At 44.4% G+C, this 144179-nt stretch overlaps 1 protein-coding gene and 1 long non-coding RNA gene across 6 annotated transcripts in view; one reads left to right on the top strand and one right to left on the bottom strand.

The window, feature by feature from the left end:
• Nucleotides 1-7321, top strand: part of LOC142468511 (uncharacterized) — a 47202-nt gene extending 39881 nt beyond the window's left edge. For both annotated transcript variants that reach the window (XR_012788677.1, XR_012788678.1), the window contains exon 3: nt 7095-7321. This is a non-coding gene — a long non-coding RNA (uncharacterized LOC142468511). The remainder of the gene's footprint in view (nt 1-7094) is intronic.
• A 45034-nt stretch (nt 7322-52355) lies between these two features.
• Nucleotides 52356-126986, bottom strand: PPARG (peroxisome proliferator activated receptor gamma). Of its 4 annotated transcripts, none has more exons than XM_075574950.1 (7): nt 126701-126986; nt 99646-99889; nt 98273-98442; nt 94760-94898; nt 76381-76580; nt 66567-66939; nt 52356-52787 (listed from the first exon to the last, which is right to left on the bottom strand). In XM_075574950.1, the coding sequence occupies exons 2-7, from the start codon at nt 99878-99880 to the stop codon at nt 52540-52542; spliced, it is 1365 nt and encodes a 454-aa protein (XP_075431065.1). In that variant the 5' UTR covers nt 99881-99889; nt 126701-126986; the 3' UTR covers nt 52356-52539. The 4 variants fall into 4 exon arrangements, with proteins under 4 accessions (XP_075431065.1, XP_075431064.1, XP_075431066.1 ...); XM_075574949.1 differs by having other exon boundaries at nt 66567-67017; nt 126701-126985; XM_075574951.1 differs by lacking the exon at nt 126701-126986 and having other exon boundaries at nt 66567-67017; nt 99675-99877.
• Between the last annotated feature and the right edge of the window lie 17193 nt (nt 126987-144179).

Below are 144179 nucleotides of genomic sequence, written 5' to 3'. Positions count from 1 at the left end.
AGAGAGATGCAAATTACCAGGGTCGCATAGGGTTGCCCCCACCGCAGCCTGAGTACCACTGTCCTCATAGGGTTTCCTATACCACAGCCTGACCGTCACTGTCCTCATAGGGTTTCCTATACCGCAGCCTGACCCCCACTGTCCTCATAGGGTTTCCTATACCGCAGCCTGACCCCCACTGTCCTCATAGGGTTTCCTAATTGGCCTTAATTGCAAATGCAGCCGCCCTATTGACTAAGCCGCAGCATGTGACAATCCCCTTGGGTAGCAGACATATAACAGAGATTTATATAATGAAAAATGCATTGCATAAGTTATACAGCAAATCACATGCACTTGATCAACGGTACCCAACATCATCACGTTGATACCCGAGGCCAGCTGAGTCTCGTAGTGGGGTACCCCTGACTGATTGAGTGACTGACTCCTGGGAGTCTTTTGGAGCTCATGATCGGGGGATACAGTCTCTAATCCCAAACCCTCTCCTCCCCCTGGTAGAAGGAATAGTAAGGGATCTTGGCGCCAGACATTTGCCCGGCCATCCGCAGCATGGATGATACAGGCCAGGGGGTCTCGCCCCTTGCCTCGGTCCACCACATAGTGAATGAAGCGCTCCATAGTGCGCATGAAGGAGGCAATAATTACCAGAGCGGTCTCAGCACAGTCTTGGTTCACTCCAATAATCTCTTGAGTGGCGACGTCTTCTGGGGACATCACAATATCTACGGGCAGGTCCATGTCTTGGGACGAAAGAGCTTGAAGCTTCCTCTGGTAGGAGTAAGCACCGCGCATGGCCGCTGTACTGGATATCTTGATGGGGTCAAATCTGCTCTCTGGTCTGCAGAGATATTCTAGGGGGGACACCTCCACCAGGACGCGATGACAGGGTGAGCCCATCGCCCGGTTGACCCTACCTTTGGAGCCACCATGCTCCACGATCACCAGGGAGCTCACACCCGACACCCCTGGGGCAGTCAACTTACCCCTGTCGTCATTGGGAGGTACTGATCCCAAGCCTGTGACCGATGGTACCATCGTTGTAGGCCTGACCGGCCACAGTAGGGCCCACGGGCCCACAGCAGAGTCTGCAGTAGGTGGGGCAATCAGCCCGTTGTCCTCAACTTCACTTGAGTGGTCTGCCGGCAGGTGCATCACCACGGCTGATTGGATACTGTTGTCAGTAGAAGAGAATGGGGGTAGGGACGCCTTACCCTTCGTTGGTTCGAACATCTGTGGTTCCGTCATTGGAACCGAATCTGAAACCGATTCGAGAGTTGAGTCTGGAACCGCTGTTAGGGCGCACGGGCCCTCCAAAACCTCTGCTCTTGAGGTAGGTAGATTGGCAGCATTGACCGACCCAGTAGAGGGGTCTGTCGCATCTTTCTCTGCGGTTTCCGTGGGCCGCAGCAGCATGTGTTGCAGGAACTGTGCTCCGCAGCAAGCACTCTTGGGTCCCCAAGTCAGTTCTCTATCTGGAAAATCACATTTGCTGCAGAAACATCGTACGCACCCCTGCCTGTCCACTTTTGCCACCAGAAGTTCTACTGGTAGGTGATAAGGGTCAAAGTCCATACCGCCATACTTATTCAACTCCTTTTGTAAGCACGGGCACAAAAGATAGGGTGCGTTCACTCCTTTTACTCGCCAACCTCTGTATAACTGAGGGTGCGGTTCGCTGCATCCTGTCCCTCCCTGCTGGGGAACAGAAGTTGTGGACTGAGACTCACTGACGTCACGGGGTTGGGGCTCTGGTTCCGGGCCCGGGCAGTTTACTGTAACGCATTGTGGTGCAGCTTGGCCGCCATTAGCACGTGCGCTCTCCTGACTTGGTGGGAGACGCCATTTTGAATGGGACTCATTATTAGCCTCCCCGGATGCGGGAGCCAAAGAAACTTCTAGGTCAGGATTGATAATTGGGCACCCATTGGTCGGACCCTCAGGCAGAGTTAGGAATTGGGGACCGTCTTCCTCACATATTGCATGGCCTACCTTTATTATCATGGCACTCCATTGACAAAGGGAATCATACTTTCGCCCTATGACCCATGCTTGTGCCAGTCCAGGGAGTTTGCGAACATGCGCCTGGATGTCTGACGCGAATGCGCATGCAGGAACTCCGCCCACAACGACCAGGCAGTTCGGGGTCGGGCTAAGTTTTGTGGCCCATGCGTGGACCTCCTGCCTTGAGGGCACCCACATAGTGGAAAAGTAAATTGGACAATTTGCATGAAAAATAGGACAGGGCACCCCAGGTCTGAGATCTCAGCAGCGGCCTCCAAATGTAACACCTCCCCCCCCCCCCTATCGCAGATGGGGACCATGTGGGGAAATCTACACTTATGTTACCTGGTGTGGTGCGTTACCTGATAGGCTCACAGAAGACCTGAACCTCCGCCACTGGGAGCCTGGGGTTACCTGATTCGTCGTACACAGCGCCTCCACCTGTAAGGGTTCCCACCTGAGTGGGATGGTCCTCTTACAGGAACCACAATAATAAGACACGCACACAGTGTATGCTAATAACTGTTTACTATTGTAACTACTACTAATAACTTCGGTACCTGTACCACACCTAGAGTGCCTGTAAAGAGGACTCCATGGTGCCGGTGGATTGGCTCTAACTGCAGATCTGCATTAACAGCTCTGGCTACAGGGAAGTGGCATTTTCTGTACCAAAACAAGGTATTGGGGTCACATGTAGAGGACCCGCTAAGAATCACAAAGGGACTAGCATTACCGGGATAATACAGAGGGGTATCCCAAACAGAAAATAAGTGGGGCCCGGGTCTCAAAACAGTTAAGCAACAAAGAGATATACCTCCCTCTGAGTGTTAGGTGTGCGCATTCATGGAAGCGCGTAACGTATCGACAGCCATAAAGAAATAAAGGAACAGTACAACGTTGTATAAAGTGCGGTGTGCGGTCCCTGTGCCGGGGGACCTGAACAAGACTGTTGACAAAAGTTCCGGGCGCCCATTATTCCAGAACCTTGCTACCTCATCGCCCAGCTGCCTGAGTCCAGCCCCTGGGCCAGGGTAACGTAACCCATGCGGATTAGTTATATATATATATATATTCCCACATACAAAACGAACAGGCGCACTCCTAGTGTATCACTGATACACAATGTATTGGGCTGGACAGGTAAAAGTAGCTCACTCACAGGGGTAGCTGCAATCAGGCAGGTGATGAGACGATCACTGCATGGACAGGTAAAGTAGCTCACTCACAGGGGTAGCTGCAATCGGGCAGGTGATGAGACGATCACTGCATGGACAGGTAAAGTAGCTCACTCACAGGGGTAGCTGCAATCAGGCAGGTGATGAGAAGATCACTGCATGGACAGGTAAAAGTAGCTCACTCACAGGGGTAGCTGCAATCAGGCAGGTGATGAGAAGATCACTGCATGGACAGGTAAAGTAGCTCACTCACAGGGGTAGCTGCAATCAGGCAGGTGATGAGAAGATCACTGCATGGACAGGTAAAGTAGCTCACTCACAGGGGTAGCTGCAATCAGGCAGGTGATGAGAAGATCACTGCATGGACAGGTAAAGTAGCTCACTCTCAGGGGTAGCTGTAATCAGGCAGGTGATGAGACGATCACTGCATGGACAGGTAAAGTAGCTCACTCACAGGGGTAGCTGCAATCAGGCAGGTGATGAGAAGATCACTGCATGGACAGGTAAAGTAGCTCACTCTCAGGGGTAGCTGTAATCAGGCAGGTGATGAGACGATCACTGCATGGACAGGTAAAAGTAGCTCACTCACAGGGGTAGCTGTAATCAGGCAGGTGATGAGAAGATCACTGCATGAGATCTTCGTTTACCTGTCCAGCCCAATACATTGTGTACCAGTGATACAGAAGGACTGCGCCTGTTCTTCTTTTTGTGTTTGTAGGTATCTTTGGGAAGTGGTGATTCCTGAGTTCAGGCTCCGGAGGACTCTTACAATTGGGACTAATTATATTGTTCTATATATATATATATATTTTTTTTTAAATAATATTTTTTGCACAGAGTTTTTAAATTATTTTAGTAATTTTGTATTATTTGTAATATAGCTTATATTGTTATTGGCATTATCTTATATAATATAACTACATGTATTGATTGCAGCAGTATTTGTGACCTAACAGCTTATAAATTGGTTTCTAAAGGATGTGTTATCTCTTCACCAGGCAGTACTAGTTACACTAGTGGATTATTAGTGTTGGAAAGCTTTAACTTCCAAAATATGTATGACAATTAGGCGCTATTTCAGTATCGTGTTATATATATAGATATATATATATATATATATATATATATATATATATATATCTCTATCATACCGATGTAATCTCCCTAGAACCGGGCAAGGGCGGAGACATTTATTTCAATTTATGAATATCAAACTGTTTTGCTTTGTGCTTTTTTGTTTGCGACCCCAAATATTCTTCCAGTTTATTACAGCAATTAATGGATGAGCCTTTCCTGGGGTGTGGCTCAGATCTGGCATAGCTGAACATCTGAACCAACTTCAAACTTTAGATTTTAAACCTGCAAACCTGTCCATTGTTATTATCACCTTCATGGCATCTGTGTAGTAAATGGCAAATACAAATCTCACTAGTGAGCACAGTTACACGCCTCAGACACGTCTGCAACCTGCGCTTCCCCCTTATCTCCTAGCACAGCGGGTGCAATCTTTTCCCCTGCACCCCCCCCCCCTGCCAGCAGTCACCCACTCCTTGCGCCCTACCCCTCCTTACCTCGGCTCAGGTGTTCTGGCGACAGGACATCACGTTGCCATGGCAACACGACGGCACATGACCCGCGGTGTTACCATGGCGACGCATCACCAGAAGCCACCTGAACCAAGGTAAGAGAGAGTTACAGAGGCCTTCACCGCTTCCGTGGCACTTCATTTAAATAACTTCGGGAAGAACGCGGGTCCTCTGTAACCCCCGGGCCCCCCATAGAGAATCTCACGCCCCTCAGTTTGCGCTCACCTGTCCTAGCATACACTGCTTCCACTACAGCTAGGGATTCTGGTAAATAACATGCAAATGAGCACAAAGTGTCACCTATTGCTTCAAATCCATTTTAACATGGACCTCTATAAGCTTACGCCTGCGTATTACACAGCTTTTCAGCACAGCATGGGTTAAAGAAGTGCAGAGCTAGTAACCTACTCACAGACCTACTCACATCCTCAGTGTGAGGATGGTTATACTGGCTTTGCAACCACACATTAGGTGAGACTGTGTGCTCATTTCCTGGATCCCTAATGGCCGTGGAAGCATTGTATGGAGATAATGGTGTGATAAATGGTAATGTATTCTATGCATAGTAGTACTACTGGCAGCCTATCCTAATAAAAACTATTTGTCATTCATGTGGTTATTATTTGGCTAGCTATTTGAAGGGATTGTAGTGTTTATTAATTACTTGTGCATACATTTCTAAGTCATTGGCAGCCAGATAAATTGAACAGCACAGAAATGATCTAAACATATCGCAGCTTCACTGGAGTTCTTAATAATTGCAAGTAATGATGAGCGTGCAAGTTGTGCTTGTGTCATTGTGCAATAATTGTAATACACAAAGGTTTATGAACTCAGATGTCTCATTATCCCTTAGGAGCTGAACCACATCCTTATGTGAAAGCAGATTATATTCCTCTGTGACAATTATTCATGCAAACAACCACTCTGTAATGTGGGTGATGGGGGTGGGTGATGGGGGTGGTGGGTGATGGGGGTGGGTGATGGTGGTGGGTGATGGGGGTGGTGGGTGATGGGGGTGGTGGGTGATGGGGGTGGGTGATGGGGGTGGTGGGTGATGGGGTTGGGTGATGGGGGTGGGTGGTGGGTGATGGGGGTGGGTGATGGGGGTGGTGGGTGATAGGGGTGGGTGATAGGGGTTGGGTGGTGGGGTTGGGTGGTGGGTGATGGGGGTGGGTGATGGGGGTGGTGGGTGATAGGGTTGGGTGATGGGGGTGGGTGATGGTGGTGGTGGGTGGTGGGGGTGGGTGATGGGGGTGGGTGATGGGGTTGGGTGATTGGGGTGAGTGATGGGGTTGGGTGATGGGGGCATGTGATGGTGGTGGTGGGTGGTGGGTGATGGGGGCGGGTGATGGGGGCAGGTGATGGTGGTGGTGGGTGATGGGGTGATGGGTGATGGGGGCGGGTGATGGGGTTGGGTGATGGGGGTGGTGCGTGGTGGTGGTGGTGGGTGATGGGAGTGGGTGATGGGGGTGGGTGATGGGGGTGGTGGGTGATGGTGGTGGGTGATGGGGGTGGGTGATGGGGTTGGGTGATGGTGGTGGGGGGTGATGGGGGTGGTGGGTGATGGGGGTGGGTGATGGGGGTGGGTAATGGTGGTGGTGGGTGATGGGGGTGGGTGATGGGGGTGGGTGATGGGGGTGGGTGATGGGGGTGGGTAATGGTGGTGGATTGCAATACTCGATTGCAGCGACATCCTCATAGTGTGTCCTGGTTACTGGAAACCATAATAATATAATCCATTGATTGAGTATACTTATTATTACTACAAATAACTGTAACTGTTTCATACGCTCATAATATATATTATCTGTAACTGTGCACGCAATGTCTTGTATATAATGTATACCCTGTTCATTTATGTAACTGTATTTGTAACCATGTACTATTTGTTTAACTCTGTGCCCAGGACATACTTGAAAACGAGAGGTAACTCTCAATGTATTACTTCCTGGTAAAACATTTTATAAATAAATAAATAATAAATAAATGTTGAAACAAAACAAAAATGGGGACGAGAAATTGTATTTAACTTATTGTGTTGCGCTGACGAATAGAGAACACATTATGATTTTTCCCAATTCAGAAAGTTGAGAATATTGATTTATATACTTTATTTTCTTGCTAAAAGTTGCTGATTGGGTTTAGAACCGGCTTGTGAAGTTTCAGATAAAGCAGAACACGGACCATGCACACATAATGAAAGCAATATTTACTGTCTCATCCCACAACGCGGTGTGAAATATAGCCTTTTCCTAGTCTGGTACAATTTTGATGACATAATCTGGTACGATTTATTGTATTTCATTCGTGTGTTCTCTCTCCACAGGCCCAATTCTGATGACATTTTGTTGGTTCCTTTCTGCCATCCTAACTTAGATCTGCCAGAAGTTTCATCCAAATCGGTGCCGCTCCCATCTTGGAATAATTATTTAGTTTTTTGAACTGATAAAAAATATTAAACGATACATATCATCGCCTTAAATCTTGATACAACACATTACATGTATTATTTTGTGACCTGTACACAATTTTCAGACAATTCGCTTAAACCATTTCAGAGAAATTAAATATTAAAAGTGAAAATAAATTGGTAACAAACACCGTACGACCTGTAGAATTACTCTGACTTATAGGTGGCAGTGATAATTATTCACAATATCCTCAATGTTAGATATTATCTTACATTAAACGGGGTATGAATGGAAGGGAAGAACGCATCATTATGCCACTGAATAAAGCATTAGGAAGACCACACCTTGAATAAGGAGTAACGTTTTGGGCACAACTCCCAAAAAAATACATTATGGAATTAGAAAAAGTGCAAGGAACATTTTTTTCTTGAAAGGAAAGTTATACAGAGAGATACCAAATAAGTAAACATGGGAAGAATGTTGATCCAGGGAGAAATCTGAGTCAGTTTTTTTGCACACTGCACACACTGCACACACTCGCTGCACACACACTGCTCATTGCTCACACTGCCACACTACACACTCACTGCTCATTGCTCACACTGCACACACTGACACACTGCACACACACTGCACACTGCACACACACTGCTCATTGCTCACACTGCACACACTGACACACTGCACACACACTGCACACTGCACACACACTGCTCATTGCTCACACTGCACACACTGACACACTGCACACACTGCTCATTGCTCACACTGACACACTGCACACACACTGCACACACACTGCACACTGCACACACACTGCTCATTGCTCACACTGCACACACTGACACACTGCACACACACTGCACACTGCACACACACTGCTCATTGCTCACACTGCACACACTGACACACTGCACACTGCACACACACTGCTCATTGCTCACACTGCACACACTGACACACTGCACACACACTGCACACTGCACACACACTGCTCATTGCTCACACTGGACACACTGCACACACACTGCACACACACTGCACACTGCACACACACTGCTCATTGCTCACACTGCACACACTGACACACTGCACACACACTGCACACTGCACACACACTGCTCATTGCTCACACTGACACACTGCTCATTGCTCACACTGCACACACTGACACACTGCACACACACTGCACACACACTGCACACTGCACACACTCACACACACTCACAGACACTCACACACACTCACACACACTCTCACACATTCAGACACTTACACACACTTAGACACTCACAGACACTCACACACACTCACACACACTTACACACACTCACAGACTGCACACACACTGTACACTGCACACACACTCCTCATTGCTCACACTGCACACACTGACACACTGCACACACACTGCACACTGCACAAACACTGCTCATTGCTCACACTGCACACACTGACACACTGCACACACACTGCACACTGCACACACACTGCACACACTTACACACACTCACAGACACTCACAGACACTCACACACACTCACACACACTCACAGACACTTACACACACTCACCCATATACACACACACACTTTCTCTCCCATATATACATACACACACACACTCTCTCACTCTACACAGACGGGGGTGGGGTCGGAGCAGAGGAAAGGCCGCGACCAGCACCACCACCCGCTCCCCCCCTCCTCCCGCGAAGGCAGCGGGAGCGCCAGGGACAGCGGTGGGGAGAAGAAACCCCCCCCGCTACCACCTCCATGCAGGCAGCGGGAGCACCGGGCACGTGGAGGGATCAGAGGTAAGCGGGGACCGGAGGGACATCCCCGCTCCCATCTCCTTCCCCGCGAGCTGTCCTGCGGTGACAGGGGGAAGCGGGGAGCGGAGGGACATCCCCGCTCCCATCTCCTGCCCCGCGGCCTGTCACGCGGTGACAGGGGGAAGCGGGGACCGGAGGGACATGCCCGCTCCCATCTCCTGCCCCGCGGGCTGTCCCGCGGTGACAGGGGGAAGCGGAGACCGGAGGGACATCCCCGCTCCCATCTCCTGCCCCGCGGGCTGTCCCGCGGTGACAGGGGGAAGCGGGGAGCGGAGGGACATGCCCGCTCCCATCTCCTGTCCCGCGGGATGAACCTGCATTAAAGCGGCGGCCATTTATTTTTTTCGCGACCCCGTTAGTAACGCGGTGGTCTCGGGGTGGACCCCGAGACCCGCGTTATAACGGGGTTTAGCTGTATCATTAGATGATATGTCACTGGGGTTTTGTGTTTGCCTTCCTCTGGGTCAATATACTGTATATACTGTAAATACAAATATAGGATAAAGAATCTGTCGTCTAAATGTAACACAGGTTGAACTCGATGGACATATGTCTTTTTTCAACCTCATCTACCTATGTTCAACATTCACAGCCTTCTTGAGAATAATTAGTTTTGGGTGTGAATGAGATTGTTACCTGGAAGTTTTTTGCGCTGTGTGATATTATATTAAACTTATTTATTTTCAAGTCGCAATAATGTGAGAGTTGAAGGGGTATTCAGTATCTACATTTTCATTTTACTTCATACAGCGCGTGATCGCTGTGACAGACAACAGCCGCCTTTCTGGACAACGTCGTTGCCGGAGTCCTGACTCTCAGTGGAAACGCGGGTTATTTATTCCTCCCTGGGTTTAAGTTCATTCCTCCCCTCTTTAAAAGTAGCAGGTTTTCTCATGCACCGGTGGAACACTTGTCTATTGAGGCATTTCTCCCTCCGTTAAAGAGGTAAATAATGTAGCTTGTTTCCCCCACCCTATGGGAGATGTGGCGGTTACTGAGTGTGTGTGTGGTGCTTTTACCTGCAGCTCATAAGATGCCTGAGCCTCCGCTGCTGGGAGCCTGGGATGTACCTGATCCATCCGGTGACAGCGCCTCCACCTGTGAGGGATCCTGACATCGTCGGATAACCCCTTCACAGGACCCAATACAATAAGTACACAGTGTATCACTAACTCAGGCCTCGCACGGCCATACCCACACACTGTATCCTACTGTCCAACCACCTAGCCCACACCACGGTGAGAGTGTCCCCAACGTACTAAGGTGCCCCGGGCAACTAACCAACCTGGTGTCCACAGTAGCCAACCCACCCTGAAGTGTGTGACCGCGCTGCTCACAGTGTGTACAGTATAGTTGGTGCACTTGTTATAGTACCTGCCCAGGTGCTCCAGCACCCAGGTACTGCTGAACGGTAACAGGGATCCGCTGATCCAGCGACTTTGTCTGCGATGGCGTCCGCCTCTACGTGGGGTGGACTCCCGCTGAAGTGTCCCACTATGAAGAGAGTCTAATTCGGTTGTGGTCTGATCCCAGACCACAGGCCGCAGATACTGCGCGGCGTTGTGCTGTGTCCCTGACACTTTGCAACTACGGGGGAACTGTCGCTATCTATTGGGCCTGTCCCTGTAGCAGCCACAAATGTATGGGGGGGTCGGGGCCTAGCTGGGGCCTATAAGGGGGTCTCAGGCCTAGTGCAGGGGCCATTGACACCCTGCACACACACCCTCACCCTTCTATGTCCCAGCTTCGACTGGCTTGGCTCTCAAGCACGCCAAATATATCTCTTTACTGCAGGGAACTCCTAGGAGCCCTATTGGTTGGCTGTGCTACATGTGACTCACAGCCCCTGAGGCTGCTGCTGATTGTAGTCCCTCGTGGAGCCTTATTCTGTAATGGCCAATGCTATTGCGCGTGCGCATGCGCAAGCTCCTAAAAGGCCGCCGGCTGTCGGGACCCGTCTGCGCCTGTGCTAGGCTTCCCTGCGCATGCGCGGCTACAGTAAGATGGCGGCGCCCATCTCAGGTAAGGGCAGCAAGGGGGACCCAGAGGGGCCTGGCCACAATAAGAATTTTCACAGGTAGTGTTAGGGCCTGCAGAGTGGTTATGCCATGACGTGGCTGCAGAGTGGTTATGCCATGACGTGGCTGCAGAGTGGTCATGCCGTGACGTGGCTGCAGAGTGGTCATGCCGTGACGTGGCTGCAGAGTGGTTATGCCGTGACGTGGCAGGAGTGGTCATGCCGTGACGTGGCTGCAGAGTGGTCATTCCGTGACGTGGCTGCAGAGTGGTCATGCCGTGACGTGGCTGCAGAGTGGTCATGCCGTGACGTGGCTGCAGAGTGGTTATGCCGTGACGTGGCAGGAGTGGTCATGCTGTGACGTGGCTGCAGAGTGGTCATTCCGTGACGTGGCTGCAGAGTGGTCATGCCGTGACGTGGCTGCAGAGTGGTCATGCCGTGACGTGGCGGCAGAGTGGTTATGCCGTGACGTGGCAGGAGTGGTCATGCCATGACGTGGCTGCAGAGTAGTCATGCCATGACGTGGCTGCATAGTGGTCATGCCGTGACATGGCTGCATAGTGGTCATGCCGTGACGTGGCTGCAGACTGGTCATGCTGTGACGTGGCTGCAGGCTGATAACACTTTGGCTAAAGAGTTTAACTAAAATGACCCTTACTTATGAGAAGACAAACAGTTAAATATTTAACTATATATGTATATATATATATTTTTTGTCACATTGTATGTAGAATTGGGAATCTTTGGCTTTTGTTATTTATTGGCTCGTATAATATCACACAATAATGTGACAATTAAAATTGCCAGACATTACCGTATTTAACTGAAGTTTGACAATACTAGGACACTTTGATGACAAAAGCCACAAATTGATGGCGTTTCAAATTTTGTTTTGTCCGTGTTTCATTCCGTGTTATGAATCTTTGTCATATTAAGTTTAATTGCTCATCCCACAACGCGGTATAAAATATAGCGTTTCCCTGGTCCGTAAACACACAAAGGGATTTTCCTAGAGGATAAATGTAGAGGTCGGATCAGACTCTCTGCTTATAGTCATGTTGTTGAATAGGAACCATAATCATTTCCACAACAAAGACACAGTGAAGGGCGAGTCCGCGGGCCTCAGATCCATACTGGGGGGGATGCTCAATGTAAAGAAAGTGTGAATAGTAGTTGGCTCTGACGCATTGTAGCATTTCCTGCTTGCTTCCTACATGGAACGCTGCTAACCGGTAACTAGGACATGTTACACCACTTTAAACTTCGTGGATTTTTTGAACACAATTACAATATAAAATATCGATGCATAGAGGTTCAAAATGTGATACATCTAATTTTAATCTGTGCATCATTGTACTCCTCTCTAACTCCTCCTATTGACTCAAATAGTCTATTGACAATTTAATTCCCTAAATCTCAAACTGGCACACATCACATAGACAAAACTTGGAGCAAAGCCCGTAATGCATTGACAGAAACGCACGCAAGATGCACCTTTTCTCCAAATTGACCTCGATACATCACCACCATGTGGTTTTTCAGTGGTTCCTATCCGAAATGCTGTGAAGTTTTCTTTGCTGGAGGGGATATCAGCTTCATTCAAACTCATAAGTCTAAAATCTTGTCTAGCAAGGGGAAGACCACTTTATAGCATGTTGAACAGTATCCCGAACACCGACAGGTTATTAAAATGCAGTTATTAAGATTCTAGATGTAGTCCTGAAATTGAATACAGGACTTTACAGTGTTTTTACTGCAATAATGATATGTTCACCGTTAACAGAATCAGAAAAAAAACATAATAAAGCAAGAGAGCAGTGACCCTACAGATCTCTCTTATAGAATTTATGGTTGCAATACACACCCTGTATGCAGTTAAATTATGGTTGGATAACATAACATGAATTCCTCCAGATATTAAAGTACAGAACTTTTATTAAATATAGAATGAATGTGTTATACAACATGTGCCCACAAGTCACGCGGATACCAGTAAAGGGACAAAAGTTTCTCTTTAGCATTTAACACATATTTGAAAGTTGCTTTCTTTCCATGAAACACACTTGACTACACACTGTACTGTTTTCTTTGACTATTAACCAGCATGTACAGTAGTAGTAGAGCCAGACCTGATCAGCCATAAATAGTTATTGCTTAACTGTTTTTCATATAAGGGCTATAATATCTTCATTAGCATCCAATGCTTATTAAAAGATTTATATTTCTTCCATGTTTACTTACACCCCAAAACCAAGACAAGTACAATTAGTTAGTGAGGCATAGTGTACGTTTACTGACTGTTTGGTCATTTGTAATCATCTTATGGTAAACGTCTGTTGTCTCTCTGGCTGGTACTCAATCACTTCTTTGCTGCGTACTGTTTGTCATTATAGTATTTTGTCTGTTTGCCCAGTCTTGCACAAGAAAGCCAAGGAATTTTGCAAAGTCAGCGATGGCAGTTGCTGTATATTTTGTAAAGTTCTATAAACACAAAATCCCACAGAAGAAACTCTAGAACACATTGTGGCTGAGAGACATGGTTTCAATAAGTGAGACACAGTTAACCAGTTCATCAATCAAGGGAAGGAAAATAAAAGTTACTTTTATTTGGAATATTGTATTTGCTTTGGGTATATTAGAAAGAGGATCTGAACAAAGAAATTACAATTATATTTTATGTCCTACCTGCATTTTATGTAACAATGTAGCCAATAATAAGTCATCTGAGTTTCTCCACAGCCTCAAGAGCAATGCAAGATAATTACTAACACATCATCTATCAAATGTGGAACAATTCACATTAATAAATTAGGTTTTTAACAGCAACCTTAGCCTCGCCTGGCATGCAGGCAACACTCTTATTCCACCACTGAAAGTAAAAAATTGACAAACACCAACACATTTCAGCGCTCTGCGGATCTGTGCGCATTTTCGTTTTCTTTTTGTTTGCTAGGGAAGTTGCCAACTATCTGTCATCGAATGCCCTGAACATTTACAGCAAACACAGAATATACCATGTCCATTGTGTAACATTGTCTCGGTTTATCCAAAGTACAGTAAATATTGAACAACATTACAGTGTTGTAATGTGACCTGAGGGATACAAAAATAAATCTAATAGAAGCATATACCGTTTTAGTACATTAGTACACATGTAAAGAATACGTGCTTCTAACGTTTGAAACAGTGTTTCACTTCAGGGTAGGAGAACCTCATACTGTATATATTCCCCAACAAAATCACGTTGACGTAACTCCACTGTTCACAGTCACACAGACCTGGAAGGGAGAACGTGATCGGTGACGGTGCACTGGTTTCCACTTGGGGATAACCACACCTTCTTGCTGTTTATTGGAAGAGAGCAGCCGGTCTCTAACATAACTTGTACCGTAAACCAAGGAGAAAGAAAGTTGATATGATAGGAGTGATGTATTGTAGTTCAATGTTCTAGTAGCATGTTACTGAAGATTATGGATGATATTTAGTTTAGAAAGAGGTGATATTCCATATGTAACGGGGTTTCCCCCACCCTCTGGGAGATTCCCCTGTTACCAGGTGTGTAGTGGTGCTGAGTACCTGTTGCTCACAGAAGGTCTGAGATTCCGCCAATGTTATTGGAGAAGACAGGACAGGCTTTAGGGGTGATAATTGGTTCCCCCTCACTCTTGGTACAGCACCTCCATCTGCCGCAGGCTCCAGGAGGGCTGGTGGCAGTCCCTGCGGAAGAACTCTCAGGTACTCCCCCTGATAGACTGCAAACTCAGGCAGGAGTATATTGTGTAACAGGAAGAGCTTTATTCTCTCAGCAAAGAATACAGCAAAGTCAGCAACTGCACACACTAACACGTGGTCTCCAGCCTTAGGGTGGTCCCTGGACTCAACCCCCAGGCATGGGCAACAGAGATCGGTCTTAGCTCTTCCCCTACTCCATGATGGAGCAGGAGGTATGGTACTCACTCCAACTCCCCTAAGGGAGCAGATAGAAGGTAACAGAGCCCTATACACCTTTTCTGTGAGACCAGTCTCTCTCAGGGGAGAGATAACTGGCTACATTTAGGAAGTGCAGCCCCTTAAGTACCCTGGGAGAGGTTTCAAGGTCTGAGCCAAGGATTGGGCAGAACACAGGTCTTGTTCCGTCTCCCTCGTCACTCAAGGAAGCTGCTCACTGCTGGGGAAAACCCAGGTTGAGCCTAACACTGCCTGCACTGTACCAGGACTTACATGTTAGGCAGGGCAGGGTAGTAGCCAAGACCAGACATGGCTACACATATAACACCTCTGCAGCTGGAAGACTTCTTCATTCAAGTCTGTATAGTATGTATATATATATATATATATATATACATATATATATATATATATATATACACTCACACATGTCAGGCTATGATAAAGCTGAGTGATCATGACCAAGATAAACCATCCGACAAGATAAACCATCCGAGAGGGCTAGTAATCCCCTGTACCACGAGTCTGTGGTGAGTTATTGCATTGTCCTTGTATTGTGTTTCTCCCTGTGTGCTCCGGACAGAATAAACTAGCGTTTATTTCACTCTCTCATTCTGGGGTCTGGTCTCCCGAGACAGTTATCAAATTAAATGTCATATTTATTTATGTGCACAAAAGTATTCTCATTTAAAAAAGATGTTGATACATAACGTGACAGAGAGAACAGCGCAGCAGCACAGAGAGCTCAGGTACTTTTTATTAAATGTAATGTTTTACTATGGAATGTTTAATCTGCGGGAGTTCCCTAATAGCTCACACCATTTAAGCATTGTGTCACTCTATGTGCTAAAGTTGTGGCGTGTGTTCAAACGCCTCAATGAAAAAACTCCTGAATTGTTTACACAGTTGCATTATATGCGTTACTATTATTTGAATTAACAGTAGAACAGGACACATAAGACATACAGTAGGGAAAATAAAGGTTTTCTTTGACATAGCAATTTAGAATTTTTCTTTTCTGTTTTTGGGTACATAAAATGTAAGATGCGTTAATTAGCCCGTGCTGTTGGGCTAATGAGAATGGGGTGGGATCTGGTGACCGTATAATTTTGTGACAACATCATTTTTTTAAAATGTGTTTCTAGGTTTCTAGGTAGAATGTGATCACAAGCATCCTCCACCCATAGGCGCTTGCCTGTGCCTGCCGCCTGTGCCTGCCACCTGTGCCTGCCGCCTGTACCTACGTTAGTGATCCCTGCCTGCCTTCTACTTGCTGTCACCCCGGCCTGTTTAACCGTTATCCTGCCTGCCGCCGGTGCCTGCCGCCTATGCCGTGACCCCGGCCTGTTTAACCGTTATCCTGCCTGCCGCCTGCCCTGAGATCAGCCTGCCTGATCTTTGCTTCTGCCTCATCCTTTGTACTGCGTTTGTATATCGAGACCTTACAAACAGAAGCAGTCACTAATGATCAGGATTTGGGAGTCTTCAGTAGTAGATGCAAAAGGAAAACCATGTCCTCAGCTAGCGATGAAGCTGCACGATCACCATCACTTTGGGGTCATTGATCCAGTACTGGAATGGGAACAAGAGATACAAGGCATGTGAGACTGCAGCTTTCATCTACAGGAGGAATTCAACAGTCCTAATTTACACATTGAAGATCATCTTTGACTTTAGTGAAATAGATTGTGCTGAGTTAAGCGTCTTTGGATTACTAATGTCCTTTAGAGCACTGTTGCATGGAAATAAGATGATACTAAGCATTACAAGAGAAATGGCCCCATGCTACGTTACAGTACTTGTCATGGAAATGATTCAATATAGACTGGAATCCAGCACAAAATCTCTTCCTTGTTGCTCTGTTTCTATCTCTCTATCACTCACTCTTCCGTCAAGCACCAGTAACTCTCCCGCATGGCCAGTAATACTGAAAACTAGCACAGTAATAGGAGTGTTTTACTGTACACGGCCAACATGCTCAGTAAATGTGTTCAAGTTGGCCAAAAAAAGTTCTGGATTTGCCATCCACTAAAAAGCCCAGAAGTAAAATGAATCAACTGACATACAAACATTGCCAAAATGTTGTTTAGATATATCTTATGTAAATGTACACACTGTAAATAATTCAATTTCAGCGGCAGAAGAATGCAAGATCTTATAATGACAATTAATGTGGGGACTCAATTATTGATTTAGTAACTAATGCTTCAAGAAATGCTCATTGTATATGTTCCTTGGGTAATGCACTATTGCAGTGTTTCTCTATGTTTTGTCTCCCCTCTCTTGAGGTATTCATTTAAGGAACAGGACATTATGTACAGTCCAGTTGAATCTCACAGGCCGTTCCTTGCCTCAGCGCCACGAGAGGTTTATCACTCTCATATCCATTTCTGGTGGTGAGATAACCAGAGCAACTTTTTGGGCAGCTCAAAGGACTCTTTTTGGGACTCAAATACACAGGTTCATTTATCATTGTCACATTTATTTATCATTGTCACGTTTTTGTTTATTTAGGTTGTCACGCGAGCGCTATACTGCACTTAATTTTCACTTACAAAAATAAATAACTGATGAACTTGTTAAGAGCTTTACAATAATACCGGTAATTTCACCAGTGTTAGCAGAGTATGAAAATAAGTTATAATATACATATCAGAGAGAAAAAACTGGGGGACGGTGGGGTGCGCTAGGTGCGGGAACCCCAAAGGTGGAAGTGTACAAATCCCTCTCGGGAAGAGTGTGGGAATATAATTTGGAAATACAATTAATAGACAAATTAGGAAATGTAATAAAAAGAAATAATAAAACAACCACTGATAGAAGGTAACCCTTAAATGCAAAACTACAGCAAGTACACATAGAAACAATGATACAAAGGATTGAAAACTGATTACACTGATTGTATCAAAACAAGGTCAGTGCAATATGTGGGAACAAGTACAGTGGATAGTTAGTAATTGTTCATTTACCGGTCCACAATGGTAGAGAGAAGGCCTAAGTGTGCTGCCCCAGACGTCAGGATGACCAATCCTCTTGAAACGGATAACCTCAAGAACAAGAACAGAAAGGGGGGCTCAGACATAGCATATAATCCTTTATATCGAAAGTTCATAAACAAATGAAAAGAATGCGCTCACATTGTGTAGTCCACAATGGATGGAGATGTTCTCCGGAAACGATGGGTGACCTCCGTTGGTGGACAGAGCTTGTCCCTCTACTCCGTGGTGTCTCCTGGATTGACTCAGCAAGCACACTATTGACCCACTTGTGATTAGTTTGAAGCCGGCTACCTTGCCTCAGCATACTGCCCCAGTCCCTATTACTCGCAGCGCGCACAGGGAAGACGCACTTCCGGGACTACTACGTCACTTCCATAAATTACCGCAGCAACAAGGACGCCAGTCCTGGAGACTCTACGAAGTAGAGGGATGGCCTCTGTCCACCAATGGAGGTCGCCCATCTTTTCTGGAGAATGTCTCCATCCGTTGTGGACTACACAGGCTCCAGCGGTACGTCTCCCAAGCGCCAGAGACATCACAGGAGGAGAATACATCTCATCACCCACGGAGGCCATGAGAGACTCAGGTCTCTAAATACAGGCACAAAAACAAAAAATGATCGAGTGGACTACCGCTTGCTATGAAAAGAAGTTGGGGAACTCACCAGATTTGAAGGTTAAAAAAGTCTTTAATGAAAACTACATAAAATGACAAATCTCCTCCTCCCACGTTTCACGCCCACTATGGCGCTTTGTCAAGGAGACTATTACCTTGTTTCACGTTGTGTGCGCATTCTTTTCATTTGTTTTTGAACTTTCTATATAAAGGATTTGATGCCATATTGGCCCATCCCTTTCTGTTTTGGTTCTTGAAATAATATACATATGACAGTCTGTGTAGCCAGCTGCAACTGATACATCAGGTAACATTTTACTCTAAATTGGCCATGCCGTGTGGCGAAATAGTTTAATGAGTGATCAGAGCAAAATACTATGATCTAATTTGTATGACTATATAAAGGAATAAGGGGTTAACACACTGTTAGTCTCAAAATAAAATCTGTCAAATAGTTCTTATAATCTAAAAAAATAAAAGTCTTATTATATGAAAGAGTAAAAATAAGTACAGAATAAGGGAATTAGGTATCATAGAAAACATGCTCAGGAAAATAGAGCTAATAAGTACATTGCTAAAATGCTTCAGGAGAGGATGCAGAAGATGTTAAAGATGTATAAAATATACTTGTTCTAAACAGATGGTTCACCCAGGATTTTTGCAATAATGTTTGTTAATAATCTGTAATCTGGCACTGTCACAATGTATCTGAGTGTTGCAACCCAATTATAATTGTAAGTCTTTTCTATCTCATGCATAGTAACATATGCTTTAAATGTGATGGTTCAAGGAAAAACCTTGATGGAGACAAACTGCAGATGGGGACATTTCTGGTTAATCATTTAACAATTACATACAGAGCTGGCAATGTACTGCAGCATACAGCAGGATGTCTTCCCTGGTGGAATATTTTATTGCACATTTAGTTGTATTCGGTGTTACCCAACACGACTTTCAGTGAAATATTATAAATACATATTGACTTTCTACCCCCATAAACCCTGATCCCTACATCCCAGACCCCTTCTCTCTTTCCCAACCATCATATCTGTTCCATAGGTTCCCTTTTCTCTTCCAAGCACCATTTATGATGCACCTTAAATATTGTAAAGGTCCTATTAACTAAAGTTTCATTAAGTCTGTGATAATAAGCTATTGTTTCTTATAAAAAGGAGAGAGATCCAGCGCTACACGGATTTCAAAATAATGAATTTATTGTGCCACAATAAATTCATTATTTTGAAATCCGTGTAGCGCTGGATCTCTCTCCTTTTTCCTCAGTGTACTTTGGAAATTCCTGGCAGGTACTTCCTTGAACCAGCAGCACCGGTAAACTGTATGTATTTGTTTATATATTGTGGTGTGCAGCCTTAATCCCCCTTTACATTGTTTCTTATAACACATTTTGGATTGATCAATAAAACATAAATTAGTATAGGACTTTGTTACCAGTTATGGTAACTATGCAATATTTCTTTGCTACAGTGATATTTTATGATGAAACTATTTCAAAACATAATGGGATATACAGATAGTAATAATATTTGGAACCTCCTTATACCTGCACACTTTGGTCACTGCAAATCCATTCAATCTCACATACTCTTACATTGACTCCTATGGTACATATGTCTATAATAGCACCTATCGGTACTAATTGTTGAGTTAAATACTTTTTCATTTCAAACACTTATTTTGTCTTGTGTTTTTTTTTTTTTTTTTAAACCCATATATTTGTACGACAAATGCTGGTGTTGTCTATGGGACTCATAGAACCCAAAACATACGGTAAACTACTGTATTTTTTATTTCCTGACTAAAGTTTCGATCACATCAATTGAGAACATTGTCATTTTCTCTCACAAACTGGTCAAACAAAATATACCTGCAGATTCATACGTTTCTGTTAGTATTTATAGAATAATACCAGAATAACCCGTGCTATAAACCACAAACATCTTAAACAGAATATGTAACAACCCTTCATTAAGGCCATCTTACAGTAGGAACCGTACTGCAAACCCCAAATGTTCCTGCGTATCCCGTTGTGTATGCCATGTTTACATTCCAAGGACGTGCACAGAGACACAGATAGTATTCTCTGCGTCCAATCCCCACATCCGAAGTCTAGACTGGATAAACTTCTTTGATTAAGCAATAGATTGCAGTAAAACATATGTTATTAAAGACACGATGTTACATACATTCCAGACTCATTGTCAACATAAAGAAGGGAGATAGCAAATTGCAGATTCGTTTCCCATTCTATATAATTATATTATACTTTCTTGAATAAATAAAAAATGTCTGCAGCATAAATAAGAGAAACTGCGAGATACTGTCGTCTCACTGAGCGAAGGCAGCATTGTGTTTGGGGCCTTGAATATAACAGCTTCGGGGTTCTATTCCAGTCCAACTATTTACATACTGTATGTGTACCCTCTACAGTATACTGGTCACTAATTTATCATGTTAGTACGTTTTCCATTGCCTATCCTGCAGCTACTGGTAACAGGATGGATTTAGGTCCCAGGCTATACACGCTAAGTCCCTGGTTAGAAAGTTCTGGTAGTGATTAAGATCATAGGAGGTGATCCAGGGACAGAACCAGCCAGGGCAGTACACCTTGAGGAAACCACTACAGTTGACCAACCGCTCAACCCTAGTCCAAAAGAGAAAAAGGAAAGTGAAGTATTATCATGAAATGTACAGAGGTGCAAAGGGATATTTAATACAACAAATTAGCAGCCGTTGTGTGAATCGGAACATTCACCCTGGATCCTTATTCAATTGCACTCAGAGTACATAGGAGGTATTGAGGTAAGACTCAGTAAGTCCCAGGATACCAATATTCCCAGAGAACTAGTATTTGTATAGATCCTCATAGATATAGGCCCCTCTGCAGGTCATCCAAGGGTAGGATATATGTTCCAAAGGTATTAATAAGGAAAAAAATACAATTTTCCTAATAACAAACAATGACGCAAGTGATATATATATATATATATATATATATATATATATATATATATATATATATATATATATATATATATATATATCTGTCACTTGCGTCATTGTTTGTTATTATATATATATATATAGATCAACAAAATAGAAAAATGTGCAGCACTCACTTCGGTAGTATAAATGTGCAGCACTCACTTCGGTAGTATAAATGTGCAGCACTCACTTCGGTAGTATAAATGTGCAGCACTCACTTCGGTAGTATAAATGTGCAGCACTCACTTCGGTAGTATAAATGTGCAGCACTCACTTCGGTAGTATAAATGTGCAGCACTCACTTCGGTAGTATAAATGTGCAGCACTCACTTCGGTAGTATAAATGTGCAGCACTCACTTCGGTAGTATAAATGTGCAGCACACACTTTGGTAGTATAAATGTGCAGCCCTCACTTCGGTAGTATAAATGTGCAGCCCTCACTTCGGTAGTATAAATGTGCAGCACTCACTTCGGTAGTATAAATGTGCAGCCCTCACTTCGGTAGTATAAATGTGCAGCACTCACTTCGGTAGTATAAATGTGCAGCACTCACTTCGGTAGTATAAATGTGCAGCACTCACTTCGGTAGTATAAATGTGCAGCACTCACTTCGGTAGTATAAATGTGCAGCACTCACTTCGGTAGTATAAATGTGCAGCACTCACTTCGGTAGTATAAATGTGCAGCACTCACTTCGGTAGTATAAATGTGCAGCACTCACTTCGGTAGTATAAATGTGCAGCACTCACTTCGGTAGTATAAATGTGCAGCACTCACTTCGGTAGTATAAATGTGCAGCACTCACTTCGGTAGTATAAATGTGCAGCACTCACTTCGGTAGTATAAATGTGCAGCACTCACTTCGGTAGCATAAATGTGCAGCACTCACTTCGGTAGCATAAATGTGCAGCACTCACTTCGGTAGCATAAATGTGCAGCACTCACTTCGGTAGTATAAATGTGCAGCACTCACTTCGGTAGTATAAATGTGCAGCACTCACTTCGGTAGTATAAATGTGCAGCACTCACTTCGGTAGTATAAATGTGCAGCACTCACTTCGGTAGTATAAATGTGCAGCACTCACTTCGGTAGTATAAATGTGCAGCACTCACTTCGGTAGTATAAATGTAGAAACATTTATTGCATCAGTTACATAAAAGGACTAACAAATAGAAGTAATGAGCGTAGTTTCAGACCTCCCGGTCTTTATCGAGCTCCAAAGACATAAACAGCTGGTAAGCTGGAAAAAAGCTGACACTAAGGTGGCACTAAGCTGGTAGTAAGGTGGCACTAAGCTGGCACTAAGCTGGTAGTAAGATGGCACTAAACTGGTACTAAGCTGTCACTAGGCTGGCAGTACGCCAGCACTAAGCCGGCACTAAATTGACACTAAGTTGGCACTCAGATGCACCTTCCCGCGAGCCGCACAGTAAAATGCTTCTCCCACCCCCCTGTTCTGCTCCAGTTAATATTAGTCTGACTACATCAGTAGTTTTGTGTTGGATCTGATGCCTGAGACAAGTATGGGAATGAAGCTGTAATATTCACATCAATTATTAAGGGTGGGCACTGTCACTGGTGTTTGGTTTGTTTAGTTTTGGTTCTAAACATGTTCTCGTTTTGGATTTTTTTTTAATGATGGAAAAAAACTCAAAATAAGCAAAAAAATACTAAAATAACATGATAATAAAGCCTAGATCAGAGCTTAAAATAAGTATAAAGTTATCAAAACAAAATATAACTGAAAAGTTTTAAATAATTTAAAAAAGACATGTTGAGAAACACCTAAAGTTTTGATTCGGTGTGGGCGTGGAGATACATGGAGATACGAGCTTGGGCATGGAGATACATGGAGATATGAGCTTGGGCATGGTGATACATGGAGGTACGAGCTTGGGCATGGGGACACATGGAGATACATGGAAGTATGAGCTTGGGCATGGAGATATATGGAGGTAAGAGCTTGGACATGGAGATAAATGGAAATACAAGTTTGGGCATGGAGATACATGGAGATATGAGCTTTAGCATGGAGATACATGGTGATACGAGCTTGGGCATGGAGATACTTAGAGATACTAACTTGGGCATGGAGATATGAGCTTGGGCATGGAGATACATGTAAATACAAGCTTGGGCATGGAGATACATGGCGGTACAAGCTTGGGCATAGAGATACATGTAGATACGAGATTGAGCATGGAGATACATGGAGGTACGAGCTTCGGCATGGAGATACATGTAAATACAAGCTTGGGCATGGACATACATAGAGGTATGAACTTGGGCATCGAGATACATGGAGATACGATCTTGGCATGGAGATACATGATGATACGAGCTTCGGCATGGCGATACATGGAGATACGAGCTTGGGCATGGAGATACATGGAGGTACAAGCTTGGGGATTGAGATACATGGAGATACAAGTTTGGGCATGGAGATATATGGAGATACGAGCTTGGGCATGCAGATACGAGCTTGGGCATGGAGATACAAGGAGGTACGAGCTTGGGCATGGAGATACATGGAGATACAAGCTTGGGCATGGTTATACATGGAGATACAAGCTTGGGCATGGAGATACATAGAGATACGAGCTTGGGCATGGAGATACATGGAAATACGAGCTTGGGCATGGAGATACGAGCTTAGGCATGGAGATACGAGCTTGGGCATGGAGATACGAGCTTGAGCATGGAGATACAAGGAGATACAAGCTTGGGCATGGAGATACATGTAGATACGAGCTTGGGCAAGGAGATACATGGAAATACGAGCTAGGGCATGGAGATACAAGGAGATAGGAGCTTGGGCATGGAGATACAAGGAGATACAAGCTTGGGCATGGAGATACATGTAGATACGAGCTTGGGCAATGAGATACATGGAGATACGAGCTTGGGCATGGAGATACAAGGAGATATGAGCTTGGGCATGGAGATACGAGCTTGGGTATGGAGATACATGGAGATATGAGTTTGGGCATGGAGATACATGGAGATACGAGCTTGGGCATGGACATACGAGCTTGGGCATGGAGATACAAGCTTGGGCACTGAGATACAAGGAGATACGAGCTTGGGCATGGAGATACATAGAGATACGAGCTTGGGCAAGGAGATACATGGAGATACGAGCTTGGGCCTGGAGATACATGGAGATATGAGCTTGGGCATGGAGATACAAGGAGATACGAGCTTGGGCATGGATACACAAGGCGATGCAAACTTGGGCATGGAGATACGAGCTTGGGCATGGAAAGATGAGCTTGGGCATGGAGATACAAGGAGATACGAGTTAGCAGTTCAGATTAATCCAAATTATCTCAGGTATTTCGATTCGGAGAATCAAAAACTGCTCAAGTTCTTGTGAACTCAGATTCAGGGTGTCCTGAATCGCGCATCTGTATCAATTAGCAAGAACTCTGGCCAGATCTGAGGCTTCGCAGCACACATCCAGCACTGCCTGCGATAGAGGAAACGTGGCCATGGTCAAAGAGAAGGAGGAAGGGAGAAAGGCCCTTATTCAATATGTTGGCTCCATTTAAAGGAATGGCGCTTATGTAATCCCAAGAAAGGGAAAGGTGGCTTCATAGCATATTGAATATGGACCAGGGAGAAAATGAAAGGAAAAGGAACAGATCTGTGTTACGGAGAAGGGATCTGGGAGAAAAGTAATTGATTTTTTAAGTTTTTTTCCATAATTTATTAAAAATACAAAACGAAAATAAATTGAGTTACCGCAAAAAACAAAACATGAAACATTTTTAGAACCAAAACTAAACAAACCAAACACCAGTGACAGTGGCCACCCTTAATAATTGATGTGAATATCACAGCTTCATTCCCATACTTGTCTCAGGCATCAGATCCAACACAAAACTACTGATGTAGCCAGACTAACATTCACTGGAGCAGAATGGGGGGTGGCGGGGTTCAGTTTACCGTGCTGAGTGCCTGTTAAGTGCCATCTTGTGTTGGATTTAAAGCCTGAGAGGGAGATGATCATGCCCATTGCTGCCTCCTCCTTCTGCTCATCCTAGAGGCCCTCCTCTCTCAAGCCCAGGCCTCTCTCTCCTTCAAACACTTTTTATCTTCCTTAGAATACAGTTTTCCTCCCCCCCAACGTTCTTTACACTGCACCCTGCAAATTCTAATGTCCCTGATAATTAAGTTGAATTAAATCAGCAATAAGCAACAATGCTTTCTTATTACAAATGTTGAATTGGTCAACAAAAACACATTAGGTTAAGACTTTACAGAAATTATAACGGCTCAATATTTTTTGCAGTGACTTGTTTTTAATTAACAGGTTGATCACAGAAATACTACATTAAAATGTCCAGGTCATTCGAGGAATCAAATTCCATGAATTCTCATACACACATATACTTATGTGTGTGACATACTGCATGATAGTGTATCTAATACATCTGAAGAAAGAACTCGTTTCTTCTGCTCTTACAGTTTATTACGTGGTATGTAGCTATAGAAATACATACCTTTAAAGTCTCAATTACTTAACATTTATATTTATATATGTATAGGACTATAATACGTAGTCCAGCAAAATAAAAAGACAATAACACATTGACATTTTATTTGTTGAACACAATGTATTTAAACCTTCTGTCAATCATCTAATACATGATTGTTATATTCATTAACACATTTTATAATTGTTTCACATTTAATGGCTTGACATTGACATTTTCATTATTACGGCACCATTATTAATTATTACATGTGTTTATCGTAATGAAGTTCCTCTTTCCCCATAAAAAAAAACTCAGAAAGGATGTTTTGGAAAGCTGAATATAGATATACTTCCAAAGCAAACTAATGCATCATTTATAATATTTAAAGGCACATTTTCTTAAGCTTATTTGGAAATAATGTTCATTTCCAAATCTGGCAGGATGGAGGCAGTTGAGATTTAGCACTAACAAATGAAGGATATGCTGACACCACAGATTGCTTTAATCACAATTGCAACAAGCAGGATAGCAGCCAGTTTTAGACTGCCAGCTCTTCACAGTGTGATAACCAATGGTGCAGCTCTTCCCCCTTCCCGCCCCTGTCTCTCGAGAGTCCAATTCTCTGTGGTTGTTTCCATTTAGCTGAAAGTCTTGTTGGGTAACACTGGATACCATTTAATGAGAAATAGAATGATGTCCCATCAGCCAACAAATCCGGCTTCAATGCTGCAGAATATTTCCAGCACAGTAAGGAATTGTTAAATGATTAAACAGAAATGTCCCATCTGTGCTTTGTCTCCATATGGGCTTTTCTCCTTGAACCATCAAATGTAAAGCATATGTCACTAATAACGCATGAGATAGGGAAGACTTGCAATTATTATTGGGTTGCAACACTCAGTTACATTTTGCTACAATGCCGGATTGCAGAATATTACCAAACATTATTGCAAAAAACATGGTGAACCATCTGTGTATAATAAGAATATTTAATGCATCTTTAACATCTACTTCCTCCCCGTCAAGAAGTATTTTCGTAGTTCCCTTATTAGCTGTGATTTACCAATAACAGTTTCTGTTATACCTGATGTACATACTACTTTTCTGTCTTTCTTATAATACCAATTTCATTGCTGAGGTAGTATAAGAAATGTGACGGATTGATATGGACACTGCATTGCAGAAGGTGCTAAACCCTTATTGCATTTTACTCTAATTTATGATTGCATATGGATAATCGTTGCAAAGCGGACACAATGAAGTTATGGTGGTTAAAACAAAGTGCCAGAAATCCGCCCCAGTGCAAAGTACAGCACAGATAGATTACCCACATGTGTTTGCACATCTTGCACCGGTCTTTAAACCTCCTTCAGTAATCGTGCTGTCTTATGTCACACAGTTGTTAAGCTGCAGGATTCTGGGTAGTGACAAGGTCATGAGGTGTCTTATGGCCAAGCGCATCTTGATAAATATGGCCCTAAATATCCTAGCCACAATATCTATTCCAATTGTTCGGTATGTTATAGGTACGAAGCAAAGACATTTCTAACCAGGTTTCTATTCACGCACGTGTTAAGCTTTTATGTTTTTCAAGCAATTCTAACAACAAGGAAACCACTTCCCCAGCTCTGTTTCCCGTATTTCTTTTCCTCTAGTATAATAAATCATAAGCACTACAATAATGTGAGCAATGGGCCTTTACACCCCCGCTTCTCATTCTAACTAAGATGAACCTCTGTCCTTCACCTCTTGGCTGGAGATCTCTTTGTTGCTTCCTCTGCGATGTGGGATTCAGGTTTGAATGACACAGGGAAATCCTGACAGATTGTGCGGAGGATAATATCACTAAAGATGTTTATCCCCATAAAATGTCATCCCTAAAGTTGTACTATTTATCTTAAAACACTTATGTATCCAGGTGGCACATCACAACCTGTGTCTTTGTCCACAATCCCATTGCAACATATATCATGTTCCTACGAGTACAACATCACAGCCAGAGGGTTATGGCCTATGTACACAGTACAGCAGGAAGCCCATCCATTCTCCATATGCAGAATTCAGTGCCGGGGGCCTCCGGAGCTGAACCCCACTATTCTTGGCTCTGCGGGTTCCTCATGTCTTGAGTTAATTGCCATTTTATTTGCCGGTTTACTCCCTGGATTTTAACAAGATATAAGGAGTAGACAGCACTCAATCTGTAAAAATCAAAAGAAAAAAGTGCAAAAGTGGTGCAGCGGGAACAAGGGGAGGGCCCCCACCCGGGAGGGGCCCCACCCCCACCCTCCCAGCGGGAACAAGGGGAGGGCCCCCACCCGGGAGGGGCCCCACCCCCACCCTCCCAGCGGGAACAAGGGGAGGGCCCCCACCCCCACCCTCCCAGCGGGAACAAGGGGAGGGCCCCCACCCCCACCCTCCTAGCGGGAACAAGGGGAGGGCCCCCAACCCTCCCAACAATACCAAACCCGTAGTTCCCAGCACTCAATGAAGGAATAATCAAATGATGATCCGATAAGTGAATTTAATACGAAAAAGTATCCATACATAAGAATATACACAATGAAAGATGCGGGAGTGAAGGGAGGTACTGATTACTCCAGGTGTAAATGACACCTAAGGGGGGAAAGGGTGAGATGGAGGATAAGGAATTGGAAAAACAAGGGGAGGGAAAACAAAATTAGGGGGGTGGGAGGAAAAAAAGGGGAAAAAAGGGAAGGGTATATGGTGGAAAGAAGACCTGCTAGGGTCCTGCATAGCAGACAGCGGTTTGAGGGCCCGTAGGTGCTGGTATTTTATGTACAGTATGGTGTAACGATTTAGGGCAGAGGCGTACATTGGGTTTAATTTGGGACATGAAGTGGGATTTGGGTCAGTTATTAAGGAAATGCGAGGCAATGCAGAACCCCACTCAAAAATGGACAGTCAGTGGAAGAAGCTTCATCCTTATATCTTCTATAAAGTATTTATTTAACATGAGAATGTTGAAGATTCCTTTCCAGAGTCTTCTTCTTTGGAGCCTAATGCAGCAGCAGACACAAGGAGCTTCTGTTTGCAATGCAACTCCCAGGCTGGTGGACATCCTACATTCCACCAGAGACATTGTTCTCAAGAGAGCAAGAGGAATGTAATGGGAGTAGAAAATACATAATAGCAACGCGCAAACAAGCTTTACACTGTGACCTTGAGGGATACACCTCTGACCTTGATTTCTCCTGACAACCTTAATATTATAGATTTCACATGTGGGCATTTAGAGGTTATTTATGGGTTTAAAAAAAAAGAGCAAATTAAAACTCGATTAAATAGTTAACTTTATGACATGATTTGTTTTAAAGCCAGGTTAAACTTGTATACTTTATGTGCCGGGCAATGTAAGTTGAAATGCAAAATACCGTCAATAAAACACTTCAAAAGAACATATTTGGCACGTCATTTAAAGGATGTAACTGATTTATGAACTTTTTACATCTCCTGAGGATCGAACAGTTTTATTTTGAATTGTTGATATATTTGTGCATGTGCCTCTTTTCTGCCAGAATGAACCCCATGCCACCCTCCAAAACAATGTAAACCGACTAATGTGTATGAGCTGCAGTACGTGATAGTAACAGGTTCAAATAGGGCACACGCTGGTGCATTCTGTTTAATACTCTAAAGTGCAACATGCTTTATTGTGCAGAGTATTTTAATGCTGGGTGCAATGTGTTAACACTTTTTGGTCCGAGTTTTAATGCGTTGTAGTGTTGTACATGATTGTAATGATTGGTTAAACTGGCTTTGCTTTGCTTTAAAATCTGGGTAACCGAACATATCTGAAGGTCACGTCTGAAGGTCACGTGGAAACAGTAGAAATGGAACTCAAAGCCCTTCACACACTTAAAGCTAACAGGTACAATAAATATATAACAATATTGTATATACAGAATATAGAATGGAATGATACTGTAAGAATTGAATGTCTGATTGTGGTTTAATCATCAATATCGACCTCCCAGATATGTAATATGGGAGTGGGCGCATTTACAGGAAAGATTTGATTGAAGCGAAATACCTGTATTTTGTGGTGCAGTTACCTGTATTTTGTGGTGCAGTTACCTGTATTTTGTGATGTAGTTACCTGTATTTTGTGGTGCAGTTACCTGTATTTTGTGGTGCAGTTACCTGTATTTTGTGGTGCAGTTACCTGTATTTTGTGGTGCAGTTACCTGTATTTTGTGATGTAGTTACCTGTATTTTGTGGTGCAGTTACCTGTATTTTGTGGTGTAGTTACCTGTATTTTGTGGTGCAGTTACCTGTATTTTGTGGTGCAGTTACCTGTATTTTGTGGTGCAGTTACCTGTATTTTGTGGTGCAGTTACCTGTATTTTGTGATGTAGTTACCTGTATTTTGTGATGTAGTTACCTGTATTTTGTGGTGCAGTTACCTGTATTTTGTGGTGCAGTTACCTGTATTTTGTGGTGCAGTTACCTGTATTTTGTGGTGCAGTTACCTGTATTTTGTGGTGCAGTTACCTGTATTTTGTGGTGCAGTTACCTGTATTTTGTGGTGCAGTTACCTGTATTTTGTGGTGCAGTTACCTGTATTTTGTGGTGCAGTTACCTGTATTTTGTGGTGCAGTTACCTGTATTTTGTGGTGCAGTTACCTGTATTTTGTGGTGCAGTTACCTGTATTTTGTGGTGCAGTTACCTGTATTTTGTGGTGCAGTTACCTGTATTTTGTGGTGCAGTTACCTGTATTTTGTGGTGCAGTAACCTGTATTTTGTGGTGCAGTTACCTGTATTTTGTGGTGTAGTTACCTGTATTTTGTGGTGCAGTTAGGTTTAGTGCATGCGATTTGGCGATTTGGCGAAATGTATTTTAAAATGAGAGATCTCACCAGTTTCATTTCCCGCATTATGTGTGGGATACACATACAGTAATAGGAAGATGAGCATCACCTGCATATAATGCGATTTTTCGCAAGGGGACAGCCATGCCAGGTACCATTTGTTATTAGGAGAGAGTTTGGGGTGCCCCATGTATTGTGACTCTAGCAGAGGGGTACATATAGAGTGCCACGGTCCAATTCAGGAAATAAGGGCCTAGGCACAAATAACTAAGAATGAAGGCATACATTCCCAATATATTTAATCGAATGCTTTTTCCACATCAAGGGACAGAAGCATCAGGAATTTGTTTATGTTAAAGATTAGCCTTTTTATGTGCATACTGTAAATGTTTCATTTTTATTGTCCAGTGTCTATAACACACCCCTAACCATATTGTTAGTTCACTTGACTCTAACAACACATTATGTATTAGATAATCAATCAATGTATTTATTAATTCAATATGTGACATGGGTTTTACTTACATTTGTTGTATTTGAATGTTGTATAAAAAACAACACACATATTCCCAGGTAGCTCAATTTCTGACGGGTAACAGTCTATGGAGGTTAGGTGGCACCTCCCCCCAGAGCTCGCCCCTCCCCCCAGAGCTCGCCCCTCCCGCCAGAGCTCGCCCCTCCCCCCAGGAGCTCGCCCCTCCCCCCAGGAGCTCGCCGCTCCCCACCTTTTTAACTTGGGAGGTTCTGGCTATTTGCTGAATGGACAAGACTCACTGCAGTTCCTTCCCCTCATACAGAGGTAACAGGAAGGGTTCACAGTTTTAGTGCAGGACCTGCATTTTTGGTTACCTTGACGTTTAGTATGCAGGCTTACGACGCTTTGGCCAAAGGGTTTAACTAAAAAAACAAGTAATTACTATTATTATTCAAGTATTTAAAGTTTATACTTATTACCATATATGTTTTGTCAATTTGATGTAGCATTGGGCTCCCCTGTCTTCTGTTGTATACATTCCAGATAACCCAATAAAATATCATTCACAAACACACATTAAGGACATGTTAGAGTTACATTGATCAATGACATTGGTTATATAGCATTCACTGTGACATTATCAAAACTAACTGATACTCTGATACTTAATCATTCATGGAAAGCTTTAATATAACATAGATACCCTCTTCTCCATCACATTCTCCATACTCTTGGTATTCGGAACAAAGCTCTATCCTGGACCTCCTCTTACCTCTCCCATCGTACTTTCAATGTCTCTTCTGCTAACACCTCCTCCTCCTCTATTGATCTCTCTGTGGGGGTACCCCAGGGCTCTGTCCTGGGACCTCTTCTCTTTTCTCTGTACACACTCTCTCTAGGTGACCTAATAACATTTCTTGGGTTTAAATATCACCTCTATGCTGACGACACACAAATATACTTTTCAACCCCTGACCTTACACCTGCTGCGCAGACCAGTGTTTCTGAATGTCTCTCTGCTATATCATCCTGGATGTCCCTCCACCGCCTTAAACTCAACATGGCAAAAACAGAGCTCCTCATTTTTCATCCCAAACCTGGCCCTACTACCTCCTTCCACATTACTGTTGGAAGTACCATCATTCACCCAGTAGCCCAAGCACGCTGCTTAGGTGTCACACTTGACTCCTCTCTCACATTCAAAATGTATCTAAAACCTGTCGCTTTTTCCTCCGCAATATCACTAAGATACGCCCTTTCCTCTGTTGCTCAACTGCTAAAACTCTGACTCAGGCCCTCATTCTCTCCCGTCTTGATTACTGTAACCTCCTGCTGTCCGGCCTTCCTGCCTCTCACTTGTCTCCCCTACAATCTTTCATAAACACTGCTGCCAGAATCACTCTACTCTTTCCTAAATCTGTCTCAGCGTCTCCCCTCCTGAAATCCCACTCCTGGCTTCCTATCAAATTCCGCTTCTCACACTCAATTCTCCTCCTCACTTTTAAAGCTTTACACTCTTCTGCCCCTCCTTACATCTCAGCCCTAATTTCTCGCTATGCACCATCCCGACTCTTGTGTTCTGCTCAAGGATGTCTTCTTTCTACCCCCTTTGTATCTAAATCCCTCTCCCGCCTTAAACCTTTCTCACGGACTGCCCCGCACCTCTGGAATGCCCTTCCCCTCAGTACCCGACTAGCACCCTCTCTATCCACCTTTAAGAGCCACCTTAAAACACACCTGCTTAACGAAGCATATGAATAGCACTATGGATATTCTGAACACATGATATAAAGCTTGGCCCCCTGCAGACGCACTTACCAGAACACCCTCCTACTGTCTCTGTACGTTCTTCCTACTTACCAATTAGATTGTAAGCTCCTCGGGGCAGGGACTCCTCTTCCTTAATGTTACTTTTATGTCTGAAGCACTTATTCCTATTATGTGTTATCTATATTATTTGTTATTTATATGTTTGTCACGTATATTACTACTGTGAAGCGCTATGTACATTAATGGCGCTATATAAATACAGACATACATACTTCTTGACTTTTAAAGTTCTTTCAACTGTGAAATGATTGTTAGTTATTATCAGCAGAGTCCTCGAAGCAATGAAAGGACAGACACTTTTATATATATACTAGCTGAGAGACCCGGCGTTGCCCGGGATGTAAATGCGTAATAGGTAGTATTATTTATAAATCGTGGAACAATAGGTGACTGTTTGTTGTAAAGGTTGGATAATAATATTGAAAAGAAAGATGGAAGAAAATGTAATACGATGTTGTATAAAAATGGTTTATTGTAACCACACCACAGTACAATGTATATTTTGGTGCCATAAGTGATGTAAAAATCTGAGTCGTGTGTCCTGCTAGGGTGTGAGGCGGCGGGTGGCGCGTGGGTTGTGAGTGCTGTGTGTGAGTGGGGGTCCTGCTAGGGTGTGAGGCGGCGGGTGGTGCGTGGGTTGTGAGTGCTGTCTGTGAGTGGGGGTCCTGCTAGGGTGTGAGGCGGCGGGTGGCGCGTGGGTTGTGAGTGCTGTCTGTGAGTGGGGGTCCTGCAAGGGTGTGAGGCGGCGGCTGGCGCGTGGGTTGTGAGTGCTGTCTGTGAGTGGGGGGTCCTGCTAGGGTGTGAGGCGGTGGGTCAGTGATGTCGGTGCGTAGGGGCGGGAGGCAGCAGGTGTGTGTGGCGGCAGGTATGTGTCGAGTGTGGCGGGTGTCTGTTGAGTGCGTGCAGCGGCTGTGAGGCGGTGGGTGAAAGGCAGAGGCGGCCGGAGTAAGGGCGGGTGAAAGGCAGAGGCGGGGGTGGGGAGGCGGTAAGGCGGGCATGAAGGCGAAGGGCGGCGGGAAGGGGAGGAGGGGGTGGAGGAGGGGGGCAAGGGGTGGAGGAGGGGGGCAAGGGGTGGAGGAGGGGGGCAAGGGGTGGAGGAGGGGAGAAGGGTTAGAGGAGGGGGGGGAAGGGTTAGAGGAGGGGGGGGGAAGGGTTAGAGGAGGGGGGGGGAAGGGTTAGAGGAGGGGGGGAAGGGTTAGAGGAGGGGGGGGAAGGGTTAGAGGAGGGGGGGAAGGGTTAGAGGAGGGGGGGGAAGGGTTAGAGGAGGGGGGGGAAGGGTTAGAGGAGGGGGTGGAAGTGTGGGAGGGGGTGGGAGGGGAAAGGGGAAAAAGAGGTGGAGGGGGGGGGAAGAGGAGCGGAGGGGGGGGTGGAAAGGGGAGCGGAGGGGGGGTGAAGGGGAGCGGAGGGGGGGAAGGGGAGCGGGGGGGGGGGAAGGGGAGCGGGAGGGGAGAAGTGGTGGGAAGGGGGAGGAGGGGGGAGGTGGTGGAAAGGGGGAGAAGGGGGGAGGTGGTGGGAGGTGGTGGGAAGGGGGGAGGTGGTGGGAAGGAGGAGGAGGGGGAAGGTGGTGGAAAGGGAGAGAAGGGGGGATGTGGTGGGAAGGGGGATGTGGTGGGAATGGGGAGGAGGGGGAAGGTGGTGGGAAGGGGGAGGAGGAGGGAGGTGGTGGGAAGGGGGGGAGGGTGGAGGTGGTGGGAAGGGGGGGAGGTGGTGGGAAGGGGGGGAGGTGGGAAGGGGGGGGAGGTGGTGGGAAGGGGGGGAGGTGGGAAGGGGGAGGCGGAGGGAAGGCGGGGGTTGGGAGGCGGTGGGAAGGCGGGGGGTGGGAGGAGGTGGGAAGGCGGGGGGTGGGAGGCGGTGGGATGGCGGGGGTGGGAGGCGGTGGGAAGGGGGGTGGGAGGCGGTGGGAAGGGGGAGGAGGTGGTGGGAAGGGGGGGAGGGAGGCGGTGGGAAGGGGGGGGGGAGGCGGTGGGAAGGGTGGGTGGGAGGCGGTGGGAAGGGGGGGGGAGGCAGTGGGAAGGGGGGGGGAGGCGGTGGGAAGGGGGGGTGGAGGGGAGGTGAAGGGGGGGTGGAGGGGAGGTGAAGGTGGGGGGGTGGAGGGGAGGTGAAGGGGGGGTGGAGGGGAGGTGAAGGGGGGGTGAAGGGGGGGAGTGGAAGGGAGGTGAAGGGGGGGTGGAGGGGAGGTGAAGGGGGGGTGGAGGGGAGGTGAAGGGGGGGGGTGGAAGGGAGGTGGTGAAGGGGGGGGTGGAGGGGAGGTGAAGGGGGGGTGGAGGGGGGGGAGGTAAATGGGGAGGTGAAGGGGGGTGGAAGGGAGAAGTGGAGTGAGGGGAGGTGAAAGGGGGTGAGGGGAGGTGATGGGGGGTGAGGGGTGGGTGAGGGGAGGTGAAGGCCGCTCACTCACCCGTCCGGCAGGTCCCACGTGGATCTGAGGCGGGAGGCAGCGTGTTGTGGCCGCTCTCCCGCTGTGTCCCGGGCGCTCGCTCGCTCCCCCGCTGACTGTAGCGGCGCTGGGGGGGGGGGTATCGGGGCGACACTGGAGGGGAGGGGGGGGGGTGGAGGGGAGGTGAAGGGGGGTGGAAGGGAGGTGAAGGCCGCTCACTCACCCATCCGGCAGGTCCCACGTGGATCTGAGGCGGGAGGCAGCGTGTTGTGGCCGCTCCCCCGCTGTGTCCCGGGCGCCACCATCTTGGGTACTCGGCGCCGCGAGGCAGCCTGCCTGGCCACTGGCTATTCCCCCGCCGGGGAGGGGGGGTATGTATATGTGTGGGGGGGGGGGGGAGAGGTGGGAGATATAGAGGGGGGGTCTCGCACGGCCGCTGACACTGGGTGGGGGGGGGGGGGGGCGCTGAAGGGCTAATAATAGTGTGTGTGTGTCCCCCGCTGACTGTAGCGGTGCCGGGGGAGGGGGGGGTCGGGGTGAAAGCGCGGGAGACACGGGGAGAGGAGGAGGTGCGCGCGGGTGCTGCTAACACTGTGAGCCCCGCTAATGTATGTAACAGTGTGTGTGTGTGTGTGTGTGTGTCCCTGTGTGTGTGTGTCCCTGTGTGTGTGTGTCCCTGTGTGTGTGTGTGTCCCTGTGTGTGTGTGTCCCTGTGTGTGTGTGTGTCCCTGTGTGTCCTTTGGCCCGTCACTCCGCCTCAGGCCAATGAGAGGTGTGCGGGGGCGGGCGGGCCAAGGGACCAATGAGATTTCCCCTAGGGACACTGGACATCCAGGCAGGCAGGCAGGCAGGCAGGCATGCATGCAGGCAGGCAAACATACAGTGCTTTCACTAATATAGTATAAGATATATAAATAAAATCTGGCTATCACATTGAAATGGTTATGGGCTCACTCCATAGCATCTTCCACTCAGGGGAACTTGCCTGCTTGCAGTTTGGCTGTGACATCTCTAATACAGAGTGCTTTTCCTGGTAATGTACAGGTTAATAAAGGCTTCAGTCAGACTTAGAACTTTGCAACTAATACTGACAGATTTACTATAAATCATTCTTCCTGTTATTACACAGGTTATTAAGAATTTATATTAGCGTTAGGGACCCCTGATATGTGGTCTGCCGTGGCGTTGGCTCAGGGGCTTACAACAATTTTGGCCAAAAATGTCAAACTAAAAGACCATTTTACTTATTAGATATTTATACATATATATTTAGGCACTGTACCGTGTATGAGTCTCACTGGATGTGCTAAAAACTGAGCTTTGTCTGTGTTTTATGTTCTGTCTCTGGTTTTAAATATATATTGCCATGCTCAGTAGCACTCCTCTGTGACACTCATATGCTTATATATATGTTGTGGTCATTTTGGGGGTTCAATAGGAGCTTGTTAGGTGTCCAGTATGTATCACATTGAAGACACATACTTCCTCATGATTATAACATTTGTTTGAAACACGCAGTATGATGTATAGATATATAATGTTTTTCTGCCTATTTTCAAATCCACATTTAGTTTTCACACACAATACTGAGCATCTTTACTTGATAGTTTTGATATTTTGATTTTTAATAATAAAATGTACATTTCCTAATAATTTCATGCTATCATTTTATTTCTGCTATAAGTTGGAATCCCCTTAAATCAAAGATAACGACTGCGTCTCTAAGGAAAATATGTTCCAAAATAGTTCGGGATATTGTGAGCTTCTGAGGGGCCATTAAGGGTTATTACAAAATAACAGCTTATTAGGTATTCTCATGTTTAATTCTCTGGGGGTTTTAGAGGGTTACTGGATCTTCCATAACACGTGTTACCTCCAGTTTTATAGGCACGGGGACTGTATTAATATATTCTTGTAAAGTCAACAACCACAGATACCCTGATACAATATATACTCAGTGCTGTGGCTACGTAGAACTGGAAGCAGCATCTCTATCTGTTTGATTTTTAACTTTGAATGTATTTATTCCCGTCTCAGAACCAGGGACCCCCCCAGTTCAGAAGCTATGCCTCTCTGTTCTCCTGGGCTTTTTTGGGGGGATATAAATTGTCCACCAGCAAAGTCACGAGAGTCCTACCTCGTAGAGCAGTGCTTTTCACGCCTCTCCACCTCGGGCCCGACTTCCACACCAGGTTTCTGAGGCAAACACCTATCATTCTGTTAATCTGCAAAAAAGTGCTTTCTCCTAGATGCGAGTGTATTGGTTATTCCCAAAACCGGGCAAGGCCATGGGTCACGGGGAAAGCTTTGAAAAACTCACTGACTTGTATATCTCCAAAACGTTCCTCTATACGCGTAGAGGTACAGTGCCTACAGTATGAACACCCCCTGGGGAATATGCTTATTTAAACCATTTGAAAAGACTTTGCTTATTCAAGTCTCTAATTTCCCAGGTATCTCTCTTTCATCTCTCCCTCTCTCTCTCTGTCTCTTTCTCCTTCTCATCCGCTCTCCCTCTCTCCCTCTGTCTCTTTTTATCTTTCCCTCTCTCCCTCTTTCTATCTCTCCCTCTCTCACTCTCTCACTCTCTCCCTCTCTCCCTCTGTCCCTCTCTCCATCTCTCCCTCTTTCCTTCTCCAACCCATATTTCAGGCGGTGGAGAATTTGACTTGGTGAACTTTTGCAAGGTTCATGAACTTTGGCAAAACGTTTGTACATTTCTAATTATTTCCATTGTGATAGGCTCAGTAACACACTCTAGGTTGTAAAACACACTTTATTGCCTATTCAAATGAACTGGCATTACCCTTTGGATGCTGCATGATGGTAATGGACATGTAACACAAGTCTTGTTGCTTTTGGATGTTCCTCCAACTTCATTTAATTTTTTGATATTCAGACCTGTCTAGAATAGCAGTTATTAAATGAAGAAATACAACTCACAGCACCAGTTTCTGAAACACAGATCACTGCTTTCCATATAAGTGCAGAACTGGACAATGATATAAGTGTAGATTAAAGCAAAGCAGCATGGCTGACAAGTACGGTACTCAGCAGTGCTATCCACAGACCGCCTTCCAGAGCCGACAAATACCCAAATAAAAGACAAGTGAAGGTGTGCGTCGGTTGTGGGAAAGTACCACTTAGTAAATATGGCCCTATATCCCGCAAGCCTACTGACTTCAGTACTGACCTCTATTACCCTTTTAGTATCAAATGAAAACATATATATGGGCAAAGGACCAGTGTGCTTGGAAACGTTGCGCTATTCTTATATCTTGTTGGATGCAATAAACTGGTTTTAAGTTTATACCAGGGAGCGCGGGGGACTCACTTTTATATAGGTGGCGCTTCTTAGAATAAAGTATGAAAAATGTTTAACCTTATTAGGTACTATACAATAAAATGTGAATACAGCGTAAAAATATTTATAATAGCAAAATATACTGAATGAAGCAATAGTATCTCTAGCTCTCCCTCTCACTGCAGCACTATTGGGGAAAACAAACTCCACACTTGTTTTCCTCTTGACATTAATCCACAAGTACCGCAGGTACAGATGAGGTGGCGCAGCTCAAAGAAAAAGAAGAAAAATATAGTGTAGTACTGTAAGCTACTTATAGAAAGGCCAGAGGTGGTAGAATGCCCTCACAAGGTACATTCTTGGCAGTAGCAGTCAAACATACAGTATATCAGGTCGGTATTTTCTCCTCATTCAGCAGTTCCTTAAACATAGGAGTTTAAAAGGCCTTGCTGCCTCACAAACAGCATAATGGAGGATTGATACGTATTCCCTGAATGCTGCGTCAGTCAATGCCTCTTCCTCAATCACCCAACGCATTTCGTCAGTGGCTTCCTCAGGACACTTCCTTTTTAGTGTGTAGAAAACCTGGAACGACGAGGTTTGCATTGGTGGTTCCAAATTAAAATATAGTCACATTTTTAAAATCTATATTTTATGACAAACCATGTGTACATATGGAGTTAAAGCTTGATTAGGCTTCCTATTTATAATGGTGTTGAGTTAGTGGATGCAGTTCATGGGGTTTTTGCTTTACAGAAGCAGCATGGAAGTGAACAATAAAACAGATTCTGTATTCATTCCAGGCTCATTGCCAGACGGATGCATTCTCGTGTGCAGTTATGACGCAGGCTTTTCTCAGGATCCGTCTTTTTATTCTGTGGCATCAGTTTCCCACACAAGCAGGACTGAGAGCGCTCTTTTTAGATACCAGTGGTTATCCATTGGTATTTTTCTAAATGCCAAATTAAACAATGACAGCTCAAACAAAATTCTATCTAGGTTAATTTTTTAGTTTACAATTAGTAATGTTGAATACATGTTTTATACAAATAGCCTTTTGCTTCGACTTTTGATTCTAATATTACACTTTATTGTGAAATCCTCTGTTGCCTTTAATTTTGGAGAAATATTAATGTAAAACATTTTTATGTTCTCTTAAATTGCGCACAAAAATCTAAAAACTGCTTTACAAATCTGCCCTTTTCATTGGAGATTTATAACAGTTGCTACATTTTCTCCTAAATTAGGTACAGAAGTAGCATGGAATATTTCTCCCCCAGATTATACAACATATCCCAATATAATTTATGTAACTCTCCTTGTCTGGCTCTAACACAGTTTACATCGAGTTGTGTGTAGCTCAACCCCATTATAGCGCGATCCGATACAAAGCGGATCCGCTTATAACACGGTGTGAGCATGGCTCCCAATAAATTACAGTCACACACATAAGTACATTATTATACCATAAAACAAATACCTGTATAATGCTGCTCAGGGAGGCGTGCTTTTGCCCGGTTATGTGGGTGGTGCGGCGCGTTCTGGTGATGTTTCTGGCAGGCTGTGCGACATCTGCTGTATGCCGCGGGTCGGACTCCAGGGACTTCACTGCCTCTCTATAGTGCTCCCTGCTGCAAGAAGCTTATCCAGCCACCCCCCCCTGTATACAGTTTCCCCTCAGTCTAATCCCCCCAGACCCCTTGCATATAGCAGCAAGAAGGGTCCGAAGCGCACTCTTATCCAGAAAAATAGAACAAAAAACAGAAAAAACACAAATAGTGTAATACTGCAACGGATATAAAAAAATGTAGAAAGTATGATAATTTTACTCACAATTTATGTGAGTAATATCAGCATTTCGGTGTTGTTCCAAGTAACCAACTTACTGTATATGATGTGATGAGTCGTCACTGGAAGGACAGGATACTCCCGGCAAAGGAAAGCAGAGGACACAGGGGTAATGTATAAAACTTTATGTAAAGCAATAATAACAAACAGCAAACACTTGCAGGTAAGTAAGCAAACGTAGACAGTAGGACTCTCTGGGTCAGGTAGTGAGTGGTGCAGTCCTGGAGGAACCCTTATTGTAGCAAGCCCTCATGGTGGCCATCCACAGAAAGCCGCTTTATATATATAAACTGATATTTTAATGAGTTTTAATATGCTGAGCATCTTCTGATTTCTACAGCCGGTTTTAGCACGTCTCCAGCAGTGCGAGATCTCTGTAACACTTACCTATTTGTGATACTTTGTTGCCAATATTCACAGCAGTTTGAGCTGCAAACTGTAACACTAGTTAATGTTACCTTAGGCCTCGGTCCCGCTGCGCTCGTTGGCGCGGGCGGCAATGTCGCGAGTTCCCCACCAGCAGGGGAATCCTCGCGAGCCGGTCCCGGTCCCCACTGGCGGCACAGCTGACTACACGCTGTCGCGCGTCAGCCGCTGGAGACACCAGAGAATGGTGTTTCCTAGCTTTGACGCGTGACGTGTGTGGCTGTGAGCCAATGGGGAGGGGAGGCTTCGGGAGGAGGAGAGGCTTCGGGGAGCGGGGAGGAGTGTGGAGTGAAAGCAGGTGAGTGCCTTTCTCTGTGTGTGTGTCTGAGTGCGTGCCTGTCTGTGTGTGTATGTGTCTGAGTGCGTGAGTGCCTGTCTGTGTGTGTGTGTGCCCGAGTGCCTGTCTGTGTGTGTGTGTGCCCGAGTGCCTGCCTCTGTCTGTGTGTGTGTGTGTGTGTGTATGAGTGCGTGAGTGCCTGCCTGTGTGTGCGCGCGTGTGTGTGTGTATGAGTGCGTGAGTGCCTGCCTGTGTGTGTGTGTGCGCGTGTATGAATGAGTGCCTGCGTGTGTGTGTTTAAACTTACCTTCCAGCTCCAGCCCGAGTCCGTGGAGGGAGGGGGGGGAGAGTAGCGGGTCCCTCCGCTCAAGCCACGCCCCCCCTCCCTGTCAAACCGCCCACCTCCCGCCCACCTCCCGATCAAACCTCCCACCTCCCGCCCACCTCCCGCTCCGGCTCCCGCTCCCTACAGACCGCAGATCGCGGTCTGTGTATCTCAGCGCACCGCCTGTCAGCAGCGCAGGTGCGCTGACTCTGGGAGCGGGGCCTTAGCCTTAGTATTGTAAGAATACATTGTAGCTGCTGAGTTACATTGACTGAGGGATTGATTGAAACTGAAAGGCAGCCATTTAGTGAACCCTGGAAAGCAGGATCTTTGCTGATCGATCAAGCAAGAACGAAGCAATCGGCAGTTTACAGTAGGTAATTTGTTTTCAATAAAGGTAATTAAGAGCTGCATATATTAAAACAGAAAAAATAATTTTAAATATCCGCTTGGCTTGAGATTGTTTAAGATTTAATGCGGAGATTGGTGTCCAGCAGAAAGGTGAAGCGTCTGTTGTTTACAGAAACAGGAATAATCCTAAAGACAGATTGGTAGAATTTGCAGAATGTGAAAACTTTTACAGCATGAATTCCTTCCTCAAGAAGAATCCAAATGGATGAAACTGACTACGGTATATTCTCGCTAAGAAGAAACACGTGATTGAAATCCAGGGCCGCTGACAGGGGGGAGAGCCGGGACAAGTGTCCCAGGTGCCGGGCTCTCCCCAGCTGTCCTGGCAGGCCTGTCTCTGTCCCCCGCGCCGGGCCTCTCTTTCCCGCTGGTGCGTGCTGGGAGCTGAGGCTGACTTCCAGTCAGGCCTAGCTTCCGACGCATACTGGCAGGAGAGGCTCGGCACAGGGGAGACAGGCCCGCTGCAGCTGAGGAGAGCAGGAGCACCAGAGAACTGAAACTATAGCCAAGGTAAGAAGTGGGTGCTGTTTGTATGTGGGGATGGGCGGGTGGGGGTTAGGGGGACGGTGTTCTTGTATTCTAAAAGGATTTCCATATCAACTAAAAAGTTGTATATAGAGTTGATAATAAGCCTAAGGCACCAACATAATGACTGGAATCGTGTCAGACCCAACAGGACTAGTATCCACAACCACTGCTATTTCTAGGTTACAGCTCTAGCAGTGTGAGCGTAACCAGCTGATGTGTAGTATTTCTATCACTCTGCTCACACATTTAGCTAATCTAGTTATTAGCGTATCTCACGGGTATCTCAGGTGGACTCTACAAGGAACATTAAACTGTCACCCAAGAAGTGGAAGCGGTCTGCTTTTAAAGGAAGCCAGAGGGAGGGAGCTACTACAGGTATATGCACTTATGTTGGTGCTACATGATGGAAATGCACAAAGGTGGCTACGGTGTAACAGAATAGGGACAAAAATATTCACTGTGCCATCTGCCAGACACGTACTGAATTTAAATACTTTATTTTACAATAAATAAAACTCAAAAAACTGCAAGAAATGATTCCACTGGCTTCCCACAGCACACAACGTGTTATTGGGTTGACAAGCCAAAGGCACCTTACGAGAAATTGGGTATGGTGTCAGACCATACAGAGCCAAAATTGAACCCACACAACCTCTGTTATTCAGAAAAGCAGCTCTAGCAGTGTGAGCAAAACCAGCTAATGGGTTGCAGTGCACAGTCTACTAACAACATGCCTCCAAGGGATATCTATTGTGTGGATTGTATTTGTAACCTTAAAACAAACTAATAATATTTACTGAAGGTTATGCATTACTGAGGCCAGGTGAGATTAAATAAAAGAGAAATAGAACATGGGCAACTTCACCTGGGTTAGAAGAAAATGGATGCCACCTCTGCTGCTCTAGGGATTACACAGTTATAACTGCGGTTTGACAAGCAAGCACTATTACTATTTGTAGATGAATATTCTTGGTACTATCTGGATGTTATTCATTTTCATCTTATTAGAGCAATCTCGTATATATAGATTGTACAGGAGGCATTAAATCTTCTAGGTATATATCTATTTAAGCGGATACGGTCTCTTTCAGGGTGACTGCACATCTGAAGAAGCCAACATGTGATTTAATGTAATTAGATTTTTCAATTCTGCATTATCAAACAAGCTCTAAATCAGGAGTTTTTTGTTCTGCTAATATAAATATATGGGCTTCGTTCATTGCTTATTATTTTGCTTAAATTACCACTAAGTACTAGGTCTCACTACTAGGACCAGTCCACGTTGTGGTCACATCTGAAGTGTCTGCCGAGTTAAAATTGGAGTTAGAATTGGAGGTGAAGAATACAAGAGAAATTGGACTCTGCACTTCATCAACAACCCTGCAACTGTGAGAACTTGGCTTTATAAACGCTCTGAGAAGTTATATACTTCTATAAACTCACTTCCTACGCTGCTGTATAACCTTCTGTGCTACACTGCCCTCCCAGGCCGGCTCTAGACACCTGGCCTTTCATCTCCTACTCCTCACCTCCTCCAATACCTGGGACCTCTCTCCTCCTACCTCTCTCCCTGCATCTCATTATGCCCTCCCTATTGGCTGTATCTTCACTCCTTTATAAACGTTTCTGTTCTTTCCACCTTCCCCACTCCCCTCCTATCCACATTCTTCATCTCTCCTCCCTTCCACCAATGCATGTGTCTATACACTGCACCAACATGCACACACCTCTTTCCCAACAACTTCTACACCCCTCAATAAAAAATACCCCCACCAATCCTCTTCTCACCTCCTCTCTCTCTCTTATCCTCCTCCTTGCTGCTGGGGAAATCTCTCCTAATCCTGGACCCACTATATACACACCTGCTCTCGCCATGCCTCAGTGCCACCTCATTCCCTGATAAACCAATCTAATTTAATACCAAACAACCTTAAAACCTCTCAAATGAAGCAGCCTGTACTCATGGCTACTGTCCCACACTCAGTCACTCCTAACACCCATTGTGGCCAAGCACTGCCATCTACTGCACCTATTCCCTCACCCACTGTGTCTGTAACTCTCCCAACATACCACTTAGATTGTAAGCTCTCCGGGGCAGGGATTTCCTTTCCTATTGTCTGACTTTGCTGTGCTTATTGTATTATAATTCCCTGTACTGTATGGTCTTTGTGAAGCGCTGAGCACACTGTCGGGGCTATATAAATAAATATGACATGCCATTCTGTTTTCTTTTATTATTACCTTCATTCGGTCTCTTAATAAATGTATAACTTTCTAACTTGCTTAGTTAAGTTAATACATCACGGATACTTGGATTACGTTAATGAATCCTCTATTTTGCAGCTCCGTGGAGGCCTTTCTCATGCGGTTTAACTGTATATGTTTTACAAGTTACTTTGTCCAGCTCATTATACATCTCTGAGGGGTGTTTTACCCACTTGGAGTATTTTGGAGTACTCCTAACCTAAAGGAATGCCTTTTCTCTCTCAATATTATAATAGAGATGAAATAAAACACAGGTTTTCTGACACACACAATTAAGAACACGGTGAAGCATCGCCCTGACAGGGGGATCGCCAGCAGCCGGTTAGCTCACACTGCGGTGGGTTCCAGTCCTGTTGGGTCTGACACCATCCAGTCATTAGGTTTGTGCTTTAGGATTATATACAACTCTACAGTTGGCATGGAAATCCTTCTAGGAAGTGTGGGATGGGACTCATTTAAATATACTTTGCATACTCATTAGCATATCTCCCAGCTGGGCTCCTTGTCAGCATCGCCCTAATTCCTTCGAGGGGATATATATATATATATATACACAACTGGTGACTGCTAATAAAATTAGAAAGGTCTCTAACCCTACGGCCAGAATCCTACAGTTAGAAGTCTCACCTCCCTCTGATAGGAAAACTACACTAGGTCTCTCTCTCGTCTCCTCTCTCTCTTCTATCTTTTCCTCTCTCTTCTCCTCTCTCTTCTCCTCTCCGCTCTCTTCTCATCTCCTCTCTCTTCTTCTCTCTCTTCTGTCAAGATCTGTGGATCAAAGGAACCGGCGGATCCAAAACCGCAAAACAAATTCCCCCATCTCTAGAGATGGAGACCACCATCTAAAGCAGGAGTAGCCCAACTCCATACTTCAAGGGCCACAGACAGGTCAGGTTTTAATGATATCCCTGCTTCAGCACAGGTGGCTCAGTTGTTGACTGCATCCCCTGTGCTGAAGCTGTGATATCCCTAATACCTGACCTATTGGTGGCTCCTGAGGACTGGAGTTGGGCTACTCCTTATCTGCAGCATATTATATAGGGTCCCTGGAGAAAGGGCAGGGGTCCCTGGAGAAAGGGCAGGGGTCCGTAGAGAAAGGGAAGGGGTCCCTGGAGAAAGGGCAGGGGTCCGTAGAGAAAGGGCAGGGGTCCCTGGAGAAATGGCAGGGGTCACTGGAGAAAGGGCAGGGGTCCCTGGAGAAAGGGCAGGGGTCCCTGGAGAAATGGCAGGGGTCACTGGAGAAAGGGCAGGGGTCCCTGGAGAAATGGCAGGGGTCACTGGAGAAAGGGCAAGGGTCCCTGGAGAAATGGCAGGGGTCACTGCAGAAAGGGCAGGGGTCCCTGGAGAAAGGGAAGGGGTTCCTAGAGAAAGGGCAGGGGTCCCTGGAGAAAGGGCAGGGGTCACTGGAGAGAGGGCAGGGGTCCCTGGAGAAAGGGCAGGGGTCCCTGGAGAAAGGACAGGGGTCCCTGGAGAAAGGGCAGGGGTCCGTAGAGAAAGGGCAGGGGTCCCTGGAGAAAGGGCAGGGGTCACATAAGAAAGGGCAGGGGTCCCTAGAGAAAGGGCAGGGGTCCCTGGAGAAAGGGCAGGGGTCCCTGGAGAAAGGGCAGAGGTCCCTGGAGAAAGGGCAGGGGTCCCTAGAGAAAGGGCAGGGGTCCCTAGAGAAAGGGCAGGGGTCCCTGGAGAAAGGGCAGGGGTCCCTGGAGAAATGGCAGGGGTCACTGGAGAAAGGGCAGGGGTCCCTGGAGAAAGGGCAGGGGTCACTGCAGAAAGGGCAGGGGTCACATAAGAAAGGCAGGGGTCCGTGGAGAAAGGGCAGGGGTCCCTGGAGAAAGGGCAGGGGTCCCTGGAGAAAGGGCAGGGGTAAAATAATTGGAACACGTCTAGTTTTTACTTTTGATGATCTCATAAATCTTGTTTTGCATTAGGGACTTTTTGTACAGAACATTTACAAGGGATTTGTGCAAATTTAGGGCAGGAAGTAACCATAAAATATTTTAGTGGTTTGCTGTGCATACATAATAAAGTGTTTACCTGTGTTATGTAAATCCATGTTCTGCTTACCCACAATCTATTTTCCTGTCAAATAGATTTCTTATAAACAAAACAATGCTGATCATAAAAATATTTTATTTCCTAAAAGAGGTTATACTGTATGGAGCCAGCATAATTGTGCGTCATAAATATAGTATTACACAACTAGCGATGGCCGGCCGCTCACTCCTAATGCCATATAGTGCGGGTGTAGTAGGATAAATACTGGGGTGCAGAGGGATGAATCAACAATCAAACAGACACCTTGGTATGTGAGGCACAGCTCCCACATAAGATCCCTCTATATTGCACTCAAAGTACACAGATTGGCATCATATTACCTTGATTTAATAATCAAGAATTCCAATATTCTAATAGAAAGGTTTATAAAACACCTCAAATGTAACACTAACATAACAGGTAGAAAATAATAAAGTTTTATTTCTTCAACAACGACGCCAGGGAAATTTATTTACAGCGACATTTAAAAGTCCCCAATGGGGGGCTTCTGAATACTGCCAACACGAGGCAGGTAGAGTAATTAATAGAATACTAGGGTAGCAGTATCAATAGGTATCCAGACAATATAGGCATACCCCTTTCATATAGAGGGGTTAACCTGTGTCCCTATTGTCAGCAAAACACTCCTAATTGGAAGATATATATCCAGAACTATGCTATAGATATAGCACCTAATACAATGATGGTATATACAGTTGTGTGTGTGGTATATACAGTTGTGTATGTGGTATATACAGTTGTGTATGTGGTATATAAAGTTGTGTATGTGGTATATACAGTTGTGTATGTAGTATATACAGTTGTGTATGTAGTATATACAGTTATGTGGTATATACAGCTGGAAGATGTGCCGTGTTTATGTATAATTCCAATTGTGCAATGTGCCAAAATCTTCAAAATCCAAGCAAATGTACAGCATACAGTTATATACTGTATTTGGTGTCTTTGAGTTTAAACTTTAGACGTAATACAAATTGTGATACTGCAGTGTGCTCGTACTGTGATGGGCACGTAAGGGCTGCACTGATATATGGTTTGAAACGATGTCAGGCTTAATTAACCATAAGCCTAGGCCTTACTTATTCCTGCTCACATTAGGGCTTTGGAACACAACTTAATATATCAAGGGCCCAGTGTAGGCCTTTAACCCTCAAAAGGGTTGCACAAAGCTACATACAGTATATACATTGTGCACAAAGCTACATACAGTATATACATTGTGCACATACCTACATACAGTATATACATTGTGCACAGGCAGAAGGGACGTTGCAGCCGTGGGAAGGAGCTCCTCTCAGCTGCTTAATGTCGGCATGCTGGTGACTACGGTTCCGTTTGTCTTCTTACATCGGGAACTAGTGAATGGCACAGGAGAGGGTCAGGCCTGTGCAGTATTTATCAGCTCACTGTCATTAGAGGGAGTGCAAAGAAGCTACAATTCTCTGTTCCCTCTGCACTGAGGAGAAAGGGGCAGTGGGTGGCTGGGGTGGCTGGGGTGGCAGGGGTGGCCAGAGGTTGTGGGTCGCAGGTGAAGCCCCCGAGGACCACATGCAGCTTCTGAGCATCCTGTTACCCGCCTGTTGCATCCAGGACCAATGCACTAGATCGTGGATAATAAGGGCCTACCCAAAGGTGAAAGTTCTGGGCATGTAGATTGTAAGCTCTTTGGGACAGAGACTCCTTTTCCTAATGTTACTTTTATGTCTGAAGCGCTTATTCCCCTTATGTGTTATATTATTATGCCCCGCGTGTTACTGCTGCGACGCGCTGTGTACATGGATGACGCTGTATAACTAAAGGCTGAAACACCTAACTGTTATCAACATTTCCTGAGCAAAAGAAAGACACTTACGGGGAGATTTATTAAACACAAGATGTAAGGTAGCACACCCGTATCCAGTGTTAACGGCCATTCTAGCACCGCGTCTGCGCTTAGAGAATCCTGGCATGTGGTTCATATTTACTAAGCTGCCTCGTTCCATAATTGACCCTCCAACGGCACCAATTTGTCAGGTACAGTACCATTTTGTAACCTAGTGTACCTGCTTTTACCGGTTGCCGGTTTCCTGCTGCTGTACACACACTCGCCGCTGTCTTGCTGCAACCAAGGGCCAATCAGAATCTTTGTTGATGCTGATTGGCTGGCAGGGTCACAACACGGCCAGCCTATCAAAGTTGCTGATGATTCTGATTGGCCCATGATCCCCCTGAGAATGCATGCGGGCAGCAGGGGGCTGTGTGCCCGGGTTCCGATGCCAGTGCCAATTCGGACTCAGCCTGGGTCAGATTTGTTTTCCACGTGATTATAAACAGGGCCGGCTTAATGGCGTCCCAGCGGTGCCATCACAGCGAGCCCCGCACTCTTCACCAAAACAATGAAACTGATTGCTGGAGGGGAGGCGGGGCCTCTGTAACCGTCTCTTACCTTGTCCGGCGGTATCTCCTCCTGCAGAGTCCCGTTATCATGGCATCGCGTTGCCATGACAACATGGTGCCAGAATGTCATGTGATGATGCAGCGTTATGACGCCATTTTTAATTAGTTCTAATATAATGAGCATCGTTTGATTTCTATAGCAGTTTTTAACACACTTCCCAAACAGTGCAAGATATTTGTAACACTTTCCTTTTTGTGAGAATTTGTAGCCAGCAGTTAGAGCTGCATAGTAATATAAGAATACATTGTAGCTGCTGAGTTACACTGACTGCAGGATTGATTGAAACTGAAAGGCAGCCATTTAGTGAACCCTGGGAAGCAGGATCTTTGCTGATTGATTATGGGAGAACGAATCGATCTGCAGCTTAGGTAATTAGTTTTCAATAAAGGTAATCAAAGGCTGCGTATATTAAAAACACACACACACACACACACACACACACACAGACACACACACACACACACACACACACACACACACACACACACACACACACACACACACACACACACACACACATATATATTTAATTGCTGCTTGGATTGCCTCTTTAATGTATATAACTCATCCCCTAATTCTTAATGTGCTCCATATAACAAATCTCTAAATCAATTGCTAATGTGAGCAGTGCAAAGATGGAGCAGTCACATGCAACTTTCCCTTTTACTTTTAATGTCACTGTCTCTAATCAAGAGATAATACTCTTTGTAAGTGTAAGGCATCTCATATTATGCAGCCCTGTCAGGATTCACACAATTTGTGTGAGGCTTACGCATTAGCGCTCCCACGGTCTCACGCATTAGCGCTCCCACGGTCTCACGCATTAGCGCTCCCACGGTCTCACGCATTAGCGCTGCCACGGTCTCACGCATTAGCGCTCCCACGGTCTCACGCATTAGCGCTCCCACGGTCTCACGCATTAGCGCTCCCACGGTCTCACGCATTAGCGCTCCCACGGTCTCACGCATTAGCGCTCCCACGGTCTCACGCATTAGCGCTCCCACGGTCTCACGCATTAGCGCTCCCACGGTCTCACGCATTAGCGCTCCCACGATCTCACGCATTAGCGCTCCCACGATCTCACGCATTAGCGCTCCCACGGTCTCACGCATTAGCGCTCCCACGGTCTCATGCAGCAAGAGGTAAATCTTACGCTTCTGGAGAAGACCCGGAGTCCTAAACCCAGCGTCATAATCCTATAATCCTGCCTCTGTATGTCATAACTCCGCCCCCTCATACCGTACCCCACCCCTACGTACCGTACCCCGCCTCCTCGTACCATATCCCGCCCCTACGTACCGAACCCCGCCTCCTCGTGCCGTACCCCACCCCCTCGTACCGTACCCCGCCTCCTCGTGCCGTACCCCTTCCCCTCGTGCCGTACCCCACCTCCTCGTGCCGTACCCCTTCCCCTCGTGCCGTACCCCGCCTCCTCGTACCATAATCCTCCACCTCGTACCGTACCCCAACCCCCTCGTACCGTACCCCGCCCCTTCGTGCCATACGCCACCCCCTCGTATCGTACCCTGCCCCTTCGTGCTGTACCCCACCCCCTCATACCGTACCCCGCCCCCCTTCGTACCATACCCCGCCCCCTCGAACCGTACCCCGCCCCCTCGTACCGTACCCCGCTCCCTCATCCCATACCCTGCCCCCTGGTCCCGTACCCCGCCCCCTCGTACCGTACCCCGCCCCCCTCGTACCGTACCCCGCCCCTTCGTACTGTACCCTGCCCCCTGGTCCCGTACCCCACCCCCTCGTACCGTACCCCGCCCCCTCGTACCGTACCCCGCCCCCTCGTACCGTACCCCGCCCCCTCGTACCGTACCCCGCTCCCTCGTCCCGTACCCCACCCCCTCGTACCGTACCCCGCTCCCTCGTACCGTACCCTGCCCCCTGGTCCCGTACCCTGCCCCCTCGTCCCGTACCCTGCTCCCTCGTCCCATACCCTGCCCCCTGGTCCCGTACCCCGCCCCTTCGTGCCATACGCTGCCCCCTCGTATCGTACCCCGTCCCCTCATACCGTACCCCGCCCCTCGTATCGTACTCCGTCCCCTCATACCGTACCCGTCCCCTCATACCGTACCCGCCCCCTCGTACCGTACCCGCCCCCTCGTACCGTACCCGCCCCCTTGTACTGTACCCCACCCTCTCGTGCCGTACCCCGCCCCCTCATACCGTACCCCACCCCCTCGTACTGTACCCCGCCCCCTCGTACCGTACCCCGCCCTCTCGTCCCATACCCCGCCCCCTCGTACCGTACCCCGCCCTCTCGTCCCATACCCCGCCCCCTCATACCGTAGCCTGCCCCCTCGTACCGTACCCCGCCCTCTCATCCCATACCCCGCCCCCTCATACCGTACCCCACTCCCTCGTCCCGTACCCCGCCCTCTCGTACCATATCACGCCCCCTCGTACCGTACCCTGCCCCCTCGTGCCATACCCCACCCCCTCGTACCGTACCCCGCCCCCTCGTACCGTACCCCAACCCCCTCGTAACCGTACCCCACCCCTTCGTGCCATACCCCGCCCCCTCGTACCGTACCCCACCCCCTCGTACCGTACACCGCCCCCTCGTACCGTACCCTGCCTCCTCGTACGGTACCCCGCCTCCTCGTACCGTACCCCGCCCCCTCGTACCGTACCCCGCCCCCTCGTACCGTACCCCGCCCCCTCGTGCCGTACCCCACCCCCTCGTACCGTACCCCGCCCCCTTGTACCGTACCCTGCCCCCTTGAGTCATAACCTTGCCCCCCTCAGACGCCGGATCCCCTGCTCCCCAGGTGAGGAAGGTCTCGCGCATGTTTGGGGTTTCGGCTCACGCTCCGGGTGGGGGCTCGCAGCTCTGAATAACGCGGCTTTTCTCAGCATGCAACGTTCTAAGGAACACAACAGTCTTCAGAATAGACATTTTAATATTAAAAAAAATTGTACATGTGTTTTATAAACAGGTTGCATAAAATAGATCTATTTTTACTAAAGCGGTGTCTCTTTTTTTAAGGCGGTTTCTTTGGCATTTACTGTTTTCCCTCATCAAAATAGTGCAAATTGGAGAAAATACATTATTACAAAAAGCTCCGGTTAGTACAAGTCCTTGTAGATCTCTTGCAGGAGTGGGTGCAGGCACATGTCTGCTTCCGTTTTCTTTATGATTTGCAATAACTGAACATGTTCTGTTACAACTTGTCTCAGATCCGTCATCTTTTGAAGCAGTTTAGCAAACAGCTGAGAGGAGTCTGGGTGATTGAGTTTTAGCTGAAGCTCTAATGCTTGTAGCAAACTGTCCTGGATATCTTCAATTGGCTTCACATTTATCAGCCCAGGTCGATCTGAAAAAAGATTGTTAGAGGAAATAGTAAATTAACATTGACTAATTTAAGGGGATATTTGCTGTATAATGTAACCATTTTGTATCCCTGAAAACAATATTTCAGCCTAATAGAGACACTGAAAATGAAAGGACGTTTGTATTTTAGCCACAAAGCATAGCAGTAAATGCATGATTAAAAACAAATGATTTTAAAGCCCTTTGGTCATTCTGATTTCTGAACAAAATACCGCAGGAAAAGCAAAAATGTTGATAGTAATATCAGTCTATAACACCAGACAAACTCTCTAAGCTTTCAACACTGCTATCAAATCTAAAAAAAAATCTCCTTTATGCTCCGAAACGAGCAATTTGTCGGATGCCTTAGGATGTGTTCGAATAATGACACTAGAAGCTTTTCCAATAAATAAAACATGAATGATTTAAATTATGTGAGGACGGCGTGATTTTCTCAGGAAAGTCCTTTTGTCTAATTTCTAAAAAAATAAAATCACTCTGAGACGTGATAAAAAAAATTCTGTCATTGCCTCCAAAATGTGCTAAAAATGTTACGGTTCGTTAATCAGTATCTTGCCATTCTATACTAGAGATATTCTAACGTGGACAAACGAACGTTAGCTTGTCATGTAAATGTGGTGTTAAAAAGACATTCATCTGAAGTCTGGGAGTTCCCACAATGCTATGGGAACGATATGTGTGGTCCGATCTTGGCAGGGGTTAGTGTCTTGTGGGCAAATGGTACTGCCTAATACTTTACTCTTTTCAGGAAAATAGTGATCTTAAATAAATACTTAGATCTGTATTAAGAGCTATACTTACTAGGACTCCATAGTTACTCCATGTTACTCAATAGGAACCTTGCATGATGAAAGACATCATATGGTTCTACTCAAATGAATGGGCGATAAAGGGTCATATTTAGTAAGAGTTGCTACCCCATAAGACACCTCCCAAGCCAGATGACACCTTACAGACCAATCACTTCAATGGGCTGTTTGGGGCATATTACTAGCAGTGCTAGAAGGCGCCTTATTGAGTAGCGCTGCTTAGTAAAAAATTCAGATAAATTACCTGCAAAATAAAAATTAGGCTAATCAGTGTTTTCAATCCTGAATTTTAACCACTTGCCCTTCATATTATTTTAGTAATTTAAAAGTAATAAAGCCATTTTGTCTGTTTTGCCCAAGACTTAAAGTTATGTCCTTTCCAATTTTTAAATAGTCACCAAATTGTTCCTAACGAGAAAATAACTTTTCTGTGATCCTCCATTGAACATGAGATGATATTTTGATATAATGTAATCTGGATAATGGATCTGTCCTTTGGCTTCACGGGGAGTCATTTCCATACTAACGTACTGGATGTTTGCAATGGGAAGGTAATGGAGGCTTTTCATTACTTGACAACCGCTATCACAATGCCTACAGGCCCGACAACTAACAGTGCATTAGAGAAGTCATTCTAAAGGTGTAGTTGCCCCTGCCGGACCTCAGATTTTAATAGGGGAGACCACCAATTGTTCTAGGATGGTGGTCTCCTAGAATCTTGAACAAAATTCACCCTTCTAGTGTCTTCCACTGACCACAAATAACCCGCTATCTGGAACAGAGCAAGATGGATTACTCTTGGGTTGCAACTCAGAGAGCATCAGGATATTCTCAATACGTTTTACTGATACCGTTCTCTTTAACCCCCTGAGTGCTGCCTGAGGTGGTACCTACTGAGAAAAAGTGACTGTGGTGCTTTATCATGTAACAATTGTCATAAAGCCAAAGAGGGGGAGGGGCTCTTTAAAATCATCTCCCACAATATTGAAAGGTACAGAGGGATTCCTCCTTTTGCAACTAAAATGGGTGTGGTATCAACCCTTAGTCACTGGGTCAAGAGAAGTCCCAGAATTCCCTGGTATGTTTGCTTTTCCTGTAGCTGATCCATATATATATTTATGGCGGTAACAACGGAGGTGAAGTTAACACTGGAGAGGTTTCCCAGGCTCTGGATAGTTTAGAGGCAGTTATCAAAATTAATAGAAGTAAGGAGAGTCTGTCTTTCAGTCTTGTTTGGGGTTTACCCCCACAAACTCTTTGGAGTATAGGGGTTTCCCTCCATGGACATTAAATATGGTGTTCATGGGGGACATATTGAATGTCCATGGTTGGAAACCTTCGGATATAGGTGAATGCCACTGAAGTAAGAGTCCAGGTACAGCTAGTTTTATAAAACATATGCATTAATAATATATAAATATATTATGACATGTTTAGGCCATGTAAAATTCAGTCAGCCATAGTTTGTTTCTACAGTTCGGTCGGATAGACCCGGTTTCCACTGCTGAAGCATTTTTAATAAACACTATTCTTAAATGGTGTGGTACCTTTAAAGGTGGTGAACATAATGATATATATACAGTATATATACTGTGTACGTGTGATATAAAGCAGGGGTGAGCAAACTAGGGGGCGCGACCCCCCAGGGGGGGTGGAGGGGGCGAGTGGTTGCAGAGGTCCCTCTCACTTTTCTTCAAGGCATTAAAAATAAAATGCCGGGGGGATCGTGTGAGGCCTCTGTAACTCACTCACCGGGATTCAGATCTGTGGTGTGATGCATTGCCATGGCAACGCGGCATCAAATGACACTGCGGGGTCACGATGTGACGTTAAATGACCCCGAGGCATCATTTGATGCTGGAAAATGAGGTAAAGGGGACTCAGCTTCAATATTTTGCACACCCCTGATATAGAGTGAAAGATTTAAATAAGTTTATATACATTAGACCTAAAAAAATATATTACATTTTTAGAATTTGGACTAAAATGTCTAATATGTGGGAAATTAACATTAAGTCATGAATAGTATTAGAATTCAAAAGGATCTGCCCCAAAAAACAACATATATATTATTAGTTTAGGTTTACATTAAGAATATTATTGTTATTGTGAATAGTACTAAAACCTCCACACATTCAGGAATACAAAAACCCTGAGCACCAACCCCAAAGGGTTAATAGCGTTGGTTATATGATCAACCTCATTGGATGTATTATCACTACATCTTTACATTGCTCGCTGTCCTATGCCAATAATACCAGGATAAAGCTATAAAATGCCAATTAAAAAACGTAATAAAGTTTATATCTAACATATGTTTACTGACTTTACAATGACTGATTTCCTGTATATTAGAAATGAGTAATAACGCAGAGTAATGAAGGCAGAGTAATGCAGGCAGAGTAATGAACGCAGAGTAATGAAGGCAGAGTAATGAACGCAGAGTAATGAACGCAGAGTAATGAACGCAGAGTAATGAAGGCAGAGTAAATGAAGGCAGAGTAAAGAACGCAGAGTAATGAGCGCAGAGTAATGAAGGCAGAGTAATGAACGCAGAGTAATGAAGGCAGAGTAATGAACGCAGATTAATGAACGCAGAGTAATGAACGCAGAGTAATGAGCGCAGAGTAATGAGCGCAGAGTAACGAAGGCAGAGTAATGAAGGCAGAGTAATGAGCGCAGAGTAATGAACGCAGGGTATAAAATATAACATTACAGAAAGTTGAGATATAATGTAACATGTTTCGTTTCATGTAATGTTTCTCTTGGGCAACTGATGCCAGGCATACCATGTGCACCGGTAACTCAGGGAAATACCACACACACACACACACACACACACACACACACACACACACACACACACACACACACACACACACACACACACACACACACACACACACACACACACACACACACACACTGATTCTATTCTGTAAGATACTGTACGTTTCTCACTATATTTTGCTCCACTTCACAAACACAACATGCAACCGGCTGTAATTATCTGCTGTATCAGTTTTATTGCAGATAACAAAGATGTTCTGAGGCAAAACTGAGTCAGTAACTGGTGTTTCAGAAGAACACACACACACGTGTGTGTGCGTGTGTGCGTGCGTGCGTGCGTGTGTGCGTGTGTGTGTGTGTGTGTGTGTGCGTGCGTGCGTGCGTGCGTGCGTGTGCGTGTGTGTGTCACCACTTCATTACACTGAAAACCATCTCAGATACAGAGATACATTTGGTGGACATTTAAAAAAAAAAATAAACACATTATTTGGTGAGATAAAAACTTTTTTTTAATAAGCAGTTTTGTTTGGACATGTTACATTTGTACGCCACCAAAGGAATACAGCTATTAAAATGATTCTTATCCTCATTTGACATTTCCTCTTATCTGAGGTTTACAAGATTGGTTACACTTTAACCAAATGTTCTATCATTCCACCACAATGATGCCAAACGTCATAAAATCCCCAGACCATTGTTTTATAGCACGCACATGATATTATAAGGGACACTATCCTAATTGGAAATGCAAATACTTACGATTGATAAATCCTTGCTTTACTATATTATTTGCTCTATAGAGGTATACGGGTCTTTAGAAAATCCATCACTATTCTCTTTGGTAGTATGTAATTTAATATCTGCTTGCATGTATGTATGTCTTTATCTATATAGCACCAATCATTTACTGGCCAATTTAATTAGATACATAGTAAATAAGACATACAACTGTGCATGAAATGTAAAGTACTCCCTACTCCCTGCAGAGCTAAAATCCGGCCCAGGCAGGACCTTCACGTGGCCCAGGCAGGACCTTCACGTGGCCCAGGCAGGTCCTTCACGTGGCACTGGCAGGACCTTTACGTGGCCCAGACAGGATCTTCACGTGGCCCAGGCAGGTCCTTCACGTGGCCCAGGCAGGTCCTTCATGTGGCCCAGGCAGGTCCTTCACGTGGCACTGGCAGGACCTTCACGTGGCCCAGACAAGACCTTCATGTGGCTCAAGCAGGACCTTCACGTGGCCCAAGCAGGACCTTCACGTGGCCCAGACAGGACCATCACGTGGCACAGGCAGGATCTTCACGTGGCCCAGACTGGACCTTCACGTGGCGCGTGGACTAGGTCTCCGTGGTAAATTCGTACCACCGGCTTAAACATCTTTTTTCACATTTTGTTCACACTGAAACTCACTTGTCATTTAGGGTTATGTATACAGCACAGACGTTCTAAACGCTTGGAATTTCTAATATAATCATGTTTCCCATATTGAAGGGAATTAAAATAGCTTGTGGTGCTTCTGCTTCTAAATCTTTTCTGTTTGGCCCCTGCGGAAACTAGTTAAAGAGCCCCGCCTGACACAGCCTGCATTGGCGGGCTGGCGCTGACAGTAGGGGCACATATAAGAGCATTGGTTCATAAAGAATGTCTAAGAGAGTGAGTGTTTCTAAGAGTAGTGCAGTTGTGTTCCAGAGTTAATTAAAGGCTTCATTAAGAAAGTGAAAGTAGAGAAGTTATTGGAAAACATTGAGGGCAGAAATCACACTATACTCTAGCATGGGGGGCTCATCTCCAGTACTCAAGCACCCCCTAACAGGTAAGGTTTTCAGGATATCACAGCTTCAGCACAGGTGGCTCAATCAGTCCCTGCTTCAGCACAGGTGGCTCAATCAGAGGCTCAGTGCTCTGCATTTACATTTACTAAATGCTTAGCCTAGATGCGCTACAGCAGGGGGGCGCAAACTTTTTTCCCTGCGCCCCCCTGACGGCTGTCCCCTCACTCCCGCGCCCCCCTCCCAACCCCAACTTACCCGCGCTCTGGTGTAATGACGTCACGTTGCCATAGCAACGTGACGTCACATGACCTCGCAGCGTCATTTTGACGCCGCGTTGCCATGGCGACACAGGGAGGAAGCCGCCGGAGCCACGGTAAGTTAGGTTTACAGAGGCCCTGCAGCTCCCCCGGCACTTAATTTAAGTGCCTTCGGGAAGCGCGCGGGGCCTCTGTAAACCCCGCGCCCCCCGTCGGCAGTGTCGCGCCCCCCCTGGGGGTCGCACCCCACAGTTTGCGCACCGCTGCGCTACAGTATGGTTTTGTACCATTTAGAAAATCTGAGCTATGAAATGTCCCCTCACTGCCCCCTCACTCCCCTCACTCCCCCCTCACTGCCCCCTCACTGCCCCCTCACTGTCCCCTCACTGCCCCCTCACTCCCCTCACTGCCCCCTCACTGCCCCCTCACTGTCCCCTCACTCCCCTCACTGCCCCCTCACTGCCCCCTCACTCCCCTCACTGTCCCCTCACTGTCCCCTCACTGCCCCCTCACTGCCCCCTCACTGCCCCCTCACTCCCCTCACTCCCCTCACTGCCCCCTCACTCCCCTCACTGCCCCCTCACTCCCCTCACTGCCCCCTCACTCCCCTCACTGCCCCCTCACTGCCCCCTCACTGACCTTTCCCTATTGCAAATGGAATTACACAGGACTTCATCCACTAAAGGGATTTCGGTCACGCACAATCCTGTGTACGCACTGCGCACTGGACATAGTGACGCCTTACTACTTGTTATTGTCCCTCAAGAATACTATATTCAGTAAGCTAACTCCATGAATTAATAGTACAGAAACATTATACGGTGTATAATAAGGGCACGTTCTTGTTGTTGTTTGTTAGAGGACCTGCGTCTTTAAGTTACTAATTATTACGGCAGAAACCCCATCTATAATATGTTTACATAATTGCAATCAAGGGGTTTTCCAGAGCTGCCCGTGTTATTTTCCGCTCCGAGGGCCCCTGGCTTCCGGGATATATACCGGTGACGGTGCCAGTACTGCCGAGGAATCCGCGGACCAATAAGAAGCCACAATGTCACTGCTTGTGGCTTCCTATTGGATGAGACCAGCAGGCGTATTGCAGATGGAACGCTGGCACCAAGAACTGAATGTATCCCAAGAACCAGAGGGGTCCCCCAAGCTGAAAGTAGAGAAATTCAGAGGATCCCTTGCGTCCAATTTACCAGTTTGGCATGATTGATCCTTAACTTGGCAGTGTTGATGCAGCTCTACATACGTAGTAATACGTATTAATATATCTATAGTATAGCATTATCATGGACCTCCTATTTCACCGAGTTTGCCATCATGGGTTCCACGTGATAACAATATTTTGACATGAAAACCTCAATAATGAATTATATAATATTTGTTAGTACTATATACAAATAGGGCCATATTTACTCAGCGGTGCTATGCAATCAGATACCTTCTGGCCCATTAACCTGAATTGGGCATACAGTATCAAATGGCATAACACTGCTTAGTAAATATGTCCCATAATATCATAGGTACAGATATTCACATTTTCACTTGTAAATATTCTGGCTTTTTGTTGCTCGTGGGAATTACTAAATTAACGATTTAAGTGATTCTCCATGTCAATAAAAACATGTGGATTGATCATTGTTGGTCTTCAGATACCATTACTCATGTCTGTGTGACAATGACAAATTAAATGAATGATGTATTTGCTTGTAGCTTTATTACTGACTAACCAATAAAGCCAATTATAATGCAAAATACATCATGTTTACAGTCTGCACATTGCTTCCAGCACCTCTTATTATATAGAGTGTGTTTCATTGAATTGTGACTGTTGTGTGGAACAGAAAATGCTATTTAAATCTCTCGGTGTCTGAGGGGTTTCTAGATGAACACAATGTGCAGGTAGTCCTCACTACCCAACGTTTCACTTTACAACGAATGGCATATCCAATGCAACCCTAAGGGCCGTTTTTCGACACCTGAATGCATTATCCGACGCTCGCCGCCACTGATTAACATGGGACTCACTTTACAACGGTTTCACTATCCAACGCTGCTTCCAGGACGGATTCCGGTGGATAACCGAGGACCGCCTGTACTAATGAATCTTATTGTAGACAATATATTTAAGTTTATTGTTTTTAACAAATAATGAATGAAAATGTTAGAAAAGACTGTTACGTGGATCTCTTCGGAATATCCACGTGGAGAAATGTACCTGAGGCAATGTGAAGTAAAGGAAGACATTTCCAGCAGAGAGAGCGAGACTTATCCATAGGTGGGGACCATTAATAGGGAACGCTCTCTCTGCTGCAAAACTGGAAGCAACAAACAGAAAAGAAGAAGAAACCCATTGAAATCATTGGTTTTGCTTCCGTTTAGCAGCTGGGAAACTTTGATAAATAGAGACCATAGTCTGATATTAAGTGAAGTCTCAGAATGTGTAGGTAGAGTGACTCTTAGAGAGAACCAGTGGTGGGTTTGGCAGAGAGCAGCCAGACAGAGGAGTCAAACAGGGATTCATATTTTGTAAGTAGACACTTTTTCCACTTGGCCAACAAATCATTGCAGGACACGAGGTGTCCAGACCCTCTGGCAATTAAGTGGTTAATGGTGCTATCCCCTATTTATAGCTGCTGACCCATAAAGATAGTACATACTGTACAGTAGTGCTCTTTAATCCCACTGCACACATTTAATGAGACATGCTAATACACAGACACAAAGAGGCATACACAGTTACAAGTACACACACAAAGGCACTGATACACTTTGGGACTTTATATCAAAGTCTTCCTGCTGCAAATCTGGGACAAAAAAAGGTAAAAAGTAGCACCAGATTCATATTTTTATGTTTGCTTTATCTGCTCTTTTTTTTGTCCAAACATAGATTGACATACTGTACAATGATACAGAGATTACTATGCTGTGCATGTGCAAACTCACACATGTACAAAGATACACACACACACACCCATAATACTAATATATAGTTATGTACAGCTAGTGTTGTATGCCTGTGCTGTTTTGATTATATGAATGCTACACCCATGGATGAGTTTAAATATTTTGCACACAACACTTTTTATGACCTGAATTATGCACGCTCACATTTTGCACTTCAGCTGTTGTGTATGCTTTTGGCTGATATGATTACAGGAAGATATGGGAAGTTAATAAAAGAAAGGAACATTGCATAAGAATCTGGACATAACCAGTGCTAAGGTTTGCATTTGAGATCAGAGGAGACTTTTATGAACAGCATGTTGTTTTCAGAAAGAAAGCAGTAACTCGCTGGATGGCATTGTGTGACATCTACTGATCACAGGGGATAATTCTGTGATCTTCTCTTTAAGTACTGTACTGGGGTAAACTTGTCTGAGCCATGTGGAACCCCTATTTAAATGGCTTTAAATCCAGACCTTGCAAAGGAGTGGGACGCGACGTGTCAGAGAGTTGTTCCTGAGTTGTTGTTAAACATATTAAATCTCCATATCAAACCTGGCATATAGACCTGGGTGAATCCATTCAACAGCTATCTCTGAAGCATCTGCTTCCTCACATACCGTAAAAATAGATATACCGCCATAGCAACTATGGATACATTGCATATAATACATATATTGTGTGATTGCACGTGGAGGGATTAAAAAAATATGTACAACATTGTTTCATTCTAAAAACTGTATTTTTATACTTCAATGAGATAGGAATAAGCTTTTCCCTGCATGGCTAAAACGAAATATTTGTACCCAAACACTAGCTTTTATGTTATATTGTGAAATCTGTGCAAACATCAGCACTGATTAAAAAAAATGGGCATGTAACAGAAGCTGGATATGTAGCAGGATATATAAGTGGATATATAGCATGATATATAAGTGGATATATAGCAGGATATCTGGCAGGATATATGTCTATATAGCAGGATATATAAGTGTCTGTATAGCAGGATATATAAGTGGATATATATAGCAGGATATATGTGTTTATATAGCAGGATATATAACTGAATATATAACAGGATATATGTGTCTGTATAGCAGGCTATATAAGTGGATATATACGGTAGCAGGATATATAAGTGGTTATATATAGCAGGATATCTGGCAGGATATATGTGTCTATATAACAGGATATACAGTATAACTGGATATATAGCAACATATATAACTGGATATATAGAAGGATATATAACTGGATATACAGCAGTATAGATATGTGGATATATAACTGGATATGTTTTAGTTGCATATTCTTTTAGATTAAGGTGTATCATATGTCTGGTTCATTTTAATTGCTCCTACTTGTTTTATTCCGATCACATAACTGAAGTTCAATACAAATGTCATTTTGCTAAAGAGCTAATACTTGAGTATGTAATACTTGAGTATGTTTGACAGTGTTTAAAACAGGCCTGCACAACTCGTAAAGTGCGAAGGGCCGAACTGCTCCAAGGAAAAATAAATTGGGCCGCACGGGTAAAATCATCATCATCATCATCATCATCATCATCATCATCATCATCATATCTCCCCCAGAACCCAACACTATCAACCATTGCGATACTCCCCATCTATCTCTCATACCCCCATCTCTCCCCCTCACCCACACACAATACACCCCTCCACATCAAACACACAATACCCCCCTCCACATCAAACACACAATACCCCCCTACAGCCCACACACATCCCACCACCCCCTGCAGCTCACATCCCTCCCCCCTGCAGCTCACATCCCTCCCCCCTGCAGCTCACATCCCTCTGCCCCCTTGCACCTCACATCCCTCTGCCCCCTTGCACCTCACATCCCTCCCCCCTGCAGCTCACATCCCTCTGCCCCCTTGCACCTCACATCCCTCTCCCCCCTTGCACCTCACATCCCTCTCCCCCCTTGCACCTCACATCCCTCTCCCCCCTTGCACCTCACATCCCTCTCCTCACTTGCACCTCACATCCCTCTCCCCCCCTGAACCTCACATCCCTCTCCCCCCTTGCACCTCACATCCCTCTCCCCCCTTGCACCTCACATCCCTCTCCCCCCTTGAACCTCACATCCCTCTCCCCCCCTGAACCTCACATCCCTCTCCCCCTTGCACCTCACATCCCTCTCCCCCTTGCACCTCACATCCCTCTCCCCCCTTGCACCTCACATCCCTCTCCCCCCCTTGCACCTCACATCCCTCTCCCCCCCTTGCACCTCACATCACTCTCCCCCTTGGGTGGGTGACAGTGACTGGGTGACAGTGACTGGGTGGGACACAGTGACTGGGTGGGTGACAGTGACTGGGTGGGTGGGTGACAGTGACTGGGTGGGTGACAGTGACTGGGTGGGTGACAGTGACTGGGTGGGTGACAGTGACTGGGTGGATAGGTGGGTGACAGTGACTGGGTGGGTGACAGTGACTGGGTGGGTGACAGTGACTGGGTGGGTGACAGTGACTGGGTGGGTGACAGTGACTATGACAGTGACTGGGTGGGTAGGTGACAGTGACTGGGTGGGTGACAGTGACTGGGTGGGTGACAGTGACTGGGTGGGTGACAGTGACTATGACAGTGACTGGGTGGGTAGGTGACAGTGACTGGGTGGGTGACAGTGATGGGGTGGGACACAGTGACTGGGTGGGAAGAGTGACTGGGTGGGACACAGTGACTGGGTGGGACACAGTGACTGGGTGGGTGACTGGGTGGGTGGGTGACAGTGACACTGACAGTGACTGGGTGGGTGACAGTGACTGGGTGGGTGGGTGACAGTGACTGGGTGGGTGACAGTGACTGGGTGGGTGACAGTGACCTTGACAGTGACTGGGTGGGTGGGTGACAGTGACTTGACAGTGACTGGGTGACAGTGACTGGGTGGGTGACAGTGGGTGGGTGGGTGACGGTGGGTGGGTGACAGTGACTGGGTGGGTGACAGTGACTTGACAGTGACTGGGTGGGTGGGTGACAGTGACTGGGTGGGTGACAGTGACTGGGTGGGTGACAGTGACTGGGTGGATAGGTGGGTGACAGTGACTGGGTGGGTGACAGTGACTGGGTGGGTGACAGTGACTATGACAGTGACTTAGTGGTTGACAGTGACTGGGTGGGTGACAGTGACTGGGTGGGTGACAGTGACGGGGTGGGACACAGTGACTGGGTGGGAAGAGTGACAGGGTGGGACACAGTGACAGGGTGGGACAGTGACTGGGTGGGTGGGTGGGACAGTGACTGGGTGGGTGGGTGACACTGACAGTGGGTGGGTGACAGTGACTGGGTGACAGGGTGACAGTGACTGGGTGGGTGACAGTGACTGGGTGGGTGGGTGGTTGACAGTGACTGGGTGGGTGGGTGACAGTGACTTGACAGTGACTGGGTGACAGTGACTGGGTGGGTGGGTGACAGTGGGTGGGTAGGTGACAGTGACTTGACAGTGACTGGGTGGGTGGGTGACAGTGACTTGGGTGACAGTGACTTGGGTGACAGTGACTTGGGTGACAGTGACTAACAGTGACAGTGACTTACCTTGACCCGGGTGGGTGCAGGTTGCCGCCGGACGCTTGCTCCTCCTGCTCCCGATATCCCTGCGGCAGCTGCCTGGGACGGGAGGTGGGCTTGGGGGCGCGGGTTGGGGGAAGGGGGGGGAGGAGGGCACGGGAGGTGAGCTCGTGGGGGACGCGAGAAGCTGGCCGCGGAGGGAAGCGGTGAGAAGCAGGCCGCTGGAGGAGCTGAATTATTTAATTATTACTTCCCCCTCCGGCCCACGTTGGGAGCAGGGGGGGGGGGAGCGGGCCCGCAGAGGAGCTGCATGTTGCTTCCCCTTCCGCCCCGCGTTGGGAGCAGGGAAGGGGGAGGGGAGCAGGGAAGGGGGAGGGGAGCGGGCCCGCAGAGGAGCTGCATGTTGCTTCCCCTTTCGCCCCGCGTTGGGAGCAGGGAAGGGGGAGGGGAGCGGGCCCGCAGAGGAGCTGCGTGTTGCTTCCCCCTCCGGCCCACGTTGGGAGCAGGGAAGGGGGGGGGGGACGGAGCGAGCCTAGCGCATGCGCGCCGGGACCGCAGGGAATTGGCGCCATTTTTTTTTCAAAGTTTTTTTTTTTTCAAAGTTTTTTTTTTTTTTTTTAAATCTCATCGAGGGCCACACAGAGAGGCCAGGCGGGCCGCATGCGGCCCGCGGGCCGCGTGTTGTGCAGCCCTGGTTTAAAAGATGGCAGCCATTGTGATTTGTTTCAGAACTTCTTTGTTAATCAGCAACTTTTGAATCTCTGCAGTTATTTCTTCAATTATTATTAGCTGGGACTGGCTGAGTGGTCACCAAAAAGATTGCATTGGTTGTATCTATTGTACTGAAAAAACTGATGTCAAACTGTTCTACGTTATGCTGTGATAAAGTGCAGTATGTTATAAATACCTGAAAGACATTATCCCTCTTAGGATCAAAGTACTGTATATTAGTGGCAGTGACATATTTAAGAGGTTAAATTCAACCTCTAAACCTCTAAATTCAGCCTCTTTCTTTTTTTTACCAAAATCCGACACCTAAAAGTATTTACATTTTTTCTATTAGTTTGTAAACATGAAGATCTTAGACGTGAGAATGGTTTTATTTCCACTGGCTACTCCCATTTGCCATGTCAATGAGTGTTTAACAAGGGTTTGCACAGCTGGAGCCCCCCTATCTCCCCCCCCCCACCCCCTTATCTTTATTGTCCCTCTGATAAGGACATGGAACGCTAAGAGTAAAGAAAGCGCTTGATTGATAGAGGCTCATAATAAAGAAACTAAGGCTACACTTATAGTGCCTGGCGGGATAATTGTTTGCCAATATTCCGAGCAGTTTGAGCTGCAAACTGTAACAATAGTCATTGTTACCTTAGTAATATCTGGATACATTGTAGCTGATGAGTTACACTGACTGAAGGATTGATTGGAACTGAAACAGCCATTCAGTTAGGCACGCAATAAGAATTTTAACAGATCTATAACAGGAGCAACAAACGATTGCCAGCTTAGGTGAGAGTGTAGAGTTATACATTGTCACAGGCGTTACGTATAAATAAGAAAAAATGGGGGGCTGTAGTATTGCTGCTTGAACTTGAATTTTTAGTTAGAAAAAGAAAACACATTGCAAGGATATCAAAAGCATCACTTACCTCCACTAAGTATTATGACAGCTACAAAGATCGCGAGGTCGCTGTCATCAAGTTCAAGTGCGTTAAACCTTATGGCAAATTCAAACTTGGGCTCCATGAACTCGCAGAACGGCTTCCTCAAGCTCTTCAGAAACTCCCGGGTCATAAATCCTTGTCCTTCCGCTATGAGAACTCCATCTTTATTCATTAGTGACGCTAGCATGGTGAAGATGATTTCATGAACTCCATACTTCAGGAGAGTTACTTGGTCATTCAGGTCAAGGTTTACAAATCCTGGGATGTTCTTGGCGAACTCGGTAATCTCACGTACGGCCTCTACTGAGCGGGACTGGCAGCGCTGGAAGATCCGGATGGCAACCTCCTTATTTTGCTCCTGAAAAGGTGTCAGATATTGGTATTTGATCTGGTCTTCTCCCATCATCAATGAGTTCATGTCATAAATAACAACAGGCTAAAATGGAAGGAACATGCGTGTTAATATGTTCTTAGTTCCAAGTAAATGGTTGCCACTGAAACCTCAGTCCGATCCCCTTGAGTTTATCCTTTTCAACCTAATCAAATACTGCACTGTTAAATCCTTCAGAGGTTTTCACTTCCAAAGGAATATTGATGTACATTGATTAAATAAAGGTCTTATAACTCCACTTGAACCACTCCAATATTGATACTAAAGCAGCATTAACTCATAAATGGACCATCTTTTGACACTCATAAAAGCAGTAAATATTGTATACACGCTGGAATTATAATAATATAATAAACATTTCTTATACCATGAAACAAACATAAAAATAAAATGTTGGATTAGGTGTGAAATGGCCGAGTGATTTCATTCTATCACACGCACATTATATTAGATCAGACAAGGATACAATGATCAAAAGGAAGACAGACTTCTGAAGTCCAACATAACAGGACAAATACTTTTATTTCATCACTATTCCCATTGCATAGACATATTAGCGCATACTGACTGCGCGGTGCTCTGGAAGACCAAGTCAGAGACCTTTAACGCCAATGGGCCATAGTGTGTCTTCCAGGGCCGAAAGATGTCTTATGGCAGAAGACAGCTCAGTATATGATAATATGGCCATTTATTTGTAAATGGATCCCTGGAACCTAATCTAAGTCCTCACACTCACTCTCACTCACACCCACACTCATACACTCACTCACACTCATACACTCACTCACACTCACGCACTCACTCATTCTCACTCATTCTCACTCATTCTCACTGTGACCACTGTGACCACAAATGACTTTGTCAGAGGACAGGAATTTGATGTTTTGTGTGTGACGCTGGAGGTGAGTTTTCTTTTGATTTGTGCGTTCTTGTTTGAGATACGGTGGCTTTATTGTGTTGAAGTTATAGACTGACTATAAATGACCATTTATTAAAATTGAACTAGAACTTCCGAATATAGATTCCTCCCCTGTATGCACAGAAATGTACTGAACAAAAGAGCCCAATGTTAGTTATATAAGCTACATACAAAATAAAATACATTCACGTTTGTAAATAAAAAGTAGAACTTGTAAAAGTAAAACTCACCAATGAGCACCATTTTACTCTGGGGTCATTCACTAGGGGCCTTTGTCTTTATAGTCCGAAGAAGACGCTCTGTGTGGTCAGCCAAAAATCCCCAGTGACGTCAATAAGGATTTCTTCTGAAAATGACTGGAACGGCCTCTCCGGACTATATGGAAAATGCCTCTAAACGTTAATAGCCATTAGTGACTATTAATAACATCACAAGCTAAACATTTAGAACAGTTAGAAATATTGTCTACCATTCTGGGTGTTAATGGCCCAGGAATTCTGTATTGTTAAGCAATAGACTTCCCCAAACAGTGCAATAGTAACCAGAAAATACTTGAACTTGGCAGTCATTAAATACTTGTTATCAAAGATAGCGTACAACAGTGCTGAAGGGGCAATAGTAAATTAACTCAATACTTAATCATTTGTGTGAAACATTTTACGTATGATATACCCAAGTGGAATAAATCATCCAAAAAACACATTAGACTATGATGTGCCAGATACAATTTATTGGCGTTCTGGAAACAATCTGAATTAATATCACCAATAAGATCTCTATTTACAAAGAATACTGATTAATAAAGTCAAACAAAAAGCTTGTAAGTGCCCAAGGGATCAACATATTCTGATACCAAATGTACATACATATCTACTTACTGCACTATCCGGGAACAATTACAACTCACTCGTGTCTTACTTTGTAATGCACTATGCACCTGGCCAACATCACAATAAAAACTGGCATTGTGGAAATGTGGAACTGTAACAATGTTTGGGGGGTGCACTCTTTTCATAACGTTACTGGAAAATTCAGTGCTCACCATTCATTTAAAAGGATTCACTAACCTCTCACACAGGCTATTTATTGCCCTGCGGACCTGTCTTAACTGCCATTGACGCGAGATATTGCGCTGCCATAGTTTCCGCTCAGTGAACCTCCCCTATGCACCAGCACATGCTACCAGCTCCTCAAGCAGAATGGTATTAACCAAAGTATATTGGTGGTACAGATGTAGCAGACGGAATTGCACCTGCTGGCGTGCGCCCGTGGGTGAAATCGCACGTTATATTCAAAACAATGGGCAATTCTCCCACTGGCGCGTTGTTTATGTCCCGCAGGGAATGCCTGCTACATCTGTATCATAAACTCAAGCATGCTCTTCTGCAATGCCTGGCATTGTGGGAGCTCCTGTTCTGGAAGTCTGTGCACAGGATGGGATGTTCTCACAAGTCTTCCCTTAGTATTCTTTGGGTGTGTGGTATTTTTGAAATACTGTTATGGTAATCTCAGCCACGCACAAACATACCTGTCTCCTCTCCACCCCTTTCCCCTCATTGCTCCCTAGCCGCTAAGGTAATTAAACTTTTTTAATATAAAAGTAATACTAATGTAGATGAGCAGGGGGTCTCCAGAGCAGAACCACATTGATTTGAGGTCCGGGGACCCCCTGCTGCCCGTGATACAGGCCCCGTTATGGGGTGCGGGTATCTCCTATGCATTTAAATGCCCCACGTCACATAGGAGATACCGCACCCCATAACAGGGCCTGTATTTCGGGGAGCACGGGGTCTGCTCCGGAGACCCCCTGCTCATCTACACTAGTATTACGTTTTATATTAAAAACTTTTGATCGCTGGTGAGATATGCGCCGGGTGAGGCGGCTCTCTCTCTGCAGCTGAAAGGATTCACCGGGTGAGGCCTTTTCAGAGAGGCGATCATCACGTCACCGGCTGCTCGCCCATTTTGTGAGTTTTGTTATCACAGGTAATCGAGGCTTTCTGATACCGTGATAGCGACACTCCAAAGACTGGCAAATTACACGGCCAGGCTATTTTTTTATGAAGGCTTATAGAATTGGCCCAATGTATAAAATGCTTGCTCACCACCTCAAGGTAACCCTAAATCAAGCAAATCCTCACTTCTAATGTCATTATTGTTACCTCTGAGCTGAATTCTTCTTATATAAGTAATGGGAGGTTTGTAATAATGAAATGTTGTGTTTCCATGAATTAGAAAGTGTGTTTATTTTGTGTTTTTTGCTTTTTTAAGTTTGTTATAGTACTTGAACCATGGAGTCCCAGTGATCGGATCTGTGTTCCCCTAAGCTCGGCGGACCCCCAAGTTCTTAACATATATCTAGATTTGTCCATCAGGCAACAATACTCTACTTACTCAGTGGACACAATGTGGTTGCAGTGTCAGGCTCTCTCCAATAGGAGGCGATGTTGGGACTTTCTATGGGTGAAACGTAACAATATTTTGAACACTGACACAAATAACTACAAAATCTCACAAGCTGTGGGGTCTGTGGAGGTCAGGGTACTTGGATCATCCTCCAGGAGACCCCGGGGTCGGCAAAAAGTGGAGACTGCTTCTATAATGTAGAAAGTAATCTGCTTTATTTTAGGCCTATCTTTTACTCAATGTGTAATATACGGTATGAATCCATGTACTTAACCACAGCAGTGCATAAACAATATATATATTTCACCCACCATAATTTATATAAAGTTTGGTATATATATATATTGCACCCATCATAACTTATGTAATATAAAGACATACTGTATAAAGTTTGGTATATATATATAGTATATAGTATATATTTATATAAGGTTTCATTAGTATAGCCTGGACTCATGGTTATTGTCCCACAGTCACTCTGACTAACCACTGCCCTCTACTGCACTTATTCCCTCACCTGCTGTGTCTGTAAGTCCCATCATACCACTTAGATTGTAAGCTCTCCGGGGCAGGGATTCCCTTTCCTATTGTCCGACTTTGTTGTGCTTATTGTATTATTATTCCCTATACTGTATTGTCTTTGTAAAGCGCTGAGTACAGGGTGGGCACTATATAAAGATACACACCCACACATTAGTACAGGGTGGGCACTATATAAAGATACACATCCACACATTAGTACAGGGTGGGCGCTATATAAAGATACACACCCACACATTAGTACAGGGTGGGCACTATATAAAGATACACACCCACACATTAGTACAGGGTGGGCACTATATAAAGATACACATCCACACATTAGTACAGGGTGGGCGCTATATAAAGATACACACCCACACATTAGTACAGGGTGGGCGCTATATAAAGATACACATCCACACATTAGTACAGGGTGGGCACTATATAAAGATACACATCCACACATTAGTACAGGGTGGGCACTATATAAAGATACACACCCACACATTAGTACAGGGTGGGCACTATATAAAGATACACACCCACACATTAGTACAGGGTGGGCACTATATAAAGATACACACCCACACATTAGTACAGGGTGGGCACTATATAAAGATACACACCCACACATTAGTACAGGGTGGGCGCTATATAAAGATACACACCCACACATTAGTACAGGGTGGGCGCTATATAAAGATACACACCCACACATTAGTACAGGGTGGGCGCTATATAAAGATACACACCCACACATTAGTACAGGGTGGGCACTATATAAAGATACACATCCACACATTAGTACAGGGTGGGCACTATATAAAGATACACACCCACACATTAGTACAGGGTGGGCGCTATATAAAGATACACACCCACACATTAGTACAGGGTGGGCGCTATATAAAGATACACACCCACACATTAATACAGGGTGGGCACTATATAAAGATACACACCCACACATTAGTACAGGGTGGGCACTATATAAAGATACACACCCACACATTAGTACAGGGTGGGCACTATATAAAGATACACACCCACACATTAGTACAGGGTGGGCGCTATATAAAGATACACACCCACACATTAGTACAGGGTGGGCGCTATATAAAGATACACACCCACACATTAGTACAGGGTGGGCGCTATATAAAGATACACACCCACACATTAGTACAGGGTGGGCACTATATAAAGATACACACCCACACATTAGTACAGGGTGGGCGCTATATAAAGATACACACCCACACATTAGTACAGGGTGGGCGCTATATAAAGATACACACCCACACATTAGTACAGGGTGGGCGCTATATAAAGATACACACCCACACATTAGTACAGGGTGGGCGCTATATAAAGATACACACCCACACATTAGTACAGGGTGGGCACTATATAAAGATACACACCCACACATTAGTACAGGGTGGGCACTATATAAAGATACACACCCACACATTAGTACAGGGTGGGCACTATATAAAGATACACATCCACACATTAGTACAGGGTGGGCGCTATATAAAGATACACACCCACACATTAGTACAGGGTGGGCACTATATAAAGATACACATCCACACATTAGTACAGGGTGGGCACTATATAAAGATACACACCCACACATTAGTACAGGGTGGGCACTATATAAAGATACACACCCACACATTAGTACAGGGTGGGCACTATATAAAGATACACACCCACACATTAGTACAGGGTGGGCACTATATAAAGATACACATCCACACATTAGTACAGGGTGGGCGCTATATAAAGATACACACCCACACATTAGTACAGGGTGGGCGCTATATAAAGATACACACCCACACATTAGTACAGGGTGGGCGCTATATAAAGATACACACCCACACATTAGTACAGGGTGGGCGCTATATAAAGATACACACCCACACATTAATACAGGGTGGGCACTATATAAAGATACACACCCACACATTAGTACAGGGTGGGCACTATATAAAGATACACACCCACACATTAGTACAGGGTGGGCACTATATAAAGATACACACCCACACATTAGTACAGGGTGGGCACTATATAAAGATACACATCCACACATTAGTACAGGGTGGGCACTATATAAAGATACACATCCACACATTAGTACAGGGTGGGCACTATATAAAGATACACACCCACACATTAGTACAGGGTGGGCGCTATATAAAGATACACATCCACACATTAGTACAGGGTGGGCGCTATATAAAGATACACACCCACACATTAGTACAGGGTGGGCGCTATATAAAGATACACATCCACACATTAGTACAGGGTGGGCACTATATAAAGATACACATCCACACATTAGTACAGGGTGGGCACTATATAAAGATACACATCCACACATTAGTACAGGGTGGGCACTATATAAAGATACACATCCACACATTAGTACAGGGTGGGCACTATATAAAGATACACACCCACACATTAGTACAGGGTGGGCACTATATAAAGATACACACCCACACATTAGTACAGGGTGGGCACTATATAAAGATACACACCCACACATTAGTACAGGGTGGGCACTATATAAAGATACACACCCACACATTAGTACAGGGTGGGCGCTATATAAAGATACCCACCCACACATTAGTACAGGGTGGGCGCTATATAAAGATACACATCCACACATTAGTACAGGGTGGGCACTATATAAAGATACACATCCACACATTAGTACAGGGTGGGCACTATATAAAGATACACACCCACACATTAGTACAGGGTGGGCGCTATATAAAGATACACATCCACACATTAGTACAGGGTGGGCGCTATATAAAGATACCCACCCACACATTAGTACAGGGTGGGCACTATATAAAGATACACATCCACACATTAGTACAGGGTGGGCACTATATAAAGATACACACCCACACATTAGTACAGGGTGGGCACTATATAAAGATACACACCCACACATTAGTACAGGGTGGGCACTATATAAAGATACACACCCACACATTAGTACAGGGTGGGCGCTATATAAAGATACCCACCCACACATTAGTACAGGGTGGGCGCTATATAAAGATACACATCCACACATTAGTACAGGGTGGGCACTATATAAAGATACACATCCACACATTAGTACAGGGTGGGCACTATATAAAGATACACATCCACACATTAGTACAGGGTGGGCGCTATATAAAGATACACATCCACACATTAGTACAGGGTGGGCGCTATATAAAGATACACACCCACACATTAGTACAGTATCTTCTTCTTTGTCCCTATCACTAATTTCTCAGAATAGCTTTTTTTGACAGGGCTTTCACTGGTAACTGGCCATTAATTTGAAGGCTGTCAACGATGCTCCAACATTTCTATTTAAATGTCTGTGTGGCAGCGCTGCTTCCGTATATTCAAAGGCAAATAGAAATATCGTTTGGCAACATCTAGCAGACATATTTAATTTCCATGGATGGGAGAATTGAAATTGTGCATAGCATATATCAACATTAATAGTTCCTGCATTCCCGCACCGGCAGTGATTATTCAGTAAGTTATACGCTAACTTAAACAATCTCATTTAGATGACAGAAATTGATCTGCAATTAAAACAAATAGGAGTTCAAACTCTGCTTATAGTAAACAATGTGATGTGCAAAGTCCACAATACGTAGTACAGATATACCAAACATGAACGGATTATTTACAGACTGGGAACACTCACTGCTGCACTGGCCTTTCCATGTGACACACACTCACTGCTGCACTGGCCTTTCCATGTGACACACACTCACTGGTGCACTGGCCTTTCCATGTGACACACACTCACTGCTGCACTGGCCTTTCCATGTGACACACACTCACTGCTGCACTGGCCTTTCCATGTGACACACACTCACTGCTGCACTGGCCTTTCCATGTGACACACTCACAATTGCACTAGCCTTTCCATGTAACACACACTCACTGTTGCAGTAGATTTTCCCTGTGTCTCACACTCACAGTTGCACTGGATTTTCCCTGTGCCACACACTCACAGTTGCACTGGCTTTTCCCTGTGCCACACACTCACTGTTGCACTGGCTTTTCCCTGTGCCACACACTCACTGTTGCACTGGTTTTTCAATGAAATAAAGTTTGATATGTGTCAATTTTGCACAAAAAAAAACTAATCTTAATACATAGTCAGTACTAATAATGTGTCCAATTTTAGAAGCAAAAGTCATTGTTTCTGCAGACATACAGTATAATGTATCTCTCCTGTTGGCAAATCGTGGCTGGCACAGCGTAGCTGGCAAATCGTGGCTGGCACAGCGTAGCTGGCAAATCGTGGCTGGCACAGCGTAGCTGGCAAATCGTGGCTGGCACAGCGTAGCTGGTAAAGCGTAGCTGGCACAGCGTGGCTGTCTCTTTTGACTGTGAAGGGGATAAGTTAACACTGTATTAGCTGATAACCTCCTATATTCGAGTAAGATATCAGCTCTTTAGCAATACCTTACTAGTGAATCTATAAACGTGGCCATATAGAGCCTGAACCTGACAAGTGGCATTCCATTCCATTTGTAATCGCAGTTACTCTATAACTGCTCCCTACAATCATTCATTTCCACTGTAGTTTTGCGTTGACCTGATTCTACTATTAAATTGCAAATATAAAACAAAAAGGGAATGTTAGAGATTGGCTGTCACTGATCAGTATCCGTGATCATCACTTTGGGACAGACCCTTCTCAGAATTATAGGAGCTTGAAAACCAATGACTGATAAATGATCCTCGGTTATAGGGGATTTATATGGCCAGTAACTGGTGCTGGTGTGTCTGCGAGAAGCCTCCTGTGTTGGTTATATAATATTGTGTCATTCGCTCCCATAGAAAACATAAAGTAACTTTCTTACTTATATTATTCTATATTGTGAACAATTAATATAGATTTATTTTTGTCTTTAACACTGGATTCAAAGTGATTGTCCAATGATATTCACCTGTATGATTATTGATGGTGCTATAATACTCTGCAAGCAAAGGAACAGCGCTAACATAACACATGTTATGGCTACAAACCAAGACATTAGTTAAAAACCACTAATCCCCCAAAGCATGTGTTACCATGGAAACAATTTGATAGTATTTGGTATATTAATGTAATGTACGCAAAAATAATTGAAATTTCCTTTTTTTTTTATGCGGTTAATATTATTTTTGTTACATAATTGCACAAGAAAAGTATTAAATGTTCTTTGTTGTTTGATATACCGTAAAAGAAGTGTGAAATACGTGTGAAATACGTGTGAAATTTTTCAAAATAAAAAATGTGCTCCAATGTTGAATTCATGTTCGCGAGGAATTGTGATTCACCAGTTACATAGGGGAGATGTGACCTTCACGTAATTGTAGTAACTATGGCATACAGTATAGAACACTTCCTGTGTTTCAGACACCATCGTTTTACATGTAGCAGCCACAGAGAAGAGGTGGGCGTTATCAGCTCGGCAAATCATTTACAAACACAGAATAACTTCTAGTTAAGGAGTACTAACGGATTTGTCTGTCGTCCTTCCTGTCAAGATGGCTCTTGCTTTGGTTTTCGTCAGAGGGAAGGACTTTAGGTATGAGTCATATAAGTGCTTCGCAAGGACCCGCTGGTCGGCAGACTCCGGGTTCAGCTGATCGATGTCACTAGAGATCTCAGCCAAGAGCTTGTCCTTCTCCGCCTGTGGCATGCGGCCAAACCTGATAGCTGAAGAAACAGAATCCGTATGTTAGCTGAGACCAGTCTCACCACTTAAAGGGGTCCATGATCTAAGCATCGCAAATGGCTTTTTTGGGGGCAACATTTGCGCTTGTAAATCTCATTTTAAATTGCACTCTTGTACGCTTATATACACCATTTGAAATGTCTCGATCTGCGTCATCAGCATCAAAACCGTCTTTTCATTTTTATTGGCGCACTAGTTAGACGCGCTAAGCGTACAGCTGTTAATGGTATGTACAAAAAAGTAGAAAGTGCGTTGACATTGTTCGCCGTGTTCAACATAGCGTAAACACGGAAACGTCTGTAACTAGTTTTAGTGCAGAATAAGATTGCTACCGTATGTATCAACCAAAATGTATCTGATGCGGGCGGATTTTATATTAAATAGGTGAACAATGTATTATTTTTACATTATGATTGGAATAAATACTATACACTAATAATTGATATTTACTAACACTAGTTTTAAATGAAAAATACATATAATTTTGTTTTAATTTAAATTCAGGTATACAACATGACACAATGCGTCAACATTTATTTCAGACAACAAATTACGCATCAAATGTTTGAAGTCTTCTTACATATGACGCACATTTGATGAAGGTTTTGACGCACAAATATGATCTTAGTATAAAGGCCCCAACGGGTTTCACCAGTTTGCAGTGGTAGGTTTTGATATTACCGAACATGAAAACCTCTACAAAGCAAAATTGTCTGTTCAGTAGAAAATGTTTTAAACATAATAATATAATAATGTAAAGATTGTAATGTAGTTATTCCCACATAGAGTCACAGTCCAGCGTAGACCCTGAAATCCTTTCTCATCCTGGCTCTTTACTTCCCTGGGAAACGTTGCAGCTGTTTTCTATTTTGGGAAAACATTGTTGGGGCCCCAGACCCCCCTTGGAATTGCTGCATCGTTCTTTGTTTAGGTGTTTTTGAATCCCTACTAAATTATGGCCAATTGTATTTGTTGCTTTCTGATCTATATCTGAGTACTGGGAAACCCATGAGCATAGCTGCATGCCCCCAAAGCTGCATCATTCTCCCACATTGCCACGGCATACAGTGGTTACGCTGCAGAGAAGGATTCTGGGTAGAAACATGCCAGTGAGGTCAATGGTACAGTATGTCACTTCCTGTGCATTTTCTGACATGGGACCCTGTCTGCAGCGTAACCATTGTGTGTTGTGACATTGGGATGAGTAATGCCGGTCTGGAGACCTGGGAAAGATATGGACACACTCATCCGTAATGCCCTAAACTTGACATGCTATTAATGTGGCTGATTCATGGCGCTCACAGTAAGACGCCGATTCATGGTGTTTTTTATGTTTTGCAACTACCACATATATTGCAAAGATGACAATACCTTTTATTTTACGGTATATCTCTTATTCTCTTAACAGTATTCTCCATTAGTATTGTAATTATATGGTCATCAATAAGCCTCTTGTGGCGAATGCCATATAGAAATCATTCAATGATGTATTTCATTTCTACTTCTGTCAGACAAAGACCTCCTCTTTTATATATTTACTTTTATGTCTGGTATATCCTTTCCTGTATCATCTGCTTTTTTAAATTACCTGTTTACTCGTGTTGCAATGTGTTTAATGCAATGTGTTTAATGCAATATGTTTAATGCAATATGTTTAATGCAATATGTTTAATGCAATGTGTTTAATGCAATATGTTTAATGCAATGTGTTTAATGCAATATGTTTAATGCAATATGTTTAATGCAATATGTTAGTAGAATATCATTAATAAAATGATAGGGGCAGAATTGTCGGATTTTCCAGATAAGCAGTTGAAATGATATTGTTTACAACAGACTCTTACCGGTCGTGTGATACTGACTGAAATTAGGCAGGAAAAGAAACAAAACATAACATTTTAAAGTGCCCCCTTCCTACTCCGCAGTGACATTTAGGGCTTAAAAAGGGGAAGTCCTGTAGTGACATAAAGCGCCTGTGTCTCATACAGAACGTTTAGAAAACCTAGTAATTTAGTGATTAGCATATAAAAATAGCAGCAGCATTCTGGTCGGTATCTGGTACCAGTATCTGGTACCGAATTCTACTTTCATTACATAATGGGGGGGGGGGGGGGGGAAACATTACGTGTGTGAAACCATCACAGCGTGAAGCAAAGAAAAGAAAAAGAGAATTATTTAACAAACTGTTCACATCTTATATAACCGAATGTTTATTTTCATACTTTACTTCTGCATTTGCATATCATATTATATTTGCACTTTACTAGGTGCAGTTTATTATTTGGACTTTGATATACTTTGTGCTGCTGTTTTCTGTGAATTATATTATTTCTGTAGGAAATGTTCCCCCCCCTTGGGAATATTTTCAAATGAACGCCTTTGCTGCCATAGTGATTTGCCACAAAGTATCAGCAAAGGACTCTAATATAACCCCACACCCTAATATTCTGAGTAACTATATTTGTCTAATAAATAGTTCTAATTTCAACGTAACCATGTGACAACATTATACAGAACGTTAATCTTTCTAGGACAAGTGAGGAAATTTGCGCAACAAAATATCCAGCAGCTTCATAGCAATTATTTGGGTTGTGAGCCTGGTAAAAAATGTGACCTGTCTGGAAGCTTGCAAAAAATATGTCTTATGATTTATTTGTCATTAGACATTGTTTCCTATTTTGTAATAGCAACTGTGGAAAACAAGGGATTTTTTTCACAAAAGTTCTCACTGCGGCATCGCAAGGTTCTGTGGCAACTTGTACCAGTCACAGCTGGACAGGGGAGCGGCCAATAACCCGTCTCCCAGCATCCAAAACAAAACATGAAAAATGCCCAATAACTGTGACCACATTTATATTTGGCACCACAACAATATATTCAGATACATATTAACAAATTATTAGCAACAGTAATCAGATGTAACCAAACGCAGCCTTTTGCAATAGCTGCAGATAGAAGAGGATAGCCATCAAATACGTTTTGTGAAAGGGGCGTGAAACGCTTTACAAATACAATTATGGGTTAAAGCTATAGAACATTGGGAATGAAAGACGATTAAACATATTGATAAGAAATTGGGTCCTTGACCTTGAATACGGTACACGGCTCTTTGTGTTAACCCCTTCACTGCCAGAGGTGCTTGCAAAATACAGCGTTGCACGGGGTTAAATAAAAAACCGCCATGACCGGCAAAATATTTTGAAAATTTCCCTGGAATCAGGAGACATTTCTGAGTGCTTTCTTATTTCTGGTGATTTTTCTAGTGTATTTGTATTAGGTAAAATAAGAGGAAGAATTACACAATCATTTGGCAGTTTTCTGGCAAAAAAATCATATAAACAAGATTGAATATCTTTCAATATAAGAATTGGGAGCGTTTTGCTGAACTTGGGAATAAAGTTGCGTTTTCACATGTTCCTTCAAGGTGATTACCGTTGGGAATTTGGTAAAACCACTTCATAAATCATCCAGCAACTTTCTCTCATTACTTTATATATTTATATAAAGGTAAACAAAGAGAAACCCCCAATGCACATCCAATATAACACATTTACTTTTCAACCTCCCGACCTTACACCTGCTGTACAGACCAAAGTTTCTGAATGTCTCTCTGTGATATCATCCTGGATGGCCCTCCGCCGACTTAAACCTAACATGGCAAAACCAGAGCTCCACATAGTTTCTCCCAAACCTGGCCCTACTACCTCCTTCCACATTACTGTTGGAAGTACCATCATTCACCCAGTAGCCTAAGCACGCTGCCTAGGGGTCACACTCGACTCCTCTCTCACTTTCTCCTCTCACATTCAAAACGTATCTAAAACCTGTCGCTTTTTCCTCCGCAATATTACAAAGAGACGTCCTTTCCTTTGTTGCTCGACTGCTAAAACGCTGACTCAGGCCCTCATTCTCTCCCGCCTCGGTTACTGTAACCTCCTGCTGTCCGGCCTTCCTGCCAGAACCACTCAACTCTTTCCTAAATCTGTCTCAGCGTCTCCCATGCTGAAATCCGTCTCCTGGCTTCCTATCAAATCCCGCATCTCGCACTCAATTCTCCTCCTCACTTTTAAAGCTTTACACTCTTCTGCTCCTCCTTACATCTCAGCGCTAATTTCTCGCTATACACCATCCTGATTCTTGCGTTCTGCTCAAGGATGAATTCTCTGTACCCCCTTTGTATCTAAAGCCCTCTCCCGCCTTAAACCTTTCTCACTGATTGCCCCACACCTCTGGAATGCCCTTCCCCTCAATACCCGACTAGCACCCTCTCTATCCACCTTTAAGACCCACCTGCTTAACAAAGCATATAAGTAGCTCCGTGGCTAATACTATACACATGATACATAAAGCTTTGCCCATTGCAGACGCACTTACCAGAATGCCCTCCTACTGTCTCTATACGTTCTCCCTACCTGCCAATTAGATTGTAAGCTCTTCGGAGCAGGGACTCCTCTTCCGAAATGTTACTTTTATGTCTAAAGCTCTTATTCCCATGATCTGTTATTTGTACTATTTGTTATTTATATGATTGTCACGTGTTTTACTGCTGTAAAGTGCTATATACATTAATGGCGCTATATAAATAAAGACATACATACATACATAATTGCATTACTTTCAATGTCTTTTCTTCTAATAAGTTTGGGTCATTTAGTTCAATCTTTTAGCCAAAATTGCATTGTGTTGCGGTTGGACGTGCGTTGGGGTTGGACGTGTGTTGGGGTTGGACGTGCGTTGGGGTTGGACGTGCGTTGGGGTGGGACGTGCGTTGGGGTGGGACGTGCGTTGGGGTGGGACGTGCATTGGGGTGGGACGTGCGTTGGGGTGGGACGTGCGTTGGGGTGGGACGTGCGTTGGGGTTGGACGTGCGTTGGGGTGGGACGTGCGTTGGGGTTGGACGTGCGTTGGGGTTGGACGTGCGTTGGGGTTGGACGTGCATTGCGGTTGGACGTGCCTTGGGCTTGGACGTGCGTTGCGGTTGGACGTGTGATGGGGTTGAACATGCGTTGCGGTTGGACGTGCGTTGGGGTTGGACGTGCGTTGGGGTTGGACGTGCGTTGGGGTGGGACGTGCGTTGGGGTTGGACGTGCGTTGGGGTGGGACGTGCGTTGGGGTGGGACGTGCGTTGGGGTGGGACGTGCGTTGGGGTTGGACGTGCGTTGGGGCTTGTTTGATTACTGCTGTATATTTTAGGTCACTTTCCCAGTATAAATATATCCACAGGCGTGCGCACACGTTACCGACAGCGCTTATGTGAGTAATCATCTTACCATTATGTTACTGGAGGACTATGTTATTCTCTAGGGTTGCTGCCAGTCATACAGGGACACGCCGAATTTACTGATGTATATCTACACCGGCTAGTTCAGGCAGGGTTCCCCCGACAACATTGGCAGCAGGTAACCTATCAATGAGCTCCACAATCAAGATTTACCCAGCTGTTCATTTACCGGTTCCAGGTCCTTTAAGATTCGTTATTTATTTATTATCCTTTTCAAGATCTCACACTCAGATGCACTGGAATTGGAGGACATTCTCCCTAAATCTTCCAAATAGATGCAAATATAATACTGTGGGTCGGAGTTTTGCATCATCTCTTGTACACTATCTTTATCAGAGTCTCTGTACAGAGGCTGACACTATATGCATTCAATTGCAATACCTTAAAGTATATATGAAAAGGGCGCTTTAGTGATTAAATGTGACAGCGTGAAATATTACTTATAAAAATATTTAAATAATTAAAAGTGTTAAGATTGGAAAACCAATAACATATTAATTATCTCTATTAATAATCTTAACTACATAAACTCAAGACTTAAATGCTGCTAAAATTGGAAGATCAATTTTTTGCTGAGAGAGAGAGAGAGAGAGAGAGAGAGAGAGAGAGAGAGAGAGAGAGAGAGAGAGAGAGAGAGAGAGAGGCGTTTTCATATATATGTGTGCTTTTTATAATTAAGTTAAGTAATTTCATTTTTACAATTTGAAGAACCATATTGTTACATTGTATGGTGGCCCTTATATACTGTAACCAGTTGCCAAACGGTACACCAAATGTACAACTAAGATAATTTATCAACTGCCCCCTAGTGGTACAAGACTCCGCTTTTAATTCTCAGCAACACATCTGGTCTGTGAAATGATACAGGTGTAGCCTCATTCTGCTTTAGAAACACTGCTGTATTCTGCATTATATAACAGGATGTGTTATATGCTGGGACAGTGTCAAGTTCTGCATCTTATTTGGAGCTAGTCATTATCTCATTTTCCTAACGATAACGATGTATTTTTTTTCTTGTTTCTTCATGTTTCTATTTTTACCATTACCTGAAATCGGGGTTCATCGTACCTGAGAATTTAAGGTTTAAATGTTTTGTTTCCTTAAAATAAACAATTCTGGGAGAGGTTTCCAGTTCATATAATTAGTTTAGATAATCCCCAAAAATATTTTTGGGTATTTCAACTTCCATTTCTATTCTTTGATTCTGCTTTTGTCAATTTCAGATTTTAAACAAATATTGCTGTTTAAACAGTCATCAAAACAAAGAATCCAGAACATTTAAAAACAAGTAAACACAGTGGTTCTGTATTAATGTTCCAGGGCAAAACTTGTGCAAACAATGCACTGCATTTATCAAGTCACAAAATCCCATTTCCCTAATAAATCTGGTGTCCGAATTTTTTCCTTTTCATAAATATGGCGCAATTTTTTTTGTCTTCGTTTTGCAGCCGGGACACTTTAGTAAATAACCCCTTATCCCAGGGGGCTCAACTCCAGTCCTCAAGACCACCCCCCAACAGGTCAGGTTTTAAGGATATCCCTGCTTCAGCACAGGTGGCTCAATCAGTGGCTCAGTGGAAGACTGACCCGCCTGTGCTGAAGCAGGATATCCTGAAAACCTGACCTGTTTGTGGCCTTTGAGGACTAGAGTTGTCCGCCCCTGGCTTAGCTGCTAACAGTTACTTTCTGGGTTGGTCACTAAATAATTACACATTTTCCATTGGTAAACGAGCGCAATAATTGGGTAATTAGTGTCAATTAGTAATTGAGGAATTATTTATCAATATATCATGCCCTTTGTTTGCACGGGTAATCAACAATCCATAGCTGCAGAAGTAATAAAGATATAAAAAACTATTTGGTTGAGTGTTGAATTTCAATGAGTAAAACCTACTGTATTTCTGTTTCTATAGCTGACGCTAACACAGATAATATAAAGAAACAGGTTTTACATGGGAAGGTGGGCAGGTATTTCAATGGAATTTGCACTTTAACGATTCATTTCACAAAACACTTTTTTCTCCGGTAAAATCTTAAACAATATAGAATATAAGAAGCTTCTAATGACCGTGGACATTATTTATCAGAGTTTCACTGTCTGCAAATCTGGTACAAAAGTACAGATCTATCAAAGCGGAGAATCCCTTTAGTTTAAATAGTAACAAAGGAGTGAGAGGGATTAGGGGGTGAGAGGGATAAGGGGGTGAGAGGGATTAGGGGGTGAGAGGGATTAGGGGGTGAGAGGGATTAGGGGGTGAGAGGGATTAGGGGGTGAGAGGGATTAGGGGGCATGACACCGTTTACTGGACCAACAAGTAGTTGATGCTGTATGTTCCAAGCTTTCCAGCCTCTCAGCGTCCTTCATCAGGCTCAAGTATTACTTTAAATAGAACCGCTTTTTCTTATGAATTTGCCTCAGTTTTGAAGCTGGAAACTTTGATTTTATAACTTATCCTGCGGCTATTGTCATTACAGGGGTCACTTATCCTGCGGCCACTGTCATTACAGGGGTCACTTATCCTGCGGCCATTGCCATTACAGGGGTCACTTATCCTGCGGCCACTGTCATTACAGGGGTCACTTATCCTGCGGCCACTGTCATTACAGGGGTCACTTATCCTGCGGCTATTGTCATTACAGGGGTCACTTATCCTGCGGCCATTGCCATTACAGGGGTTACTTATCCTGCGGCCACTGTCATTACAGGGGTTACTTATCCTGCAGCCTATGTCATTACAGGGGTCACTTATCCTGCGGTCACTGTCATTACAGGGGACACTTATCCTGCGGTCACTGTCATAACAGGGGTCACATCCTGCGGTCACTGTCATTACAGGGGACACTTATCCTGTGGTCACTGTCATTACAGGGGTCACATCCTACGGCCACTGTCATTACAGGGGTCATTTATCCTGCAGTCACTGTCATTACAGGGGTCACTTATCCTGTGGCCACTGTCATTACAGGGGTCACTTATCCTGCGGTCACTGTCATTAAAAGGGTTCACTTATCCTGCAGCCACTGTCATTACAGGGGTCACTTATCCTGCGGCCACTGTCATTACACGGGGTCACTTATCTTGCGGTCACTGTCATTACAGGGGTCACTTATCCTGTGGCCACTGTCATTACACGGGGTCACTTATCCTGCGGTCACTGTCATTAAAAGGGTTCACTTATCCTGCAGCCACTGTCATTACAGGGATCACTTATCCTGCGGCCACTGTCATTACAGGGGTCACTTATCCTGCGGCCACTGTCATTACAGGGGTCACTTATCCTGCAGTCACTGTCATTACAGGGGTCACTAATCCTGTAGTCACTGTCATTACAGGGGTCACTTATCCTGCGGCCACTGTCATTACAGGGGTCACTTATCCTGCGGCCACTGTCATTACAGAGGTCACTTATCCTGCAGTCACTGTCATTACAGGGGCCACTTATCCTGCAGTCACTGTCATTACAGGGGTCACTTATCCTGCGGCCAATGTCATTACAGGGGTCACTTATCCTGCGGCCAATGTCATTACAGGGGTCACTTATCCTGCAGCCACTGTCATTACAGGGGTCACTTATCCTGCGGTCACTGTCATTACAGGGGTCACTTATCCCAGTCTCCTGGCTGCAAAACCAGACAAATAGTACAGCTGCATATTTATCAACCAAGAAACTCCAGTTGCTTTCCCTGTGACTGTATTTCCTCGCAGACCGTGTGCACTTTGCACTGTTTTGCAGCGGGGAGACTGGTATACAAACTCCCCTGTGCGTTAGCGCTTAAACTAGACACGCAGTTACCCCGATTAACGTTTACGTGGCTCCAATGATGTATCGGGTGCAGCATCGTCGCTGACACACCCGAGGACCTCAGTGTAGAATACTGACCTCATCGGTCACTTATTTCACGTGGAACAAAAAAGGGAAATAAAAGACAAATAGCTTGTGTGATACCTCTTAATAAAACCAAACTGATGATGAGGAAGATACTCGGAGAATAAGCTTGTATGCTGGAAACTATTTATTGGTCCAGTAAAAGGTATCATACTACCTACGCTTTCTGATTATAATGTATTTATTTACCAAATGTAAAAACAAAATATGGGGGGTTATTTATTAATTTCGCTGCAAACCTGTGGGAAAAAAAGGGTACCAAATAAATCAAAGAACAAAACCTCCCTGGGGTTATTTCCTTATTGGCGGTTTTCGCGTTCGCACGTACACCCTGCGGCTTCTTTGTTACGTAATATAAGAAGTGCGCTTGTCTGATTGTCTAATCTAATGCATGGAGGATATTGCAGCCCTGACGTGTCTCAGAGGTGCGCATGTCAGCCGCCTGCAGCCGCGGGATGCTTTTTTACTCTGGTATTTGGATTTTGTCCATTTTCTAACACATTTCTGGAAATTACAGTCACCCAGAGGGTTAAATATTGGCTTCTTAATTAATAGCACGGAAAAGTAATTTGCAAGTTCGTCGTAGCGCTTTCATAAGTCTACTAACACCTGCAGGATTGGAGGGGCTAATGGCATTGTGGGTCTCTTCCAGCCCTGAAGGGGTAACGAAGGTTTGTTATATGATGCGAACTCATTGCTTCCACCTCCGCTTTGTCCTCTCAGCCAGATAAGCCTGTTTCCTGTCAGCACTCCACGTCCCACTGAAGGAATGGTGTTATTCCTGTAGTTCTTCTAGTATTCAGAACATGCCATTCTTGTGTTGTTTCTTTGATAGTAATTCCACTTTTTATGCCTAAACCATCTTTGTCACGTACATATGCCGCTTAAAGAAGCAATCCAAGCAGTTTAAAATATATATATTTTAATATATACAGCCTTTGATTACCTTTATTGAAAACTAACTACCTAAGCTGCCGATCGATTCATTCTCCCGTGATCGATAAGCAAAATTGTGCTTGATAGGGTTCACTAAATGGCTGCCTTTCAGTTTCAAATCAATCCTTCAGTCAGTGTAACTCAGCAGCTACAATGTATTCTTATATTACTAAGGCAAGGGTGCGCAACATTTTCTAAGGGGGGCGTGGCGCTTACAGAGGAGGCCGCGCGCTCTTCCCCACAACATTTAAATTGATTGCCGGGGGAAAGCGCGGGGCATCTGTAACTGCCTCTTACCTTCTCTCCGGCGTCTCCTTACGACGCATCACCATGGCAACGTGTTGTCACATGACGCTGCAATGTTGATGTCACATGACGTCGCAGAGATGAGATGCTGGAGAACAGGTAAGAGGGGAGGGGGAGTTTGCACACCCCTGTACTAAGGTTACATTATGTATTGTTACAGTTTGCAGCTCCAACTACTGGGAATACTGGCAACAAATGATCACAAATAGTAAAGTGTTGCAAAGATCTTGCACTGCTGGGGAGGTGGGCTAAAGCCTACTATAGAAATCAGGGGATGCTCAGTATATTAATACTCATTCAAAATGGCATTGATTTACATTTTGAAATAATAAGTTAGTAAGTATTATCCAATACTACAGAAGTGATTTATTTAATAAACACACACGTAGGATATTGCGCGGGCTGCGGATCCGTTACCGCAGGTTCTGTGTGTGAACAGAAAACAAAACTTTAGCTTTCAAAACATTGATGTGAGCTGCTGAATGAAGAAAGGTGGTAATTGCCACGTCAGACGGGTTTAACAGTACAAAGGAAACACTTTAAGCAGGATTCATCTTAAAAACACATTTTCTGTTAGGCTGCGCTTATAGTGCCGGCGATAGCAACGCGACGTCGCTTCAAAACAAATGTATTGAAGCCATCGCGTGCGCTTATAGTAATATATATATAATTTCTGATGCTAGAAAACAGCAGCTTGAGATCTATCTATCTATCTATCTATCTATCTATCTATCTATCTATCTATCTATCTATCTATCTATCTATCTATCTATCTATCTATCTATCTACAATATACAGAGTCAGCCGGCACTTCCATAAGCAAGGGTGTATAGGTAGGTGCAAGTCCCATAAATAATTATAAGGTAACGATACCGTGTAGATTCCATGAAATCAGGAGACCGCACTCAGTTCTGAAACAGGTATCGTTAATCTATCTATCTATCTATCTATCTATCTATCTATCTATCTATCTATCTATCTATCTATCTATCTATCTATCTATCTATCTATCTATCTATCTATCTATCTATCTATCTATTTATCTATCTATCTATCTATCTATCTATCTATCTATCTATCTATTTATCTATCTATCTATCTATCTATCTATCTATCTATCTATCTATCTATCTATCTATCTATCTATCTATCTATCTATTTATCTATCTATCTATCTATCTATCTATTTATCTATCTATCTATCTATCTATCTATCTATCTATCTATCTATCTATCTATCTATCTATCTATCTATCTATCTATCTATCTATCTATTTATCTATCTATCTATCTATTTATCTATCTATCTATCTATCTATCTATCTATCTATCTATATCTCAAGCTGCTATTTTCTAGCATCAGAAATAATCCATTTGCCATTTCTTTGCTTAGTATTTACATAGGATCAGCGGACATGGCAGGGGCTATGTGCTTATGTGCTTATGTGCTTAGAGTTAACATGTTTAGCCGTGGCATATTTTGTAGTAAAGAGGAACATACTCTGCACTTGGATCACATGTACAAATACATACACGTGAGTAAATGTCACCTTCATTTCATGTTGTGACATACAGATATAGTAAACATAATTGCTCCAGCTGACGCATTGTAGCGCGACATACGCATTGCGACACACAGGGGGGAGAGAGTGGGAAGAGACTTCTATTTTACTAGAGTCTTAAGTTCTCTATATAAACCCCATGAAACCCACCTCGAAACAATTCACAGAGAAACACCTGTGGTGACACTGAGCAGACCTGGGATATATGCTAATAGGAGTCAGTAAAATATACTTTGCATATCCTTGGACTCTAGTGAAATAGGACAGCACGCGCACATGCACACACGCACACGCACATATGAAAAAGCATGTTGCATATTGTAACAGGGGACTTATTCCTGTTCACAAATGTGCCTCTAATCCAGCAGTGTGGTGGTTAACTGCTGGTAGGCAATTAACTAACACCACCTGCCTGATTAGATGGCTTAGAAAAGCCTGTCTTTTGAGACAGGAAGTGAGACTCCTTAGCTCACACCTGAGCTGAACTTTGGAGACAGAGCAGAGATTCCTTAGTCCACAACTGGGCTGAACCAAGGAAAAACAGATGTCTTGAGCGACAAGCTGACCACAAGACAAAGGGGACAAGATTCTAAACTTGGAGCCTCACATTTCCTGTGCACACAAGGGTGCGGTTCCAAGAGAGCAGAGAAGCTTCCCCTACAGCAGCCCAGCTAACAGATAAGACTTTTTCGTATAAGACTATTATCTAGGTCTGTGTATTGATAAACGTCTCCATGATTTGGGGCTGGTAAAGAGCCTAGCTAACCACCCCAGTCAGAGAGGGCTGAGCTACATGTGTAGATAGTCTCCAAAGCAGAGATAGGTTTTCTTTGTTTGGCTCACTATTTCGCTTATGTTGATTTTTTGCTGTGTTTTAAGCGACAGGTACAATAAAGCCTTGTTATAATTTCACCTTACAACAGTCTCCATTGTGTACCTCTGCACATGTCCTCCTACACATATATATTCTCTGTCTCAATATTTAATGCACACATTATTTTTCACGGTATTCCTCCCCAATGCACACGTTCCCTCCTGTAATACTGCCTGCTATATCTGTAGATAGACGATAGCTAATATTTTATCAATGTGAAAGGCTGTTTCCTACGCATGTGTTGTGAACCCCAAGGAGGATTTTCAATAAGTGAAAGCAAAATGAGAATATTCCCTAAAGTGGCTGTACTAATTGAAGCGATTATCAGAATATTCCCACTCCAAAATGTACATTCAAGTGTTAAATAATTGACTGCTTCATATCATAAGAAAAAAACATGGTTACTGTACATCGGAATGCCTGTTTTTTTATAGTCACACAAGATGTTCACATCGAGCTGGGACGAGCTGATACTGTGCATGCAGTTTGTTGCATCAGCTGAAATATGATAACCCCAGAATCTTAACAATGGCCGCAGCAGTCAGCCCACGGGCCCTTTCCTGCAGCATGCGTACCTTATGCAGGAATGATGTTTTTCTCGTAATTCTGCTGGAAAAATGTTACTTTGTTGAACTTAGCGTGATCAGCTTTCACATTATGGAAAATCCCAAATCCCAATTTTTTTATTTCAATTATTAATAAATAAAGTATTTGCTAATTCTACTTTACCATTAATAAAATAATCTAAAACATTTTTCATTTTTGTTTTGCGGGCTGGGAAAACAAGTAAATACTCCTGCATTATGCATTTAAAGGCATTAAAAATGCTACAAAATATATTTTAGTTTCCCCTTTCCATTCCAAACACATATTTCCCTATAACGTTCTTATGTTTATTTGTATTATTGAGAAATATTTGTCTTTAAAATGGTTTTGTTTTATACAGTTCTTGTTTCATAACAGAACTCTGATCATTTTTTAAAGTTACTGTATATTTTATTGCAATGTCAAGTGAAGGTCAAGACAGAGATGAATTTACTAGCATTTAACAGTCGTCACGGTGGCTTAAAAACACAGCAGCCTTGTGTTTGATTAACACAAAAATCTTCAATTATTAAACATTGGGACAATGCTTTCAAATTGCATTTTAGAAAGAGTTACGCTATGAAAACAAAGGGAGAGATTCTTTCTGAAATAATTCACTTTCCTTTACAAAATCTTTATGTGTGTCAATAAATCAAAGTAATGGTACGCGGGCGTGTAAATAGGAATACAGGAGTACTTTGCACCACACACTAACATCGCGGGCGTGTAAATAGGAATACAGGAGCACTCTGCACCACACACTAACATCGCGGGCGTGTAAATAGGAATACAGGAGTACTCTGCACCACACACTAACATCGCGGGCGTGTAAATAGGAATTCAGGAGTACTCTGCACCACACACTAACATCGCGGGCGTGTAAATAGGAATACAGGAGTACTCTGCACCACACACTAACATCGCGGGCGTGTAAATAGGAATACAGGAGCACCCTGCACCACACACTAACATCGCGGGTGTGTAAATAGGAATACAGGAGTACTCTGCACCACACACTAACATCGCGGGCGTGTAAATAGGAATACAGGAGCACTCTGCACCACACACTAACATCGCGGGCGTGTAAATAGGAATACAGGAGCACCCTGCACCACACACCAACATCGCGGGCGTGTAAATAGGAATACAGGAGTACTCTGCACCACACACTAACATCGCGGGTGTGTAAATAGGAATACAGGAGTACTCTGCACCACACACTAACATCACGGGCGTGTAAATAGGAATACAGGAGTACTCTGCACCACACACTAACATCACGGGCGTGTAAATAGGAATACAGGAGTACTCTGCACCACACACTAACATCGCGGGTGTGTAAATAGGAATACAGAAGCACCCTGCACCACACACTAACATCGCGGGCGTGTAAATAGGAATACAGGAGTACTCTGCACCACACACTAACAACACGGGTGTGTAAATAGGAATACAGGAGTACTCTGCACCACACACTAACATCGCGGGTGTGTAAATAGGAATACAGGAGTACTCTGCACCACACACTAACATCGCGGGCGTGTAAATAGGAATACAGGAGTACTCTGCACCACACACTAACATCGCGGGCGTGTAAATAGGAATACAGGAGTACCCTGCACCACACACTAACATCGCGGGCGTGTAAATAGGAATACAGGAGTACTCTGCACCACACACTAACATCGCGGGTGTGTAAATAGGAATACAGGAGTACTCTGCACCACACACTAACATCGCGGGCGTGTAAATAGGAATACAGGAGTACTCTGCAGCACACACTAACATCGCGGGCGTGTAAATAGGAATACAGGAGTACTCTGCACCACACACTAACATCGCGGGCGTGTAAATAGGAATACAGGAGCACCCTGCACCACACACTAACATCGCGGGCGTGTAAATAGGAATACAGGAGTACGCTGCACCACACACTAACATCGCGGGCGTGTAAATAGGAATACAGGAGTACGCTGCACCACACACTAACATCGCGGGCGTGTAAATAGGAATACAGGAGTACCCTGTACCGCACACTAACATCACGGGCATGTAAATAGGAATACAGGAGTACCTTGCACCACACACTAACATCGCGAGCGTGTAAATAGGAATACAGGAGCACCCTGCACCACACACTAACATCGCGGGCGTGTAAATAGGAATACAGGAGCACCCTGCACCACACACTAACATCGCGGGCGTGTAAATAGGAATACAGGAGCACTCTGCACCACACACTAACATCGCGGGCGTGTAAATAGGAATACAGGAGCACCCTGCACCACACACTAACATCGCGGGCGTGTAAATAGGAATACAGGAGTACCCTGCACCACACACTAACATCGCGGGCGTGTAAATAGGAATACAGGAGTACTCTGCACCACACACTAACATCGCGGGCGTGTAAATAGGAATACAGGAGCACTCTGCACCACACACTAACATCGCGGGCGTGTAAATAGGAATACAGGAGTACTCTGCACCACACACTAACAACACGGGCGTGTAAATATTAATACAGGAGTACTCTGCACCACACACTAACATCGCGGGCGTGTAAATAGGAATACAGGAGCACCCTGCACCACCCACTAACATCGCGGGCGTGTAAATAGGAATACAGGAGTACTCTGCACCACACACTAACATCGCGGGCGTGTAAATAGGAATACAGGAGCACTCTGCACCACACACTAACATCACGGGCGTGTAAATAGGAATACAGGAGCACTCTGCACCACACACTAACATCGCGGGCGTGTAAATAGGAATACAGGAGTACCCTGCACCACACACTAACATCGCGGGCGTGTAAATAGGATTTCAGGAGTACTCTGCACCACACACTAACATCGCGGGCGTGTAAATAGGAATACAGGAGCACCCTGCACCACACACTAACATCGCGGGCGTGTAAATAGGAATACAGGAGCACTCTGCACCACACACTAACATCGCGGGCGTGTAAATAGGAATACAGGAGTACTCTGCACCACACACTAACAACACGGGCGTGTAAATAGGAATACAGGAGCACTCTGCACCACACACTAACATCGCGGGTGTGTAAATAGGATTTCAGGAGTACTCTGCACCACACACTAACATCGCGGGCGTGTAAATAGGAATACAGGAGTACTCTGCACCACACACTAACAACACGGGCGTGTAAATAGGAATACAGGAGTACTCTGCACCACACACTAACATCGCGGGCGTGTAAATAGGAATACAGGAGCACCCTGCACCACACACTAACATCACGGGTATGTAAATAGGAATACAGGAGTACCCTGCACCACACACTAACATCGCGGGCGTGTAAATAGGAATTCAGGAGTACTCTGCACCACACACTAACAACACGGGCGTGTAAATAGGAATACAGGAGCACTCTGCACCACACACTAACATTACACTTTGACCTTTGGATTTTCTGAAAAATAAATAACCTTATGACAATAACAATAAAGAGACAAAGTAAGTCTGTTAAATTACGTTTAAACGCCACGTAATTTATAGGAAATGCATCTCATAGCGCCCATCGCCATCAATATGCTATTTAATACATGAAAATAACAAGAGGAGGACTTAGAGAGGCGTTACTTAATGTACACATAACTTGCAGGTTAATTCATTTGTTGGTCTCCTCCTTTTCTTATTACTAATACTGCTACATTAATAAGCCACATACATTCATATATTTAATGAAACTTCAATAAAATGTGTTGGACATAAATGAGCAAAGCCTTAGGCCATGTCCGTAGTGTGAGCGCCCACTATACCCGGAGCCTTACCCCCAGTGTCAGGAAGCTCTGCTAGTTAATGTGACGCGAGGTTACGTTTAATAGTAATGCAGTATTCACGTAACGTGCACCCAAACTTACTCCTGTAAAAAGCATAGTGTTATTTACAACGGACCTTAATCAACATGATATGCAAATTAGTCAAAAGCATAGGCATACAGGCGCCTATTCACTAAGCGCAGTTAAGGTGAACACTGGGAAATAACGTTAGGATTCTAGTAATGAGAAATAGAATACCTAGAAGAAGTCCAAGTGGCCAGCTAGTCATGGGCAACCAATGACCAACGGGCCACAAAGGGCTCTAACGGGTTTATAAGATATAGCTAACACTAGACTACGCACATCCCCTTGTATACCAAAGGGGCTAGCACGACATTCGTTGCTAAACAAGGGTTTAACCCCTACCTTCCTGCCACCGGCTGAGCCTAACCACCATTCCCAGGAAACCAAACACCACTACCCCCGCCCCAACACACCTGTACAAACCCCAGGTAAGTAGCCAAAGCTGCCAAGAAGGACGGTAGGCCATTGTCCAATAAAATGTGCCATACAAACATAATCAAAATATAAATGTCAACATATATAAAGTGGTCAATAACCCATTAAATGCCAGTGATTTACCCATAAGTAGCTGGCCACTTAGTCTACTATAGGGTTAATACATTACAAGGATGGCTGTAACTTTTGCATATAATTATGTTAGTAAAATCGTGGAAAATAATGCACATTCCTATTTTAGGCCCTCATTTAACAGAGCTTATTAAAGCTGGGCCTTCATTTCATGCACACGCTACACACCAGATACAGGTTTACCTAATGCATGGTGTATATAGTGGGGTTCATCCTAATACATAGTTCCTAAATACATGCAGATAAGCATACAGTAAGTACAACCTGTAATGGGTATGGATACTCACCATTATGAGACATCCCAACGGACAGGCACTTTTGGAACCTGCAATACTGACATTTGTTTCTGCTCTTCTTGTGAATCCGACAGTTAAGATCACACCTCTCATAAATTAGCTTTAATCTGATTGTTCTTCTGAAGAATCCCTGCAAGAGAGATGACATATTTGAAGAACTATCTTGTTGGTTTAATGACATTTATTGTAGTTCAAAGTTCTATTAACCATACAGTATTTGTCATGGAGAATTGTAGATTCACTGTAGTTTTGGAACCAAAATTCAGAATCTTCATAGATGAAATGAATGCACAGAGCTTTCAAAACCTCAGCGGTTTCTTCTTCACGTGTACTGGAGAACATTTAAAGAAGAGACCTATTAAACAATAAATCTGAAATTCTCAAGAGAAAAAGCAATGTCAAGTTTTTATATGCTGGTTTATATCTGTTGTAGGATTCTTATAAATGGGCAGTTATTTCCTGTGTTTATTGTAATAATATTATTTATCTTCGTTTATGGTAATAATCATATATTTTCCTTCATAGCATTGCAGTGTATACAGTACTACCTGCCCAGTAAAGCACATCTAACTGTTGGTACGTGGAGAAGAGGGAGTTAAAGTCGGTCACAGCAGAGTTTGCCCTGGGATTCAATTCACGCTTCCAAGGCAGAGAGAGGCATTAGTACTAGACTATTTATTATCATCATGCTTTAATTAGGAAGCGGGTATTCTAAAGAACCGTCCCATGTAGGTAAAACTACACACATATTAACAGACTAACACATACTGTTACAAGTAAGAAATCTCACTGGAGGAAAGGACTATATTAATAGCTCCGTCTTTACGTTGAAATTGCAGTAAAATGACAGATCTCTATGTACGTTACTCTGTCGTACTGAACCACATATTGCTGCTCTTTGTCTGTACATAGTTACAGAGTTATAAATGTATTTACAAACTTTCCAATTGCCCTTCTATGTACACAGCTTTGATTCAAGAAGAAAAGTAACCAGTGAAATGGGAAACAAACAGCGAACGAAAGTAGATACAGGCATACCCCGCATTAACGTACGCAATGGGACCGGAGCATGTATGTAAAGCGAAAATGTACTTAAAGTGAAGCACTACCTTTTTCCCACTTATTGATGCATGTACTGTACTGCAATCGTCATATACATGCATAATTGATGTAAATAACGCATGTGTAACAGGCTCTATAGTCTCCCCGCTTGCGCACAGCTTCGGTACAGGTAGGGAGCCGGTATTGCTGTTCAGGACGTGCTGACAGGCACATGCGTGAACTGCCGTTTGCCTATTGGGCGACATGTACTTACTCGCGGGTGTACTTAAAGTGAGTGTCCTTAAAGCGGGGTATGCCTGTATATGATTTCCCCACGATTTACAATGCTGTTTATTAATCCTTTTATTAGAATTTCCTAGGTTTTTTTTCTTCAAATGTATGACTTTTCAAAAATGTTTGTATGCTGACATCTTTTGTAAGTTTGCCTAAAACTAGTTATTTAATGTTCACTAGTAATTTAATTTTCACTTACAGTGGTTACCCGTAATGTAGTTAAAATGTGTAGCAGCTGGACTAGTCTGTGAGAAACGTACATTCCTTGTAGACTATTTTATATTTTAGAGTAATGACGTTAAGGTTCTTAATTTATGAAATTATAATATACAAAGCTTTCAGAACCTCATAGGTTTAATCTACAAGTTTCCTTTCATTTGTGTTATTATTGCCGTGTTCAGAAATAATCGGGACCCCTTTTATTTTTCATCATATCTTGCAGAAAAATCACAAAATCTCCATGAAAATTGGAGCAATTTTAGGTCTGTCAGCACATTATTACATTTAAGAATTATTTGATAATTTAATAAATATTCTTTGAAATTGGTGACGGCGTGATGACCTCATCAGGTGCATAGTTACAACGTGCTGTTTAGTGAAGAAGATAAGCGCGTTATAATGTGGGTGAGACAGAGCAAGGATTATGGTCCACAGAGCTTACTTATATACCATGTTTCCTGATAATTAATGTTCGTTAGGAGGACTGAAAAAAACGAATTCGTAAAACACTCGTTCAGGAGTGTGAGCAGCGGGGTCAGCGGGAGCAGCGGTGTCAGCGGGAGCAGCGGGAGCAGTGGGATCAGCGGGATCAGCGGGAGCAGCGGGAGCAGCGGGATCAGCGGGATCAGCGGGGTCAGCAGGAGCAGTGGGAGCAGCGGGAACAGCGGGAGCAGTGGGATCAGCGAGAGCAGCGGGATCAGCGAGATCAGCGGGATCAGCGGGAGCAGTGGGAGCAGCAGGATCAGCGGGAGCAGCGGGATCAGCGGGAGCAGTGGGATCAGCGGGATCAGCGGGAGCAGTCGGGTCAGTGGGATCAGCGGGATCAGCGGGAGCAGCGGGAGCAGCGGGAGCAACGGGATCAGCGGGAGCAGTGGGAGCAGCGGGATCAGCTGGGTCAGCGGGAGCAGTGGGAGCAGCGGGATCAGCGGGAGCAGCGGGAGCAGCGGGATCAGCGGGATCAGCGGGATCAGTGGGATCAGCGGGGTCAGCGGGAGCAGTGGGAGCAGCGGGATCAGCGGGAGCAGTGGGATCAGCGAGAGCAGCGGGAGCAGTGGGATCAGCGAGATCAGCGGGATCAGCGGGAGCAGTGGGAGCAGCAGGATCAGCGGGATCAGCGGGATCAGCGGGAGCAGTGGGATCAGCGGGATCAGTGGGATCAGTGGGATCAGCGGGAGCAGTGGGATCAGCGGGATCAGTGGGAGCAGCGGGAGCAGTGGGATCAGCGGGAGCAGCGGGAGCAGTCGGATCAGCGGGATCAGCAGGATCAGCGGGATCAGCGGGATCAGTGGGATCAGCGGGAGCAGTGGGATCAGCGGGAGCAGCGGGAGCAGTCGGATCAGCGGGATCAGCGGGAGCAGTCGGATCAGCGGGATCAGCGGGATCAGCGGGATCAGCGCGTTATCGGTTATACAATCAGACAGCGGCGTTCTCGTCTTTGGGCGTTTGAGCAGAAGGACATTTTGATCACACACTTTATAGTAATCTCAGTGTTAGAGTTAGGGTTAGACCAGATTACAGCAGTTTAACACATTTACGAGATACGAAGGAAAAACTCCTATTTCTCGTTAAATGAACACGAACCTCCCGCAGCGTATCTGCTACCTGCTGGCATAATATACTGACATTTAGTTACCAGTTGATTGTCCATATTGCGCTTCTATATAGTGTTAATCTGCAGAGCAGACCTAGAATATCACAGATTTCCATGGGGATTGAGTGAGAAATATATAACAATTTATGAAAACTAAAGGTGCCCCTTTTTACCTGAGCAGGGTGTGGCTGTACGGAACAGTATACAGGGAAACTACTGACCCTGGGAAATCCACCCATTTATTCTATACTCTTCTTAATATTTGTATTCTGTGTATTAATGTCTGTGTTACAACCCAAATCCTTTATACTACCTCCCACTATTTGCATTCATACTGTACTTCTGTGTATTTACAGTACCTTGCACCCCTCACATGCATGAACGCCATAATGGAATCCAGACGCCTTGTCTCCGCAGACTCTGCATTCTATGGCAATCAGCGAATTGGACGTTTCATCCTGAGATTTACTGTACGCCTGACTTTTGTCTGGCAAGTAAGGCGGTGACGGAGGCTCTAACTTTATTGTATCTATTAGAAAAAAACACGAAAAAGACTATACTTTTAATGTTTAAAACAAACAGTACTGTACAGCTGCTTCCGCATTCAAACAGATCTTCAGTATTGTAAGTCATTAACTTTAGGTAAATTATTAAAAAAAACAAACGTCTATTACACAGTAACAAGTTTACTATAGAATTAATCAGAATGGAAAAATATTACTTTTGTATGTTAAAAATCCCCATATGATTAGTTAAGCATGTATTTATTTGTCAATGTAATGTAGTTTGTTTATGTACTGTACATTATATTCTGCTTTATATGATATCCTCTCCTGCTGTATTAGTAATGGAATTTAATAACAGCAGATTTGCAAGGGGATTTTAATAATGTTTTTCAGTGCATCAGGATTTTGACACTGGTAATATGGAGCAATAGGAAGAGTTAGGGGTGATAATAGTCACTGTGCACATGATATTGGGGTGCGTTAAACTCTGTGTCTGGAGACAGCATTCTGTCCCATTCTAACTGCATCAAACATACCCGGCAGATACATGGCCAGCGTAACTCTCTTCGGGTGAGAGATCTGCTGTAATCTAATGAGTAGTTTCCATTGGATTTTTATATTGACACAAGTCAGCTAAACCTGTAGCATAGACAAACATCTTGGGAGCTTTATACATTGCTCCAATAGCTGCCACAACAGCTGAAAGCCTGATTTAAACATATCTGCACACTTTCCTTTATAGGATATCCATGGATGTGAAGATGTCCAGCTAAGCTGGCGTAAGAGAGGAGAATCTGAAATAGTGTTACCTTGAGCTCTCACGGAGAATCTCTGCTGATGGATACTATGAATATGTGTATATCCGTTGGAAATGCAGAAATACCCTATTCTGAGATATCACAGCAGGATCGCTTGCAAATTTAATGGTGATAAAAAAGAAATACTGGTACATTGGTCAACTTGGTCTCTGCTCAGCGCTACTCATATTAATGTTGGATAATTTAATTAATTTCTACCAGCAACAGAGGATGAGAGGAAAGGGTGGGAGCATCTCTGTGAGACTCTGTACAAATTCACCCTCACAAGCTGAGCAGACATGTCATATTAAGGATATAAAACTTAAATACGGTGCACGCCATAGCAGCAATGAAGCTAACCAGTTAAACCGTCTCTCTATGCCAGACATTACACAAGATGGACCTGGAACTTGAAAGGAGACAGCATACTTTGGCATTCTTGTAGCTTCAGATCATACTTATAATCAGTGGCTGTCTGGTCATTTCTGGGAAAGAATGTGTTCTCTTCAGGATTGTCTTCATAATGTGGTGTAGAAATGGTAGAAAAATCTACGGTGCTAAATGGCTTAATGTCAAAGGAATGGGAGTGGTCATCCAGGCCGGACAGGTCAGCCGAGCTGACTCCGAAATTCATGGACCAAAACGGAATCTCAGTGTCAACCATTGTTGTTTTCTGAAAAACAAATAACAGATGTGTTAATAGTCACCAGTGCCGCAGGAAACGCGCCGTCTTCCAATGGAATCTGAACGTTTCAGGGATCCATGTACCAAAAATGGTTGTTTTAGAAATAATTAGATGATAAAGGAGTCATTTAAAGGGACTTAGGCCCACATGTACTGAGCAGCCCTCTGCCAGAAGGCATTTTCTGGCGCTGGAAGACGCCTTACAGCCCATTGACTTGAATGGTGTCTTCCAGCGCCAGAAAATGCCTTATGTCACAAGACTGCTTCACAAATCTCGTGGCACCATTTATCTCTATGGCTAATGGATCAGTAAAAGTCTCTGAACATGATCTTTTGTGAACAGATTTGCCTCCATCATATACCGGTAAATATCAAATACAAGAACCAATCTCCAAGTTACAGGATGATATCGTCTTATGATCTCGTGCTGCAGGATATTTACAAAGTCAGTTAGACACATTTCCCCCTTTCTACCTGTAACATTTTAATACTTTGGGGGTTATGCACTAAGCAGTGATAAGTGCTTTTAAGTGAGATAAAAAGCCATTATAGCGTGATACTGTCTGCTATGAGATTCACAAAGCAGTGCTAAGTTTTTTTAAGTGGAAAAAAATGCCATTATAGCACGATACTGCAGTGTTATCACTGCTTTGTGAATCTCACAACAGGCAGTATCACGCTATAAAGGCATGTATCTCACTTAAAAGCACTTATCACTGCTTTGTGCATAGCACCCAGAAAACCCACTTATCACTGCTTAGTGCATAGCACCCAGAAACCCCACTTATCACTGCTTAGTGCATAGCACCCAGAAAACCCACTTATCACTGCTTAGTGCATAGCACCCAGAAAACCCACTTATCACTGCTTAGTGCATAGCACCCAGAAAACCCACTTATCACTGCTTAGTGCATGACCCCCATAGTGTGTATTTTAAAACCCACATTAGTTTTAGAAATATCAAAGCTGGAGGGTTGGAAAACATTACAGGAATTTAGTTGCATTCCTGCAAATTGTTAAACTTGATGAGAATACAAAGCATTGCCACAAAAGTCTCAGACACTAAAATAATCCAATTTAGACTCAAGAAATTCAAGCCACTATGTTATAGGAACAGCACAGAGATCAAATATTTTCTGAAACTCAATATACAGTACATGTGTGTAACTTTGCCCCAGATAACATACCCCTGTTTCCTTGGAATGTAATGGCACAATTGGTGCAATATCTAACATTATATTATATCCCAACATTATATATCAGAGGGAACAATGAAGTCTGCGATGTGTACATTTTAAATAGGTCCACATAACAAAATTAAATAGCAGATATACAATTTTGGGGACCATTTTGTAAAAATATACAAGAATACAGAAAATTTTTCGTTACACTTGAATACGTTAGGGCCATCATTTTGGTCTCCAGATGGGTGATAGCTATATTTAATGATTCCGATTGTATTCCAAAACATAGCTGGAAGTACCGATGCAATAAATGTTTGCAAACAGGGAGGATGCTCAGGCAACAGCAGCTAACTTGTCTGAAGTATTTAACAGAAGCTACATTGTAAAAATCATCCTTTTCATTTCGCCCAATGAGGGCGAACCAGCTCCGTGATGTCCCTAGGCACACCCCCCACGGCCCATCCACCATGGCCAGTGAAAGCACCCGCTTCATGCGGGTCACTGCACAATGGCCCAGCCTAAGACACATGATAGAATCCACGCTGACATACCAAATGTCTGTATGTCTTTATTTATATAGCGCCATTAATGTACATAGCGCTTCACAGCGGTAACACACGTGAAAATCATATAAGTAACAATTAATACAAATAACAGATCATGGGAATAAGTGGAGCCTCTTAACTCCCAGCTACTAATACTTCCTCAATAAAGCAACTCACTCGCAAACTGCAATTCCCTTAATTTTCTCTGAACATTATTTAAAAGAAATACTTCAGTTTTTAAGTAAACAGGATTGTTGGAAGTCCATTAAGCAACGAAAGAAAAATATGAACTAGTGGCAAATAGTTGTGGTCAGTTCTGCAACTCCAACCTCTGTCCTCCTTGGAAAGGAAAAGGATCTAATTTTAGAAAATATCTCCATGGGCATGAGACAATAGTCCCAAAAGTAATGCAATGGGATTGCAAGGAACCAACCTTTTAAAACCCTAGTCACATGCATTGTACGTCAAACATTCCAGATGAACTGCTAACCACTTTATGCAGTAAGCAGACTAATGTCCTGATATTGTTTGTTTCATTCTTAAATTACTGTCTGACTTTTACCCTACCGCTAACAAATATGTCCCAAGTGAGAGTGGGATATACCCTACGAAATCATTAAACCTATTACACATTGTCCCTGTGTAGGTTTCTTATGGAAATGTAAAGATGGCGTTCTAATAAGGTTGTGCTAATTCTATCTTCCCTTTATGAACGCTCAGTAACTATATAACGCCTGATAAATTTTTATGAGAAGTATTTTGGAACAGTGCTTATCCTTACCACATCTTCAGACAATATTGCTGGTTTACCCAATAAAGGTTCCGCTCCCTCTATATAAAAGTGTGGGGATGGCTGTAATTAGGGGGACCATATTTGTCCCGGCAAAAAGCGAGACAAATGCCGGCATGCGCAGTCGGTGCTCGCCAACTGCCCATTCACGAACAGTGAGCGCCGACTGCATATGCGTAAAGAGCGCTTGCTGACCACGCATACGCGATTTGCCAGCCAGAATGTGCGGATCACGCATGCGCATGAGCAGCCCGCAAGTGCCGATCATGCATGCACGGCCAACGGCATAGAAAACTGGGACAGCACACCAACAAGTTGGGACAGAGGCTGAAAAAACGGGACTGTCCCGGCTAAACCCGGACGTCTGGTCATAAAGTGCATTTGATGTGTTGCATGTTCATGTACTCTTTCAGTCCCCCATCTCTCCCCCCTCCTTCACCTCTCCCCACTCCCTCTCTTATACCCCTTCTTCCCCTCCCTGTCTTGATTACTCACTCCCCCCTTTTCTTGATCCCTCACTACCCCCTCTCCCCTCCCTATCGCTCACTCACTCGGTCCCCCCTCCTCACTCTGCGTCCTCCCTATTGCTCTCCCCCTCTTACACTCTTGCCCCCTTCTCACACACCCCTCTAACTCTTCCATCTCCCCCCCTCTCACTCACTCACTCACTCTTCCCTCAATCCTCTCATTCAATGCTCCCTTCTCTCACTCAATCCGACACATTCAATCTCTCTCTCTCTCTCTCTCTCTCTCTCTCTCTCTCTCTCTCTCAGATCCCACTACCCCATCACACTCAATTCCCCACCACACACAATCACACACAGTCTCCCCCCCAAGAGGGCGCCGTGCTGATCCCATGGGCAGATGTGGAAGTTGGGCCCAACTTCCAGGCATGCCCAACCCTCCGACGCCAACTGGCGCGCAGGGAGATGGGGGGAGGGAGGCTGGTGGTGAAGGCCGTGCTGCAGCTCGGCAGAGCTGGCACCCGGCGGTCAGACACGGAAGTTGGGCCCAATCTCTGGCTGGCCCCAAGTTCAAGCGCCGGACAGCCTGGCCCCCAACAGCCACCGGACTCAGGACAGCTGTCCCAGCTCTGCCGCCTGACGGTGAGCCTGTTTACATACCTTTGTTGTGCTGCATTTCAGAGGTTTACTTATGTCTAATTAAATTACTGAACCAAATATCCAAAACGTATACCTTATTTGCTGAAATTGCATGCAACACAATGGAAAACTCACAATATATATGTCCTCTTGGTGTGCAGTGCACTATTTATTAATTGTAGGGTTGCTGCTTTTTATCGTCCTATGGCAAATACTGCGCAGTATTTCATGCCACAAAAACTGGTGTACAGATGTAGCAGGTAAAACGCTGAAAATATTGTGCGCTAATGAGAACACATTCATTACCATTATCTTCAAAGGAGCCGTGGTGTTTCTTGCGATACATATTGCGATAGCATTAAAGCATCGCAGTGTATTAACGGGCGCAATAGCGCTGCTACCTCTATGTATGGATGTATGTACAGTATGTCTTTATTTATATAGCGCCATTAATGTACATAGCGCTTCGCAGCAGTAATACACGTGACAATCACATAAATAACAAACAATACAAATAACAGATCATGGGAATAAGTGCTTCAGACATAAAAGTAACATTTAGGAAAAGGAGTCTCTGCTCCGAGGAGCTTACAATCTAATTGGTAGGAAGAACGTACAGAGACAGTAGGAGGGAGTTCTGGTAAGTGCGTCTCTGTATGCATCAACACCCTTAATGCTGTTTTAATAAGATACTCTAATTAAAAAAATGATTGTCATTATCAGTTTTTTAACTTGCAAAATTTTTTCATGTGACATATTGTAGCCTTTTTCTCCATGCTGTAGACAGCACGGCGTCATGTGACAGCACTGCGTCATGTGACAGCACTGCGTCATGTGACAGCACTGCGTCATGTGACTGTGCAGTGGTTTTTTGCTATGTCTTGAAACACTTCAGCTGGTGAACCAGTTTCTATATGTGGTTTACAAACTCTTTCCCCTTATATTAGTTATGTCAACAATTGTATGCACAATGTATGCATGCGGCTGAAAACATTATGTTGAATGCAATTATACAATTTATACAATTCTGTATAAAGTGACATTTTGCATGTGTTTGGTTATTAGCTGCATTAATGCATGAACATGCAATACATATGTTGCATCTTACAAACTCATCTTATACAAAGACCATGGTCGAATTCTGCTTTTTAAGTCCAAACTGAAGGGAAACAGCTCCTGTTCTCACATTCAGCACAAGGCAGTTATTATTATTAGAATTATGTATTATTAGAATTATGTATATATATATACATATACAGTATATATATACAGTATAAACTAACCTCACACTGATGATACCCATCAAGCCTGAAACATGTGAGTGGTTTGACTTGCTTTGCTAGTCCCATGCTGTGCTTAAAAGCTGTGTGAACGGTGATGTATTTGCTTAAATGGGCTCCATGTGAATGGATATTCCAGGCAAAAGGTGACACATTGTGTGCTCCTTTGCATGTCATTTCCCAGAATCCTTTGCTGCAGTTGGAGCACTGTGTGCGAGGTGAGAATGGTTGAAAGGCAGGGGTGCAGACCTGTGATATTCTTTATTGGCTATATGCTAACGGTGGAGGTTTTCTGTTGCCTTTTCCCCCTCACCATAACTTAAAATGTGATATGGTAAATCTACCCAGCCTAGAACCGGCAGCGAGGGAGACCGGCGGCGAGGGAGACCGGCGGCGAGGGAGACCGGCAGCAAGGGAGAGAGGGAGACCGCTAGCGAGGGAGACCGCCAACGAGGGAGACCGACAGGGAGGGAGACCGGTGGCGAGGGAGACCGGCGGCGAGAGAGACCGGCAGCGAGGGAGACCGGCACGAGGGAGACCGGCAGCGAGGGAGACCGGCGGCGCGGGAGACCGGCGGCGAGGGAGACCGGCGGCGAGGGAGACCGGCGGCGAGAGAGACCGGCAGCGCGGGAGACCGGCGGCGAGGGAGACCGGCACGAGGGAGACCGGCGGCGAGGGAGACCGGCGGCGAGGGAGACCGACAGCGAGGGAGACCAGCACGAGGGAGACCGGCATCGAGGGAGACCGGCGGCGAGGGAGACCGGCGAAGAGGGAGACCGGCGGCGACATCGTTTCCATAAAACAGACTTTGAAAAAAAAACTACAATTGTTTTGAGATTTCCCTAATGGGGGGAATTATCGCTTGTGATTTTGGGCGAGATTAAAACGGAGAAATAATAGAGGAGGTGGGAGGTGAATTATTGATATGCCATTAATATCAGATTTATTTTTATAACTTTCTACTCCTAAATATTTATCACAGTACTATACATAGAACAAGACACTGTCTGCAAACATGAGGACAATGACATGCAAAGCAAAATAATTTAGCGGTTAAAAAGAAACAGTGTGGGAACATTAATACTGTTGCAGTGCGCTATACAGTGACAAGACAGCGCAAGCGAAAAAAATACGCCAAAAAGTAAGGTGGCGGTATAAGCTCACAAGGTCACATGGTTCTGTCCCAAAAAGAGTACGTCACTCTTCTTTTATTGAATGTATATTTTACTTTATCGTGGACTGAAATATTGTCCTTCACGAAGATCGTAATCAAATCCTAAATTGTTCTCAGTCATTACCAACTTTACTAAAACATATGGGCGCAGGAATAGTACCTGGGATATGCAGCTTACATGTCTTGGTCTATTGATCCCAGTTCAAAGTTGCAGTAGTATACTGGATATGTGTACTTGTGTTGTAGGTTGTGATAATAGCCAACAAAAGAGTTCTTCAAAGATGAGACTCTAGTGTTCAGCGTTCTAGAAATCTCAGTGATCAATATAAACGCCAGTGAGATCTCCCGAGCGCAGTGCGCTATTATTCAATGGAGAAGTCATCAATGGCTGCACGTTGTGCCAATGTCCGGCTGTGTGACACAATGTGACAAGCAGACTTGTGGTCAGTCAATGGTCAAAGCTATTTATATCTCTTTAGGCCGGCCTTAGGGCAAGGCGAGCGGGGCGGCCGCCTTGGACCCCCCGCCTTCTCGGGCCCTGCGCCCCCTCCTCTTGTCGGTGCCGGGATCCAACTTCCACCTGACCGGTGGTTGGAGCTGGAGGAGACTGCGTGTGGCCCCTGGACCGGCAGAGAGAGGTAGGTGTGGGGGAGGGGGTGGTGTGTGTGTACATGCTGTGAGAGGGTTCTTACCTTTTCCGGAGCGGGCCATCTCCTGTAGTGGCGCGTTGCCATGGTGACCGACGTCAAATGACGCCACAGCGTCATATGATGACATGTTGCCATGGTTGCCAGAGGAAAGCTGCTTGGCAAGGTAAGTCCCTTAACTTTTTTTGACAGGGTTGGTGGGCCCCCGCTGCCAGCGTTCCACCTTGGGCCCCCGCTGCCAGCCTTCCACCTTGGACCCCCGCTGCCAGCCTTCCACCTTGGGCCCCCGCTGCCAGCGTTCCACCTTGGGCCCCTGCTGCCAGCGTTCCACCTTGGGCCCCCGCTGCCAGCATTCCACCTTGGGCCCCCGCTGCCAGCCTTCCACCTTGGGCCCCTGCTGCCAGCCTTCCACCTTGGGCCCCCGCTGCCAGCCTTCCACCTTGGGCCCCCGCTGCCAGCGTTCCACCTTGGGCCCCCGCTGCCAGCGTTCCACCTTGGGCCCCTGCTGCCAGCGTTCCACCTTGGGCCCCTGCAGCCAGCGTTCCACCTTGGGCCCCTGCTGCCAGCGTTCCACCTTGGGCCCCTGCTGCCAGCATTCCACCTTGGGCCCCTGCTGCCAGCGTTCCACCTTGGGCCCCTGCTGCCAGCGTTCCACCTTGGGCCCCCGCTGCTAGCGTTCCACCTTGGGCCCCTGCTGCCAGCGTTCCACCTTGGGCCCCCGCTGCCAGCGTTCCACCTTGGGCCCCCGCTGCCAGCGTTCCACCTTGGGCCCCCGCTGCTAGCGTTCCACCTTGGGCCCCCGCTGCCAGCGTTCCACCTTGGGCCCCCGCTGCCAGCGTTCCACCTTGGGCCCCCGCTGCTAGCGTTCCACCTTGGGCCCCCGCTGCCAGCGTTCCACCTTGGGCCCCCGCTGCCAGCTTTCCACCTTGGGCCCCCGCTGCCAGCGTTCCACCTTGGGCCCCCGCTGCCAGCGTTCCACCTTGGGCCCCCGCTGCTAGCGTTCCACCTTGGGCCCCCGCTGCCAGCGTTCCACCTTGGGCCCCCGCTGCCAGCTTTCCACCTTGGGCCCCCGCTGCCAGCGTTCCACCTTGGGCCCCGCAAAGCTGGCAATTGTGGAGGCATATTTCCTGATAATTCATTTCTGTCTACTTGAATTTCACGTGTACTGTATCTACAGTAATGTGCGGTTACCCAGGTGTCTACGACCAGTAGCCTGAAAGCTCCAACCAACATATACTGTCGTCTATTTTATATAACGTGATTTATTCTACTAATTTGAACAGTGAATGCAATTTACTTATTTCATGGGACACTTTCATGTTCACCAATACTTGCACTGAAAGTAACATCCGACAGCCTAATTCCCAGACTTGAAATGTTCTCTTAATCCAAAACCCTGCCTTGAGGGCTCATATATTCATCACACCGCCATCATTGCACGTCAGTCATATGCACTAACAGCCTCACCCTCTTAAAGAACATGAACCTGTGAAAGCCGATGCACTCAGAGACACACGGACGGGTTATCTATACTAATGTCTTAGATCATTTCCAGCAATACTGTGCAATAAAGTAATGAGAGAACAATCATATCCATCCATCAGCGATCTGTATTAATAACATTCTTACCAACTACTGTATATAGTTTCTGATGCTGATCCTTCAGGTTGTAAAATTATAAGGAACTTCAATCTATCCTGCAGACCTGGGCCTATTAGCCAAATAATAAAGATCCTAATTGGTATCAGCATTTAAAAGTGTAAGTAAAATGTATGCATGGATAAACACTTCGCTAAGTGTAGCGTGCGTGAGAGTCAGAATATTCCCTGCAACACACGGTAATGTAGCAAATTCTCTTTGGGCCAAAGATGTAGCAAAGAAATTGCACCAGATTTATCAGAGAATATATTTCTATAGAATTCAATGGAGTTTGTTGTTCTGACCTTGATATTTGGCACACGGTTCCCACCTAACATAACCAGCTAATTGACAAAATACACATGAACTATTTGGATCAAAACAGGCCACACCTGTACTGCTATAAAAATAACAACATCATCGCCAGGCTTTGCTGGGTATGCTTTCCAATACACTTTCATAATACAACACACTCTTTAAGACAGGTGAACTCTAACAACACTTGCAAGGATACTATCTGACCCCCCCCCCCCATCTATTGGAGAGGTTCTTGGCTCCCCTATATTACTTAATAACTTTATATTACATGTTACCTAGCTGAACCACAAGCCCATCTCAAATCGGTGACAAAACAAGGTACGCAGACAGGGTTACAGGCACACAATTAAGGTAGCAATAAAGGCAATTTGCCGGTACATATGGAGATGGGGGAGATCCTGTACTACCCTATAGAAATCACGGAGCAGGAGGGAAGCACCCAGGCACTCGGTCTTGCAAAAAGATAGTTTATTAGCAAATCCAGTTCCAACATTTCGACTGCAAAAGAAGTCTTTATCAAGGTGAGGGCTTAACATCAGCACCAAAGTCAAATATATATACCCAAAGTACTCGCCTGTTACCTCGCTACAGGTGCCCCACAGCGCAAATTCTGCATCTCCCCTGATGTCACGGCTCCAACAGGTGTCCGTGCATGCGTAGAGCGAGCAAAACCCCCAGTCGTATACCACGCATGCGCATAGCACACTCCATGCATGCGTACCGGGCACAGACCCACCTTGAGCATGCTGCGCATACATGCAGCACACAGGTACATCAGAGAGCTGCCGCGCATGCGCCAAACACACAGGCCTCAAGCGGACCACTGTGCATCCGTTCTGGCAAGCAGGGGACGCACAACGCACGTGCGGCATCCACAAATGGAGCACGGCCAGCCAGGGAGACACAGCTCGCCCCTCCTCCGCTGTCTAGGCATCCAGCCTCCTAACTGTGGCTAATGGTAATAGTCAGGCAGGGGAGGGTAGCAAGGATAAAAGGCTGTTCCACACACCAAAGAAATAAAGAGCCAGTCCCATTTACAGTGTCCCTGTGTACATCCCCAAAGTGGCAGGTACAATTACCATTAAAAAACCAAAGAGGTAACATTATTATACTAACAAGTGCACAAAAGTGAACTAAAAACTGTAAAGTATGAAACCCCAGACTTTATTTTTTTACAAGGGCCACCAAATTAATAAAGGGGACGGACAATCTAACTTATGAGGAGAGACTAGCTAAATTAGATTTGTTTACGTTTGAAAAGAGACGTCTAAGAGGGGATATGATAACTATATACAAATATATTCAGGGACCATACAAGGAGCTTTCAAAATAATTATTCATCCCACGGGCAGTACAAAGGACTCGGGGCCATCCCTTAAGGTTGGAAGAAAGGAGATTTCACCAGCAACAAAGGAAAGGGTTCTTTACAGTAAGGGCAGTTACAATGTGGGATTCATTACCCATGGAGACCGTGATGGCAGATACAATAGATATGTTCAAAAAAAGGTTGGACATCTTTTTAGAAAGAAAAAGTATACAGGGATATACCAAATTAGTAAACATGGGAAGGATGTTGATCCAGGGAATAATCTGATTGCTAATATTTGGAGTCGGGAAGAATTTTATTTTTCCCCTTATGAGATATCATTGGATGATATTTCACTGGGGTTTTTGTTTGCCTTCCTCTGGGTCAATATACTATAAGTACGGATATAGGATAAAGTATCTGTCTTCTACATTTAGCAGATGCTGAACTTGATGGACGTATGTCTTTTTTCAACCTCATCTACCTATGTAACAGTGTAACAGTGTAACTGTGTAAATGTGTAACTATGTAACAAGGGGTATAGTGGGACTCTTCCCTGCTTCTTCTTTTTCTGTGCTTCTAGCATATGTCTCTTTCTGTTAAATAACCTCTACTAATTCCCCACCCCACTCAACTGTCCACTTCCTTTCTCAATCAACCCCAAATAACCCCAAACTGACTGTCCTCAGTGTCCTGTGCTGGATTAGACCCAGGTCATTTGGACTTTGTACCATTTAGTGGCTTTTAAACTACCGTAACTTAAAATGCCAACTTTTTTTTAATTGTTCAGTAAAAATAAAAATAACTGCTTTAAGAACAATATTTTATTTATATACAGTATACAAAATATGTGTGGTCCATGGCTCTTATTTACAGCTAAATACAAAAAGGACTTTCAGGTCAATCCCTTTTTTCCCTTCAAACCGAGTAACCCCAAACATTGTCTCCGGCGCCAGTGAAAACGTGTACAAAATCTGCAAAACATTAACCAAAGGTAACATTCATTCGCGTTCTGTGGAATTCCTTTTCTTTTACAAATCTGCTGCTGATTTGTGCTCCAATTTTGTCCCAGATTTGCAGAAAAGAAATACATTACAATATAACTCATATATGTACTAGGGCAGTTCACCCGCATGAAATGACCAATAACACAAGCTACAGTACATCACTATTTGGAAAGGTTTATTCATCATTAAGGATTTTGTGAATTGTAATGTTCAATTACAAAGGACATCTGCGGTTTTTGAATAAAATTGCTACTGGCAGAAGAACAAATATATTGTGTGTGCTCCAAGGTGTTTGAAGCATGAGCAAGATTCTTAGATTATGCGTAAAGTCATTGAGATCATGGCTAAGATCATTTACAGTTGTCCAAATAATAGGTAACTACATAGAAATCATTATAGATGATTAAGGCCCAGATACACAGAAATATGCTAATTAAAGTCCTTTAATTATACGTTGTATATCCAAATGAGCATATATCCCAGGTATCCCAGGTGTCTCAGCTGTGCTCCTTTGTGTGCACAGGATGGCAGGGGAGGATATATATACGTATATATATCACTGAAACTCTCTCTCCCGCTGCGAGAGGGAACACCCATTTAGCATATCATTAGCACTAATGTCCATTATAGTAACGCAAGGGCTCATTACGGCTGAAAACAGCGCTCAGCGCCTCGTTACTGAGCTTTGAAGCTCCCTTTAGCACTTAAAACATCGTTAACGCTTTTTGTTCAGTCAGTAACAGAGAGGTCTGGGGGTCTGGTCTGAGTAACCCAGCATGACACGCAATCCGATAACATGTTTTTAGGCATGATTTCAAGCTCCATGAGAATTTCTATTTGCTTATTAGGATGTAACCTTTCCCTCACATTTCTTATTTTAGCATCAAGTTAACACGTAATTGTCCCAGTGGGAGATACTGAACTTCCTCTATGGATAAGACAAATGGCAATAGCAAAGCATTAAGACGTGACTTTATTATACGTATCTCTCCCAAATACATGAGGTAGCGGTCTTACCAAAGCTGGAGGAAAACTACTGTATGAGGTTCAGAAGAAAGATATCATTTCATTGCAAAGTAGATATACTACCAGATTTTATTACAATATATGTATATATTACTATTAAGCTGCTATTATATTATACTAAACACACAAAATCCCAGCACGCTCAAGAAACCCCAAAACCCACCATGAGTTTGCTGGGACTTTGTGTGTTTATGAACCTTAATTTTCAGCTGTTACCAGTTGTTTGGAGGTTGGTGGCCCCTCCCCCCCAGGGGTTAAAGCCCGCCCCTCCCCACTTTCTAAGTTAGCAGGTCTTTTTCATGTTCCTGTGTTTGGACAGAGCCAATGTGGTCATTCTCCCTCCAAATAGAGGTAAATGAGAATTTTATCAGGTGGTGTTAGAACCTGCTCACTGCTCACGCCTTCATGTGGCTCACAGGCTTATAACGCTTTGGCCAAAGGGTTTAACTAAATAACCCTTTTTCAAGAGAATATTTGAGTATTTCACAGTGTATTTTGTCACATTGGATAAAACAGCAAAACAATAGGTGGAGTTCAAAATGCTCACAGTGATAGTGCACAGTGGATACATTGTGCAAAAAACAAGTGACCAAAAAGTGCAATAAAGTATTATATTTAAACACAGTACTCCTCCACTCAACCCTTGTAAGACTGTTCCAAAGTCTTCTCCACAACGTACTCTTCAAAAGCAAGAGGAGCGGGGGACTGTACAAAAATAATAAAAAATCTGTATCGAGTAGGAACGTCAGTGCAATAGTATACTCAAAAGAAACACCCTCCAATAGTCCTACTCCCAATGTTGGAAGGTATTTAAGGCAAAATCCAAATCAGTGGCAATCCTGATGATCTTGGTGATGTAGCGGGGGATTCGGTGATGTGCTCATGTGAAAGTAAAAACACAGCAATGGTGTAGATAGTAACAGCAATATTTTACCACATAAACTTCCACATCAAGGCTTACATCAGCTTAGATATATACGGGCATTGGTGTATATGATGTCCTGTGGACCGCGGTTAGCGGCAGTCTCACCGTCTGCTAGACATTCCCCGCTCACCTCCACGCCCGTGGGTCACGTTACGTCACTTCCTGTGATGTCACATCCGGTTCGCAATTTCCAGTTTCGGCTACACGGAGGGGGGAGAAACACTGCTCGTGCTGCCCAGATCCTCGGCTGTCACCGGTGAAACTCCAACACTCTACGCGTTTCGCGAGATTCTCTTCCTCAGGAGTATTGGTCACCACCCACTTCTAAAGGTTTAAATATCCTTAGTCTAATTGGAGTTTCTCATCTAGCCCGCGAATCTGTATCCTCATTGGGCAGCGATGCCAGTGCTACAGTAATGTTCAAAAAACGGCATACATCGTTCCAAAACTGTGAGAGTTATACAATGCAATAACATAAAATATGGTTGTGAAATCCTTATGGCATAAATATTATATATTATAATCAATTTAAATACAATTAAAAAACATCCTAAAATCCCAAAATATACTAAACGGGGCAATGGAAAGTTTTTTGGGTGACTCCTCCGAAAGAGTAAAAGAGAGAGGTAGTTAGAATCAATCCGACAAGTTTTCAAATATAACTTAATATAGTGCCAATCACCATAAAACTTACATATTATTCCAATCTCCTATAGATCATTAGAATTCATTGGTTCTTAGAGCTCTATGCCACATGTATTAAACATATGACAATCTATAATCTGTAGCAATCAATTTCAAGAATATACAGTAAATTCAGTGACACTCATAAATGATTAAAAATCTAATGTTGTTCAGGGTTTCTGGTATCTCAAGAAAGGAGAATAGTGCAAAGTCAGATATTAAACAACAAAGCTGGTGAGAGTGGATCTAACAGCTTCAAATGGCAGCAAAAAAAGTAGCATTGATAGCTACTTAAATGTCTATTTCCTTCGGTTTAGTTACAGGCGACGGCAGTTATGGGAGATGTCAAGCAACTATAGATCTGCGAAGTAATACAAAGGAAGCAAATGCGGAATCGTATCACAGCTTTAACATATCCCGGTCTGATCACAGGGGGATTATATCAGTGGATACCTATTGCTAAAATGTTTTAAATAAAATGTATAGTTAATTCAGAAAAGAGTCTACTCTTTTCATAAATATTATTGTTGCATCAATAGATACTGTATACTGTATACATCTTTAAAAGGTGCAGCCAATCATATACACTATATTCATACAGTATATAATTCCAAAGTAGCTATAATTGCAATTTTCAAATGTGGCCCAAAATCTCTGAACCTAATTTAACACTCTGTCTTGACATCAGTTCCCATGCAATTTACTTTAAGTGGAATCTCTGGTTTGTCAAATATGAGCTAATATGAGACACTGATACTGTACATTTATTGTTGTAAAATGTCAGCAAACCCATTTCAGGAAGAGAAGACCCCTTTTCCAGTGTAATAATAGCCCGTGGTTACGTGGGAGATATGCCTTTATCAAGCAGTTCAGGATCCTATGACGCATCTTATTCACACATTCAGCACCTAATCAGCTATCATAAGTGAAACACTAATAAATCACACCCTGTATTTTAAATCAAATAACATTTGACACAAAGTCAACAGAAAGGCTAAATTTAGAGCCAGAATAATGGCCAAGATAATGGGGAGGGGCGATGGGTCAACATGTTCTTACTGTAACATTCGTGCAACTCTGAGACAACAAATAGTTTGTGATACATCATAAGAAATACTATGTTATGTAATAGTATTTTTTAATACTTTAAGATCCCTAATCAATGTCACAAATTCTCTCCAACCACTATAACACATATCACAGAATATACAATACGTCCTGGGTCATTTATCAAAGTCCCCAGCCACAAAACTGGAACAAACCTCCATTGGTGTCTTTGTGAATCTTGGTAACTTTGGTTTCATTGTTTTGCCCCAGAAAGCCCGTGAGAGACCGCGAAAAACCCTTCTTTGGCCCAGATCTGCAAAGCTCCATTAATCCTTCCAACATGGCGTTAAGTTAACTTAATGTAATGTCCCATTAAGATAAATGGTGTATCTTCAAAGAACAATAACATAAAGCCGTGTTTTCTCCTATAATGTGCAAAGTGTTCACATTAAAGGACATTAGTGATAATTACAGCAAAATGACATGGAAAGGAGGTGATGACATCACATATCCACTAAAGACGGTCATAGCGAAGGTGCAGCCGTAACGCTGAGTTAGGTAAGACATACAGTAGCTAAACTTGCATTACTTTTCTCTCTTCCTTTTCTAAACTCTCGCTGAATACGCATCTTGGGGTCTGGATGGGAGGAACGCTAAGGCTGCAACGTTACGCTACAATAACGCAATCTTACGCTACAATAACGCAACGTTACACTACAATAACGCAATCTTACGCTACAATAACGCAATCTTACGCTACAGTAACGCAATCTTACGCTACAATAACGCAATGTTACGCTACAATAACGCAACGTTACTACGCTACAATAACGCAATCTTACGCTACAATAACGCAATCTTACGCTACAATAACGCAATGTTACGCTACAATAACGCAATGTTACGCTACAATAACGCAATCTTACGCTACAATAACGCAATCTTACGCTACAATAACGCAACCTTACGCTACAATAACGCAACGTTACGCTACAATAACACAACCTTACGCTACAATAACGCAATGTTACGCTACAATAACGCAATGTTACGCTACAATAACGCAATCTTACACTACAATAACGCAATGTTACGCTACAATAACACAATCTTACACTACAATAACGCAATGTTACGCTACAATAACGCAAATCAATTAAACCTTCAGTTGCATTTTTATGTACAATATATACACAATATATAACACAATACAGGGAGACAACAAGGCAGGCTGAGCCTGAGAACGGGTTTCCAATCCCCACTGTTTGCTGACTGTATGGACCCAGTAAAATGTCAAAATGAAAAACCCCCCTAATGTAGCTGGCCATGCTGCCTGTATTCATGCTGCAGGTATTTCCGTGGTAGGTGTGAAGCTGGAAGCGTTGGTGCTGGAGACGGAAAGATTATTTACAAAGGGCAGGTCTGAGATTTGCGGTGAACATGTATTGGATGTGATAACGATCTCTATGGCCCATTAGTATTTTACAGGATTGTGATTTGCTGCCCTGAAAACACCTATAATCAAATTCCTCAGCCATAAAATCAGTGGAACCAGGTAAGATATCTTTATCAGGCAGTTTCTCCTTGTCGTGAGTTAACATACAGTATGTCTTATTGAACTCCTTTCTCTTCATACAATCATTTATTTTAGTTATAAATTAACCCTGGCATGGGGTGGTTGTGACTTAGATCTGATTATTGTGTGGGTTGAGGCCGTGAGGTACTTGTGCTAAATTCAAGGTTTGTAAGGTTTGCAGCTGTATAACTATTTTAGAAATGCATCAGGTGGCTACAGTAACACATTTCTACTGTGATCCTCCCAAAAAAAACCCCACCAGAAGCAAGAATAGATTTCACTGCAATAGTTACATAGTTACATAGTTACACAGTAGATGAGGTTGAAAAAAGACATACGTCCATCAAGTTCAACCTATGCTAAATTTAGACGACAGATACTTTATCCTATATCTATACTTCCTTATTGATCCAGAGGAAGGCAAACAAAAAACCCCAGTGTCATATCATCCAATGATATCTCATAAGGGAAAAATACATTCCTCCCCGACTCCAAGAATTGGCAATCGGATTAATCCCGGGATCCCCATTCTTCCCATCTTTACGTATTTGGTATATCCCTGTATACCTTTCCTGTCTTAGTATTTTTAGAGCTCAGTGACCCAGAACTGTGATTGCGAGAGTCACAACTGCGACATTCTTAACTTTCTGTGCAGTGATAACGCTCCTTCATGCAATTCTTCCTCACACTGAACTCCACATTCGTGTCACACAGAATTTGCTTAATGTGTAATAGGTACGTTAACCCTTTGAGTGCCCTGGGGCATAGCTACTATGTCATGTGTGCCCTAAGTGCAAAACTAAGATACTCCTTCTCTATGGGGAGAAAGCTCCCTGTGCGCCGATGAAGCTCAGGACGCGATCTGCACTGATGGTGGATGGGAAGAGGGAGATGACTCCTCCCCTTCTGTTCCATCATCGGTGACGGCTGCGAGCGTGCGCTGTTCTACTTTGTGCGAATAATTCTGACTTCCTTAACCTCTCTCTTCTCAGGTTACCAGTCACAGTAACACTGCCAGGGCTCTTGGTAGAGATCCATTTTAGCTTCCCGGACACCAAATATTCCAAGCGCTTACATCTCGGGAACATCACATTGTTGTGTAAAAAACAAAACCAGCGTTAGATAGAGCAGGAACAGAGCGCATAAAGTACGTAGAAAATCGAAAATGCTAAATAAAATGGCGCTGTAAGGTGTGTGCCAGCACCAAAGGGAAAAGAACAAAACATGGCCCAGGGCGTTTTCTGGGGCCATAAAGCACCCTGCAGAATAGCATTGTTTGGCCAATAGTACGGGATAATCTGCCGAAATTGTGCTAATCTTGATACACTGTAATGTAACAAGTGACATCACAGAAGTAAGATGGCTGCCTAGTGGTTCCTTAACGGAACATATGGAAACTGCAATGCTTTTCTTTCACTTATTCCATTTGCTGCTGCCCCTAAAGTGAGTTTGTGTATTTTATGAGGTATATTTGCTAATGCTTCTGTAAAAGTGCTCTGGTTAACCACTCACACTATTCATTCATCCAATTATTAATCCGCTTTTCGCTCTGACCTTTCCCTTATGCTGAACTAATTCTATCCCCAAATGATACAGAAGCCCCCAGACTCATTAAATAACAAGTTAATTACAGGCACCCCATCCTTCCCACAAGAGTTGTAATTAAAGCAGGCGATATACATTAATAGAGAAGTGTTGGAAAAAGAGTAGCACATTTCACAATATATATTGCAAGTTGACTAGTGACATATGAGAAATGAAACAGTGTGTACTCCTCCTGACTAACACTCAGGCTTGGTCCCCACTGGCTACTGCAGCGCTCGCTATGGCGGGCGCTGCGGGGACAAAAGCCGCCTCTCAATGGGGCCAGGCCCACTGCGAGGGGGGACTGCCGCACGGCGAGTTTTTCTTCCAGACCCGAAAATTGAGATGGACACGGGCGATAAAGCGCTAGGCCACGCCCCCCGGCGGTTCAGCCAATGAGGGCGAACCTGCCTGGTGATGTCATGACCGCGCCCCGTCACTCCCCTGTCAGGTCCCCCCCCTTTCTTTCCCCCTGCAGCTCACTGCAGAACGCGGAATTCGGCTGCACGTGCCGCCAGCCACGCAGGCGCGCGTGCACCGCAGGCAGCGCAGGCAGCGCAGGCAGCGCAGGCAGCGCAGGCAGCGCAGGCAGCGCAGGCAGCGGGACCGTAGCAGCCTAAGGCACTAAATCTGTAGCTGCCAAGGTAGTTTTTGGATGAAAATCCCCATAGCAATTAATGGGACTAGAAACTGAAAATAGCCCTAAACTAAACATTTTATGTGGGTTGTTAATGAAATAGGACAGAATGCAAATCTGATGCTATTTTCTATATTTTCCTGTTGTATTAATATATTCATCATACATACTTTTTATTCATTTTTTTTTTAATCTCAGATTTTATTGAACAATTTAGAGTTTTGGGGTACATAAATTAGAAAAGGGGGAGCATGGTTTGTACAAAAACATCGTAATCCTCATTCTGTTTTTTAAAAAATATTTTTATGTATTTTACAATATCGAGAATATAAAAAGTAAAACTATTTGCAACATACATTTAAGAAATGTTAAAAAAAAAATAGCATATCCTGAAAAATGTTACATCTGTCCCTTTCACTGCCCTTTATAAATTACTAACTTTACTCTTTTCAATGCTTTATTTAATTGATATCCAGAAAATGATACACTTGTCCTGCATTCCCGTTCTGATTTATTTCTCATGGCGCTGAGTATCTGTGCGACAGGATCGCCCACAAACCATCACTGCATAATGTTTCGGGGTGTGACTGGACCTGAGGAAGGGAAAACCCCTCAAAACGTTGTGTCTGTCAATCTTTTGTATATTCAATAAATGGCCTAAAAGACCTTTTCACTTAACCGAGTATCTATTTCCGTATGAAAACCCTTATTTAATTGATATAAAAAAATCTTGTTCCTAGAAAGTAATATATACAAATTACACAATATATATTGCAAGTTATTATTCAATGGCTACATGGAAAAGCTATAATATAATGGTTTGTTAAACAAAAATAAGCATCTTTTACTAAAATTCATGTGGGTAAAGGGTTTATATTATGGAGAGAAAAAATACTTGTTTTATTTTTTAACTATTGTAGTTACAATACAGTATCAGGGAGTTTCTAGTAGAAATCAGAGCTGAAAATCTCACCCACGAGACGTGATGGAAACGGTGTACTGTATACTAATGAAATAGGAAGCCTTCTGATGAAAGATTTCATGACCTCAACTTTTACACTCTTGGCCATCTGCAGCCTATGGGCAACTTTCATAATCCTGTGGTTTTCAGAATATAAACTCTACAAATAGAGCAGTTTGACCTTTAACGACCCCCCTCGAATATAATTCTAAGCTTTTATGAGTCTCTTCTCAGATTAAAAACTTGTTGCAAAACCTCCTAGCTAACTAGGGGTACAGTACAGTTGCTTTAAATGCAGCCATGCAACATATTGTCTGCCCATTGTTACACAGCTGTTAATTACTAAGAAAATACAAAACCCCATTGCATTTCTAGGCATATATAATACATTTTGATAGGGAAATTGACGGGGAAATATAAGGGATTGGTGGGATTGACAAAAGGGATTGACGGGTAATATATTATTAGTGATGCGATATCGAAAATATCCCTCTCTTGCGCCCTCTATCTCGAACTCTTTGTTTTATAGCAGGTTTTAAGGAGTTTAAACAATATTTAGTGGGAATTAATGTCTAAGCACAAATGCTATGAGATATGATAAGCACGGTGATTAGCAGCGCAGGGAGCGACGCTCCCCACGGCACTGGGGGGAGAGGGAGAGGGCGCTGCTGGGGGGGCCAGCGGCTGGGGGCTGCAGGTAAAGCCCCCGAGAGCCACATGCGGCCCCCGGGCCACTTATTGCCCACCAATGACCTATAACAACTGTTCACTTCACTAAAAGATCCCTATTTTGTTTGCTCCAAAACATAGTCCCCTTAGGACCACCGGCAAGTAACTGTAAAATCTCTTTTTTTTTGCTGTGATGCAGTAAAATATGTACAACTATCATTCACAGTATTTTATAGATCTTACATACCACATATAAGTAACTACAGTTTATCACTGACATCTATCTCAATAGTGCACAAGTATTGGTGTTTGAGGAATTATATTTCTTACAATTTCTTAGGAAACAATTCAGCAAGTAAAGCTAGTAGACAAATATAGTGCAAATATAGTGCAAATATAGTGCAAATATAGTGCAAATATAGTGCAAATATAGTGCACTCGTGTGTTATTACGTTGCTGGTACGGGATTACTCTTGATGTCTGTGAAAGGAAGACTTTGTTCGGCGTGCCACATTTTAAGGTAGCATTGTATGCCCTGAAGAAGACCCAGAGAGAGGAGTCGAAAAATGCATTTATTATGTGAATAATACATTTATTTAGTTATTTACTATATTTGAAGTTTTGCTGCATTTGTTGCTTCTTGCTGCGAGATTTTTAACCCCTTGGGCACCGTCCCACTCACCTCACTTTGCATTTTAATTTAGAATTTGTAGCCCGCCAGCAGTAACTCTGGTGTCACAAGTAAGGCCGCGCTTATAGTCCTGGCGACGCGGCGCAACGTCGCATCAAAACAAATGTATTGAATCTGTTTCGTGTGCTTATAGTAGGAACGGCACGACAGCGCGACGGCGCGACGGTGCGACGGCTTGGTCGCAATCACTGGAAGTCAGTTCAATTTGATTTTTTTCAGCGACGTCAGTGTGACGTCAGCGTCGCCGGGACAATAAGCGCGGCCTAAGAGTGATGTCTATTATTTTCTTCTGAGCTGTTTTATTTAAATAAACAGAATTCAACTATAAATTGTAAGGTTTTATTTGCAAAATAAATCATAAGCGGATAAACTGGGGGTTCTTTACCTTTTTTAACATTTAGTCCATTTGAAGAGAACTTTGTATTGTACTGAAGAGCACAACGGCTTACACACACACACACACACACACACACACACACACACACACACACACACACACACACACACACACACACACACACACACACACACACACACACACACACACACACACATCATTTACAGAATGCTTCAGAGATGCATACAATTTGTCGACAACCAAAGCCAGTTGAACACATATTTTATGCATACAATATTTAATTAGACCAACAATTATACATTTAATTTAGCTTTTGTCATTCATAAGAAGCTACTACAGGGTTTTAATATGGAGTACGAGATCAGGCTGACCATGGAAAATGAACTCTTTGGCCAAAGGGTTTAACTAAATGACCCTTACTCATGAGAATATTAGCACAGAATTATTGTACTATACACAGTATTTTGTCACTTTGGATGTAGCACTGGGCTTTTCTGTCTTGTGTTGTGACCATGGAAAGTCATAGTAAATAGCAAAAAACATGGAATTTGTTGGATCAATACAGAATACAGTATGTTAATGTAACTTTAACAAGGTAAGTTGGTAAATGTTAAAGGGCGTACGAATGGCTGTAATAATAGAAGGATAAAGCTATGATCTTACAGACTGACACATTCCACAAGAAAGTGAGAAAGGCAAATGATTTAATGATGGGACCGGGCCGGTCTTGTTGCAGAAAACATGCAATCAATGCATGTCCGTTCCCTGTGTTTCTGCTTTATGGTGGCACTGAACATTACGATAGCGCTCTTTGTACAAACATTAAACTGGGTCCAAAAGGTTATATCTATTTAAATATTAGCAGGGCTGAGGTTTCATACAAGCACGTTACACGTGAAAAATCAGTTTTGTTTGGATGTTTAAGTCATCAGTAGAAGTAAACAGATTACAAAGCGAATGTTTAATGCTTTTCTGCGTCACGGCCCCAGTGAGACGATGTATCATTTGTATATAGTAGCACATAACCATTTCTTTACCCAGGAAGTGTGAACCTTACAGGGAATTGCATCGGTCTACAGTAGGAATGAGAGTTGTTCTGTGTTGTCATTGGTGTAAGTATAAAAAGTGCTTTTACTTATAAATAACCTATTTAAGTGTTTGCTGACCAGAAAGCACATTATTCTGCTGGGTGCATCGTTTTGGTGTCTGAATAATGCGATAATAAGAATCCTGCACATACTGTATGCCACAATATCTAACTGTGATGTGTGTTAAACACATCCCTTAAACATACAGATGTAGCCGAGGGATATTGCGTGATATTCTGCCTTATAATGTGATATTTTGCATTATTAGTAGGTAAAATAACGCTTGCAATGTCTGTAAAACCTAAAAAATGTGGTTTTCATGCTAAAGTAGTAAATCTAGTTCTAAATGGCATGTTCTCAAAAGTGAAATCCTTACGTTATTGCTGGTACTAAATGAACGACATGTAACGCCAATGCAAGCACCATTGAATTATTCCTAATACCAGCAAATGACCACTTATCAATATGTAACATTACAGAAAGGAGGCATGGCAATGTTATGGCAAAACACTATAGTATTGAAATATATATGTTCCTAAATCCTAATGGAGCCCTGATACGAGCATATTAGAAATATATATATTTCAAGAGTATGCTTTTGGATGATGTACAATTAATGGAATAATGTCAATGTATAGAGAAAATTATACAATTGTTGAACATCTCGTTTAAAGGGAAGCAAAAATATTTCTCCCATTAAAGTCAGTTCTTTAAGTATTTTTTAGCGACTTTTTTTTATCATGCACACAACGTTGTCAGTATTTATTATTTTATGGTTTTAAAGAGTAGAATCCAATTTACAGCTTCAGATTGGTCCTGTCCTGAATTATATTGACTGACTATAGACTTTCACTGTGAGAACTATAATGAACCATAAGGACCAGCAGCAAAACTTTACTGGCTGAGTTTTTATTGGCAATCTTGTGTCAGTTAGTATTTACAAGCAATGATGTGCAAATCATTCACCAGTGAATGCCAATCAGGCACAGATCTGATAGGAGATTAATTGGCCATCCTAGCACAACTCTCCAATAATGCAAAGTATTTAGGTACATATTCATTAAACAGTGCTACTCCCGTAAGACACCTCCCCACGCTGGAAGCCAATTCACTTACAGTAAATGGTCTGTAAAGGACCATATTTACTGAGAAGTGTTGTAAGGCGTCTTAAGCTACGCTTGTAGTGCCGGCGAAGCGGCGGCGACGTCAGGCTGCGGTTATAGTGCCGGTGACGCGGCGGTGACATCAGGCTGCGGTTATAGTGCCGGCGACGCGGCGGTGACGTCAGGCTGCGGTTATAGTGCCGGCGACGCGGCGGTGACATCAGGCTGCGGTTATAGTGCCGGTGACGCGGCGGTGATGTCAGGCTGCGGTTATAGTGCCGGCGACGCGGCGGTGATGTCAGGCTGCGGTTATAGTGCCGGCGACGCGGCGGCGACGTCAGGCTGCGGTTATAGTGCCGGCGACGCGGCGGTGACATCAGGCTGCGGTTATAGTGCCGGCGACGCGGCGGTGACATCAGGCTGCGGTTATAGTGCCGGCGACGCGGCGGCGACGTCAGGCTGCGGTCACTGGAAAAATCAAATTGAGATGACTTCCAACGATCACGACCAAGCCGTAACTCCGTCTCTCTGTCGCGTCACGCTTAATATAAGCGCACGTGATGGCGGCAATGCATTTGTTTTGACGTGACGTCTCGTCGCTGGCACTATAAGCGCAGCCTTATGAAGTAACACTGCTTAGTAAACATGGCATGAAATGCCGTGCCATACTGGAGGTGTTTTTAGGTAGGTTTTGCTAGAATTGCAAATTAATCTCCAATCTGCAAAACTGCCCAAATATAACCCTTTAAAATAAATCACTAAAAGCCGCGTTCCGAGCTGCTTTTATAAAATAAATATTATGTACATAAACCGGAGGGACCCCCAGAGCTGCCCTGTGCTTCCCCGACACTCGGGGCTCCCCTGATTCCCACGCACCAGCACTGGGGGGATTATAAGTGGGGTGGGTTCCGGGCCGGACGTGACGACAAATAGAAGTCAGTCGTGGGTTTCTAGCGGTGACCCTGCGCCCGTGTTTCCAGTCTGGCGGACATACATTGTGCCGGGGGAACCGGGTGGGGTCCCCCAGATATCAGGGGACCCTGGGTGAGTTCCGGGGGAACCGCTACTTTAACATTTTATAAATAAATGCGTTACCAGAAATTCTAAAGCACCAAGAATCAAAAGTCCATTAATTTTATTTTGGAATTTATGTAAGATTTTTGCCAATAATCCTAAATAAAATGGGCGAGTGAACAGACAGAAGTCCCACACCTGTAATCGCAGGGCATTCCCTGGCGCAGTAGCAGCTATTCCTAGACACCAAACTCCCTGGATGTGTGCTTGGGGGTTTGCTAAAGTCCACCGGCCTTACACCTGTTTGCTCACATACTGTAGAAGAACTAAAGCAAACCTGAACTGGATTGTCAGGGGGGGGAAAGGGGGGGGGGAAAGGGGGGGAGAGGAGGGGGGGAGAGGGGGGGGGGGAGAGGAGGGGGGGAGAGGAGGGAGAGGGGGGGGAGAGGAGGGAGAGGGGGGGGGAGAGGGGGGGGAAGAGGGGGGGGAAGAGGGGGGGGAGAGGGGAGGGGAAAGGGGGGGGAGAGGGGGGGAGAGGGGGGGGGGAAAGGGGGGGGAAGAGAGGGGGGAGAGGGGGGGGGAAAGGGGGGGGGAGAGGGGGGGGAGAGGGGGGGGAGGAGAGGGGGGGGGGAGGGGGGGGGAGAGGAGAGGGGGGGGGGGGAGAGGGGGGGGGGAACCTGCATGTCAGCATGAGTATTTTAGTTAGAGAAAGTATTTGGTATAACAATACACCTGAGAGACACTACACAGCAATTTTAAACTCTGAAATGTCACAACATTACCACAGTTATGTGACTACTTGGACAAGGCTGCAATTACCTCTTTTATTTAAATGACTTTTTTGGGGCCAGTGTAATCCAGTTCTATGGTGAATGGGAACCATGTGGGGAAATAGTTTTTTTGGTGTCTGTATTACATTTTTCTTACTGTATTTTCAATTAACATTTAAATACTGCATCATCACTCAGCAAAACAGTCCCAGCAATGTCTATTAATATACCTGCATTTCTACACGACTCAGTATTGTATTGCATGGTATGTCTTTATTTATATAGCGCCATTAATGTGCACAGCGCTTCACAGCAGTAATACGCGACAATCATATAAATAACAAATATAACTACCAGATCATGGGAGCAAGTGCTTCAGACATAAAAGTAACATTAAGGGAGAGGAGTCCCTGCTCCGAAGAGCTTACAATCTAATTGGTAAGTAGAAAGAACATACAGAGACAGTAAGAGGGTGTTCTGGTAAGTGTGTCTGCGGGGGGCCAAGCTTGGTGTATCAGGTGTATAGTATTAGCCACGGAAAGTGTAGGATCATGAACCCCTTTTTATGCCTATTACCTGAACACCAATTAGAGATTCTATTATATTTTAGAACTCTTATTTCCTTTGAGGAAATAACAGCTATTACTTTACCATTACTGAGCGAGCAAGACCATCATATACTGCACATCCCTAAAACCCGCGAAACTTCCATCTACAGGCGTCACATCTTAATTCAATTCCAAATTCCACTGTCATGTGACCGAACAAAAGTGGATAGTCTAGATTTTAGACTATTGAATCATTTAAAGAGCGTAAGTGTTGTAAATACTCAGGGGAGGGCAACTCCAGTGCTCAATGGCCACCAACAGGTCAGGTTTTATGGATATCCCTGCTTCAGCACTGGTGACTCAATCAGTGGCTTAGTTGAAGACTGACACACCTGTGCTGCAGCAGGGATATCCTTAAAACCTGACCTGTTGGTGGCCCTTGAGGACTGGAGTTGCCCACCCCGCTACTCTAATAGAATGTAGGTTCAGGCTGAGAATGCATCTTACAATGAGTCCAATGTTGATATGCAGACGTAGCAGGCGTTATTACAGGCGTTATTACAGGCGTTATTACAGGCGTTATTACACGCGTTATTACACGCGTTATTACAGGCGTTATTACAGGCATTATTACACGTGCAGGTGTGCGCCAGCCGGTTTAATAACATTCGCCCTGCTCCTTTCTGCACGCTACTAATTCAAACACAATGGTGCCCCCCGCTCTATAATACACCATTGGGATCAATAAAATGTATTCCTTGGTTTATTTTTTAAAGGCATTATTAGTTCTTTAAGAGTATTAAAGTACTGGCAACATTGTATCATGTTGCACAGCATACAGTGGTTTCAGTAAGTAGTGTAATAGAGAAACATCTTCTAAAATCACTCCAAATTTCTTTAAAAAGTAGGATTTCAACTGTGGAAATAAAAATGAGCTGCTCCTTGGATTTGTAATTAGTGGTGCTCTGTGACCCCTTGTACCATCACACTCTGACCAATACCAGTGTGATAGAAAAAAACTCTCCTAATAAATAAATGATAGGAACAGCGTTTGAATTGAAAGTATCCATGTTACTGCAAAACACTCAGCTTTTAGAGATCAATAACATATTCAATTGATAACTGACCTGCTGTTAGTGTTAAATTGATCTCAGGCGTTGACCTCTTGTTGATGTGAAGCAGTAGCCGCTGGTTGCCTGAGTGGTCACTCTGCCATGAGCAGCTTCCACCAGAATATGGTTCCACTCACTGAGGTGATACTGTCCTAGAGGTCAGAGCAGTGCAATGCCACTGACCACCAGCTGTCAGATCTGTGCAGTGAGAAGCCTGCTCCTGTGCTACTGTATGTACTGTTAGGATTGCACTGCATCCTCTGCCTCCCCCTATCCCACAGTCACTATCCTACTGTACTTACAGCTTCCTCAGTCACACTGACCCTCCTCCTTCCCAGAGGTCCTCCCTCCTCCCCTCCCCAAGCCCTTTACAGGCTCTATATCACAAACTTACCACCCCTAACAGGCACACTGTATTATTTAAACCCCCACAACAAAACATATTCCTTAAGTGTCTTTGCTTGTCCTTTTTTCTTCTTCTTATTTATATTTGTATTAAATATGACTGTAGACCATATACGCCATCTGCTGGATATTCTGTATTTTCTGCATCTTTGTAATTGTTTAATTATACATTTCAATTCATTTTCATGCAGCATCAATGCAGACACTATATGTACCTGATACCTGTCCCCACTTTTCCTTTCATAGCTGTAATCTTTTTCACATGTAATATTTGCCTTGTTTGCTTATCCTTTTGTGCATTATGTAAGATACATTATTTGTAGAATTCTTGTTCTGGACCCAACGTGCAAATAATTAACCAATGTTCTGATGCACGAGCTTCTAAGATTGCAAAATGTAACTTTCTCAAATGACATCTTATCTTGAATTGTTAAGATTTATCCAGGGTTTTAAAAACCTAGTGGGTACCTCTCTAAGTATACTGATAGAACTTTTTGATTGGGTCACCTAAAATGTATTACAACTTACAGCATATATACACTTTTCCAGCGCCCATATGGCTACTGGAGCTTTGGACTACATGCTGATCCAAAACAGGATATTATAATACAAGCAACAGCCTTTCTGAGACCAACATGTCTACTAATAAATCTATTATTACGAAAAAAACAACAGCAAAAATATATGTTCCAGGCAAAGTTTGAAATAATCCTATACAGGGAGTCAGACATTGTGTAAGCACAGAACCCTGCAAAGTGCGGCCCACAATACACTGCAACCCCTTCACAAAGTCAATAATATGCACTGATACACACAATCACACTGCCACACTGCCACACAGACACATTGATAGACACAGTGATATGCACATATACAAAGATACATACCCACACATACTGTATATGTCTTTATATGCCACTGAATGTGAAGCCTCTGCATATTTGGTTGTATAGGTGCTACACCCCGGATATAGCTATTTTAGCTTACCGTACCAGCATTGGGCAAATACAGTAGTAATAATAATAATAATAATTTGTGAAGCTTTTCTCCCCATGGGACACAAAGCGCATCACAATGACAGTATAGCACACACTATGCAGTGTGTGTTACAGACACAGTTCCTGTCCCATCGAGCTTATAACTGATGTTTTTGGAGTCTGAGAGAAAGTGACCTGCCCAAGGTCACAAGGAGCCGACACGGGGAATTGAACCATTTTCTCCTGCTTCACACTCAGGGCCATGCTTTTCTGTCAGTGCCCTCACTTACTGAGCCACTCCTTCTCCCTGTAACAGTGCAAACAATTATAACAATACCAGAGCAGAATTAAGGTTATACTGTATTTGTCAGTAGGTATGGCACCAGTTTGGGCTTCCACCATCCCTCTCCTTACACTTACATGCGGCACACAGTTACACATTCATATATACACACAAGGTGGGATTCACTAAGCCACGGTATTGCACCTTATTCCATCGTTGACTGCCACTGACTTGAAGAGCAATTAACACCGGATCAGAGATTGATGGATCTACCCAGTAGAGGCACACAGAGCCTTTCAGGGGGCACCCAGGCAGATACAGAGGAAGACACTGAGAGAGAGACACAGAGAGAGAGAGACAGATACAGAGAGAAATACACAGATACAGAGAGACAGACCCAGGCAGATACAGAGGAAGATATGAACACAGATACAGAGGAAGACACTGAGGGCCTCATGCAGAGAGCATCGTTATTTCAAAATACGCCATTTTTGTACAATTTCGCGCAGAAACCGGCAGAAAATGGCGAGTTATGAAAAACGCGCCATTTTGTTTTTTCTATTGCTAAAACTCGCCTCGCGGCTGGCGAGAACCTCCATCTCGCCATTTTTAAAACTCTCCGAATGCAGAGAGGTACGAACGGCATGTAGCGGCTGTTCGCGCCAGGGAAATGGCGCGATTTTCTCATTTTTGCCACGACAGGAAAAGTTGGCAATAAGATGGCGCTCGCCGCCTATAGCAAAGGGGGGAAAAAAGCCGCGATTTTTTTTTACACATTTCTGAAGCGCGCATCTGTTCCATTCAAACTCGCCACACGCATCCATGTTAAACATAGCAGAATTCGCACTTTTCTGCATATGGAGAATAAAACTCTCCAAAAAAGCTACTTTTTATGAAATTCGCCAATTTGAAAATTCTATGCTCTCTGCATGAGGCCCTGAGAGAGAGACACAGAGAGAGAGATACAGATACAGAGAGACAGACCCAGGCAGATACAGAGAGACAGACCCAGGCAGATACAGAGATACAGAGAGACAGACCCAGGCAGATACAGAGAGAGAAACAGATACAGAGAGACAGACACATAGAGAAATACACAGATACAGAGAGACAGACACAGGCAGATACAGAGAGACACAGAGAGACATACACACAGATACAGAGAGACAGACACAGGCAGATACAGAGAGACACAGAGACATACACACAGATACAGAGAGAGACAGAGAGAGAGAGAGAGAGAGAGAGAGAGACAGAGAGACATACACACAGATACAGAGAGAGACAGAGAGAGAGAGAGAGACACACACAGATACAGAGAGACAGACACAGGCAGATACAGAGAGACACAGAGACATACACACAGATACAGAGAGAGACAGAGAGAGAGAGACAGAGAGACATACACACAGATACAGAGAGACAGACACAGGCAGATACAGAGAGAGACACAGAGAGACATACACACAGATACAGAGAGACAGACACATAGAGAAATACACAGATACAGAGAGACAGACACAGGCAGATACAGAGAGAGACAGAGAGAGAGAGAGAGAGAGAGAGACACACAGAGAGACATACACACAGATACAGAGAGACAGACACAGGCATATACAGAGAGAGACACAGAGAGACATACACACAGATACAGAGAGACAGACACATAGAGAAATACACAGATACAGAGAGACAGACACAGGCAGATACAGAGAGAGAGAGAGAGAGACACACAGATACAGAGAGACAGACACAGTCCGATACAGAGAGAGACACAGAGAGACATACACACAGATACAGAGACAGACACACAGATACAGAGAGACAGACACATAGAGAATTACACAGACACAGAGAGACAGACACAGGCAGATACAGAGAGACACAGAGAGACATACACACAGACACAGAGAGACAGAGAGACAGACACAGGCAGATACAGAGAGACACAGAGAGACTTACACACAGATACAGAGAGAGAGAGACACAGATACAGAGAGAGACACAGAGAGAGAGACTCACAGATACAGAGAGAGACAGAGAGAGAGAGAGACACAGATACAGAGAGACAGACACATAGAGAAATACACAGATACAGAGAGACAGGCACAGGCAGATACAGAGAGAGACACACACAGATACAGAGAGACACAGAGAGACATACACATAGATACAGAGAGACAGACACAGAGAAATACACAGATACAGAGAGAGACACAGAGAGACATACACACAGATACAGAGAGAGACACAGAGAGAGAGAGACACAGATACAGAGAGACAGACACAGAGAAATACACAGATACAGAGAGACAGACACAGACAGATACAGAGAGACACAGAGAGACATACACACAGATACAGAGAGAGAGAGAGACACAGATACAGAGAGAGACACAGAGAGACATACACACAGATACAGAGAGACAGACACAAAGACATACATAGATACAGAGAGAGCGAGAGACACAGGGAGACATAGGATAGGCCTTGTGCAAATCTCTCATGAGGTGTGAGTCATTTAAATATACTTTGCATATCTCCCAGGTCTGCTGCATTTCGTGCACATGTGTCTCTGCACAAATCATTTCAAGGTGGGTTTGTGAGATATATATATAGCACTTGGAACACTAAATCAGGTTGGTCTTTCTCCTCTCCCTCCTCTACATCAAAACTCATATCTCAGCGTCCGGAGCTGAAGGTTGTAACATTCCTGGGCAAATTTAATGAAGTCCGAGAATAGTGGCGGATATAGGAACATTTGTCCAAATTTATAACTGTCTAATTCACCTCTGAATTCCCATCTACAGATCGAATTTTGTTTGAAAATCTGCAGATAATTTCAGGGGGCCCCAGGGAGGTGCCTTGTTTTACCTATTCTATAATCCGACCAACAGTATGTTATGGTTAATAAATACAGAGAATAGCACTTTATATTTGCCATCTGTGATTCCCTATTTAGCAAAGCACTTTTTGACACTATTTACTAAACACCTTTCTTTTTAATATATTTTTTTCATTGTTCCTTTGTTCTAGGTTGTGCGACCTGTTAGGGGACCAGCATGGGAAGTCCTCATACAGTAGGTTAAATTATAGAGGACAGATCTCTTGAAATGTTTCGGTTCTGCTTAAAATTACGGAACCAGAGGATTTTAACTACAATTTCATTCATATAAAAATGTACAGATGTAGCCACACTTACTGACCCCAGAGCCACTGCAACCCCCTAACCCCCAAAGTGCAGCAGCTCTGGGGAACATAAAGCCTCAGCGACCTGTGCTGGGTCCATACTTCCAGATGGGAATTCCCGCGGCTTCCCTCGGGGACAGCAGGTTGCACCCCTACTAATCCCTGAGGGCTCTGCAATCCATCGCTATTAGAGTTGTGCAAATGTCGTCAATATTTGCGGTGCAACATTTTTTTTTTGTTTTCTCCTTAAATTCGCCTCAATGCAAAGTTTCCATGAAAGTTCACATTGTTTGGATATGCACAAAAATAGAATTAAATGCAACATTTTCACCAGATTAAAGCACAACTCTGCAACAACAAAAAAAAGCATTGCCTGTCACTGTGTTTATCTGTACCCTAAAGGGGCACAGATTAATACATTGGCAGTCAATGGGCAATGAGGGTAAGCCCTTTTAAGAGAGGCGATCATCACGTCGCCGGCTACTCGCCCGTTTTTGGAATTTTGCTTTCACAGGTAATTGAGGCTTTCTGCTTCTGTACTTTGGGGTGCGCCACCGACATGGGGATGTGGCCAGTGAAGCTGTGTGTCCAATAGGAGTCTGGTGCCTACTCTGCGAGGTGGGCTGCAATTTCTTTATCCACTAATGTTATTATGCCTTAGGTAATAGCCACTGTTCTCCCTGTCCCTGCCTATGCGGAGCGCTCTAGCTCAGCGGGGCGCGCAGCCGGCACTGAGACACGGAGACTATAGGCACTATGTGATCAGATGCTGATTGGCTGGATGCCGGTAGGAGGACGTAATGACATCATGCGCTCCTGGTACGCAGACGCTAGCGGCGGCAGCACTGCTATTGAAACGCATACCCTAATGACGTTGGAAATGGCACGTATTTCAACATTTTTAAGGAGAGGACATCAGTGAGTGGGATTATTATGCCCCTTGAGGAAGTCCTGGCTTGGACGAAACGGGTAGGGCAACACTCGAGGCAAAAACAAGCTGAATGAGCAGAGGTGCTGTGGAGGACCACCGAGGACGTTTGAACCCCCAAATCCAGTGACGCTGTGCGGATGACCGCCACAAGGGCCTGCTGAAAGAGGGGTTTCTCCTGGACTTTTCTCCCCCTCTCCTTGACCCAGGGGGTCCCACTTCCTGCACTTGATTATATGCTTATAAAGCTATCTGCACGATCCTGTGTCCTCTCCTTTGTCTGCTTTCTGGGAGTGTCCTGCCCTTCCAGTGGATGTTCTACAACCTGAGTTGGTCACTCTGAATAACCGAAAGGCATATATTGCTTGCATAAAATGTGAGTAATATCATCATTATTTACTGCTGCATCCTTCACGTGTTGCTGTGCTACATATTTTTGGTGTTCTGTTTCTTCCTTTTTATATACCCAACCTGGATGAGAGTGTGCTCCTGACCCCTTTGCCGTTGTTTCTGAATACCGTGATAGCAACGCTCAAAAAACTAGCAGCGTAACTGGCCCAGAGTTTATTTTGAATGAAGGCTTATAGAATAGGCCCCTCTGTGTCTGTCACTTGTTTGGAAGAGTAAATAGGACATCTTTCTAACATGTGGCAGACCAGAGAGTTTGTTCCCCGGCTGGCAGACCTGGTTGCCTGTATACATACAGTGACATGTGTAAGGGAATGGATATATTTCACCTCCTCCCAGGACAGACATACAGTAGCTGCTGGAACAGGTGGGTAAGTGATGTGTCCCTCGGAAACTGGAAGGGAGCAGCTACACACAAACTGGAATGGAAAAGAGACTTCCTCTTCTGTGTCCAGCTGATATAGCTGATCCATTACTGGCCCCGAGCCACAGTAAAAAGATAATGAAACGGGACATTTATATCATATAATAATAATGTTACTTGATACTGTACAATAGCACGCACTATTGATCACATTTATGTAAAGGAAATAGAAACGTTCCTATCTCCTTAACATGCCTCAGGTAACCTTGTGTTTTAAAACTGGCAAATTATTTAAATAACTGCAATTTAAAAAAAAAACACATTATATTATTTGTAAGCAACATATTTGTATCTATCTTCCTTTCTTAAAGCAGACATTTAAAAAAAAACAGAAAAAACCCTCTTTCCTTAATTTAGCATCAGGACAGCGTACAAAGTGACATTGCCAGGGGCAACTCCGACGTGCTGAACGTGCTGAGAAATTGGAGCTCTGTCTCTTCTATAACAGGTGTTAAGCTGCGGTCTTCAACCAGCAAGCGGAAAACAAATTCCATGAGAGATTCCTTCAGCACTAAAGGAGTTCATTTCTTCATCCACACTGATCTGGCCCGAACCTGTCCACTGCTCTGTGTATTAAATAGATTGTAAGCTCCACGGGGCAAGGACCTGTGCCTGCAAAATGTCTCTGTAATGCGCTGCGAAAAAACTAGCAGCGCTATACAAGAACATGTTAATATTATTATTTTCTGATCTCCACTGCTTCTGTGTATATCATCGCCACTGCTTCTGTGTATCGAATCTCCACTGCTTCTGTGTATCTGATCTCCACTGCTTCTGTGTATCTGATGTCCACTGCTTCTGTGTATCGGATCTCCACTGCTTCGGTGTATCTGATCTCCACTGCTTCTGTGTATCTGATCTCCACTGCTTCTGTGTATCTGATCTCCACTGCTTCTGTGTATCTGATCTCCACTGCTTCTGTGTATCGGATCTCCACTGCTTCTGTGTATCTGATCTCCACTGCTTCTGTGTATCGGATCTCCACTGCTTCTGTGTATCGGAATCTCCACTGCTTCTGTGTATCTGATCTCCACTGCTTCTGTGTATCTGATCTCCACTGCTCTGTGTATCTCATTCCACTGCTTCTGTGTATCTGATCTCCACTGCTCTGTGTATCTGATCTCCACTGCTTCTGTGTATCTGATCTCCACTGCTTCTGTGTATCGGATCTCCACTGCTTCTGTGTATCGGATCTCCGCTGCTTCTGTGTATCTGATCTCCACTGCTTCTGTGTATCGGAACTCCACTGCTCTGTGTATCTGATCTCCACTGCTTCTGTGTATCGGAACTCCACTGCTTCTGTGTATCGGATCTCCACTGCTTCTGTGTATCTGATCTCCACTGCTTCTGTGTATCTGATCTCCACTGCTCTGTGTATCTGATCTCCACTGCTTCTGTGTATCTGATCTCCACTGCTTCTGTGTATCTGATCTCCACTGCTTCTGTGTATCTCATTCCACTGCTTCTGTGTATCTGATCTCCACTGCTTCTGTGTATCGGATCTCCACTGCTTCTGTGTATCTGATCTCCACTGCTTCTGTGTATCTGATCTCCACTGCTTCTGTGTATCTGATCTCCACTGCTTCTGTGTATCGGATCTCCACTGCTTCTGTGTATCTGATCTCCACTGCTTCTGTGTATCTGATCTCCACTGCTTCTGTGTATCTGATCTCCACTGCTTCTGTGTATCTGATCTCCACTGCTTCTGTGTATTTGATCTCCACTGCTTCTGTGTATCTGATCTCCACTGCTTCTGTGTATCTGATCTCCACTGCTTCTGTGTATTTGATCTCCACTGCTTCTGTGTATCGGATCTCCACTGCTTCTGTGTATCTCATTCCACTGCTCTGTGTATCTGATCTTCACTGCTTCTGTGTATCTGATCTCCACTGCTTCTGTGTATCGGAACTCCACTGCTCTGTGTATCTGATCTCCACTGCTTCTGTGTATCTGATCTCCACTGCTTCTGTGTATCTCATTCCACTGCTCTGTGTATCTGATCTCCACTGCTTCTGTGTATCGGATCTCCACTGCTTCTGTGTATCTGATCTCCACTGCTTCTGTGTATCTGATCTCCACTGCTTCTGTGTATCTGATCTCCACTGCTTCTGTGTATCTGATCTCCACTGCTCTGTGTATCTGATCTCCACTGCTCTGTGTATCTCATTCCACTGCTTCTGTGTATCTGATCTCCACTGCTTCTGTGTATCTGATCTCCACTGCTTCTGTGTATCTGATCTCCACTGCTTCTGTGTATCTGATCTCCACTGCTTCTGTGTATCTGATCTCCACTGCTTCTGTGTATCTGATCTCCACTGCTTCTGTGTATCTGATATCCACTGCTCTGTGTATCTGATCTCCACTGCTCTGTGTATCTCATTCCACTGCTCTGTGTATCTGATCTCCACTGCTTCTGTGTATCGGATCTCCACTGCTTCTGTGTATCTGATCTCCACTGCTTCTGTGTATCGGATCTCCACTGCTTCTGTGTATCTGATCTCCACTGCTCTGTGTATCGGATCTCCACTGCTTCTGTGTATCTGATCTCCACTGCTTCTGTGTATCGGATCTCCACTGCTTCTGTGTATCTGATCTCCACTGCTTCTGTGTATCGGATCTCCACTGCTCTGTGTATCTGATCTCCACTGCTTCTGTGTATCGGATCTCCACTGCTTCTGTGTATCGGATCTCCACTGCTCTGTGTATCTGATCTCCACTGCTTCTGTGTATCGGATCTCCACTGCTCTGTGTATCGGATCTCCACTGCTCTGTGTATTGGATCTGATATTAAATGATTAGTTAGACGGTAAGATGGCCTAATTTCCAGTCTGACAATTATTTACTTCTTTGTTTTTTTAATGATGACCTTCTTATGTTATCAAGAAGCAGGGTTACTTATCTTGTGTTTAACTGATGTTACTTACAGTACAAAGGAGGGTACAGTTAAAATGTGCAGATTACCTTTCCTTTCTTTCCCTCTTCCATGCAGGTCTCAGTCTCCATTAATGCACCATTAATCTCTATTAATAGATGACTTTCTAATATATATATATATATTTTTTTTTTTAATGGCAGAAACACATCAATAGATGGAATTTTCATGTAATAAAATATATTATGTTTTTTACTGATTAAAGGGAACGTAGGATATGTGTGTGTGGCGTGCTATGGGATATAATATTGAGTGTATTACGGACGGGTGTACAATAAAGCATTACCAAGAGACAGAAAATGGGAAAATAGCTTTTATTTGCACACAGTTAATTCACTGCATGTGAAATGCAAAATGTTTATCTTTTTAACAATATATATAAAATAAACTAAAACCAGCAGCGGAGAGTTCAGCTCCTCCTCTTGGCACGAGGTCTGCCACGCCTCACCCTTGGCACGGGCAGTGTCTGTGGTGTGGATGGAGAAGGAGGGTGATTTGAGATTTGACCCCTAAATATAGACCCCGGATGTAGCCAGAGAGTCACTAGAGGCACCGGGTGCAGGGACATGAGAGAGAGTGCCGGTTCCCTCCAGCCCCAGCTGCATCGTCCACGTTAGCCCCATGAGGGCTGCCACTATCTGCGCCATGCCATTCAGCATGACATGGGGGCGGGCTCCTGGCCACGAGAGCTGGGCCGTGACACTGCGGAACCCACGGCGCAGATACCCATCAGTGCCACCTAATGGCCCATTAGTGTAACCTCTGATAGAGGTGCAGACATGTTGCACATGAGTGCAGTTGGGACAGCTGGGGAAGTAGCAGAGAAGGCAACACCCCCTCCCTCACCCCTCCCTCACCCCTCCCCCACCCCATGGGCACCCCGGCCATTGAAATAAGAGAAAGAACTGAACAAAAACTATTCCCACTGAGAACCTCACTTCTGATTTTACTTGCTCACTTTATCCTTTTTTGCCCCAGCCATAAACATAGAAATGGGTTCAGATTGTTGCTTTGTATATTTTGCCTCTCTCAGCTCTCTCAGTGCAGTTGTGTTTGTTAAAGCACTTTTCTTTGCATAGAAAAGCAAAATATATTTTCTCTTTAATGACGTAGAAGGAAGTTATCCCCCGGTGAGTCACAGGACTGTGAATAAGGACGTCCGAGGTTAAAACTAGTTCAGTGACTCTGTATCACCTTGGGCAAGTTATTTTATCAGCCTGTGTATCGGAATAATGTGGCCTTTGTACTGCGCCGCACCCAGTGGAAGCTGCATACAATGCCAAATGTAACGTACAAATAATGTAAGAAGCGCATTGGCAGTTCATGTATGATGTCAGATTCAGCATGAAAGTGATCCATTAGGGACTGAGGGTGTAATGTTGCATAGAAAAAATCTAAATCGCAGCAAATTCCTCAATAGTCACAATATTTGGAAATCTAAAAGTTAACGTATTTAATCCCTTCAAATTTTAGCTACTGTAACTCAAGACAGTAAACCCTTCACTAACTTCCCCTAATACCAAAGGATGGTGAGTTTGAGTATTCATCAGGAGCTCTGTGTCGGAGAATATTTGCGTGCAATATTGTATTTGTTTGATGGTGGTATTTTTAAATTCGATATCAGTATTTATTTTGTACATTTATTACATTAAGACGAGAGTAACACTTTCTCTTGTGTTTTATTTTTGGTTACCATAGTTCAGAATCAGTGTTACAGGATCTGCAGTGCGGGTGTTTAAATTGAACCATACTGGGTTAACTATTACTCATCTGTTAATTAGTAAATCAGTGATCATGAGTTACGTTTAAAGTTACACTTGGGTCCAATCAAGTTCTGTCAGGTTCTTATCACTTTAGTCTTGGTGACAAGTGCATTGACTCACTTTTGTTTTTGCTGCTCAAGCAATCGTACAGTTATTCAGCACATTCGTATTAACTTTTGTGGCCTGGAAAGCCTGTCTTATTCACTCACAACAGACGACATATACATATGCCACGCTCAATAGCTCTCCTTTTTGGCACTTATATACATATATATTTTGTGGGGGCTCAGGGGTTCCCAAAAAGAGCTTGCTGGGGTTTTGTGTGTTTTGTTAACTTATTCACTCACACCCAATTCTGCTAGTCCCTGTAACTCAGGTGTGGCCAACATCCCGTCCTCAAGGGCTACTAACAGGTCAGGTTTTATGGATATCCCTTCTTCAGCACTGGCAGCTCATTCAGTGGCTCCGTCATTATTACTGCACCACCTGTGCTGAAGCAGGGATGTTCTGCGGTTGTCATTCTGTATCCAGCTTGTCCTCTCAGGAATACCGCCGTCCTGCAGGATAAGCAAGAGAAAACAAAGGAACATGGCAGAGCATGTCCATTCTCCAACAGGACCGGCTCACTCTCACAAGTGCGTACTCACACTTTATCTATCTGTATCTATCTTTATTAAGGCCTAGATGAATAAAAGGATATCTTTAAAGCAGACTCCGCTTCCCGCTATCCATCACTCCCGATGGTGTGATCCATAGATTGGACTTTTTGTTAACTATATGATTTTTGGGTTTTGAGAGGAATCTGTGTGTTCCCAGGTTGCCATTCCCTATAAGACACTCCATAAAGCAGCAATTAATGATGTTTTTATATTGTTTTTCATGGCAGATTCCATTCATTCCCTGCCCACCGGCTGAGATTGTACAGTTTTTAACATTGACATTTTTTACACCTGCTTGAGACCCAAAAAAAGACAAATATAAATATGGGACCAGGGCTGTCGACAAGGGGAGAAAAAGTGGGGTGGGGAGTGGGGGTTGGTAGTGGGGCAAGTGTCCTGGGTCTGACATGTCCGGGAGACTTGGCAAGCCTATACAAGAGGGCCTAACCTGGGCAAACATTCCCTTCTGCACCTGGGTGGGGTGGGACCGCTCCCCTCTGCCTGCCCTCCTCTGTCCTCTTTACATGGCCGAAGATGTCCCCTTCCACTGGAATTCTAGGTACTCCAGGGTCTCCCTCTGTGGAACTACGTTTAGCATCACCCACCCATTCAACAACCTGTTAGTACTCTGTCCCGAGACCCGTAAATGCTGTCAGATGGCCTACACGGGGAAACTAAAAGAAATCCACTATGTCATTCCATTCATTATCATCAGACTTCCAGAGACTCTCCAGTTCCTGAGACTTACATTTTTTATGCCTGCTTTAGGGGGAGAAAAAAACCCCAACAAATATGGACATAGGGCCAGGGCCGCTGACAAGGGGAGAAAGCCGGGGGGGGGGGGGAGGGGAAGGTTAGTGTCCCGAACCCTGCTTGTCTGGGAGACCCAGCCAGCCTGGACAGGAGGTTGAGAGTTTAGTCTGAATGGAAGTTGGACCTAACTTCCACAAACATTCTCTCTGGCTCCTGGATGGCTCCCTTCCTTCCAGAGCCTGGGTGGATCTGCTCCCCTCCAACTCCTGGTTGGACCTGCTCCTTTCCACCTGCCCACCTCTAACCGCTCTACAGGCCCAAGATTTCTTATGCCACTAAAGTTCCAGATACACCGGGAGCCACCCCATACAGAACTACTTTCAGCATCACCTCCTCCTCCACCCGCTCAACAAACTGCCGCCCAGGTCACTACTGTGTCCCAGGCCCCATAAATGCCGTCAGGGCAACAGAAAGAAAGCCAATTTGTCAACTCCTGATGATGTCACAGCTTTCTATTGGCTGACAGAGTGAGGCTGACCCTTCTGACCCTGAAGCATTCTGCAGATATTCCAGAATTCTTGGGAACCAGGGGCCAGTGCAGATCTGGTGCATTCATAGATATGCATTAAATACAATAAATGTGATCAACGTTTATTCATCTCGTGCTAATAGCATCAGAAAACATAATACAAGTGTTGTGTGCCAAAGCTCACTTATTTGAAGTGGCCTTCTAGTTCTTGTTTCTTTTCCTAATAAAAGGGTTAAATACAATTTTCAGAACAAAATAATGTGTTTTTTAATGGTTTAAGAACATTTATTTTTGGAAATAGATTTTGTGTGATTTCTCAGGAAATAGCCTTTCAGTTCTGCAACAGCTGGCAAAATACCATTATAACTATAACAATTAAACATTATCTTTGGTTACTTTATGCATCTGGCATTTCTCCATTATTGTTTGATTAAATATTTGCTAAGACCTTTACCCACTGCAATAGCCATTTATATCTGTCCCAAGATTGTGTATAATTTGTATAATCAGATAGCCACCACACAAACATTGTTGCAAATATATTTATGCAACAGAAATAGGTAGAATAAGTTAATATTGGGCCCTAGTGCCAAATGTTTTCTGCGCCTTGCGCTCCCTCTTCCCTCCACCCCCCTATCCCTAGCGCACGATTTCCCTGCATGACAGTGTGATAGCCGCCAAGTGGTAAATAGTTTCTCCCCAGAATTCTTAGCGTCAGTGCAATTGCTGCTCCATTTGGACATAACTTCAAATGCCCCTATTCCCTTATCCCCCTATTCGCCTACCCCCTATCACGCTACCTCCCTGCCCTTTCCTTTTCCCCTTTTGTCCCCTCCCCCCAAATATTTTTGTTTATGCTACTGTGATATACGTACTCTATAATAATATAAAAAACAACATAATATTTCTAACGCTTATATCTCCTGAATGAAGCATTAAATTAAACTTCTGTTAAAGTAGAATGTCAATCAGCACGGAATGCTGCTATCAATCTAAGAGATATGATTAGTTAATTATGTTTTTATTGGAATAGATTTATTACACATGATACTAAACCAGCTATTCCTGGAAACGGTTCTGTGTCGGTCTTTTCTGTCTGTATAGCAGCTTTTTTGTTTCCCTACCTGTGTATCTCTTATTCTCACTTTTGCGGTACACAAAGTGTGTGATTCAGTTTGTATTTGTGCCTTTCAGGCTTTGTCTTTTGAACCTCATTATGAATGACGGACCGGTGGTAATTTATTAGTTATTAGAAGTTATTCATGCCAAGCCAACAAGAACTTCACAGCAACGTCAATGTCTGGTGAGTATTTTAGAAGAAAGGGCTCCGATTGTGACCGATATCTGCGTGAGTAACACATTGTGGCTACCTTTTATTTTAGACTAAATGTCTCGTCTTGCCTCAGTGTTGCTTGACTGCTTTGTGATGTACATTGCAATCTCATCATTTATTCAATAATAAACGTCTAAGATGAATTAGCTAACTAAAATCTTAATAGCATTATCTTGAACAACCTTGCTCTCCAAGGACATATATAACAATGTTGAAAAAACAGCATACAGAGTAGGAAAGCTGCAGCCAAGGCTGCGATACAGCAATGTCAGCCCGATTACAGCGTTTACTGATATTCTGTTAAGACAGTCTCAGAAAACAGAAACTGGGAACTCATTCTCCCTTAATAAAAATAATGTATTTTTGTTTTACAACTACAGAAAATAAAGTATTTTATATGACAATTTTAGATGAATTTGGACATTTTCCATATTGATGCGTTTTATCATGAAAACCTGTCTAAGTAGATTCACAACATGTATCCGGCTTTGCCATAAACCCCCACGGCAACGTGACGTCACATGACCCTGTCCCCCTGCGAGCCGGGAGGTAACCAGGCAGGGGGCCGCAGGTCCAGAACTATGCGCAGCCCTGATGTAGGTGACACATTTGGCCATATAGCCACTCCCTCATGACGTAGAGACCCATATAAGGGCATCTACATAATTCAGGGGAAGTACAGCCCAGCTTACCTTCAGCGAGCGGTGGACAGGGATCGACTGCAGAGGGACCGGCTGCAGAGGGACCGGCTGCAGAGGGACCGGCTGCAGAGGGACCGGCTGCGGAGGGACCGGCTGCGGAGGGACCGGCTGCGGAGGGACCGGCTGCAGGGGGACCGGCTGCGGAGGGACCGGCTGCAGAGGTACCGGCTGCAGAGGGACCGGCTGCGGAGGGACCGGCTGCAGGGGGACCGGCTGCAGAGGGACCGGCTGCAGAGGGACCGGCTGTTGAAGGGCCGGCTGCAGAGGGACCGGCTGCGGAGGGACCGGCTGTGGAGGGACCGGCTGCAGAGGGACCGGCTGCAGAGGGACCGGCTGCAGAGGGACCGGCTGCAGAGGGACCGGCTGCAGAGGGACCCTGCAGAGGGACCGGCTGTGGAAGGGCCGGCTGCCGAGGGACCGGCTGCAGAGGGACCGGCTGTGGAGGGACCAGCTGTGGAGGGACCGGCTGTAGAAGGGCCAGCTGCAGAGGGACTGGCTGCAGAGGGACCGACGGTAGAGGGACCGGCTGCGGAGGGACCGGCTGCAGAGAGACCGGCTGCAGAGGGACCAGCTGCAGAGGGACCGACTGTAGAGGGACCGGCTGCAGAGGGACCGGCTGCAGAGTGACCGGACATGGCTGCGGAGGGACCGGCTGCGGAGGGACCGGCTGCAGAGGGACCGGCTGCAGAGGGACTGGCTGCAGAGGGACCGGCTGCAGAGGGACCGGCTGCAGAGTGACCGGCTGAGAGTGACCGGCTGCGGAGGGACCGGCTGCAGAGTGACCAGCTGCAGAGGGACCGGCTGCGGAGGGACCGGCTGCAGAAGGACCGGCTGCAGAGGGACCGGCTGCAGAGGGACTGGCTGCAGGGGGACCAGCTGCAGAGGGACCGGCTGCAGAGGGACCAGCTGCAGAATGACCGGCTGCAGAGTGACCGGACACGGCTGTGCATCTGAAAGGTGAGTGCCGTTTTTCTCTCCCTACAGGATGACCCATCAAGCAAAGGATTAAAGCCACAGGTCCCATTCACAAGCACGGACCCCCGCAGGGTTAATCCGGGCCCCAAAACTCACTGTCCTTGTGTCCGTGGACAGAGGCAGCGACACCTGTACGAGAGGCACACATACACAAACATACACAAACACACACACACACACACACACACACACACACACACACACACACACACACACACACACACACACACACACACACACACACACACACACACACACACACACACACACCTGATATCTCAGCCCTGCTATAGTATGACTCACAGAGTTCACAATAATGATTCTCCAGTTTATAATTGATATTTTTTAACTAATTTGTAATGAATGAAACTAAGATGCTGTATATCTCAAAGTGACATGCAATCTACTCAGTGACTTTTATAAAAGAACCAGAGTGAACGTGGACCAATCAAAATACAAACACACAAAGCTAATACTAATTGACGCGTCTTACAGGACACGTATGTAGCATGTCCCATAAGCTAAAAGCTTTTGTGTGTAATTTCTCCTCTCTGGGGTATGCATTATGTACAATAACTGGACATCGGCTGATAAGAATATGGGCAGAGAGTACTATTACCGTAAGGTTACACTGGCAGCTGGGGTCATTTATAAGTAACAGACAATTCATCAATTCTACTTTTGACAAACAGCTCACAATGCTGGACACTATTTCTTCCTGACCGATAGAAATCTCTTAACTAAAATAACAATTACCTAGTAGCAAATGAGCGCATTGGGAATAACAGTTTTACCTTCACCATCGTTGCCAATAAAGGAACTTGAACTTCCTTTGGCATTGAGCGAATTTGGGTTACTCTGAGCAAAGGTAATTTGTTTATAGAAAGGGTAATACTCCAACAAAGCTTTAATATATCATCACTTTCACCAACTAATAACTAGCATTGATCTTTTTACCAATAATTATAGTGAGCGTACGTATTGCCTAACAAGGTCTGCAGATAAAATACAAGTTATTTCCTTAAAACTCCTCAGAAACGGCATACGGTATAAAGCAAGAATGATAAAAAAGTGATAGACCAGATGCCTGCACATAAACCCTCCCTGCAGGCACCAAAACTGTAGGGGGTATCAAACATAAGGCCCGCGAGCAGGGCGGAACTAGGGGGGGGGGGGTGAGCGGGGCATCTGCCCTAGGTACAGCAGTTTAGGGGGCGCAGGGAGGGAGGTCAAGC

The sequence above is a fragment of the Ascaphus truei genome, chromosome 17 (genome assembly GCF_040206685.1).
Source record: "Ascaphus truei isolate aAscTru1 chromosome 17, aAscTru1.hap1, whole genome shotgun sequence".
NCBI classification, from domain to species: domain Eukaryota; kingdom Metazoa; phylum Chordata; class Amphibia; order Anura; family Ascaphidae; genus Ascaphus; species Ascaphus truei.
Note: the sequence above shows the minus strand (reverse complement) of the source record. Positions and strands in the feature narration are given on the sequence as shown.

Coding starts and splice junctions, on each gene's coding strand:
- PPARG (XM_075574949.1), bottom strand. CDS start 99,880: ATGGTTGACACTGAGATTCCGTTTTGGTCCATGAATTTCGGAGTCAGC. Junction 98,443..99,645: donor GAAGCTACAAGAATGCCAAA/GTATGCTGTCTC, acceptor TTTTTCTAATAG/ATACAATAAAGTTAGAGCCT. Junction 76,581..94,759: donor CGTTGGGATGTCTCATAATG/GTGAGTATCCAT, acceptor CTGTTTCTTCAG/CTATCAGGTTTGGCCGCATG.